The sequence below is a fragment of the Monodon monoceros genome, unplaced genomic scaffold (assembly GCF_005190385.1).
Source record: "Monodon monoceros isolate NGI ecotype Baffin Bay Population unplaced genomic scaffold, NGI_Narwhal_1 Super_Scaffold_8, whole genome shotgun sequence".
NCBI classification, from domain to species: Eukaryota; Metazoa; Chordata; class Mammalia; order Artiodactyla; family Monodontidae; genus Monodon; species Monodon monoceros.
Genome location: NW_021703785.1, coordinates 54,674,849 through 54,813,288, shown reverse-complemented (window position 1 = coordinate 54,813,288; position 138,440 = coordinate 54,674,849). Strand labels below are relative to the sequence as shown.

At 40.0% G+C, this 138,440-nt stretch overlaps 3 protein-coding genes across 10 annotated transcripts in view; all 3 read left to right on the top strand.

Moving 5' to 3' along the window:
- Positions 1-20,317: 20,317 nt before the first annotated feature.
- Positions 20,318-75,381, top strand: LCP1 (lymphocyte cytosolic protein 1). 5 transcript variants are annotated; one of them, XM_029209881.1, is made up of 17 exons: positions 20,417-20,462; positions 38,578-39,099; positions 39,259-39,347; positions 39,956-40,119; positions 40,288-40,417; positions 42,347-42,479; positions 44,493-44,574; positions 46,421-46,586; positions 47,923-48,065; positions 50,806-50,901; positions 54,909-55,104; positions 57,176-57,254; positions 57,834-57,948; positions 59,157-59,290; positions 67,047-67,170; positions 70,435-70,559; positions 73,580-75,381. In XM_029209881.1, the coding sequence occupies exons 3-17, from the start codon at positions 39,284-39,286 to the stop codon at positions 73,710-73,712; spliced, it is 1,884 nt and encodes a 627-aa protein (XP_029065714.1). In that variant the 5' UTR covers positions 20,417-20,462; positions 38,578-39,099; positions 39,259-39,283; the 3' UTR covers positions 73,713-75,381. The 5 variants fall into 5 exon arrangements, with proteins under 5 accessions (XP_029065711.1, XP_029065714.1, XP_029065712.1 ...); XM_029209878.1 differs by lacking the exon at positions 38,578-39,099 and having other exon boundaries at positions 20,318-20,462; XM_029209879.1 differs by having other exon boundaries at positions 38,578-39,347.
- Positions 75,382-83,595: 8,214 nt separating this feature from the next.
- Positions 83,596-123,696, top strand: CPB2 (carboxypeptidase B2). Its single transcript, XM_029210479.1, has 11 exons — positions 83,596-83,780; positions 95,773-95,848; positions 97,459-97,583; positions 99,121-99,229; positions 102,651-102,752; positions 105,050-105,154; positions 108,803-108,913; positions 111,574-111,667; positions 116,439-116,641; positions 119,374-119,461; positions 123,351-123,696. Exons 1-11 carry the CDS (start codon positions 83,707-83,709, stop codon positions 123,533-123,535), a joined length of 1,272 nt encoding a protein of 423 aa, XP_029066312.1. The 5' UTR covers positions 83,596-83,706; the 3' UTR covers positions 123,536-123,696.
- Positions 123,697-124,361: 665 nt separating this feature from the next.
- Positions 124,362-138,440, top strand: part of ZC3H13 (zinc finger CCCH-type containing 13) — a 93,458-nt gene continuing 79,379 nt past the window's right edge. For 3 of the 4 annotated variants that reach the window (XM_029210077.1, XM_029210076.1, XM_029210073.1), the window contains exons 1-4: positions 124,367-124,695; positions 130,588-130,713; positions 131,042-131,151; positions 133,789-133,900. In XM_029210077.1, the coding sequence (XP_029065910.1) occupies positions 130,597-130,713; positions 131,042-131,151; positions 133,789-133,900 (339 nt within the window). In that variant the 5' untranslated portion in view covers positions 124,367-124,695; positions 130,588-130,596. Of the gene's footprint in view, positions 124,696-130,587; positions 130,714-131,041; positions 131,152-133,788; positions 133,901-138,440 lie in introns of all 4 variants that reach the window. The other variant, XM_029210075.1, reaches the window with a different exon arrangement.

Sequence of the window (138,440 nt, the reverse complement as noted above, 5' to 3'; positions counted from 1 at the left end):
GTCCCCAGTGAGTGGAAAAGGGACTTATGGGGCCAGTGAGGAGCTAAGCTGATAGACCACAGTGACTGAAAGTGGAACCACAAGTATAACAAACCCAGCTTGTCACCATTGGCTTAGTAGGAGTTAGTTAGGAACCAGAATGGCCGGTTTTGCTAATCTTGTAGTGTAAGACAAGCTGTAATGAATTAGAGCAGCTGTGATTTTTAGACCCACACCTGAGGACTAGACTTGATCCAGAGTGGGGTTTTTTGTTTGTTTTTTTAAATATCCTCAAGGTTTTTATTTATTTATTTATTTATTTTTGGCTGCATTGGGTCTTCGTTGCTGCGCACGGGCTTTCTCTAGTTGCGGCGAGTGGGATCTACTCTTCGTTGCAGTGCACGGGCTTCTTATTGTGGTGGCTTCTCTTGTGGAACAGGGGCTCTAGGCGTGTGGGCCTCAGTAGTTGTGGCACGTGGGCTCTAGAGCACAGGCTCAGTAGTTGTGGTGCACGGGCTTAGTTGCTCCACGGCATGTGGGATCTTCCCGGACCAGGGCTCGAACCCGTGTCCCCTGCATTGGCAGGTGGATTCTTAACCACTGTGCCACCAGGGAAGTCCCCCTATTTTTCTTCTAGAAATCCTGATTTAAGCACCTATCAGCTGTGTGTAAGAGTGTTTATTTCCCTTCATTCTAACTGATCCTGGGAATTAGTCAATTTTTTAAGCTTTGCTATTCTAGTAGGTGGGAAATAACATCTTATTTTAATTAGCATTTGATTATTAATTAGCTTAAACATCTTTTCCTCTGTTTATTACTGAATGTTTTCTATTATAAATGACTTATTCTAGTCTCTTGCCTATTTTTACATTTTAGTATTTATTATTCCCCCTGGTGATTTTGAAGGGAATCTTTGTATAGTATAGATACCTAATGTACCCAGTTTGTCTACCTCAGCTATTTAAGATGAGACATAAAGTGGTTACATATTTGGGCCCTAAAACCAAACAGGCATGGTTTGAGTACTGTCTCCACCATTTACTAGTTGTAAGACTTTGGTCAAGTTTCTCAACCCTCTAACTATTAACGTCCACATCTGTAAAATTGGGACAGTAATGGAGCCTACCCTACATAGAATTGTTGTGAAAATTAAATGAGAATGTCCTCAAAGTGCTTTAATACAGTCCCTGGAGTATTGAAAATGCTCAATAAATGTCAGCTATCATTTTTTCCCAATGATAATTCCAGAATCTAATAGTATAAAGAAAAGGCTACACTCCTGATCATTATTATTATAATTACATATAACAGTGACTTTCTTTGCTGCTAAATTAAACTGAAATGGAACTTGGTATCCGACGTGAAGTTTTAGGGGCCAGGCACTGGGATTGTACCACTGACACAGGAAGTAAAGATGAGCTCTCTAGTCTGCAGTGGGCAGAGAACTGAATCAAAACACCCTGAATAAAGTTGAGAGCCTCAAAACTGAGACCCATCCTCTGGAGCTAGAAAATCTACACCTTAGCCAGTGAAGTGTCAAGGAAGTTGACCATAAGGCTGGGCAAGAAATATACAAATATTGGACAAAGTAGGCTCTCATGGACTTATTTTTTAAGGATGCAAGGAAATGATTCATCAAGATGACATGCCAACATGAGACTGTCTGCACCTAACAACGTAACTTCTAAATACATGAAACAAAAATGGACAAAATTACAAGGAGATGTTATTGATACATTCATTTCTAAAATGGGGATTTTTAAAAAACACGTCTCTCAGTAACTAAGAGATCAAGCAAACAAAAGAGTACTAAGGATATAGAAAATTTGAATAACCCAATTGATAAGTTTGATCTGATAGACGTATATAGATAACTGTATCCAATAACCAGAGAACACACAGTCTCTTCAGTACACAAGAAGTATTGACCAAGATTGATGCTTACTTGGCCATAAAGAAAATCTCAGCAAATTCTAAAAGAATATTTTGCAAGTGTCTTTGTCTGTTCTGGCTGCTATAACAAAATTACCATAGACTGGTGCCTAATAAACATTTATTTCTCACAGTTCTGGGAGCTGGAAAGTCTAAGTTCAAGGCACCAGCAGATTCGATGTCTGGTGAGGCCCGTTTCCTGTTCCATAGATGGCTGTCTTCTGCTGTGTCCTTACATGATGGAAGGGGCAAGGGAGCTCTCTGGGATCTCTTTTAAAAGGGCACTAATCCCATTCATGGGAGCTCCACCCAAAGGCCTCACCTCCAGATACCATCACCCTGGGGATTAGGTTTTAACATATGAGTTTTGAAGGGACACCGACAGTCTATGGCAAAAGGTATCCTAGTTTGACTAGAGAGAAGATGGGTAGGTAAGGCTGCAAATGTAAGTCTGGAAGAGACTTAAACGTCAGGATTTTGACAGGCAGAGAGCTACTGAAAGATTTGGAGCTGGGAATCCACGGGGATCTACATTAAGAGATGTATCTAGAATTGAGACCAACTTCCTCCCTTAATTTTCAAGAGCTAATGAAAAAGAACCAGCTCCAGGTAATTCATGAGCTCATGCAAAGTGAAGGCCAAATGATGTCACTGAAGCCTGCAGTTGTTCAAAGAAAGCGAAGTGGGAGAACTGAGCAGAACACAGTAGACAACCTGGACGGTGAACACAGAAGAACTCGCACAATGGGGGATCAGCGCCATGTTCACAAGGCGATTTAATTCCAGAAAATCACCAATATCCTCATTAAAATAACTTAATTTGGTTTTGTTGTTATTGTTGTTTTGAAGTTAACCTGATTTTGGATTTATACTTAGGCTCTGACGGCATTAGCAGTTTATGTCAAGTTTTATGGTTGCTCATGTAATAGAAATAAAGACAACTTTGGGCGTTTCGGATAATTTTTCCAGATATTTATTCATGTTCGAGAAATTCTGGTCTAGCTGATGCCCCTCATATTTTACAGTTATGTAAAACGAAGCACAGAATGGTGACTAATAATATTAGTAACTGTAATAAAAATTATTAAATATGACTTACTTTTGGTTCATATCTTGTATATTGGTCATTATGCTAAGTGCTCTCCATGCATCACTTCCTGTATACCTTGTAACTATGCTAGGCTGTGAGTGCTGTTTACTTTTCCCATTCTGATGAGAAAACAGGCTTACAGGGATTAAGAAGCTTGTCCAAAGGCACAAAGACAATAAACCTAGGAACCAAGTTAGGAACCCAGACCTTTGTAACTCCAGAGCATGTGCTCTTTATCACCTAGCTATACCAGCTTCATCTGGCCACACAGTTGAAACAGCCAAATTTTGATCCAGGATCTCTTGACTTGTGGTCAGGTATATTTTCCACATCAGCCCAGGCCTCCATTTCTTTGAGAGTATATAGGTGAAGCCACAGAGTAGTTCAAGATCCTATTGCAAGGAAAATGTTTAATTAGGCATATCTACTGTGTCAGAAGTTTAGAATATTTAATCATATTTTTAATGTCATTTGGGAAAATATTTGACTTTTCATGGAGCCTCTGGAATGTTTTAATCAGATATTTGACACATCTTTTGTTTTCTCTGTCACCTGTAGCACAAACCAAGTATTCAGGTTTTGGACCAGATATTGGTCTAATAAGTATTTGTTGGATGGATGAATGAAAATCTAGAACCTCTTTTCTACTTATGAACAGGTTAGATTTCAGAAGGCTGTTTTCAAGTACACTTGTATATAAGTCTATAATGACGAAAGTGGATTGAAGTAGTATTTCCCAAAAGTCCCCAGAAGTATTTCCAGTAAAGCTGGGTGTAAATCAACCAGTCCTGGAAAACTTTAAAATCAGGTCTGTTTATCTCCTTTGATAATCAGTCTATCAAACATCTCTTCTATAACTGATTGTCTTGGTCTACTTTAAAAATCTTTTGAGGCAGTTAACCCTTCTCTTTGATGATATCTACAACTGTTTTAGTTATACCTTGGTTGAGGTGCTCACTTGATAAACCACAATATTAAATCAACCCTCCACTTACTCAGTACCTGCAACCAGGGGAGATGAATGGGGTGGGGAAAAAAACATACGAAATGCTTGTATTTTAAAGTCCATGATCACTGTATTATTAATTATAAAGGAAATAGCACCTTTACAGAGGAGGACCCTGGCAGAGATCACGTGCCGCATGATGCGATGCACTAAAAACGGCACATCACTTTTGTGATATTCTTGCCAAAACTATGTACCTGATTTAAATTGTGAGGAAACAGACAAGCCCAAACTGAGGGACATTCTATGACTAGCCTTTTCTAAGGTGTCAAGGTAATGAAAGACAGACTGAAGAACTGTCCCAGATTACAGGAGACTAAGAAGACAACACAACTAAATAGAATATGGGATCATGGATTGGATCCTACTCCAGAAAAAGAACATTCATAGGACAGTTTTCTAAATTTGAAAAAGGTCTAGTTTAGTGAAGAGTGGTGGATCAGTGATAACTTTCTGATATGGACAGTTATACTGTGATTATATAAGATGTTAACATTTGGGGAAGTTGAGTGAAGTGCACATGGGAATTCTCTGAACTATTTTTGCATCTTTTTGTAGTTCTGAAATGATTTCAAGATGAAAAGTTAAGAAATTAAAAGAAAAATATTTTTTAAATGTAATCACTAGCCTTAGATGTTGCTCAGCCATCATACCCTCTGCCCCTAAAGCATTCACTCTTCCAACCTCCTCAACAGTTATTTCATACACTCTGCTTTCTCTTTAACCCTTCCATAGCTTCCCCCAAATCCTTCACTGTGAATATAGAGGCAATCAGAAGAATTTCCACAGCCCGACCTCCCAGCACCTGTGACCATTTACTCAGCTCTCTCTCCTGTCGTTGTAGATGAGCTGTCTCTGCTCCTAGCCAAGGCTGAGCCCTCTACTGTTCACTAGAGCTTATCTTTTCTTATCTTTTCTCTTATACGAGAAAATTGTCCCAGCTAATCTTCCCCCTGTCTCTTGCATTATTTTTATCTTTCTCTCTGCTGGATAATTCCTGGAATCATAGAAACGTACTGTTATTTCTCCTGTCTTAAAAAAAAAAATCTCTTGAGCCCACTTCCCCCTTGAACAAGCTTCCACAACATTTCTCTTCTTCCCTTTATAATAAATCTTTTGAAATTTGTTTATAGTTGCTATCTCCAATTTCTTCCCTCCCATTCTTTTAGGGAAGCTCTCCAATGGGACTTTTGCCCCACTCCTCCACCAGACTGCTCTTACATGACTACTAACGGCCTCCATGTTTCTGTATCCAGTGGCCAGTAGTTGTCCATCCTTAAATGACCACCAGTGGCTTTTCAGAGGTTGAGCCTTCTCCCCAACTTGAGATCTATCTTCCCTAGGCCTCCAAATCATTACCATCACCTGATTTATCTCCTACCTCACTGAGAGTTCCTTCTTAGTATGCTTTGCTGGTCCCTCTTCATTTTCCTAACCTTTTATGTTAGAGTGCCCCCAAAGCTCAGAGCCTGGTCCATTTCTCTTCTTTATCTGTATTCACCCTCTAGGTGATCTCATCCAATCTCACACCTTTAAATACCAAATATATGCTGATGACTTCAAATTTAAACCTAAAGTGTGGACCTCCAGACACTATATCCAACTGCCTACGCCACATCTCCTGATTGGATCCCCAGTAGGCTTAATGGGTCTAAAACTGAACTCTTGCTGTTCTCCACCCCGAAGCCTGCTTTCATCTAGTCTTCGCCACATCAATTAATGCCAGCTTCATCCTTCCAGTGGCTCAGGCCAAAGGCCTTGGAGTCATCCTTGCCTCTTCATTTTCTCATATGCCGCAAAGAATGTCAGCAAATCCTCCCAGTGCTACAATAAACATATACACAGAATCTGATGCCGTCTTGCTGTCTCCACTGCCAAGACGTTAGTCCAAGCCATCATTGTCTCTCACCTAGATTATTGAAACAGCCTCCCAACTGGTCTCACTGCCCCTGGCTTTGCTGTCTTTTGGTTGAATCATGACAGCAGTCAGAGGATCCTTTTAGAACATATGTCAAATCTTGTAACTCCTTTGATTAGACCACCTTCCCTGCAATGACTTCCGGTACCACTGATGGTAAAAGCCAGCCCTCTGTGTGATCAGGCCGCCCTGACCTCACCTGCTGCTGCTCTGCCCCTAGTTCTTGGATTTATCATGTTGCTCTTGAAAGTGACACATGCACCTTTCCCTCGGGACCTTTACACTTGTTCCTTCTGCCTGGACTTTTCTTACCCCAGATATCTCAAGGCTTGCTCCGCTTCCACTCTCTCAGTGTCAGCCCTCACCCCCCTCATGTCTCTATGCAAACGTTTCTTTCTCAGTAAGGCCTTTCCTGTTCCCCTTATTTAGAATTTCAAATCCTCTTCACCCTTCTCCCTGCAAAAGGATGCACACATACTACACAAAAACAAACTTCTATTCCCCTTTCCCGATTTAATTTTCCCCCCTAAGACTTATCAGTATGTAATATAGAATATACTTATTTATACTGTGTATTGTCTGTCTCTCTTAACTGGAATGTCAACTCCAGAAGGTCAGGAACTTTTGTCTGATTCATGCACTATTGTATCTCCAGTGCTTCTGATGGTACCTGGCACATAGTAAGTGCTCAATAAATATTCGTTGAATGAATGGATGGATGCACGAATCTGTACTGGAACCTCAACACAAGCCTTAGTGAAACAGGCTTTGAACCAACAGACTTATCCACGCCTTGCAACAACTTTGAGCGGTAATTTGCCACAGTGTGTTATGACTCAGATTCTTAGCTTTCTTCCTCTAAATTAACATTGGACATCCAACGTTTATCACACCAAAGATTTTTCCCTCGTTTCTTGCAGATGGTAATGTCGATGTTGATGATGATAATGATTACGTAGGTAAAGCCTGTTTCAACATTTTGCATGATTTGTTATCAACCTTTCAGTATCATCTTTACTGTCACATCTTCATCCAACATGCACTAGTAATGGTCATTATTTTCTTATTATTCTTAAGTTTTAAATTTGTCTCTTTTGTCATGTCAATTATAATTGCAGGCCTCTTCCTTTAGGTTATTTCAGCATTCTTAAGTCTTTTGCACTGATTGCATATGCTAAGGTTAATCATGTTTGTAAACCTGTGATGAGTTCCATGTTTCTGTGCAAACACAGCAAATTTGCTGTAGACCAGAGGTTGTAAATTAATGACCTCTGGATGAATCAGTTACAGAGTAACCAATATGACATTTAATATTTTTAAATTCATTGCCAATATTTTTAAAAATCAGATGATTTCCAAAAAAATCAGATTTTTGGTTTCTCTTGAACAATCAAATTTGCCTTCCTTCTGCTACTACCTTTAGACAAGACATACATTTTCCAGTGTGTGTCAGTTCCTGCCACCTACACTTGGCCCATTTAGCTCAGTTTAGTTACCTGCCTGGTCCCTGGAGGTATTTGAGATGGACTCAAACCATAGGCAGGGAAATGGCTTAGAGATTAAAACAACCCTGTGTGCTCACTGTTGCCACCTGCTACAGTAGGCAGAGTTGTATACTTGCTCTGAAGCTTTGCTTCCTCTCTCTGAACACTTAATGAAAATTTATAAATTCAGTAGTTTCAGTGAAACTACCACTGGAAGTAGTTTTGGAGAAGTTCATTCATTCTAGCTCATTCATTTCTTTTTTTATTCCTAATTTTAAAGTATATATTTTTTTGTTTATCTTTCGTTTACCCTTCATTTCTTTTTTTGTTTGTTTGTTTTGTTTTGTTTTGTTTTTTGCGGTACGTGGGCCTCTCACTGTTGTGGCCTCTCCCGTTGCGGAGCACAGGCTCCAGACGTGCAGGCTCAGCGGCCATGGCTCACAGGCCCAGCTGCTCCGTGGCATGTGGGATCTTCCCGGACCGGGACACGAACCCGTGTCCCCTGCATTGGCAGGTGGACTCTCAACCACTGCGCCACCAGGGAAGCCCTACCCTTCGTTTCTTTTGATTTACATGGGAAGGAGCAATGAGATGAGAAAGGAGATGAGATGGCAAAGGATTCTTCTCCCTCCCATGTTCTCATTCCTCTGACTGGAGTCATAAAGGACTAGGAGACCTCTGTAAGGCCCAGACCTCACTGTGTTGACAACTGACACAGCCCTCTGGAGTGGTAACAGGAACCACAAGTTCCTGTTAAACTACTCAGGTTAAAATGTGTAACCACTGGGACATATATTTGTCACATTTTCTGGCTACTCTATAATTCATTTAAAAGAAGACTTCTACTTGCTGGTTAACAAACGCTCAGCCTTCATCTGTAAAAAGTATGTGGCCAGGGACTTCCCTGGTGGCGCAGTGGTTAAGAATCCACCTGCCAGTGCAGGGGACACAGGTTCGAGCCCTGGTCTGGGAACATCCCACATGCCGTGGAGCAACTAAGCCCGGGGGCCACAACTACTGAAGCCCACGTGCCTAGAGCCTGTGCTCCGCAACAAGAGAAGCCACCGCAATGAGAAGCCCGCGCACCGCAACCAAGAGTAGCCCCCTCTCATCCCAACTAGAGAAAGCCCACGCGCAGCAATGAAGATCCAATGCAGCCAAAAATAAATAAATAAATTTAAAACAATAAAGAAGAAGTACGTGGCCAGAGGAGGATGGGAAATGTTACTGAAGTTCAATCCTGATTGCTTTGGATTAGAAGCAAAGAGGCAGGATATGAATTGTGGACTAGACTATGAACTACACAAGAACAGAGAGTGTGTCCGTCTTATCCATCACTGTCCTCTCAGTGTCTGGCTGAGCACCTTGCAGAAAGTAGGATGAATGAGGAAAATAGTGAATGAATTTGGATGTTGGGATCACTGAAGGCAGAAGCTGGGCACTTTCAGGGTCTTGCTGATGGAAACAGATGTTACACGTTGGTGTAAATGGAAATGGATTCTAAATATTCCCATTTGGTTGAAGGGACTTCATTTTCAGCCATGATTTCCTTTCCCTGAATATGATTCTTCTCAAAATGGACAGAATTGAAAGTGTATGTGCCTTCTCTTTTGTTGATACTTAACCTTTACTGGGCACAGAAAAACAGGAATAAAATGTAGTCCTTTATTAGCTCATCTAATTTAAAATAATATGAATGCTAAAACAATATTATCTAAATATTATCTAAATATCTAATATCTAAATATCCAAATATTATCTAAATAATATCTAAATATTATCTAAATATATTCTTCTTTCTCCCTCTCTTAATGTTAGATGTCAGTCCTCGAACTTCTGCTCACATGCTTCTAAGCGCTTCCCCCTCCTAGAGAGTTGACTCCATCCCATGGTTTTAGTTATCTCCATGGTGATGAGGCTCGGATCTGTATCTTCTGCCTTGATCTAGCCTCACCCTCCAGTTACACAGCTTGCATTTTGCACAGGTGAGCTCTCCTGAGCCTTTTCCGTGTGACCCTAACCTCATTGTGGTCACGTGGAGTTCATCCTTTTCCTCCCTAAGTGCCACATTTCCATCCAGGAGATCACTCTTCCCGCAGCTGACTGACCTCAAAGTCATCCATGACTCATCTTCTCATTTATTTTCTATAGACAGTTAGCCTCAGAAACATCTCTTAGGTGCCCACTGCCACCGTCTAGACCCAGCAGTTACTGCCTCATACCTTGTCAGTAGCCATGGCTTCCTAACCCTTCTCCCTGTTTCCAGTCATTTCCCATCCATCCCATTTCTCTGCCACCAGACTAATCTAAAATCATCTATTTCACTGTTTTACTTTCTATTGTGTATGTTTCCTAAGATGCTCTTTACCTGGGTCTGCTTTGTGTCTTCCTTGGCACTTCATTGTGCACAGTAAATACTTGCTTAATAAGTGAGTGAGTGAAATCTGGAAACTGTATCATATGAATTCACTGAAACTCTGCTGACTATCCTTTGGCCTAATACGCAGAGAATTAACGGCTGATTCATATCTCTATTTAAAGAATGGAGAACTTGACCAGAAATATTTTCATATTGCAGCTGCAGATAAACGGAAAAGAGAAAAACTTTTCATCTGGGCCTCAGTTTCTTTACTTTAGGATAGAGTAAATGCGACTTATATCATGGGTTTGTTGGAGGTATTCAATGTGATGCATTACGGCCCCCAGCTCAGGGCAGTAGTAGATGTAAAATCAATTCCAATTGAATCTTACTAAAAAACAAGATTGATTGATGGAATGAATTTGAATCAATATAATGAAATATTTAGGTATTTTATATAAATCACAATTTACAAATTCAGATTCAACTAAAATTTGGCACTAACTAGGACCACGGTGTTGGGTGTGTTAGCATATATCATCTCGTTTAATTTTCAAAGTAACCCTATGATATAGGGGGTATTTTCTCTAATGTACGTGTAAGTTCAGCTAAGGAAAGGGAAAATGCCTCACTCAAGATCTGTTAGCGTATGCTGGAATCAGGATTTGTCTCTAAAATTTTAAATTTCAGGTCTTTTGCTTTTCCTGTGTACCATCCTCAAAGAGTTTTCTTATTAGTTTTTAAATTTTTATTATTTTTAGCTTTGCATTGTTAAAAGGCTCATTCACACTCTTTTTCTTTTATTGTTTTCTGTATGCTTATTTAAAAATCATTGTCCTTGTATTTGTATTCTTGGTGGTTGGGAGTGTCTCAAACACGGCCTCAGCTGCAGCAGCAGCATATCTATTTACAAAAGGTGAGAAAATATTGTATTTCCAGTGTAAGTTGAATGTAAGTAGCGTACATTTGAAGTTGAATGTAAGTAGCGTACATTTCAGCCTGCATCTGTTTTAATGACTCTGTTAGTGCAAATGGGTTATTAAATGTCAGTGAATATCTAGGGAGTTGTTATAAACCAAAGATGTGCAGATGCTCTACTTCTGAAATGGTCATAGACCACATACTGTGCTGGATTCAACTTTTTAATACTTAGAAATATTGCAGAGATACATTTTTATGTACTTGACATTTTGTGAAAATAAAATTTGCAGCTATGAACAGCCCTCTTCCTTTTATAATCTATCTGGCAATAATAGCTATAATTAGCTTTCATTGCACCATTATCAGAAAGGGAAAGTAAAATTAGCATTAAACATGTGTGAAAGTCAGTCTTTATATGGCAGCTGCATATATAAATTCTCTGGGAGAACTATCATGCTTAGTGAATTTTAGAGGTATATTTAAAACATCTAATTGCCTTTGCTCTTTGGTTTAACCTTTAAATGCCATATTGTTCATAGAATCAATTTGCCTTCTCAACTAACCAAATATTTGTTGAATTTGTACTGTGAGCAATGAATTGTGTTAGGTGGTAGGAGAGGGTGCAATTCCTGTCCTCCAGAAGCTGACATTTTAGTTGGGAGACGACCACACTGTACATATGCTGGTCCCTCTATCTGAAATGCCCTTTATCGCTCTCTTTCCCATCCTTTGCCTGACGAGCTTCTAAGCATTTTGGAGGTTCAGCTACACATCTTCTAAGACGCCTTCCTGCCTGCTTCCCCACTCCCCTGTCATTGGTACATTAAGCATCTCTCTATCACAGTGTTTGTCACAGGGGATGATAATTGTTAGTGCGTTGGGTAACCTCCCAGATTGTGAACTCCTCGAGTTTATGAGACTGAATCTTTTGGGTTTGTTTTCTGAGGGCTTGGAACATAGTATGTTCCTAATAAAAGCTTGATGAATGAACAAAGATGCTGCAAACACATAGATAGCTAGTCATAGAGACTAATTGACAAAGGTAGCATGCAGTCAATGTAAAGAATGGCTTATAAACAAACACTGTAGGTTTTAGGAGGAGAAGAAAGACTAGATTGATGGTCAAGGAAGGATTCTTGACTGGGGGCTCCTCCGTGGGCGTGTGGCATTTGCCACGTGGGGCCCTGTGCTCAGAAGGGCTCTGCACTTGGCTTAATGTTCTGCTGTCAGGGTCTGAAAATTCTTAATCATTTTTCAACAAAGAATCCCATTGTTTCATTTTGCCAGCAACCACCAGAAGCTGGGAGAAGGGCATGGAACAGATTGTCCCTCACAGCCCTCAGAAGGAACCAACCCTGCTGCCATCTTGATTTCGGACTCTAGCCTCCAGAACCATGAGACCATACGTTTCTGTTATTTTAAACTACCCAATCTCTGACACTTTGTTACAGCAGCCCTAGCGCACCAATACAGACCCTACAAGAGCTCCCCATTGCTTGCTGGGTAAAGCCCAAAGTGCTTAACACAGCTAGAAGACCCACCACCACCACCTGGCCTCTGCTGCATTCTCCAGCCTTTCCTCTTTCTTTGCATCCTCCCCCCACCCCACCCCCACCCCCAGCTGCCTTGCACTCTTCACTGCAGGAGTGCTCAGCTGTATCAGGTTCTAGATGTTCCTTGCTTTCTGTCACCTACGATCTTCCACACATACCAGTCCCTTGCGGTCAGAGTACATTTCTGCCTTTCCATTCCATCTCATCCTTCAAGTCTCAGCTTAGTCCTCTTCATTTGTTTATTCAACAAATCTTTTCAAAATGCCAGGTATAGTATTTAGAAGTTAACAAAACAAACACAGCCCTTGGCCTCATGGGATTCCCAGTCTCGCAGGAGAGACCAATGGCAAATGAGGCAACAGTGGACGAGCAACGTCAGCAGAGTGTTGGGGGCCATTAAATAGGTGGACTGTGGAAAGTGCCCAAGCACACACGACAGAGCTGGACCCCAAACCTGTAATGAGGGAAGGCAACACGAAGCAATTCAAAGCCCACCATAGACTCTCAGCAAAGCTCAGACCTCTGAGATACCATGTGTCTTTGAAGGCAGGGGTGCAGGATAGAGCTATCAAACAGAAGCATTGGTAGAAAGCTTATATAAGGAGCACAAGACGTTCCTAACCCCATCCTGACCCCTACCTTGCTATAAAAAAGGGAGATTCATAGAAAAAGAAAGAGCTTTGAGTTATTTTAAAAAATGATAAAAGAAAGAAAATGTTCAATAGAAGTTTTGAAGAAAAGGTTAAAACACTTCCCTGACAGTAGAACAGGAAGGTCAAGAGGCAGAAAATTAGAAGATCAGTTTGGGAAGCCCAACATCCAAGTAAATCTAGTCTCAAGGAAAAAGAACACAAAAAAAGTAAGGAAAGGGAATAAGAGAGAAAAAGGGAGAGAAAACTTATCAGAACTTAAATCTTTGAATTTCCAAATTAAGAGACCACTGAGTCCCTAGCACAGTGGATGGAAACAGGCCCACTTTAAGACATATCATAAAATTTTGGAATGTCAGGCATATAGTAAAAACCCTAAATATTTCCAGAAAGAAAAAGTGACATGCAAGGGACCATAAGTCAGAACCATAGGTCAGCAGATCTCTCAACAACAACACTGGAACAATTTCTTCAGAATTTTGAAAGAAAATGATGGTGTGGACTTCCAAGAATGAAGGTAGACTATGTATGTTTTCAGCTATAAAACATCTCAAGAAGCTTCTGTCCCATGCCATCTTTCTCAGGAATCTACTGGAGGATATGCTTGTTAAGACAATGAAGTAGACCAAGAAAGTGGAAGGTCTGTGGTCCAGAAACAGAAGATCCAACCCACGGGGAGAAGGGGATTCCCAGGATGATAGTGAAGGGAAGCTTCTAGATGGCAGCTGGAAAGCAGGACCAGGCAGCGGGATGGAAGACTCTGGGAAGGACCTCTCCAGGAGGAAAAGAGAGGAATGGATTCATTTCCTGGTTTTGCAAATTGCGTTTTAGCTCTGTTGGAGGGTTTGGTACAGGATTACTAATGTGCACGTAGAAACCTAACAAATGAAAAAAGCAAGATACGAAAAAGGAAATATAAACATTTTGCTCTACATAACTCAGCTATAAGTATTTACATAGTCATTGTCAAAACTGCACGTTGGTTTAAAGGTATTATAACCTGTTTTAGAGGATGGTGGGGAGGCTGGTGTGTACACACTGGGGGAGGGAGAGGGTCAAATCTTCAGCTCCCAAGTAAGAAGTTAAAAAAGAATTGAACCTGAACAATCAAGACATAGTATAAGCATAGGCTCTAGAAATATGAAGTAGCAGAAGAAATAGCTAAACTGTTGAAAATAATTGTTTCTGGGGAATAGGAATCAGAGGTAGAGAAGGAGTGTGTCAGGAGACCAGTGTTTCATTATAAACCCGGAGGTAACGTTTGACTTCTAAAACGATGCACATGTATTACTTTATTAAAAAATTCAAATGTATGTCCACACAAAGTGTGTGCACAAATGTCCACAGCAACGTTATTCATAATATCCAAATGGTGGAAACAACTCGGATGTTTATCTGTTAATGAATGGATCAATAAAATGTGGTGTATCTGTAGAGTGGCTATTATTCTCCCATAGGAAGGAATGAAGTACTCATCCATGTTACAACATGAATGAGCCTTAAAAACATTCTGCTAAGTAAAAGAAGCTAGACACTAAAGACCACATATTGTACAGTTCCATTCATATGATATGTCCATAACAAGAAATCTGTAGGGACAAAAATTACAATAGTGGCTGAGGGTTTGGGAGGTTGGGGGTCAAATGGAGAGTAACTGCTGGTGCTTTCTCTTGGGGGGTGATGAAAATGTTCTGGAATTACATAGTATGATGGTTGCCCAACTCTGTCAGTATACTAAAAGCACTAAATTTCACTTTTAAAAGGTGAGTTTTATGGTATGTGAATCATATCTCAATAAAGCCATTATTAAAAAAATAAAGGGGAAATGGGTTGCCAGAGGACAGAGTTGGAAGATAATATTTTTACTAAATAATTCATTGCATCTTTTGAATTTTGAGCCATGTGCATATATTATTAATCAAGAAATTAATTTTTAAGTTTAAATGAATAGTAATTAAAACATGATGAAAGAGAATATCATAATCAACACTATCGTATCCAACACTTGTTTTTGCCAAATCTCAACATTTTGCTGTGGACGTAGTTGAATTCTTCTGTCTACCTTCCCACCACCTCCCTAACTTGCCAGAGTAGCCGTGTTCTTGAATTGGTATTTATCATTTCTCAGACATATTTTTATTATAAACACACACAGGTACAGACATATCCATAAACCACACTATAATAGTTCTTTAAAATGTATACAAATATATTAGTAGTATTCCGCAACTTTTGCTTTACACCAACTTTATATTTTCAAAGTTCACTCTTACTTAGTCAATCTAGTTCCATTCACTCATTTTAACTTCTGGATACTGTACTGAACCACAGTTTACATATTCCCTCTCCTGTTAGCTTCATATTTTTTCTGTCAAGCAAAATTGCAGTAAACATTCATTCATTCATTCATGCCATCCCATCACTGGGCACTGCTGCTGCTCCAAGAGCCGTAAAGACCTGCCCGAAGTTGGGCTTATTTTTGGGAGGAGACAGTAAGCTTCATCTTTAACATGTGTGTTAGAAGGTGTTAAATCTGTGGAAGAGCAGAGTGAGGAAGATTGGAAACGACAGGAGTAGGAGTACAGTTTTAAATAGCTGGTCGTGGCAGGGGAAGTACAAGTCATCTGTTTCTGTGATACTGCTGCCTCGTAAACAACCCTGAATCTCAACTGTTTACAACAACAAACCTAGATTCCTGCGTCAGCCGGGATGGCTCTGCTTCAGAACATGGTGAGCTGGAGTTGGCCTGGGCTGCGGGTCAGTTTCAGGTTGGCTTCATGCATCTCCTCATTCCCTTTGGACAAAGATGGGATTTTCTCATGGTAAATGTACTCAGAAGTACAGGAGACCAAGTTGAATCATGTAGGCGTATTCAAGACCTCTGTTTGTGTCCTGTCTGCTAACGTTCCAAAGCTCAAGCAAGTCGCGTGCAATAAGCTCAGGTAGGAGGAGAAGCATGCTCCACCTGCCTGAGTGGGAGGTCCTGAGCCATCTCACAGCAAGGATGTCAGTGTATAATTCTGTAGTGGAGAAGTAGTGTAGAATTGGAAACTATAATTTTTAAAAATTAAAGGAAGAAAATAAAGCTAATACCTAATTAGTAGGATTATTGTGAAGAATAAATAAAATAATGTATGTGAACAGTCTAGTCCAGAGCCTGGTATAAATATTACAAGACTAGTTAACACATATTGCATTTCCTATGTGCCACACACTCTTCCAAGTTCTCTACATGTATCAGTCGACCTCACCCTCACAACAGCGTAGAAAACAGACACTGTTCTTATCCCCATTTTCTAGATGAGGGAACTTAGGCCAGTGAAATCAAATAATTTGCCCGAGGTCACATAACTAATACAATAGTAGAGATGAGGTTTGATAACCAGACAAGTGGCCCAGCATCTTTACTCTTAATCACTCTGCTATGATCCCCCTGCATGCCTCCCAGACCCCAAGTCTGGGTTAATGCTGTGTGTTCTCACGGGCACCCAGCTTTGCTTTTGTCATGGTTCTGAGTACCACTGTGAGGTCACTTGTCTGCATCCTTGAATACAGTGGACATTCTGCCAAGGCGGAGATTGTGCTCACCTTAATTGCTCTCATTCCCTGCCCATCAAATATCAGGGGGAGGGGATGGGCAGTAGAGTGAGGCAGAGGCATTTTCCTCTTTGAACAATCCCCACAGTGCATGAAGGGGAAGTGGGGAGAGTATAAGCCATTAAAGATGCTAGAAAAACATGAGATAATTGATGGAGCAAGGTATCTAAGTAAGTAGAATATATAAGATTAAGATTAAAATGAGGAACTATTGACCTTGAGAAGATAGAAGAACACCTTCTCTTTTAAGAGTGAAAGAGAAGGAGAAGATGGGTCTTTTAATTTTTTTAATATTCCATAAGAAAACAAGTTGTCCCATTTATTGAAGAACTGGTCCTCATTTATTTTAATGCTTCCTTATGCCAAGTTCACACGTACACAGGGAATTGTTTTTCATCCATTCCCTTAACCAGTACATACTCTTTGTAGTATTTGTACTATAGCTCTGTAATATACTTTAATTCCTAGTACCCTTCTTGATATATTTCAGAACTGTATTTGGTTATTCTCATGCAGTTATTCTTCCTTACATATTTTAGATTTAATATTTCAAGGGCCATAAAATCTGTTGGCATTTTAATTGGAAATGAATTGAATTAATAGACTAAAATGGGGAAATTCAACATTTTCAAGAAAATGGCCATGTCTATCCATATATTTTCCTATTTTTTGGTCAATTATTTTATGTCCATGTATAAAATTTTATAACTTTTTCCATATAGGTTTTGCCTATATTTGTATTACAAATGCTACTACTACTACACAAATTGAGCCAGATATCATTTTAAGTAATTTGCAAGTATTATTTAACTTAATCTGTACATTAACCCTCTGAGAAAAGTGTCAATTATTATTCCCATTGAAAAGATGGGTCTTGTGAGAGTTGAGGCTAGAGAAGGAAGCTCACACCAGATGACTCGGATCATCTCAATCAACAAGGGGCAGGAATATTGGGCCAGGAAAGGATGCAGGCTGGTAGGGAGATAAAAGCAAGAGGAGAGAGTTTGGAATAAATGTCTAACCTTTGGGTTCTGTGATCTCTTTAATACCATGATAAATAGTATGATGGACCCAGAAAAAAGCACATACATGCAAAATCATGCATAAAGAGTTAGGGGTCCGTGGACCCCAGGTTGAGAATACCTGTTCTCAGGAATTAATGAAATTGAATAAAAGCATTTCTAAGAAGCAATTTGAAGGCAAACAGCTTGAATTTATAGCATTTCAAGTCTATGTTTCTGGGACTTTCTTCAGCAACATTCAGTAGCCGGGGAGTAGCAGCTGAGGCGGTTTTAGGGACTGAGGCTGTGAGCTCCATAGCCACCCAGGGTGGGATAAAGTAAGGAGGGCAGTAGGGGTAGAGGGAAGGCAAAGCACAGGCCAGTTAAGAGGCAGAGGTGGCAGTGGAGGCATGTGGATGGTGGGGTAGGAAGTGGGAGAGGTCCTCTCTGGGTGTAGGCCATCAGGGGGGCATGACCTACAGAGAACGTAAGAATAATAAAACCAAAATCAGTCTGCTGTTTAAACAAGCAATTCTAAACACTGACAGTGATGAAGTATTCCTCTTCAAGAAAGCCTTGGCCTGAGACCTAAACAGCTGACTGCGGCCGGGTAGCCTTGTGCCACTTGAGGCAGATAGAGAGATTACGATGGAGGGAGTGGTCCAGGATGTGGGTGAGGCAGTGGTGGGAGGCTGAGGTGGGGACCACAGCTGAGCGGGTGCTAGAGAGGAGGGTTCCTTCAGGTGGGTGTTTGCAAGCAGCAGAATTCAATGGCTTTCATCTCCTAGAATCTAGATGTTGACTGGAATCCAACGAGCTTTTTTTGTTTTTTTTTTTGACTTGAATCAGCTGCTAGGCATAACCGCACGTTTCGCCCTCTTCAGACATCAGCTCTGCTCACGTCTGCATCTGCCTCGATGCTCCACTGCCTTTTTCACCCCTTTCTTAGCCAATGGCACTTATTTACTTACATGCTTTTCTCCTCTACAGACTGTGTGCTCCTTAAGAGCAGCGATTGTGTCTTACTCATTTCTGAATCACCAGTGCCTCCAGACAGGCACTCAAACACCTACTGAACCCATGCACAAGTGTATTTTGCTCTTGTTTTAGATTCCTCAGATGTCCAATGACCAGGCACCAGTAGCCGCCATGCTGCTGCTCTCCTCCCAGGTAAACGAAATGAGTCTCTGTTCTTCTTGATGAAGTGTTACTGCCACACCTCCATTCCATCCTGAAACCACAGGGATGCAATTAGGGAGATCCACAGTGTCTCGCGTATTTTCATCCTTCAGACCATCAAGACAGTATCTGTGCAGCTGCGGAGTCCTGACTGATGACTATCCACCCCAGAGTGAAGACCACCAGCATTTGGCTGCTTTGTCGTGTGATCAGCCCTGTCACAGTGATGCGTGGTTGTGTCTCTGGTGTCCTGAAAGAACTTAGGTGCCTCTTGAACCCCACCCCCTGCAATGAATTACTTGGGAGTAATTATGCAATGGAGAAAACGGGGTCCAATTCACCCCCTCAGTCTTCCCTGGGGAGTCACAAGAAAGTTGACAGTTCTCTGTGAGGTGAACCACTTCTAGAATGGACTGAATCTCCACCATCTATTCCTATTCTTCTGCCCACCCTCTCCACCAAGATGGCCCCTGTAGGGTTCTGACCAAGACACTGCCACACCGCTGACTAATGAAGTAGAGAAACCAGAACAGCTTGGTCTGATATTTGAGGTTGGAAGCAGGAACTTTCTAGAGGAGAAGTCAAAGAAGCAAAAGGAGTATAATGGCAGCCCCCCAACCATAGTACCCACTGGTGGGGTCCCAGGCCCCTCGCAAATACAGAAGCGTATTGAGCAATCAAGCATCTTCAACTCACCATCAGAGCTGGAGCAGAGCCTCAGATTCTCATTCCTTAATAGCAGGCTGGGTGCTGGAGCTGCACACAGGCTCTGGGCTACACGGAGACAGACTGTGTAATGTTTGGTCAACATTACTCAGGATACTATACAACCTTCACATCCTCTGTTAGGCTGTGAGCGCTTGAGCACTTCCATTTGAAGATGAGAATTAGCCCTCAGGACGAGCATTCGGGGTTTGGGCATAGAACTGAGATATTTTAATTCTCCTGCTAATTTTCTAAAATGTGCATTCAAAAAATAAGTGTGGTCTCTAGGAAGGAATTTAGCAGCATTGGACTATAGCAGCTGCCTAAGTGATCCGCTGGTGCTCTTTGTAGGAAGCGTCTAAATAATTGAAATCTTTAATTGGGTTAAAGAGATCCCTAGTACATAGGTGCTCTATAAATAAAAGAATGAGTAAATAATATGGTGACCTTCCCTTTCGGGCCCTTCCCCTTAAAGAGATCATTTTGTTTCGTTTGCACCAATAAGATCACTGTTCAGGGACTCTTGAGAGGGGTTTGGTTTCACCTTGGGGTGGGGCTTTCCCAAGGAACTCCCTTTTAGCTTGTTTCAGGGATGCTGCCACCTCTTCCCTTGGCTCTTTCATTAAAAATGAATAATTTGTTTATCTTTGCTGTAAGTAGCTAGGCACCAGAGCATTGCGTTCGCAATTAGGGGCAGATCAAGAAGTCAGGGTAGCAGGCTGACCTTGCCTTGTTATCTGAAATCAACAGGTTTAAGTAGCCCAATGCCTACAAGACAGCTAGAGGGGAAAGAAAGGGAAGGAGAGAGAAAAATGCTCATAAAGAGGAAGTGGTAAGAGGCTTCTGAATTTCAGTGTGACCTGTCAGGTGATTTTTGCAGGGGAGGGGACATGAGAAAAAAAAAACACGTTAAGTAAAAATGTCCTTATAAAGACAAAATCTATTTCTTTCCTGCCTGATGATTTGTCATTCTAGTCACTTCCTGCCTTGTGACCACACACCCGGGGTTGACAAAGTTGTTCTGCAGATCAGAAAGAAGGGAGTTTCTGGTCACATACCAGTACCACTGAGAACAGTTTTGCTACCAGGTAAATTTCCTTTGTCTTTTTGTCATTTCTAAGTGCTTATGATGTTTTGCTTGTTGGGCGGCTCTGGTTCTGTGGATTGTGGATTTTGCCCCCAGGGGACTAGAGATCTGAGCACCTGTCGCCCTTGTCCGCTATGAGCCAGGGCACCGTTTAACTGCCCAGCGAAGCTCCAGCCACATCTCGTGGCCGCCCAGAGTGGGACCCTCCCCTCCGCTCTCTGGGGTGGCTTCTTCTCCAATTATACGCAGTTATCACCCCCCCCCAAAAAAAACTATGATTTTTGCTTCCTTTTTAAACCAAGCCATGTTCTGATTTATTTCTATTGCTTTATTTCTGGGAGGCTATTTACTGTGATTTGATCTACTTTCAAGTGTTCTCAGGAAGGTGGACATTGATCGTTTAGATGCTGTTGTGCATTGGCCTAATGGGGATAGTTTAACTTTCGCTCCTGTGGTTCTGTTTTTCTAAAAAAACTCCTTTACAGTACTTTAGTGGATGTGCTAACATCTTGAGTCGTATGTTACTGAGTGTGCTACTGGTTATTTGAGTGATTTTGGGTACCGCTGGTTTTCAATGGGTGTGCTTAATAACCACATGGAATTAGAGGCTGCCTCTTCTCCATTTATTCTCTAAAAATAAAAGCAACTTGTGTTGCTTAATTGTACTGTTTTGTAGAATTGTCTGAACTATTTGGTATCCCTGTGATCATACAAATGACCATTAATTATGGAAGAAAGGCTTCAGTCTATAATAGAAATTCTTATAAAGTTGACATGGGATATTTATTCCAGAAACTTTATGGAAACATAGACTTTGAAACTTGTAGCATCAGCCTTTATTAATTACCATTATTCAACAATATTTAGTACCATTGACAGATGATAAACATAAAAGCCATCCGGACCGCAAATGGATTCATTTATCCGCACACTTATCAAAACCCAATTTTTCTTAATCAAGTATAGCAACTTGTTTCTAAAATTACCTCCTCAGGACAACTTAAAAAAAAAAAAAACTGTCGTTAAACGAAGGTGATTTATCCACACGTCTTGATTTTGAATTTACGTAATTTATCATAATTGGTTTCTAGTAAATAAAATGGTTTAAAGAACATCTACACAGGCAAATTTCAATGGAATTAACTGCTTACCTATAAATGTGAATTTCTGAAGTTGTAAAATGTGATCATCAATATTGTTTGACGCATCTCACCTGAATAGTTTTTTGTTTGTTTGTTTTTTGCGGTACGCGGGCCTCTCACTGTTGTGGCCTCTCCCGTTGCGGAGCGCAGGCTCCGGACGCGCAGGCTCAGCAGCCATGACTCACGGGCCCAGCCGCTCCGCGGCATGTGGGATCTTCCCGGACCGGGGCACGAACCCGTGTCCCCTGCATCGGCAGGTGGACTCTCAACCACTGTGCCACCAGGGAAGCCCCCTGAATAGTTTTAAACTAGCAAAAATGTGGAGCTGAGGGAGAAGGACTTGGACCCCTAAAAATAACAGATTAAAACTATGCTGTGTCTTATTTTAAGTAAAAATATTGATGAGAATAAAATGAATTAGGATGCAAAGGTATGTCAGTATTTTCCTTACATCGGGAGGAAATAAAAATGGAATCAAGTTTAGATTGTTAAAGCATCAACCTGATATCCATTTCTCTTCATTCTTGTTCACTCCCAGCAACATCAGGGAAGAAACTTCTGAGTCTTGCCCTTTGAACAAGCACTGCTGAGGTGGGACATTTCATTAGCTATCCCAGGGATGCTTTCTTTTGTCACGTTTGAAATTTTGTCTCCTTCATAAATTGTGCCTTGAAACAATCGGTAATTTGGGAAACAATTTCCGTGTTTTAACACCATTTCTAATTCTTTTGCTGAACCCTTTGGGGAATGGGAGGCCACAAAGTAACTTTCTCATTCAAATGTATCTATTTAAATTAGGACAGAACAAGTAGTAATACCACTTAATATTGATACGTACTTACTATGTAAGCCTCTCTTCATGCATGACCTCATTTAATCCTCCCAACTACCTTTAGAGATGAAGAACAGGCTTAGATGGTTGAAGGACACGGCCCAAGGTCACAGGGTGAGGGGCAAGGGCGGTAGGTAGCCAGGATTTCCGGCTGCATTCTGCCTCTCTGTAAGCGTCCGTCTATTCCAGAGCCTATCTTCCCCACCAGCATCTTTTTCCCAGATGTACCGCGTTATAGGCTTTTTGTTCTGAAGCTGACTGAAGAGATCTTAGCATTCATGATTTGAGGAGAGAAAGAAAGAAGACAACAGTTTGCAATAAACCCAGAAACTTTTTCATAAATAAGAGGTATCACTGTGGGTTTCATATAATAATAGAATGAAGTGTTTTCTTTTAAGCAATGCATAATTTTACTCAAGAATTGTGTGCCTTCACAAACCTGCCTCAGCCACTTTCCCAACCTTATTTCTTGTCACTTCCTTCTGCTCTAGCTGCCACCTCCCACCTCTCCGCCTCACCCCTCCACTTACCCACATGTCAAGTGCACAAGTCCACAAAACCACCAGAAAGTTCCATGCTCTTTCACCCCTTTTCATTCCAACTGCCTTTCCAAGTGCTTTCTTCTTTATCTGTGAAACTTCTGGTCACTTTTTAAGGCTTATTTCAAGAAACCTGTCCTTTTGCAGGGCTTTCCTACTGGTTCTTGCCTCCACCGATTCTTCTGTGTGTGTTTGTTTAATGCTTTGAGTTTAGAGTAAGTAGAGCAGTAATCATATTGTTTTCCTTTCAAGTCCTTAATTTGCTGACAGCCTGAGCTCCTTCTCTGTTTCTCCTGGCATGTAGTAGGTGCTCATGATATTTATTGAATTTTTTCTCAGTTCCTTAGATACGCATAGAAGTCTTTTTTTAATTTCACTTGTTAACCTAATATTTACTGAGTTCCCCCAGTGACTGCTATGAACGGAGATATAACACCATTACAGTATTTTGCTTTCTAACATGCTTCCTTTTTGTCAAAGCACTATTCTTCATTTTAGTCTCAAAGCACTAAATAGACATTGACTTCAAGGCATTTAAGGAATTGTCCAATGACCACAGCCAGCAGGCAAAATTAATCTTATTATTTTAGTTTAAATACATTAATTGAGCTAAAACTTAGCTACCCTTACCAAAATTATGTACCTGATAATAAGCATATTGGATGACCAAGAGCACAGGAACAGATACCATTAACTTTTATTTATTCATTTTGCACTCTTCTCAGAAAATTCTCAAGTCAACGTCTCCTTGTTACCAAAATGTGAAGGCTCCTCTGCGTATATGGGGGAGATGGCAAATGAATTCTAAAATCAGGTTAGGTAAAATAAAACTAAGAAATTTTCTCCTAAGATTATATTTATGAAGAGTCAAAAATTTATAAAATAAAATTATAAAATCTGATGACTTTATGACTAATAGATTTTATAGCAAAGTGACATTATTTAGATTCATGTAATTGTCTCCTTAGGATATTTTTTATTTGCTAGTTTTCCAACTCACGGATATCATCAAATGAAATGATTCTATTCCATCTGCGTGTGAACCCTGCAGAAATAAAAATTAGAATTAGAGTCCACCAAAATATAAAACTAATCCGTGTCAGCAGACTCCAAGAGTTTCAAGTTTCCCTATTTTACCAGATGGCAATGCACTTCTTAAAAGAGTTCATGTTTCACATTGTTTTCATTTTGAAGTATAAGAAGTTACCACCCAATCAGATATTCATCTTCTAGGAGCATCTCCCTACAGCTGCTGTGACCCCTGAGCTCCCCAGATGGCAGTTCCCCGTTGCTTTCCTCAGTTGCCTCCTGATTGAACTTCCTTATGCTGTTGACTGTTCCCGTTGTTTTGTTTGTCAATTTCAGTCATTACATCAGTTTTCCCAGCAATTTCATAGTCGCTCCACCTTGTAAGATACTGTAAGCAGCAGATGGGGAACAAAGAATTTCCATTGATCATCCTGATAATAACAGCTTAGCCTTCTATACCACTGTTTTGGATTGAGTGTTTTTCTAAGTGTTTGGACCATATCGATACATTGAGTCATCACAACCCTGTGAGGTAGGTATTGGTGTTACCTTCGTGTTGGAAGGCAAGTTAATCCATTCAAGTATGTTATTACTTTAATTTTCTACAATTGAATCAATTTTATATTAACCACTGAATTCCAGGGGAAACCTCCTGGAATAAACAGGCAGCGGGCCATGGTGCTTATTTGTACCTAGACCTGGAGTTGCACGCAGATAATAATAATTTATCCTAAATAAATGCATCTGTATCGTTAATTGCTTTTATTAAAGACTGTTCTTTGTCAACATCATCATCAGTATTTACTCAGCCCCTCTGCCCTTGACTATTTGGTTTTTACCAACTTATAGACCTGTGTATAGGTCACAAAACATGATCTCTACCCTCAAAAGCTTTGAGAAGTTCTCAGTCATAGAAGACTAGAACACTTGAGTCAAGTGGCATTCCCATTTTCTAACTGTTGTGATCGATAGACATGAATAAATTAAACAATTTAGTGTTTATACCCAAGCACACATATCTATAATTACATAGTAATGGCCAAATATAGGTGTCCTAAAAAATGTGAAAAAAATGAAAGATTGTTTTAATTGTGAGCTGAAGAATAGAGGTAAAAAGTGACCCACTTACTGAGTTAAAATAAGTTTTGCTCAACTTCAGAGCCACGCCTGCCTCAGCCCCACCTTAAGTTATAACGAGGCTTGTTTCTCAAATATGGTCAGTTGTTTTTTCTGGCAGAAGCAAAAGCTAAGATACTAAATTGAGGAACTTGCAAAGAAAGCCACAGTTTTGTGGTTGCAGCATTGATTCTTGTTTTAGTCTAGCACCAGTTCCACGGACAGATGGACACACTTGCATGCTCTCTCCATCTCTTTGTCTGTCTGTGTGTCTCCCTCTCCCTCTCTCTCTCTCTCTCTCTCCCTCTCCCTCTCTCCCCCCACCTCGCTGTCTCTCTCTTTCACACACACACACACACACACACACACACACACACACATCCTCTCGACTGGCTGAGATAAAATGGAAAAGAGATTACATTCTCCACAGGCAGAAAAGCCAAGATGCCAAATTTGGCCAGCAAATTAATGTGGCATGTGAATTGCAATCTCTAAGATAATTTCTTTTCCCTTTTTCTCTGGTTGCACTTTCAAGAGGGAAGTGAATGAATGGACTAATTACTTTACAATTAAATAATACCCTGCATTTTGATTCCTCAGTCTGGTAGTTGTCTCCAGTATTTATCCAAACTGTGTATCTGAATGAATGAAGTAAAGAGGCACACAAGTGCATCTGTATAAAATTTGCATCCTCTGCCTTTTCGCCGTTCCTCAGGCAAAATTTAGAATTAGAACTGCATCTTTGTTAACCTCAGGTGTCACATTTTAAAATGTGGATCCTTGATGTCATGGGCTCACATTACCTTCACCAGGAGGCAATGTGATTAAGAAAGAAGAGTGGAAAGTACATTCCTTATGGAGAAAGCTACATAATAGATGCAAAGAGGAAGTAAGAAAAAATGAGGAACATGTATGCAGTTTTGCATTATTGAGCCCCTTTTTCTTCATCTCAAAGATGTAAATGGGGCTTCCCTGGTGGCGCAGTAGTTGAGAGTCCGCCTGCAGATGCAGGGCACACGGGTTCGTGCCCCGGTCCGGGAGGATCCCACGTGCCGCGGAGCAGCTGGGCCCGTGAGCCATGGCCGCTGAGCCTGTGCGTCCGGAGCCTGTGCTCCGCAGCGGGAGAGGCCACAGCAGTGAGAGGCCCGTGTACCGCAAAAAAAAAAAAAAAAAAAAAAAAAAAGATGTAAATGAACTTTCCCTTCATTTCCAATGCTTTATAACATTAATTTTCTTTTCCCTTTGGAAAGATGGAATATCATGGGCACCTTTGATGACTTTTTTCAGATTTTTTTCCCTTCCCTCCTTGTCTTTCAAGTTGAGATTTTTCATCAAATATCCCTGATGCTCTGTTTCTTTCCTGTGACCACAGAGGAAGACAGTTGGGACTCTTAATCTGTCTGGTGATTGAATATAATGTATATAATATAAAATGTATTAAATATCATATATAATGTCAGTTTTTAAAGCTTGTGAGTCTGAGTGTCTGCAGTTTCTGTGCATGAGACAAACAGGTATGGTCTAAAGAAAAGAGCAAATTTGGAGGCAAATTTGGATTCCTTTTCTAGCCTTTTACTAATTGTGGAGCCCAAGCAAGTCTCTTAAGCCCCCTGACGCTCAGTCCCCTCATCTCTGAAATAGGGAAAAGTACTGTCTATCCGCTGGGTCTGCTCTTGGGTCCATCTCCCCTTCCGTTTCCCCGTTTCATCAATCTGTGTGTATATCTCACTCTGCTATGCTCACCATCGCTGCTGACTTACTGAGCCCTCACTGTTTGCTAGGCATTGTGCTAAGCGCTTGACATATATTTGCTCTTATATTTCCACACAAAAGCTGCCTGGGGTTGATGTTCTCATCTTCTTAGAACAGATGATCAAACTGAGGTTCAGGGAGGCTTAAGTCCAAGGTTACAGAGCTAGTCAGAGCCGAGATTCACACCTTGCCTCTTTTCCATTTTAATATTCACGGTTTCTTAAACATGTAAACCATGTCTGTTTTCACTGCATTGTATTTTCTAACATGGTCCACTGGCTACTTTCTAATAAGTCTAAATATTCCTTTCTGTGGTTGAATATTCAATGATTATTCCTAATTTTCCATCAGGCGGAGATCCCAACTCTGCCTTTGATGGGTCCGCCGCTATATCAAACAAATAAATGCTTGAGGATATTATGGTACAGAGTTCTTAAGGGTTATGAAGCATTTACGCTATTTAGTTATTTAAAATTTTGACAAAAGAAATGTCATAGCATATCCCATTAGTAAACTGGTACTGGTAAATATTTGCCCACCAAACTGTGGCTTCCAAGAAAGTGTAGATAAATCTAGTCTATCAAATGAATACAAATTCCTGCCTCAGTTTATCTGTAACTGCTTGTTTTGTCTTTTATGAGAATGAGCTGGTCCTTAGAAATTCTAAAAGAACTACCCCAAGGAGCCCATAGAAAATGAGGTCACATTATTGAGAGTAATAGAAGCTTCTGTTGGCATTGCTGGCATACAGATGTCAGCTGCATGTTGTCTTGGTGTTTTTCCATCAGCTCAGACCACAGCAGAGAAAGTGCCTGGAGAACTCCGGAGTGGGTAAGAGATAGAGGCAGAGAAGTGGCCAACAGACTCAGTCCCCAGGCACTGGTGTACCTGAGAATGAGGAGAGACATAGCCCAATGGTCTTCATCACAGATGCCCAAGATCCTTTTTCATTTCATGTCTCACAATGGATGTGCGGGCTTTTCTTAAGATTGCTATACATTTTCCCACTCTGGCCACACTTCCTCAACTGTCAGAAGGTACTTTCCGCGATAAGTATTTCAGGCAAGACTAAGCCCAGAGCCCCTTGACCGCTCAGCATGAGATCAGCCAATACCGATGCTGTTGGCTTCTAGCTGGTATCATCTTCTAATTCCGCAATTGCTTTTGAAACTGCCTTCAAGGACTCTGGAGGAGAGATGTGGTACAAGCGCCAGAGCAACCAAGCTAAGATCATTTGAAGATAAAGCGTAGGTGTGAAATCTAGATTTACACCTATCCACACATGTGACATACATACAATTAAGTGTGACTTTTAGACAGTGACTCTAGATAATATTTCATATAGTTTATAGTGGAAATTGGGTTTGTTCCCCAAGATAATTTTGTAAAAGTTCTGGGTTTTTTTATTTTCTCCTTCCTTCCTTCTTCCCTCCCTCCCTCCCTCCCTCCTTCCCTCCTTCCCTTCCTTCCTTCCTTCACCAAGCACTGTTGTATACAGTTTAAACACTTTATCTAATTTCATTCTAACGCAACTCTTATGGAGTGAGCACCGTGATTGCATTATTAATATCCCCTTTGTACATATGAAGAAACTGAGGCTCAGAAATTTTAAGTAACGTGTACTCAAGCACACAGCAAGAAGCTGTTGCATCAGAAAATCCAGCATCTTTTCACCATACCATGTTGCTTCCTAGTTCATTCTTTTTTATGTATATAGCAAGCTTAATTTCATGAAGGAAGATAAGATCGTTAACGTACAGATGAGGTTTGTGAGACGCCTATGATGCCTTTTCACACTTGCTTAGACTGGGAGAAAGTGGGTCGTGTTCTAGCACAGGTGAAGCTGTAAACTAAGCCAGTGCTGTTCTTAAAATGAGTGGAAGAAACTCCTCCCCTCATTCTCTTCATCCACGTATTGAAGATGTGAAGTACATTTCATGGACGGTGCATCTCAGGGTTTTTTTTTTTTAACCTTTAAGTTGTTTAAATGTTCATTGACTTGTGTTTTTCCCGTACTTTGGTTACACCAAACTAAGCTTCCGGAGGCTCTACTCCTCTTTTCTGACGAGTCACTGACTCACTTTGAGACTTTGGGGAACAACTTCACTTTTCAGAACCCCCATTTTCCCGTTTTCTCGCACATCAGGACCATAATGCCTGAGGCTTCCCCAATTCAGAGCAATGTAACCCTGGGCCAGTTACTTAAATCTCAGTTCCCTCATCTATAAAGAGGAAATCATCATAATGCTCCATAGAGTTGTGGTGGAATTAAATGTGATAACGCATATAAAACATTCAGCATTGGGTAACCACTCGGTAAACATTAGTTTGTCTTCCATTTGTCCTTTAGCTATTGTTTTCTCTGGCTCCAACATAGATAAACTTTCTGTGGAGAGACTATGGGTTCATCATTCTACATGAATAAGGAAAAGACTGACCTTTAAGCTCTCTCCTCTTCATCTGTGGAAACCCAGGTCACATGTCACTTCTCCCCGGGGCACCACGCATGGCTCCCCAGGGGAGAGCTGTTTTCCCCATTCCTGTGGATCTAAAAAGTCCCCCTGTATTCTAGTGATGGGTGTCTCTCTCCCCTACTAAACAGGCCAGGACCACATCTTATGTCTGCGTCGCCAGCATCTAACCCACGACCTAGCATGTAGTAGGTACTTACTTGGTAGATGTTTAGTGAAAGAAGAAACGTACAAATAAATATATGAATCCGCCTAGTGGTGGACACTTAGAATTACCAGAGGATGAAGTTCATCGTCCAGATAATGATATGCAAATTACATTCAAGTGAACTCTAACGCCCATTCCTAATTCTTTCCTGTGTGTTCCTGGTACATTGAGTTTGTGCATCTCAGCTGATTTTACCCTCCTTTCCGTCCTGCTCTGTCTGCACACCACAGCCCCTTTCCTCCCAGCAGGACTCAGCTCCAAGTCAGACACTGTACACTTAGGTAGAGAGACCTGAGCATCAGCCGCGGCCAGCAGGGTTTACAGAAACTGCCCGGCCCCAGGTTTTGTTACCTCAGCCAGAACCCTCTGGTGGCTGGAGGGTAGGGGCCAGGGGGCATCCCCAGCCTAGTTCAGAGACTGCCAAGGGACACTTGCAAAGTCATCTTTCCTACAAAGTGGTTTCCTATAAACTTGATGCATCTGCTTGCCTTGTTCTGTTGTTTGTATCTTTCAGTGGGAGGGATATGATAAGTATGTACACAAGAATATTATTGTTAAAACTCCTCAAAGAAGGTGATAGTAGACTTCTTTTTTTTAATGTTTTTTTATTGTGGTAAAAGTCACATAATATAAAACATACTATTTTAACCATATTTAAACTCTACAGTCCAGTGGCACTAAGTACATTCACATTTCTGTGCAACTCTCACCATCATCCATCTCCCGAATTTTTCACCTTCCTAAACTGAAGCTCTGTCCCCTTTAAACACTAACTCCCCATTCTCCCCACCCGCTGGCCCTTGGCATCTACCAACGTACTTTCTGACTCTATATGAATTTGACTATTCTAGGTACCTCGTATAAGTGGAATCAAACAGTATTTGTCTGCACCTAATGTATATTGGAATGCACTTTTAAGGTTCACTTAATATATGTCCTGCAAACAGATTGTACCTTCTTTTTTTTCCCCTGTGCTATACAGTAGGCCCTCACCAGCCATCTACTTCATACATAGTAGTGTATATGCGTCGATCCCAGTCTCCCAATCCATCCTACCCGCCCTCCCACCCTGGTGTCCATACGTTCGTTCTCGGTAGTAGACTTCTTAAGCCCTGTATACCGTTTGTTTATGGGTTTGTTTGTTCACGGTTACAACTGACTTCCTACGTACTTACACTGCGTGCCAGCCAGGAGGCAGTGCTGTGAGATGACCTCATGTAGTTTGAGATCTCATCATGAGATGCGGACGTGGGGGTCTGAACCAGAGCTCAGAGGAGGAAAGATTCCCAGAGCCCCACCCAACCAACAGAGGACAGAATGTCTGAAACCTTGCTGATCTCAGAAGTCTAAGGGTATCGTTTTCATGTTCATCTATGAATTTGGTGTTTTGTCTTAAGGACATTGTGCCTCGGCGTGAGTTATTTTAATGTGGTTTGCTTTTTGGTTGCTAAGAAATATCAGAGGTCCTTCCTGCAAAGTCAAAAATGAATGTACAGACGAATACAGAGGACGTTCACCTTGCCTCGGTCATTGTAACCCTGAAGGTGCCAATAGGATATGTATGTAGTATTGGGCATGTGTTGTTTGTAGCCCAGACCTGGATGCTGCCTGCTCAATACCTAGATTAAGTTCTCCTTCACGTGTAGGAAACGTACGTGAAATTATATTCATAAGATATTTGAAATCATGGGGGAATTATACTTTACCATATGTTGAGCAGGTCTTATTTAAAGAACAACATTCCCTCTTAGGTTTGAAAACTTATTATAAAGGAAAGAGGAGAAATAAGGAGCCTTGGACTCCAGTCCCAATGAGCTCGGTGACATTGGTCACATCCTTTAACCTGGGTGTTATTTCACTCCTCTGTGACAGGAAGAGAGTGGCCAGGTAGAAAATCTGGTGCCTTTACCTCTACATTCTGTGACTCTGTTTTTCTTGTGTTATCATTTAAGGAACTTGACATAGATGCAGAAGATAGCAAAGGAAACTATTAAAGATTTGGAGAAAGCCTCCCAAAGCAGGTTAAAAGAATTTTTTTGAAGGCCCAGTGGCTATCACCAACGCATGTGACAGAATTTTTATGAATTGAGCAGCTTCTGTAATTCCCTCTGAGAATAGCCCAAGAGAGGGAGCTTTAATCGTATCAGAAAAGATTTAGGTTACAGGGTTGGGATATGAGACACCAGAGAGGTTGTAGGGTTTCCTTATTTGGATATTTTTGAGAAAATAGTAGATGGCTCTCTTTCTGGGGCAGTTTGCATGCAGTCTTGCCTAGAAACTAGGAGCGAACTGGAGCAGCGGGACTTAAGATGTACGCAGTGACATCCCAGAAAGCTGATCTCACGTGCCGTTCTGGAAACTTCCCTGCTCTGTGCTGAGCAGTCAAGCAGCTGAGCAGTGGGCATCTGCCTTGGTCAGTGAGGAGAATGCATGAGGACAGAGCTTTGCCTGCTGCTGAGGTAAGAGCAGGTGGGGCTGGGAGATGCTGGGTCCACTTCCGAGGAGGTATCTCCCCGGAAGCTGCTTCAGGCCATGGTCACAGCTCCTGATGGCCCCTGACCCTATTTCTAGGCTCATTTGAAATACACCTTACCCTGGCTCTAACTTGTACATACACTTGTCAGCTAGTGAACAGACTTTTGGAACTTTTAACGTGGAAGGGACTTCATCTCTCAATTTACAGATGAGGAAACTGAGGCCCGGAGAGGCTAAGTGGAGTCTGACGTTACATAGACAGGTAGCATCCTGGGTCTCCCGACCCCCAGGCTCTCTCTTCCACCCCCTGCTCGTTATTTTATTCTGATTTCCTTGGAGATGTCCATGTGTATAAATGATCTGATTAGTTGTATTGCATGGGCTGATCGAGTTGTTTGGTATTTTATTTTTTGAAAAGCTTCTGTGCTAATTTCTTCCTCTTATCTGATCTCTTCCCTGCTCCTCCTCCCACCACTGCCCTGTGTTTAGCCTTTCCACCTGTTCATATTTGATCTTCAGAACCTCTTCACTCTATAACCATTTTGCAGTAAGTGAGCTGTAATCTCTGTGTTGCATTTGAAACTTGACATTTAACGGTGGGTGTCATGAAGCCCCAGTCTTCGTGGCCCCCTTGCTTGTAGCCCAGCAACCAGGGCAGTGCTTTGCACCTAGACTTCTAGGTGGAGTGAATGAATGAATGAATGAATGATGTCCGATATTGAGGTAATGGTGTCACAGTGGGTAATCAACTAGCCCATAATAATATTCAGCTTTTTGAAAAGATTATTTTCAAATAATCTTTGGGGTCCCCTGAGCTTTCAGTAGGGGAGGTCTGGATCTTAAGTCCTTGTGGCTGCATGTGAAATGAAGGGTAGCTGTGGATCTTCTAGACATGAACGCCAGGAGTATCACTGTACAGCCCAGGGAAGGAGAGAGAGGCCAAGGCAATGAGGGTCTCCCCAACCCCAGCCTGGAGCATCCCCTTTGCTTGCAAGAGGTTTGCTCTGTGTTCCATCCTTAATGGGGTTGGACAGCTTGGTAGAAAACAGACATTGGGGGGTGCTGAGGGAGAAAGCAGGGAGCTGGACACTCCTTAGTTGGGGACAGAGTAGGGCTCCGTGTGCCATGCTAATACAGCTTCAGAAGCCCCTCAACTGAGTGATCAAACCACAGAGACCCCCAGAGAAACATCAGGTTTGGAGTAATCAGGGCTGCTGGCTTCCTCGGGGGGTGTTTTCATCCCCTGAGATAGACAGCAAGCTGCTGAGCCTGTGCTGGGAACAGCCTTCCAAGAGTGCAGAGAGAAGAATTCTCCCCTCTGCAGCAGCCTTGGAAGAATCAGTGTATCTGCAGGGAGAGAAAAGACAATCTCAAAGAGATTTTGACTTGACAGAAGAATTCATAAGAGCCCCCTTAAGTGGCCATCTGTATTTGGGGACATTTATAATTATTTGGTTCTTAAAAACAAAGGCACTTTTAAAATACATTTTGAGAATCGTCCCTTGTGTGAAAGTTTGGAATATCTGTATGCACAGAGAAATTGTATCCCCAGCATACATAGTAAGCTATCACCACCACCACCCCGCCCCTGCACAGTGTTCTACTTTGTAAAAGAAAGCGGACAGAATTAACTGAAAGCAAAACTCCTTCCTTATCTAACTGTAGTATGATAGCTTCTAAAAAAAGTTATGGGGATTTTATTTTGCTTCGGAATCCTAAGTATTTTATGTTTCACTTCTTTAATCATCAGGGTCTAATGCTAAAGATTACGGGATTCATGATGTTCCGGATGACATGTTGTTTTGGGTTGCTCACTACTCAGTGAGGTGTTCGGAAGTTGTACAATTTTCCCCTGGATACGTACTGAACTTATGAGGTAAAGGTGGGAATTTGGGTCCTGAGTTTCCAGTTTTACTTTCCCCACTGTGTCAAGTTGCAGGAAAAGTAGGGCACATTCAAAATAGTCCCTTGGCAATGTGATGCCACGTTACAGATGCCACTCTGATCCTAGCAGTTATATAATTGGGTGTCAATCTATCGAATCAAAATACCAACCCACACAGTGTTACCTCCTTTCAGAAATGATGCCAGTTCAGGAGCCATTTCATTTTGCCAGGTCACCTTTTATCAACCTGTCTACTTCTTTTCATTATCAGTTAGGAAACTCCTCAGAGAAAATTCAGCTTACATTTTTACATTTATTTTAAAGAATGCATTTCCTTCTGTAAATTCTACAGCACTGTGTTCTATAGTAAACTCCTACAGATTGTTTCTACATTCAGATTTCGGGGAACTTGAGTCAGGTACTTTTATTATAAGAAGTCATTCTCAGAAATTCTCTTTCACTACCCATCTGGAAAATACCAGCCTCCTTGAAACAGAGACTCAGAACTGGCTGACCTAAAGGAATGGACAGGTTTGGTGGCTTTTGCAGTTGGTGGTTATTTGATTTTCTTATGACTTTAAAAATAATCTTATTAAAAAGAACAACTGGTACTTTCTTTGGCCAAATGTCCTGGGATTTTATAATCATTGATTTAATAAATGTAAGTGCTTACAGAGAAACTAGCCAGACGTGACTTAGATGAATGATTTGAGATGTGTCTTCTTAGATTTATGACCTGGGCAGTGATTCAGAAGTGGGGTTCCAAAATTCACCACTGATTTGCAAAAAACCTTAAGATGGTTCTTGGCAAGTCATAGTTAGATGATACAGTCATTGAAAAGGGCCACACTTACTGCAAAAGCAGTAGAGCAGAGCCCAAGAAACTGCTCATTCATGCCCTGAAAGGGACATGCCTTCCTCAGCCACTTCTTTTAAGCTCCAAATGGGAGTATCCAAAAGCCACAGCCCATCCCATTACTGCAGTGACCTCTCTAGAGTCAGCTGCCAATATGGTGCCGGTAATTTGCAAACAAACCCTTGTCAATTCTCCTTAAGAATCTTAGTCATATTATAACCCAAACCATCAAACACGCGTGAATTAAAATGGGTGTTTTTTTTCAGGTAAACATATTAATAGACTGTGTAAAGTACCTAATATTTGATTCTAGCCCCAGCCATGTCCTTCTTAGAAATGGTCTGATCCACATGTTTTTCCATCAGTTACCTCCTCTTCCTGCTTCTCTGCTTTGTGAAAATGCTGTCATTTGCACATTCAGTTTAATTAGTTAAAGAGTCTGTTCTCAGTTCTGGATCTTAATGGCCCTGTGAATGGTCAGTCCATCCTTTTCCTGCTCTGCTCTTTCAGCTCTGCATTTACAAACCCTAGCCTGGCAGTGCTTTGAGGACTTGTACATAGACAAAGCATTTCATCTCATTGGACCTTATATCTCTTTATTTATAAAATGAGGGAGTTGTACTAAATTATTTCTTAGCTTGCTCTGTCTCTAAAAGTTGGGTTGTGTTTCCAGGACTTACAGCTCACTCTGATGGTAAAAGAGATTCTCTCTCCATATCTATTTGTGTTTGGGCACAACAAACAACCAGCGGTATCAGAGTAATTTAGGCTGGTGAAGCCTTCTTCTCCAAGTCACCTCTTAAATTAATTCAATCTATTCTCTTTTCCTTTAGCTATTAAATCACTGGAGGGTTTTGGATTTTTTTAATTTGAAGGCTGTCCCACTATTTGGCTTCTCCCAGTTGATCCTCCCCATTTATGTAAATCTCTTACAAAAATGTGGTTTACCAGATGCTCAAGGTTTTTCATCTTGTCCTACCTGCCATGGTTTAAAAATCACATCGTTTTAAAATAAACCTACTTTCCCTTCCTAGGTCTTTTATTTGAATGGGCCCTGCAATTTTTATTCTAAAATATTTTCTCTGCTTTTTTACTGTACCATGATCTTGAGATTTTCTTTCTTACCCAACACTGTAATTCTTTCCTTTCTTCCCCGGCCCTGCCCTTGATCCTTAAAATACAGTCTCATTCCCTGCCTTTACATATATTTCTCACCAGTGTCTCACAGTGCTCTCAAATCTAAAACTCTTACGTCAAAGGATAGGCCAAGTTTAGATTCGGAGATCCCATTCATTCTCTTTTTTTTTTTTTTTTTTTTTTTTTTGGTACGCGGGCCTCTCACTGTTGTGGCCTCTCCCGTTGCGGAGCACAGGCTCCGGACGCGCAGGCTCAGCGGCCATGGCTCACGGGCCTAGCCTCTCCGCGGCATGTGGGATCTTCCCGGACCGGGGCACGAACCCGTGTCCCCTGCATCGGCAGGCAGACTCTCAACCACTGGGCCACCAGGGAAGTCCCAAGCTTTGATTTCTTAACACATGAAAGCGAAAGCTTCTTAAGCTAGAACACCTGGATAGAGACTTCATATTATAGCTTTTTTAATCTCCCATAGGCTAGGCATGTTATATACTTAATGAATAATTGCTGAATGAATGAATGAATGGGTGGATGGAATGAGTGTCTAACAGAAATGCAAAGCAACATAAATAGACAGCATGGGAGAGGAGAAAAGACTTGACAACTGGAATCTTGCTGCACCTCTACCTGGCTGTGTGAGCTGAAAGATGAATCTTCTCTGAGTTTCTGGTTCCTGCTCTATAAAGTAAGGCTACATGTACCTATGCCATCAGCCTTCCTTGAGCAACATTATAAGAAACATAAAACTTGCATTTACTACATCCCACAAGTGTCCTCTTCTCCAGGCCTAGGTGAGGATATTGCTCTCAGACCACAGTTCTCCTGCCCTAAGAAGAGTGGTTTGTCTTATGTAAATAGAGTGAACTATGTAACTGAGATGTCCTTTCTTCATTGAGCATCTCGAGAACTCAGAGCTAGATTTTCAGCATACTTCTAGCAAAACGTTCAGTCCTGACCATGTGTTTGAAATATGCAAGCTCTTGCTTGCTATCCTCTGATTTCACCTAAGCTAATTACTCCTTCTCCCTGATCACATGATTTTATTGGTTTACTTCTTAGGTTTGGTTAGATCTTTGTAACTGGGCTCAGATTGTTTTCGGAACAAGGCTTGATTTAAAAAAAGAAAGAAAGGAAACGAACAACAACAAAAAAAAAAAAAAGAAAGAAAAGAAGGAAGGAAAGAAGAGAGGAGGGAAGCGGGGGAGGGAGAGAGACAGAGAGAAACAGACAGACAAAAAAGGAAGGAAAGGAAGTGAAGGCAAGAAAGTCAGAAAGCCAGTAGCTGTCTCTTGAGGGTTATTGTGATGTGTGAGACTGTGTCTCCTTACACAGTTAAGCCCTCGACAGTTTCTACCTTCCATCAGAGAACCCAATGGACTGGTACATTTTTAGATATAAGGTAAATAATAATACAATAAATCTTTATTGATAGTAAAAGATATTTTTTAAGGAATTGAAATAATAACAATATATGTAATCCCACGATTTTTAAATCATGCTGCCTGGAATTCCCACCGTGCGTAGATGACAAGGAGGTGGGATAGTGGAGGTAAGGTGACCTTCAGGGTCTTTTTCGACCAAAGGCTTTCAGGGTTGGTTTTTTTTTTTAATTGAAGTATAGTTGATTTACAATGTTGTATTAGTTTCAGATGTACAGCAAAGTGATTCAGTTATACATATATATATATATATATATATATTCTTTTTCAGATTCTTTTCCATTAGAGGTTATTACAAGATACTGAATATAGTTCCCTGTGCTATACAATAGGTCCTTGTTGTTTATCTATTTTATATAGAGTAGTGTGTATCTGTTAATCCCAAACTCCTAATTTATCCCTCCCCAGAGTTATTTTTATTTGTTCGCTGTTATTTACGTGTAAGGTTTCTATTCACAGAGGGCTGCTTAGGAAAACAAAAGTTTGAAACTACTGATACATGCGATAAATGGTACGTGACAGGATAGTGAGTTGGTGGATAATGGATGAGGACTTGCAAAATTGAGCATAATGCATTTCTGGCCAACAGGTTTAAGTGCTGAAACTGTTCCCTTTCCTGTGTGGTTGTTCATTGTCACTGAGAACAAGTACAGCACTATAAAATGATGTGCAAATACAGAAAAGGAAATCCATTTAAAACGGTATCCAGTCACGAATTTTAAATATTTTTAAAAATCAGTGATTTCACGAAAATTCCCCAAATATAATTATACATAGAAGTACCCCTTCTCCCACACTCTCACCCCACTTATCCCTTCCCCACCAGGAAATCCTATAAGCTTTAATGGAACTCCTATTTGAAACATGGGCGTGTGAATTAGCTAGAGACAAGAATATAATCCATTTTCTGTTGCATTCTCTTTCTACCCACTAGAGGGCAGCCGTAAGGCACAGGGAAAGGGAAAATACTCAGGCATTAGCATTGTCTCTCAGCCAACACTAGCCTTTCTGAGAACACCTAAAAAGTCCCTCAAATTCCCATATATGAATGATTAGCGAGTCAGATTCCCTTCCTCTTTTCTTAAATATTTAGAGAACTTTGATAACTCCCTTTGAAGTTATAAAATTTATCTGTTGGCTTGGCCAAACATATTCATTTGCAGTATGAACATGAAGATATCTCTTAAAAAGACATTTATATAAAAGTCGTGTTTTGGTTGTATATTTCTGTGTTTCAGACTACTCCAAAATGTGATTTTAAACAACCATCATTTTACCATCTCTCAGTTCTGTTGGTGTCAGAATTCTGGGCAATTCTGCTTCATGTGATGTTGGCTGAGCTCGTGTTCATCTGGGGGCTCAAGTGGGCTGGAATGTCCAAAATGGCCCACTCCGCTGGCTGGTAGTTGACGGTGGCTGTCGGCTGGGGGCACAGCAAGGACTGTTAACCAGAGCATCCAGTTTTCATACTTCATGTGGCTTCTTCCTGTGGCTTAGACATCTCACAGCACAGCAGTTATGTTCCAAGAGGGAACAGCCCAAGGATGAGCATTCCAAAAGGAGGGAGAATTCCAAAAGGCAGGAAGCAGAAGTTTCCAGCCCCAGACATGGCTTCTCCAGCCTTCTAAATGGTCAAAGCAGTCGCAGGATCAGCCCAGATTCAAGGAGAGGGAAATAAGCTCCATCTCCTGATGTGAAGAGAGAATCAAAGGGAGGAGAGAAACTGGTGCAGACCATCTTTGGAGACCACCACAATGAGGGTTAAGAAAAAGGCTATTTCTTACATCTGGGGAAGATAATTATAAGTCATGATGGATGCAGAGGAATATTTCTTTACTTAATAAATGAGAATTGCTTCTCAGTGTTGTATCTTAAGAAGATACACATCAACCACTCCCTATGTTGTCCCCTCTCTGCAGATCTGTTGCCTAAAGCAATAAAAAAATGGCCAGAGGATCGGTATCTGATGAAGAAATGTTGGAGCTCAGAGAAGCTTTTGCCAAAGTTGGTAAGTAAACCTGATACCTCAAGTCACATAATTCTCTTCTTTTTTAGTAGCTTTAGCACAGATGCGGTGACTGGTAACGTGAGCAAAATAGCAGAAGGGACAGGAATACAGTGGTATTGGTTAGAGGAGCTGGGAAACATTTTTGAAAGCTGTTCTTCAAGAAGATTACTTCTTTCTCTATCTAAACATGGAATATGGGCCCTTTGTCATCTGTAGCCTTTCCTGGTAATGGCCAACTAAGTCTCATCTTTCATGGCTTGTCTGCTTTCTTTGGTTTCCTTTGTTTTCCTAGTATTCCATACTTATTGTTACTCTGTAGCCCCAAACCTGTGATTTATTTTCCCATCTGTTTCTATGAGAGTCTCTTCAGATTCAGCTGTCAGAACCTCTGTTTTGAAATTATGACTCTTGGATGTTGGAAGTGATGCTAATGCCCATATCCAATAGCAACAGGCCTCTTGTGAGATTCTGACTTTGCATGGGGTCAGGCCACAACCCCTGAATGACTGCCTCTCCTGCCCGCTCCCTTCCAATCCAGCCTACTCTCACCTCTCTTCATGCTGTGACCCAAATCGCCCCAAACCTTCAGCTCCCCGTTTGCCTTACAGATTCTGATGGCAATGGGTACATCAGCTGCAATGAGCTGAATGATTTGTTCAAGGCTGCCTGCTTGCCTCTGCCTGGGTACAGAGTGAGAGAAATTATAGAAAACCTGATGGCTACAGGTGACCTGGACCAGGATGGGAAGATCAGCTTTGATGAGTTTATCAAGGTGAGTATGACGCAGAATCCAAGGAGATGCATTTGAAATGTGGGAGTTCAATTCGGAAAACGTCCAGAAAGACATTCCTACCCTCCTTGCTTCCACATTGCTTATTCTTTCCTTTATGGTTTTCTCAATCACAGATGGGGTTTCTAAAGATAAATTATGTTTTTGCAGGTTTTTCATGGCCTGAAAAGCACAGACGTTGCCAAGACCTTTAGAAAAGCAATCAACAAGAAGGAAGGCATTTGTGCGATCGGGGGCACTTCAGAGCAATCTAGTGTTGGGACCCAACACTCCTATTCAGGTAGGTGTACCAGTGTGGGGCGGGGAAGCCGAGGTGGAGAGAGTGTTGGGATGAGCTGAGGGCGGAGGGAGACAGAACCATGTCAGAAGGATCCACGTCTTCTAGGGTTACAGATTCCAAACTCAGTATTCAAACCTAAGGGGCACAAAGAAAGACAGATGTTAACATGAGTTTATTGACTACTGCCTATTTTCCTATGTATAAGTGGGCCAGCGGTTCTGGCTCCAGGTAGGGTCCGATACCAAATAATCGCATCAGCATTTAAAAAGTACATTAAAGGCTGCCAAAATTCCTTTGTAAATCTTCTGGACAAAAAGAGCTACTCAAGCTTCTACCTCCAAAATTCATGCTCCAAAATGCCTGCTGAGCGGTCAAAAAAAAAGCTGTGTTTTCATTGATCTGAAGGAAAGTTGTATATTTATTCTGAAGGCTGCCATCCAGCAGCCTTCATGGAAACTTCTCCAGAACAGCACAGTAATCCAATAATTCCCAAACTGAGGACTCCAAAACATTAGTTGATGTTAAAGATCAGCTCATGGTTAAGTACGATTCTTAATTGGGAAGAAAATTTCACAGCCTCTTACTATGTAAACGTGCATTAGGAATCTCCAAGTCAATAAAATGCTGTGCGATGTTTCCCAAACTTGTGTGACTTAGAATTCTTCTGAGGGACTCTTTTTTTCAGTGACATGCAATTCGGGAAACACGGTGCTGGGCTGTAAGGCATAACTTGAGGCTTTATTAAAATCTCTAAAATCAACTTCTGGCAGCTTTACTGATAGGCAAGAAATAACATATCACAAATGATTTCATTTCATAGCAATTTCATTATACAGTTTTCCCCTGCTACCTGAAAGTAGAGTGTTCCTGTGAAACGTTTCATAAACTGAAATGGCGTAAAGCAAAGAAGCAGTTACCTTAGGACATATCTTGCTAATGGAATGCACAGAATAAGTTGAGATGAGACAGATGCTCACAGACACAGTTCAAAACAATGGCCGCTCGATGCTGAGGTGTGGAGTGTAGTTCCCGGGGAAGGAGCTGGGCAGGGCCACTCTCCCTGCTAGGGGTGCCCACCGCCTCTGGAAAACAAACACTGCAAAACAAACACGGAGAGCTATTTTTACTTTTAACCTTTTCTCGTAAAAGCAAAAATCCTCTTCGGATTTCTTCTGGTTAACGGAAACAGGTACTAATGTAGGTCTTTTGTAAAAGTGAAGTGGCATACAGCAAGTTTCAAAAAGTGGGGTTACCTGTCATTGTATAAAGAAGCTCAGAGCCATTGCAGAGATTGCCTGTGATCATCCCACATTTATATCAGCAGAGCTAGAGCTAAGCATTAAACCACATTCACATTTAAATTGTATATAAATATAAATAAGCACTTAATTATTTATATATATTTACATGTATAAAATACAGATATGTATATATTTACTTCTTTTTTTTAAATGTATGTGTTTTTTTTTTAATATTTATTTATGTGGTTGTGCCGGGTCTTAGTTGCCGCAGGTGGGCTCCTTAGTTGTGGCACATGGGCTCCTTAGTTGTGGCATGCGTGTGGGATCTAGTTCCCTGACCAGGTATTGAACCTGGGCCCCCTGCATCGGGAGCGCGGAGTCTTAACCACTGTGCCACCAGGGAAGTCCCTATATATTTACCTCTAAATATAATATATTTGCATATATGTAGCTTCTAAATCTGCTTGCTATATATATGTTTTATGATTGGAGTGAACAGAGATTCTGTGCCTATTTCCCAAATCATTTGAGATTTTTAAATGTCAATAAATGTGAGATGATAGGATAATGGACGAGATTAGCCTCACAATGTCTCTCCTGGGCACAAGAATCTAAGATCCATGTGTATAATTTTGTTTGTATCAGATTTTCACTTTGCAAATAAGTCATATTAATCATTTACTTGCAGAGGAAGAGAAGTATGCCTTTGTCAACTGGATAAACATAGCCCTGGAAAGTGACCCCGATTGTCGGCATGTCATCCCAATGAATCCAAACACCAATGATCTCTTCAGTGCTGTTGGAGATGGCATTGTGCTTTGGTAAATAACACTACCTTCTTGGCTTCCGAAGGTTTCCCTAGAATTTTCTGGAATACCAGCAATTCACTGCATTTATCTTTAGGCTCACTTCCTCTGGTACTCAGCTGGATCTGAAATGCTTTTCCAGACTTTCACGTGGCAGGTTCAGGAGAGCAAACTGATTTCAAAAGCAGCTTATAATGAGAAATGTAAAACTACCATCACTTGGGTGGAGGGGAGGTACGCACAGTACAGAGACAAACATGAACATAGAGCTATAGTAACACAAGGTCAAAATCAATTATTTTTGGAATATACGTCATTTTGCTTCATCTGAGCATGGCCTGCTGTGAGAGTACATAGAATTGAATGATAATAGCAGCATGATAATTGAAGCATCCAATGCAAATCCTCAAGCCAAAGAACTATTATGTTGAACTACTATTATGAACTAAATATATGTTGTGTGAAAAAAAAACAAAAGAACTATTGAGTGGTGCACAAATGCTGCAGGCGCCTGGAAAAGGAGGGATGTATTCTATGCACGGGAGCCCTCTCAACACGGTTGGTCAACTCAGGATGGTGCCTTTGAAAATGCCTCTGTGGCTCTTGCTTTGGCAGCCTCTCTGTCATTGTAAGATGTGGCATGAATGAGGAGGCTTGAAAGGCCCAATCTCAGGTGGGCTCGGGAATTGAAGGGAAAGATGTGTGGGCAAGACTTTGAGCCTCCTACCCCTCCTCTGCTCTGACCAGAGCAATTCCACTCTCGGTATTTTGTTTATTAGAGCTCACCATGAGATTTCATTTTTAAAAAGTTCAATGGCTGAAAAAAGACATCAACAACCTAGCCTGCATGTTCAGGTCCTGACTCTTTAAGACCACCCCCTGGTCTTCCCTCAATCTCTTTCTAGTTGTACCTCCCAAGACCCCCATGACTCAGGCACCCAGCCCAGGGCACGAGTGAAGGGTTGTATGAATGATTGGATGCTTCATCAACCATACTGACTCTTCCCCATACACGCCCTGCTTACAACTTGCGACTCTGGCTTTGCCTTTTATTTTCCTTTTTAAGAATGTCCTTCCCCACCCTCTCCTCCTACACAAATCCATTTACTGTAAAACTCCTACTGATCTCTCCCTTCACTGAATTCTTAAAGCACATACTGTTTGTAGTACTTTGGGAGCCATTATAACGTTCTGCTTTGGACTGTTTTGTAAATTTTCATATCCATATATTTTGTCTCTGTAATTTGACTCTAAGCTTTTCAAGGGCAGGGATATCTTACACTTTTTTAAGCCACCCCTCTCTCCTACTGTTTCCCAGAGCTTCTAGTTCACTAGAGTTTCATATTTTTCAAATAATGATTTAGGGGTTTGTTTTGCCTAAATTGCAATAAAGTGCCTTTTATTTAAATATATGTACACACACACACACACAGAGCAAAGTTGTGGAAATACATCTTTATTTAAGCATCTATATGCCTAAAAATTGTTAGAAAAAAAGTTAATGTTGATTTCTCTTATTAAAAAAAGAAATAGTCACATTCAAGTTTATTATTCTTTGATTTTGTTGTTGTTCCTTTGGATTTTTTCCCAACTTCCTTTCTCTAAATAAGATGCAAGTGACCTAAGGAAATTTATTTTTAATGACCCATTGGAGGTTAAACCAAAGCTAAGTGGGTAAAATAAGTTTTTCATAAATAATAACTGTTTATTTTGGATGTCTGACCAATGTATTAGCTACGTAAGTGGGAGACATTGCTAAAGTACTGATACTATAGTGCCTACAGGAGAATATAAAACATTTTATTATATGATCAGTTGAAGGTATAGAGTTTGACCAGCTGTCAAATAGAAATTTAGACATTATATAAGCTCAAAAGTGTACAGATAATCTTTTATATAGTGGAGCAATTTTCATGGCTAACGATGATGTTGCTGTCCTCTTTGCTTATGGCATTGCTAGAATTTAAATTCAGTGTCACTGGGCTCTTTTATTTAGAAGCCTGCTTTATTTAATTGTTTCTCTTTCAGTAAAATGATCAACCTATCAGTGCCAGACACAATTGATGAAAGAACAATCAACAAAAAGAAACTCACCCCTTTCACCATTCAGGTGTGTCTTCCCTGGGTTACCTTAATGTAGGATTGTGCTTTGAAGAAATGAGTCGCCGTGACTGCTGGCCTTTTTCAGGCGCTCAGACATTATTTCCAAAGCCCAGGCTTTGGGCTGGTGATCTGTCATGACTAGTAGGGAGAGGGGGACACATTTCTATTTTGTCTTGTATTAATATAGTGGGGGGGGTGAGGGAAGTTAGTGAGTATTAGTAGTTGGGGCAGACTTTGTTTGTTCTGGCCACGTATGAATAAAATTCACATCGGCTAAAATTTAACTCAAACTTTCCCTGGCAATTTATCTCGGAGCTGATGCCAACTACACAATATTTTATCTGAAAAGATTAGCCTTTCTAAGAAGTGAGGGGGTAAAAAAAGAGAAGTGCTCTGGCAGCCTTCACGGTGCTATTGGCCACAGACACCAATGTGATAAATATAACTTGCTTTTATGCCTTCAGTTTTGTCGATTAACTGGAACAGTGACCGGTAGTAAGTAAGCTGCATTTCTGTCTTATGTTCCAGCATTTTAACATTATTGTAATCTTTTGCTCAGAAACTACATCTCACTTCTTAAATCATGAGCAATATATTATGTCCTGTTTGGATTTAAGCAACCCTGTGTTCCTAAAAAATGGAAGCTGTGATCAAAGCAAGAGCTATGATTAAATGTACATGAAGGCACTTAACGTCATATTTAATCTTGATGTTAAATTTTAGTCTTGGCCGTAAGTGGACGTGGTATTTTTTACTTGTCATTTTGAGCTCTACATTAGGGTAAAAACCCAGTTTTCTTCTGATAATCCCCTTCCCAATTCACTGGTGGCCTGTGTTTTGTTTTTAATCTATCATAAAAACAAGTTCTATACATCTTTGACTCTGATATCTCCTTCTTTGTGGACTCAAAAATAATAGTAGAGTTGACCCTTGAACCATGGGGGGAAGGGGGTGTGTCAGCCCTCCGCTCGGTCCAAAATCCAAATATAATTTACAGTCTGCCCTTCCTGTACTTGGTTCCTCCATAACCACGGTTCTGCGTCCATGGTGTCAACCAACCGTGGATCATGTAGTACTGTAGTATTTACTATCGATTAAAAACCTACATATAAGTGGATCCAGTAGTTCAAACCTGTGTTGTTCAAGGATCAACTGTAGAAAGACCCTGGACTGCAAATTTCACTGACCCTATTCCAACTGTATATGAGTTACCTTACATACATTGTTGTTAGTTATAAGAACATATAATCTGTATGCATGTGGATATGCGTGTGTGTGTTTGTGTGTGTGTACTCAAGGTCCCTAGATATTATAGATAATCAATAAATTGTCCTAGTAAAAACCGCTCTGTCTTTTCTAGGAATTTCATTTGAATCTTTTTCATTCCTTCAATATCCAATCTGAATGTCAAAAAGATATTTTGTTACTCTCTTTCATGACCTTGATTTACATTAACAACTGGGTTATTGACAATAGCTAGTCACAAGACAGTGACTGCCCTCAAATGTGCCCCTTCATTGCTGGCTGATGGAGATGCTGAGAGCGGAGGCTCCATCACAGAGCAGTATGGAAAGAGAAGACTGGTTAGTTTCATCGGGACCAGGATGAGCCTTCAGCTCAGGGCTCTGGCTTGATGGACTAGGCACTGCCTGAGCCCAGTGTCTGGTTACTGGATTTTACTCCAGTAAAATCCAGGTGTTACTCCCTGCTTTTTTTCAATGTTAAAAATCTAGTGAAGACAATGCCTCTAGACCTATGAACTTTCTAGAAGCAAAACGTTGCTGCTGCCGATCAAGGATGATCATTTGGCATCTGCAAAGTCAAAAACAAAACTCATACTTTTTCCCCTTCAGGAGAATCTGAACCTGGCTCTGAACTCTGCCTCAGCCATCGGCTGCCACGTGGTTAATATCGGGGCTGAGGACTTAAAGGAGGGGAAGCCTTACCTGGTCCTGGGACTGCTGTGGCAGGTCATCAAGATTGGGTTATTTGCCGACATTGAACTCAGCAGAAACGAAGGTACCAGCAAAGACTCCGACGTTAATAACGGCATGACTTTTTGTTAGTGCGTGTGTTGGGGGCTGTGAGAGGAAGATGTCAGGAGTTGTCAAACTCAGAATCCTCAGTTTTTGAAACTACAGTTATATCCAATCCATTGTATTAATGTAACACATTCTATCCACACTGCCCAGACTTTTTAAAACAACAGAGCAAAAGCTTTTTTAAGACCACAGACTACTAATAAGCTTTGTTTAGAACCTAGAGCTCAGTGTAGCTGTCTGGGACCCCAACCTCAAGAGCTTTTCTGAGCTCGCTTTGCCTTTAGACGCTTTGTAACAAATTAGGCTAATTTAAACTTGGATTTTACAAAGTGATTCACATTCATATACTGTAGTGATAGCACCAGAGTAGAAACTCAGTCTCTTCCTTACCAAGATTATAGGAAATTACATTTAGAGTTTCAGAGCTCTCAACTAAGTATTTGTAGCTGTCATTCTTATCCCACCTGCTGTCAGCGCCCTAAGCACTTAAACAATTCAGCCTGTCCTTTAGACAGTAATAGTAGACCTCAATAAATATACAAAACACACTGTTACCTTTCATTTTTCCTGTACAGATCCTAGTAATATGAAATCTGTAGCCAAATTCTAACCCTTTTTATACATATATTTATTTACATGTTCAAATCAAAGTAACCAGTGAAGAATCCTGGGGTACCATTTGAAAACCAATATATTAAACAGAATATAAAGAAGAAAAAAGCAAATAGGGAACTTAGAACACATTAGAAAGAATATTGATTTGCAAATAATGACCTCAGCTAAATTTAAACCTTCTAGCTGAGCAAAAATGACTTAATTCATCTGGGAAACAGAGGAAAGAGTTAATTACACTTTCTGAGATGCTATAATTATGCAGGTAAGCATTTGAAATATAAAACACCTATGGGAATAAACAAGAGGACATTGTCATGATTATGAAATAGATCTCTTAAAAGCAAAAATGTCATACCATATCAAACGTGCTCTGACAGACCCAGCAGAGTATTCTGAGTCGATAGTCTGGGTTATTTCCATGGCTCTGCTCCTGTATTCTGAGGCATAGCACTGATATTCATTGGTGCCTTGTCTTCTCCGCCCGAAAAATGGGGATAATAAATAGGCTTACAATAACTTACACCTCTTTTTAGGGAATAATAATAAAGTGTTTATTCCATGGGAAAGGCTATATGTCCCTCTATCCCAGAGAGATAACGTGGTATCTTTGACTTCCCAGCAGGGCTTAGTTTAATTTATAACTAATCCCCCCAAATATCCCCTGCATTTATTTTTCTTCGGTTTTTGCGCTTCTTCAGCACTGGCTGCTCTTTTGAGAGAAGGGGAGAGTCTGGAGGATATGATGAAACTCTCCCCTGAGGAGCTCCTGCTGAGATGGGCTAATTACCACCTGGAAAACGCAGGCTGCAGCAAAATCAACAACTTCAGCAGTGACATCAAGGTAGGAGGAGTGGACCTTGTACACGACTAACCACAGGGGTGAAGGGAATTTGGGCATTAACAGAGAAGAGACAAAGATAAAGACAAAGGGCTTCATCTCTTCAGAAGTTCTGGCGTTAGTTAGAGTGGCCGATGCTGTTTCGGGGCCCATGCTGTCCTCGAGTCCATGTGCAGCTCCAGCTCAGGGCCACATGCAGACCTGCCCAAGGCCCTAGCAACCGCACCACATCAAACGAGATGGGTGTCCCCTGGAGTTTCAACATCAGAACGTAGAGGGATGAGGGTGAGATAGAGGAAGAGCAAGAGGTAAGACTGATTTTTAGGTAAAGAGAGTCTGTGTAGGATTCTAATGTCTTTCTGATTTTATCAACGGGAGCATCAGATGGGGATTCCTTTAAAAAAAATTAAACCAGGATTACTCTTCTAATTACCCTAATCATAGCAAACAGTATGTACTGCATGCCAGGCACTGTTCTAACTGCTTTATGCATGTATTGACTCATTTAATCCTCACAACAGATCTTTGAGATAAGGATTATTATTTGCTCATTTTGCAGATAAGGAAATCGAGGTAAAGAGAATATAAGTAACTTGTTCGAGCTCACATAGCTGGGGGAGTGGGGTCAGGACTCAAACTGAGCAGTTGACCTCCATGATACTTGACCACCATACATACTGCTCCTCTAAAACAATTCGTAAATTTCTTGAAAGCTTTTTATTTGTAGAAACCAGAGTGATGTTTAAAAGATAATGATTCTGGAAACCATCTGCAATGAGAATTAACCCCAGAAATCGTAGAAGACACAGTTAGTCCTACAACAGCGATCCAAAGGCGGAAAGGCTGAGGGAAGCATGCACTGTAGTTTTCAAGTTTGTGAAAAGTTCCATGCCAAGGTGAAAGGAGCAGCTTGTTAGCATTGATAACAGATGGACCGACACAGAAAGAGCTTAAGGAGCGGGAAGGAATGTCAGTCCCAGGAGGAAATGGTATGAGATGCTGGAATGCAACATGAGAAAAACATTCCAGTCTCCACTTTCTCAAAAGTTAAAGACATTTTCTCCAAAGAGGAAGAGTCAGAGGAAAGGTCACATGACTCACCAAGTCAACCCAGGCTTGTAATTCTTGAGTGACAACTTCCCCCTGCTGTGGACTTAATGGCTTTTAGAACTCAAGGTCTGCCAGGCACAGTACCAATTAGAGTGAAGCTTCTAGATGGAAAGTCCCCAGTTCCTTAGGACATAAGCTAATAATGCCAAATTTATTTTTTCTAACTACACAACTTTCATTGGTTATTAACATTCTTCTTGCACCACCAGCCAAACTGGGATTAAACAGAAACAGGACAGCATTATCTTTCTTTGTGCTCAACACTTAGGCCCTGCAATTATTTCAGCCAAAATTCTCAAACTTTTCAGATAAAATTAGGATGCTTGGTTGGAGCCATAAATTTACCTGAGTTCCTATGACTGAAAGGCTGTGTTCTTTAGAATATGAGATAGGAACTGGCAGGCTGAGCACTTATACAGTGGTTGTGCTTGTTCTCTGGGAGTAGCTGCCTCACCACCAACGTCAGTGCTGTGACATGTAAGTCTGAGCATGTGGTAACTTTGGGAGGTGCCCTTAAATCACACAAAGTCAGCAAAGGAGGGGAGAACCCCCCAAAATACAATGAATGAGACAAGTCTCTTAGGGTCTGGTGAAATGAGGTGACTCTTAGCAAAGCTAAACAGATGTGACACATGATGTGCAGATTTTATTCATGCCTAACCCTGCGTGGAACTTTCACTGACTTCGAAATACCTACAGCAAAAAGTAAGAGAAAGGAGAAGGTAGAGAGAAGAGATGAAAATCAGTTTCCCAGGTGCAGCATCCATGGCCGGTGCTGTCTCTTCTCATCTTTCTAATGTCCCAAGAGGTGAGCATACCTCTGCTCTCCCTGGGCTCTACCCAGTTTTTAAAAACAAACAGAGGGACAGCTGATTTTTCAGACTTTAAGAGAAACTAAGATGTCTTTAAATGATTTAAATAAATTACCTGAAAATCTGTATGCTTTCATTGAATGAGAATAAACTTGTCATTTTAAGACTATGATTCAGAAAATTTTTTGTCAATAAGCCTATTTCCAGAATCTAAGAAAACATGAGAATTCAATACCCACATCCACTCTGCAATAGCTAAACTAAACCACCTTTTCTAGCTTCTTGATAAATAGTAAATGCACTTCCCTTAATATTGCTCCCTTTACATAAAGACTGCTTGTGAATGCTTCAATACTCTGTCTTCGAAATCTTTTTCTTTTGATGATTGTCCATTTAAATGTGTTTTTAAACTCTGCCTTAAACTTCTGCTTCCTTTTTCTGTCACTTTTTTTTTTTAACTAAACCTTAGCTGACTGACTTCTACAGCAATATAAAGGTATATATATTTTCCTGTATACGATTTAATACATGTAAACAAATTATATTTCTCCCCTAAGATCAACAGAATAGCATTTGCCTTTTATGTATGTCCTGTATTTTTAGCTGTTATACTCCTTTTAAAAAGAAAGGCAAATATAATATATAAAGAGATAAATAGAAAATTCAAATTAGTGAATGTTCCCGGCTTTGTTAATTAAGTTGCATTCTTGAATGATAGTTGGATGAGAAATGAAATAGGTTTGCTTTGGGGAAATTATTGTCGTGCTAAGTATGTAATTAGCTGTGCCATTTTGAAATTGTAATTTCCTCATTTCTCACAGGACTCAAAAGCTTATTACCACCTGCTTGAACAGGTGGCTCCAAAAGGAGAAGAAGAAGGTATTCCTGCTGTTGTTATTGACATGTCAGGACTGAGGGTAAGGCCATGCCCCAAGTCGTGTTAGATGTGATGATTCCTCTGCATTGGCTGTTCCATTGCCCTATGTGATGCTGGCTCCAGAGTTCCATGAGTGGACATCTCTGCTTAGAGCCATGTTAAATTGTTAAAAACTGTTAACAGTTTTGGGTTGTAACTGTGGAAAATTGAATCTGGAATTAAAATTAAGGAAGGAGAGGAATGCTAATTAAATGCCATACACCGTCAGAGGCACTTCTGCATGTGTCCCATCATTTAACAGGCCCTACAACACCAAGAAGGATTCTTTTTTCCATTTTTGGATACCTGAATATTATTTCTAGAAATAGACAGGATATTTACACAAATAAATAAATTCCCACTATCACGATGAAAAACAAAATGAGATTCAGAGGGGTTCATTAATATGTTCAAGATCATATGACAGATTAGTGTAAGTCATGTGATCCAAGGCTGGGGCTCTTTCCTCTATTAATCCTAATAAGAGGAAACCCCACTTGCTGGGCTCTTCCTATGTGCCAGGTATTATGCTGGGCATGTTGCTTACACTGCCCCTAATCCTTGCAAACATCACTAAAGTAAGTGCTAATAACTCTGTTTTATAATTGAGAAAACTGAAGGTCAGAAAAGTTAATAATCACCTCATGGCCACAGAGCCAGTATGTGGCATAGCAAGGATTTAAGCCCAGTATGGCTCCAAAATCCACTCAGCCACAGCCCCGCCTCACTACACCACTGAGGGTAACGGGAGAAAGGGCTGGACAAGATCGTCTGGGTTTTTAGAGGTGTCTGGTATGAGGACTCATTGAAAACAAAGTGGACAGCCTGGAAGAAATGGAAAAATTCTTAGAAAGGTATAACCTTCCAAGACTGAATCAGGAAGAAACACAAAATATGAACAGACCAATCACAAGTAATGAAATTGAAACTGTGATTAAAAATCTTCCAACAAACAAAAGTCCAGGACCAGATGGCTTCACAGGTGAATTCTATCAAACATTTAGAGAAGAGTTAACACCCATCCTTTTCAAACTCTTCCAAAAAATTGCAGAAGAAGGAACACTCCCAAACTCATTCTATGAGGCCACAGTCACCCTGATACCAAAACCAGACAAAGATACTACAAAAAAAGAAAATTACAGACTAAGATCACTGATGAATATAGATGCAAAAATCCTCAACAAAATACTAGGAAACAGAATCCAACAATACATTAAAATGATCATACACCATGATCAAGTGGGATTTATCGCAGGAATGCAAGGGTTCTTCAATACATGCAAAACAATCAATGTGATACACCATATTAACAAACTGAAGAGTAAAAACCACATGAAAGGATGCTCAACATCACTAATCATTAGAGAAATGCAAATCAAAACTACAATGAGGTATCACCTCACACCAGTCAGAATGGCCATCATCAAAAAATCTAAAAACAATAAATGCTGGAGGGGGTGTGGAGAAAAGGGAACCCTCTTGCACTGTTGGTGGGAATGTAAATTGATACAGCGACTATGGAGAACAGTATGGAGGTTCCTTAAAAAACTAAAAATAGAATTACCATATGATCCAGCAGTCTCACTACTGGGCATATACCCAGAGAAAACCATAATCCAAAAAGACACATGCATGCCAATGTTCATTGCAGCACTATTTACAATAGTCAGGTCATGGAAGCAACCTAAATGCCCATCAAGAGACGAATGGATAAAGAAGTTGTGGTACATATATACAATGGAATATTACTCAGCCATAAAAAGGAACGAAATTGAGTCATTTGTTGAGACGTGGATGAATCTACAGACTGTCATACAGAGTGAAGTAAGAAAGAGAAAAACAAATATAGTATATTAACGCGTGTATGTGGAACCTAGAGATGAACCGGTTTGCAGGGCAGAAGTTGAGACACAGATGTAGAGAACAAACGTATGGACACCAAGGGGGGAAAACCGGGGTGGGGTGGGGATGGTGGTGTGCTGAATTGGGCGATTGGGATTGACATGTATACACTGATGTGTATAAAATTGATGACTAATAAGAACCTGCAGTATAAACAAACAAACAAACAAAAAACAACTAATACTAAACTTTCTTTGGGTTATTTGTATGGAAGTATGTTAATATAAATGTTTCAGACATTACATGAAATTTCTAAAAATCTTATATGTTCTGGTATAAAGTTATAAGTCATAATTCTAGTTATTTAAAATGTATATCTCAGAAATAACTAAATTTCCTTGTCGATTGCATTATTATGAACTTTCATCAAATCTTTAACCGTAGTCATTTTTAAGTCTTTTGTCATTTACAGACAGTTCTGGGTGTACTCTTATGCTTTTGCAAAAATGTTCCTATAAAAGGGTTTCATCTTCAAGGAATTCACGGAAACGACTCTGACAAGTACAGGTTTCTGGTAACTGACTACACTGCTGAACTGAATGAATAAGCGTTTTCAGAACTCTAATGGAAAACTGATGAATTCATAAAAGTGCTAACAGAAGATCAAGATGTAAAAAAAAAATTAATTACATGGGACTGAGTGAACTGATGAAGATAATTATAATTTTTGTGACTTTCTGTTTGAATAAAAAAAAAATCCCACAAGGACTCAGAGGCAAAAAATATACAAATCAATTTTCACTGCAAGTAAAGGAGCTGTTACAGTGGAGGATTACTGGACTGAATGTCAATATTATGACATAGCATGAGTGTGTTTCGTGTTTGGTAATTGCAATCATTGTTGCTTTTGTTGTGGTCATCCAAAAAAAAAATTTATTCTTACAGTTGTCTCATCTGTTGTTCAGCCACATTATCTGACACAGATAGGATTTAGAGAGAATAATCTTAGAAAATCAGTATGGTTGAAATCCTCAAGAAAAAAAATCCTGTGGATCAATCCAAAAGAAAATCTTGATGGAATGTTTTTATCTTATGTAGAAAAACAACTTTGGAAAGAAAATAAAAGATTTTGCCAAAAAAATAAATAGAACCATACAGTATAAAAAAAAAAAGAAAAGAAAACAAAGGGCACAACAAGGGTCCGATTAAAACTTTAGTTTTGCCAGCACTTTAGTATTGATGTAGAGAAGTTGCCTTACCCATTCTTGTACCTCATTTCATATCATTAGAGTTAAATCCAGTGAGTTAATATTAAAGTTAACTCATTCCTGCATGAGAAGTAGAGCTTCTGAAATGTATAGTGTTATCTAGCAAAGCATCATATTAAGAGATAATTCTAGTTTTAATAAGTTCCAGTTGTCTGAAAATTTGTGGTTTCATACACTTTTAAGAGCATTAAAGGGCAATGGACCGTATTTCAACAAAACTTTAGTTTTCTGATAAGAGTCTGTTTACAAATGACTGGAGATTCTCTAGAACTATTTGAATAGACTTTTAATACATTAAGGGGGTGATCCTCAATCTGAAGTCTGCAGAAGCCAAATAGATATTATATATTTATCAATGACACTGTGTAGCTTAAATTTATTTTGTCTGAGCTGCAAGTACACCAACTAAGTGTGGGAAAGGCGGTTAAACCAATCAGAAGTTCTTGTTGGCAGATGTAAATATCTTTGATGAACTGAAAATAGGAATATAATTTATTCCTTAATAAATGAACATTTTTCATGAGGTCTATGCAAGAAGATAATAAAAAGGAAACCTAATGGTTGAAAATAATTAAGATGAACTTAAATGATAAAACTGTAGAATCTACTGAATCTCTTTAAAAACAAGACAACCAGCTATTCATCTGAAATCGTTCCATTCTGTATAAAGATGGAAGGACTTGATTACTTAACTTCTGAGATTCCTTTTACTTGTGACGTTCTGATTTTGGTTCAGGCAAATACAAGTGATAATTTGCTGTTTTAAGTGTCTGTCTGAGGTTGAATACTAAGGGTTTCAGTAAGATTCCCATCTCTTTTTCATATTATTATCCATGTCTACTTTGTGCCTGGAGAGGCTTTGACCCAGCCTTGAGACGTCCATCCTTTTTCATTGCAGGAGAAGGATGACATCCAGAGGGCAGAATGCATGTTGCAGCAGGCGGAGAGGCTGGGCTGCCGGCAGTTTGTCACAGCTACAGATGTTGTCCGAGGGAACCCCAAGTTGAACTTGGCTTTTATTGCCAACCTCTTTAACAGATACCCTGCCCTGCACAAACCAGAGAACCAGGACATCGACTGGGGGGCCCTTGAAGGTAACTGGAAATTGGTTGCTTAAATGTTCGGAAAAGCAGTCACAATTCTAATTCAAGGGCAATTCAAAATCACCTCCTAAGCAAACATAAGCCCCTCACGTGGAAGATTTGCAAACAGGTCATCAATTCTCTGGTACATAACAAAGAGAATAAATAGATGAATCAAGTCAGTTACAGACAAACAGGAATAATCAAATACCATTATATCACATCCATTATACATAGGCTTCATCCATTATCAGAATTAAATGTTTTAGGGAAGACAATGCATTTAATTATCAGATGAAATAAATCCTGAGTTCCAAAAACCTAATTTATGTACTTAATGGACTGAGTGTTAATTCCTAGAGGCAAGAAATTGCAGGCACTCATCATTTAAAAATGATATTTAACTTATGTTAAGAGATGCTTACTGAGATTTTTGTTTTGCTTCTTTGATTTGGATAATGGGGGCCACAAAATAATATTTTGAGGCAGAATCCATGACCGTTACATTTAGGAGGTTAAAGCCCTAAGACTGGACAAAAAAATCACACAGCTTTAGTCAAGTTCTAATAGGTGATAGTGCCAGAGATGTTTTTCTTTTTTTCATCATGAATTGTCCCGATATTGAGACAGAAAATCAATACAAAAGTAATAATAAATGAATGTCACCAAAGAAAGAAAATCCAGATTTAAAGAATTGGTTGATCCTTTTCTGCAGCGCTTTACTCTAGCTGGAAGTGCAAAATCAATCTGTGTTCCAACGCTGCTGCATTTGTATGATTTGATAAACAGTGGTCAGGGGTCTATGCATTCTGTTGACTACCAAATATGTACGTCAAGCCCTCTAATCACCCGTTTCTAGCTGCCTCTAGATCATCCAGATTTGGGTCCATCACTATCGCTTGAAATTCAGCATATACAAGACAGAATTGATCATTTCCCCTTCCCGCATTGCCTCTCTACCCCCTGCCCCCATTCCATCTACTCTCCTTTAGAAATTCTCCATTTCCATTAATCATACCATTTTTTTTCTTCAGTTACCAAAACTCTGGGTTCCACTTTGATATCTTCCTCTCCTTCACGCCAAAATCTCTTGAATCAACAAATACTAATAATTCTTCCCACAGAATGACTTTTAGATTGTTATTTTTCCTTTCGGCTCTTCTGGACTCTTATTAAATCATACACCAACTGTTTCACTAGGTCTTAGGGACCTACTCCTCCATCCATCAAGCACTGGAATGTGCCCACGTGCTGGTGTCAAACACTATCCCCTCTGTGTGTTTAATTTAAATGCATATTGCCTTTCAGTAATTCTGCACACTGCTGCCGAGCACATCACAGCGCTGCTTTCGTTATATCTCCGCCTTGCTCAAGAATTTATCATAGTAATAAAAAAAAGAACCCATAATGACTGTCATTGTCTAATATATCAACCAAAATCTGCTACCTGGCATCCGAAGATCCCTGATTCTGGTTCCAGCCACTAGACAGCCTTGTCTCTGTGGCCTATACAACACAGATCCCTGAAAAATCAGTTCTTAATGGTTTTAAGACAGACCTTGCCTATCGCTCCCTTTGTGTTCATATTTACACAACCTCCTACTTCCACTCCTTACTTATCCCCCCCAGATCCTTTCCTCTTTCCTCTTTAGTATCCAGATTTTACTAACCCTCTAAGGTAAAGCTCAGATTGCGTTCCCTCCAAATTTAGCCCATAAAATTCTCTCCTTTATCTCAACTCAAATATAAATATCTACCTCATATTTTTGCCTTCTAGCTTGCATGATCCCTCTTTGATGCCTAAAATACTTGTTTTTCCAGAAAGAATGTAAGCCTTTGAGGGACAGCCCTGAAGAGTTTCCCCACACAGGATCTTGCGCACCACTAATAGATGCTCTAGAGATACTCATTGAATTGAAATGGAAAAAAAAATTAACACAGAATAGCAACCCTCATCCAAATCCATTAGGGTTTTTTTTTTTCTACTTTCAGTATTTATTACAGCTTCTTTAGTTAAACTTTGATCATAAAAAAAGGCATATTTTCTAGGTACGTGAAAGATAACTGGTCTTCATTCATTTAGGTGAGACAAGAGAAGAGCGGACATTTAGGAACTGGATGAACTCCTTGGGCGTAAGCCCTCGAGTCAATCATTTGTACAGGTAAGAATATTGGGAGACTCTTCCTTAATATGGGGTACCAAGACCTGGAAAGATCCCCAAGATTTCAGATACCACTGTGGTGTGCAATCCTCTTTACAAAGTGGGTGCACCTCGGTGAGAAGGGGGAAATGCCACATTGAGCAGCAGATGTTAAGAAACTCACTTCCATACACTAACCTTGCTGTGTATTTAGGACAAAAATCATAACCCAGCAGCAAAAGGACAAATGGAATCCCTGTTGTAAACCCAAGATCTGCTCAGAAGCAGGCCAAACAGTAAATGTTCAGTTTGTGGCTGTATCTCCTATGCCATTTGTTAGAGCCGTATTTCTTTTTCTGGAGGCTGCGTGTTTCTGCTGAAGGGGCAAAGGTGGTCACACCTGGGGGAGACCTCCAGTAAATTCCCTCCCCTTCTCTGAGTCGAGGTTTCTTCACCTCTAAAGATGGAGCTACTGATGCCACTGTTGCTAAGTTGCTGGGAATATTCCTTGAGCTAATATATAAGGAATTGCCTGGCCTGCTGCAGGAGCTTCATAAATGCTGAGTATCTGAGAATTCTTTTGTGTTTGTTTTTGTTCAGTGACTTATCAGATGCCCTGGTCATCTTCCAGCTCTATGAAAAGATTAAAGTCCCTGTTGATTGGAACAGAGTAAACAAACCACCATACCCCAAACTGGGGGGCAATATGAAGAAGGTAAACAATGACTCTTTTTTTTTTTTTTTTTTTGGTTGCATTGGGTCTTCGTTGCCGCATGCGGGCTTTCTCTAGTTGCATCGAGTAGGGGCTACTCTTCATTGCGTTGCGCAGGCTTCTCACTGCAGTGGTTTCTCTTGTTGCGGAGCTCGGGCTTTAGGTGCATGGGCTTCAGTAGTTGTGGCACATGGGCTCAGTAGTTGTGGCTCGCGGGCTCAGCTTCTCGGCGGCATGTGGCATCTTCCGGACCAGGGCTCAAACCCGTGTCCCCTGCATTGGCAGGCGGATTCCTAACCACTGCGCCACCAGGGAAATCCCAAACAATGACTTTTCTGATGTTCTGGTAGGCAGTTGAAGTCATAAGCCTGCAAGAGTACCTTGTGAATACTTTATCAGGAGGCCAAACTTAGATAACTGTTTATCCATGGATTAAATTAGAGTACTGCAATCAGAAACCTGAATGGTTTTTTTAAAGTGAGTTCATTATTTCAGTTGATTACTTATTTATAATTCCATGTTGGATGTCTTTAAACTTTATGATGTAAAAATTCTAATTAAGATAATTAGAGCAAGCAGAGCTGCAGGGTTGCTTTTGCCCCAGCAAGATCATCATTCTAATTTTCTAAAGAATCGAAGCCTTGTACTAACAGTTTGACTTGTACAAATAGTATGTCTAGTGTCAACGTAATGGGAACACATTGTTTTGTAAAAGCAGCCACGGGGTTGGCACGAACATTTCCCACCATTTCTCGTGCCTGTGACCCAATGATGCATGAGTCACAGCCACAGGAATATCTGTCCCACATGTCGGTCTACCGTGTGCGTGTAGGATGGAGAATTCAGATGTTCTGTGTCAATCTCTATGAATTCAGCTATTTTAGGAATATTATAGACAGGTCACTTAGTATGGCTGTCTAGTTCTGTAGTGTGATATAGCCATGAAAATGTCCATCATAATTCATTTTGGTTTTGCACTTAAAGTACACTATGAATATGTTTTTGGTGGGAGTGAGGGGTTCGATTTAAGAAGAGACAGAAAATTATTTGACTAACTTAGAATCCTAGAATTGCAGAACCACGCGCGGCTTGAGAGATCAATCAATCTCACCTTATTGTTTCATTTCGTGTCTTTATTATCTTATTTTCTCGGGTATTTATCATCATCAAGATGCTGACATTAGATTGTTTCCCTTCCCGCTCATTAACAGCTTGAGAACTGTAACTATGCAGTGGAACTGGGGAAGAATCAAGCGAAATTTTCCCTGGTGGGCATTGGGGGACAAGATCTCAATGAAGGAAACCGCACTCTGACATTGGCCTTGGTTTGGCAGTTAATGAGAAGGTAAATGCAACCCGGGGGAATGACATTTTATTGAATGTATTCTTCATCTAGAAAAATACTTGCAAATTTCAGAGTTGTGATTTAATTTGATAAAACTATATTTTAAGCTAAACTTAAAACCAAAGGAATGTTGGCAGAGCAGTCCTGCTTTATTTTTTTCTTCCGTTCAGTTCTGACAGTTCTGTTTCAGGTACTTTGAAACTCTGTTATTAGGTTCGTCAGTGTTTTAGATTGTTATGTTCTCTTAATGAATCACCCTGTTTCATTATGGAGTGACCCTGTTTATGCCTGGTAATATTCTTTTCTCTAAAACCTATTTTTCCTGATATTAATACAGCCAGTCCTGCTTCTTCCTGATTAGTTTAGTGTGGCACATCTTTTTTCCATCCTTTAACTTTTAACTGATTTGTGTAAATACAGTCACTTATCTTTTAAAGGGGCTTTCAGAATAAGGGGGTAAATATGCTATATTTACCTACATATCTGCCATTTCAGGTTCTCTTCTTCCCATGGTGTAGATCCAGATTTCAATCTGATATCATTTGCCTTCTACTTGAAATATTTCTAGCAGTGTGCATCTGTTGGCGAGGAATTATTTCAGCTCCTGTCTGAGAAAATCTTTATTATATTTTCATTTTTGAAAGGTATTTTATCTGAGTGTACAATTCTAGGTTGATAGTTTTTTCTTTCACTATTTTGAAGATGTGTTCACTCTCTTCTAGCTTGCATCATTTCCAATGATAAATCTGTTGTCATTCCTGTCTTTGTTCCTCTGTATGTAATATGTCTTTTTTCCTCTGGCTTCTTTTAAGATTTTCTCTTTATCACTCATTTTAAGTAATTTGGTTATGATGTGCTTTGGTATTTCTTGTGCTTGAGGTTTCTTGAGCTTCTTGAATCTGTGGGCTTACAGTTTTCACCAAATTTGGAAAAATCTTGGCCTCTATTTCTTCAAATATGACTCCTGTACCCACCCTCTAGTTTTTTGGGAACTCCAGGTACACATTTATTTGGTCATCTGAAGTTGTCCCAAAATTCACTGATGCTCAAATCATCTTTTTCCTTTATATTTCATTTTTTCCTCTCTCTCTTTCATTTGGGATCATTTCTATTGCCTTGTCTTAAATTCACCACTCCCTTCTTCTACAATGTCTACCATTAATTCCATTTGGCGTATACTTTTTTTATCTCCGACATAATAGTTTTCGTGTATAGAAATTTGATGTGGGTCTTTTTGACATCTCCTCTACGTCTTTCCTTAACACGCTTGAACATATAGAATATAATTGTAATAACTGTTATTTCTGGGTCTGTTTCTATTAACTGATTTTTGTCTTCATTATGGGTCATACTTTTCTACTTCTCTGCATGCCTACTGATTTTTCATAGTATGTGAGGCACTGTGAATTTTACCTTGCTGTGTGCTAGATATTTCTGTATTCCTTTAAATATTCTTGAATTTTGTCCTGGGATGCAGTTAAGTTACTTAAGCACAATTTGATCCTTTGGGGGCTTACTTAAAATCTTAATTAATCTCGAGCTAATTTTGTCTCTCAATACTGAGATAATCTCTTCTGAGTACTTCACTTGATGCTCCATATATCATGAGATTTTTCCACTCTGCCTGGTAGGGACCAAATTTATGCCAGCCCCTGTGTGAACTCCAAGGATTGTTCTGCCCATTCATTTCTGAAAGTTCTTTTCCCAGCCTCTGGTAATTTCCTCACATGAATGCTCCAAGTAGCACTCAGCTGAACCCTTGAGGCAAACCCTCTGAAGATCTCGGGAGCTTTCTTTCTAGATGACTGTCCTCTCCAGGCAGCTCTCTTCTCTCTGCTATTCTGCCCCACACATTCTAGCGCCCTGGCTTCCTTGAGTTCTCAACCCTGCCCGCCTGGCTCAGGGTCACTGTCATGCTCTGTTTGAGTTCTCTTTCCCTGCACTGCAGCCTGGAAACTCTCCATGCAATAATCTGGGACAATCTTAGGGTTTACCACATTTGTTTCCCTCCTCTCGGGGACCACTGCTTTCTGCTTCCTGTTGCCCAGTGTCTGAACAACATCGTTTCATAGTTTTTCATTGTGCTTTATGTGTTTAAGGCAGAAAGGTAAACTGGTCCCTGTTATTCCATCATGACCAAAAGCAGAATTTCCTGCTACTTCCTTAACAGAACTTTAGATACCTTTTAGAGTCAAACATAAAATTGATTAATGTGAGAGCTATGTGGCCATAATATTTAAGCAATAGTAGAATATAATAAGATATACAAATAGAAAATAAATGGTGAGAAAAGTAAACAATTTTGGGTACAAAAGCATGAGCCTGGGAAGAATTCTAGACAGCAAATCTGTAAGCATGAACAGGTTTACTTTTCCATGCTTTGCTCTTTCCCCCTTTACTGATAGCTCTGACCAGGCAGAAGTCTTCCGCTCCTTAATTAGAACCTATGTTAGTGTGACTTAATTCACTTTTCTACCTGGAAGGAAGCCCGAGAAACCATATGTCACATTACATTATGTCTAACAAGGTAATGGCAGAGACGAGGGTTTGTCCCTAAGCACTGCCGCTTTATTCCCAGGCCACTGTCTGCAGATCCTAATATTTATAATGGTCCTTGGAGTAATCATGTCAGTGTCTCCAGGTGATGTAGGGTGATCAGAAATGATCATAATCAATTTAACTACCTGATTTACATTTGCTTTATCAAGTATGATGCTCCATTACTCTTTTCTCAACTGGGATCTCTTTAATGGTTGAAGGCAGATATCATAAGGCTTCTCTGGCACAGAAAACTCCAGAGCTAAAGAAACTTTAGCCTCTATTTCACTGCATGTATCTAGAACATCACTGAAAGTTCCTAAGGGCTGTTCTCACTGGTGTATTTGTAGAAACGATTTCTGAACTACTCTCTATTTTCTTTCACATGTGTTTTTAATTCTTAACAGACTGGCTTTTGGTACTGATTGCTTTAAAAACCAAAGCAAAAGTCTTTTTAGTTGCAACAGTTAAATTGACTCATGGGTTTGAAGATGAAATTATCTTTGATATTTTCTATTTTAGTGACTTTAAAAGAAAACTCAGGGGGGCTTCCCTGGTGGCGCAGTGGTTGAGAGTCTGCCTGTGGATGCAGGGGAGGCGGGTTCGTGTCCCGGTCCGGGAAGATCCCACACGCCGCGGAGCGGCTGGGCCCGTGAGCCATGGCCGCTGAGCCTGCGCGTCCGGAGCCTGTGCTCCGCAACGGGAGAGGCCACAACAGTGAGAGGCCCACGTACCACAAAAAAAAAAAAAAAAAAACGAAAAGAAAACTCAGGCCAACTCTATTCTATTTTGAATTTCATAATATCTGAAAATCACTTTGTAATATGATCTTCGTTCTGGAAGTTTTATAAAAATGTGACCCAACATCATAGTTTAAGGCTAGTATATATATGATAAGGGCTAGTTTGCTGCTGTGTCTCTACCTGGTAAATAAGTCATATTTCTCATGTGTCTTTACTATATAAGAATTGTGCCTATAAGAAAATGGACAGAGAAATACGTTACTGTGAAAGGTGATGAAATGACTGATAATTATGTAAATGCCACCAGAAGGATATTTTTTTTTCTCTGTATGCCACACATGAACAGATCTAATAAATTTAGAGCCAGTTCTAGCTGGAATTTGTTTCATTGGGTTTCACAGATGTGCTAATTTGGTCATTTATCTGGACAATAAATGGCATGTCATTTTTCCCTCTAAAAACAAATGAAAGCTTAAACCTCCCTTTCCCCTTCAGTAGCCTGGAAGTCATTCTCAGATTGGAAAGGTGGCAAATTGCACGTGTCTAAGTTTGGAGACAAAAGCCTGAGGCAAGCAGGCTGCCAGCAGACAGCCACAGTAGTTAGACTCCAACAGATGAATCAAGAGTCTGAGGCAGGCCAAGGAGGGAATTCTCCCCAGATCAAACAGGCTGTGGATGGTGAATTGGGGATAGGTCCCTGAAAAACAAAACACTGAGGTATGTCCCTCTGGGTCACATGTTAAATAAATAACACAAGTGTTTGATGGCAGGAAATCACACAAGTCATAATCACAGCTTCTCCAGCCCCGCACCCCACCCATCGTCTGCTGTTGGATGAGGCCCTGGCTTAAGCTGGAGCTCACGGGGCCATTTCATTTTGACAGAGGGCTTCTCAGCACCGCGTGGTGTGCAAACACCAGAGATACTGGGATCTTGTCTGCAGGGTTCCATTTAATAATAGCACAGTCCCCCCAAAACATGTTTCATGATAAGGAATGATTATCTCACAAGGAAAATCCTAGGAAGACACAAGCCAAATTGATTTTTGTTTTCAATTTTGAATCTACATTTGGTGCTTCATGGACTTTCTAGACTGGAGTCTCCAACCTAAATTTTTACCTTTCTTCCCTTTGTTTTTCTGATGTCCTTACAAGCAGGTGTCTGATTCCTTTTAAACCTCCACATCTCCCTTGAGGTGGCAGAAGGACAACTCTGTGCTCCCTAGCACTGTGTGCCACCATGAGGGGCTATTCTCAGACCCCTGAATGCAGTCAGCTGCCTCCAGGATGTTCTGTGTCTAAGTTTCCCTGTCCCTTTGTGGCCTTTTATATTTGCATGAATAGACTTTTGTATAAAGGTGAGCTTCTCCTCTGCACCATTTTCTTCCCTCACTCAAGGAGTGGCTTGAAAGCACTGCTCCTGTCCACTGGAGAGAGTCAACAAAGCAGCCTGGGCCTCCTGGCAAAGGGAAGTGAGAGTTTGGTCCTGAGATGAGTGAGGCTGAAGATTAAACCTAGTCTGTTTCTCAGGTTATTTATGGACGTGACCTGATGAAACAAACACTAACCCACCATCTCTTAATGAGCGGACTAGGCAGAAATTCTTACATGGTATAGTAAATGCTGGTAACTTAATGCACATGCTGTTAGGAAACAAGCCGGTTATGACATAAATGATATGATCAAACCTCAGGCCTTTTTCCAAACTAGTAATATTTTGAAAATCTAACTGGAACTTATCCCATTTGTACTCATTATTCCTTAGCACTTTGGTCCCATCTCTGGGCCCAGACTAAGCATTTCCCATCTTGACTTTCTCCTTGCTTTTCCTGGGAGAAAATCATTCTGTTCGTTTCATCTACTACTCTACTCCTTCATTTGCTAGATGCCCAGTATGTACTGGGCACTCTGCTAACCCGTGAAAGCACTGAGATGAATATGGTCTATGGACTCTGTCCAAGGGCACAAGGTAGGCAGAGAGACATGCACATCAACTCCATGAAAAGCTCTGGGAAACAGGTTGGAAGCAAGTGTAGCAATAATGATTAATATACTGCATGGGTCAGAAAAATGATGCTTGAACTGGGACTTGTTCTCAGGATTAGAAATTCACTAGAGAGGAAGGACATCCAAGGCAGAGCACGCATCTGAGTCATGGAAGCAGGAGGCAGGAGGACACATGGTGCGGTCGGTGAGCTGCTGATGGTTATGTGCAGCTGGGAGAGCATGAGTGTGTGTGACCATAAAGCCTCGAAGAAGGAGGGGAAGGAGGAAATGAGAGAGGCACTGACAAGGGACACTCAGGTCAAATTGCGAAAGGACTCATGTGCCATTCTAAGGAATTTGATCTGTGTTCTTTGGGCCTCGGAGAGTCACTTTAAATGACATGACCGGAACAGTAGTTTAGAAAAGGCAGAATGAAGAGGAACCAGCTGATGTGAGGGAGTCTGGGGAGGTGTCATTGAGAGGACTTGGATGCCGGATTGGTCCACACGATTTTACTGTTTTGATAAAGAAAAGTTGCAGAAACCCTCTTCCTTCCCATCGACAATGATAGGAAAGTGCTTTCACCTGAAGGAAGCAGGGCATTGCTCCTGTTTCCGAGATTACACTTGGAAACCATTGTGGAAGAACTGTGTTTAGCGCAGAAGCCGTAACTGGAGGAAGATATCCGATGGATTATGTAATGAGCAAAACCCTGGGCACCCAAGTGGAGGGTGACCTCATTTAGGGAGGCCCTCAAGACAGGACTCAATGGCACAATACTTGAGTTTCATTTTGGACAACACACACTGAAATTCTAGTCTTTCGTGGGTAATTTGACTCTCCCCCCTTACAAGACTGAACCGTGAGGCCAGCAGACCTGCCCACCTGCCCTACTGCTTGGCTCTCTCCCTGTGTTTACTCTTTGAGAGAGATTAGCTTGGGGAATGGTGAGTCTTCTCTGCTCCATGGAATTTGTTTTGTTTGTTTTTTTTGCGGTACGCGGGCCTCTCACTGTTGTGGCCTCTCCCGTTGCGGAGCACAGGCTCCGGACGCGCAGGCTCAGCGGCCATGTCTCACAGGCCCAGCCGCTCCGCGGCATATGGGATCTTCCCGGACCGGGGCACGAACCCGTGTCCCCTGCATCCACAGGCGGACTCTCAACCACTGCGCCACCAGGGAAGCCCTGCTCCATGGAATTTTAAGAGCTTGAAGCATCTTCTTAATGTTTCCCCTGCAAAACCCACTTCTCATAACAGTATGTATCTAAGGCAATTCTTACCCTCAAACTAGAGACTAACTAGAGATTACTGTGTATTCCCAATATTTCTACTTCTGTGATACACAGAGGAAACTCTTTCATATTTTTTCTTTATTATGTTGGCTGCCTGGGCTGATTTACAATGTTGTGTTAATTTCTGCTGTACAGCAAAGTGATTCAGTTATATATATATATATATTTTTTTCCATTATGGTTTATCACAGGATATTGACTATAGTTCCCTGTGCTATACAGTAGGACCTTGTTGTTTATCCATTCTATTATAATAGTTTGCATCTCCTAACCCCAAACTCCCAATCCATCCCTCGGCCACCCTCTAACCCCCTTGGCAACCACAAGTCTGTTCTCTATGTCTGAGAGTCTGTTTCTGTTTCATAGATACATTCATTTGTGTCATATTTTAGATTCCACATATAAGTGATATCATATGGTATTTGTCTTTCTCTGTCTGACTTACTTCACTTAGTATGATAATCTCTAAGTCCATCCATGTCGCTGCAAATGGCATTATTTCATTCTTTTTATGGCTGAGTAATATTCCGTTGTATATATGCCACATCTTCTTTATCCATTCATCTGTCGATGGACATTTAGGTTGTTTCCATGTCTTGACTAATGTGAATAGTGCTGCTATGAACATTGGGGTACATGTAGCTTTTTGAACTATAGTTTTTTCCGGATGTAAGTGCTTGGGCTTTTCTAACGTTGAATTGTTCCTTGATTTTCATAGTTCCTTTAAGAAAAGCATCACTGGTTCAAATCCTTTATTTCATTTTCCTTTCCCTGCTTCTCTTCTGCTTTCTCTCTGTACAATGACAGTGGTATTCACTCTGCATCTGACTCTAAGTATGAAGTTCTATTTTGTTATTCTAAAAGGAACTAATGTCGTTACATATTCTTTTTTCCTCAGATGTAATGGTGTTCAGGCCATCTTCTGTGACAGGAAAAAGAAAACTTTTCTATGCTGGCGACTCTCTGTGAATAGTGAATTCTTTTTTAAAACATTTTTATTGGAGTATAGTTGATTTAAAATGTTGTGTTACTTTCTGCTGTACAGCAAAGTGAATCACTTGTACACATACACACATCCACTCTTTTTTAGATTATTTTCCCATATAGGTCATTACAGAGTATTGATAAAGTTCTCTGTGCTATACAATAGTGAATTCTTTAGCAACTTTTCTCCAGAAATCATTCTTGATTTTGTTCAGGTACACACTGAATATTCTTGAAGAACTTGGAGGTGGGCAGAAGGTCAACGATGACACTATTGTCAACTGGGTGAATGAAACATTGAAGGAAGCGGAGAAAAGTTCATCCATCTCTAGTTTCAAGGTAACATGCGTGTCTCCTGCTCGCGGCCACATGAGCATTATGCTTATCTTTATTGCTTCCACTCTGTTTTCAAGAGTGACCTTCAGTGTGAGGTCTTTGAGGCTCCCCCTCCCGTTTTGATTTTGCTTGAATGACCCATTATTGTTTTGACGTTCATAGGCCATTTCATTGACAGATTTCTTGTCGTTTTCTCCCATAATAATTAATTTTAAAAACCCGATCATTTTTTAGATGTTGTTCTTCCAAAGTAATGTAAAATATAATGTTTTTTAAATGTGCATAGCTCCATGGTTCAGATTGTTAACATAATGAGGGTGAAATGTAAAATGCTAAGAGATCTCCCATGGGATGTCTTTCTTTCTGAGAAAAAAGCAGTTGTTTACTTGTATCCAAATCCCATTTTTATTAATAACAGCATGACATTTTATTACATTTCTTCACTCATGTTTTATACATTAGCTGGATCCTTCCTCAAGGGCCCTGTGCCCTTGATCGACAGTATAATGTCTGCGTCATATCTTAACTACATTTTCCTGGCTTAAGGGTCAGGATGGCTGAGAGGGACCCCCTTCAGAGTTATATTAACAGGGCGGGTGAGGCAGTTCATCATGCTATCAGTCCTCTCCCTCAAAATCAAGAGAAAAAATGAAAATCTCTCCCCTCCCAGAAAGGGCAGAAGGTATATCTGTAGGCTGGGCTCTACCAGGAGTGCCCAGTCCCTGTGAGCTCAGCACAGGAAGCGGCCAGCTCTGTCCTCCCTCTGCTTACCATCCGTTTGGTCTGGAGGTCGAAGTGGAGGCTGGTGACAGATGTGAGCAAGTCCTTCCAGAAGATTTGGGAAGGCGGTGGCGAACTGTACAGTAGAGCGGTGATCCCACGATGGAGCGCGGTCTCAGTACTAGGGGCTCCTTGTTGGTAACAGGGGGGCTCCTCATTTCCTCTTCACAGACATGATGAAGACAGCTTTACCATTTTCCTGATGTTTTTCTCTTTTTGGCTGCTTTGGGCGGCATGCGGGATCTTAGTTCCCTGACCTGGGATCCCACCCGCGGCCCCTGCAGTGGGAGCGTGGAGTCTTAACCACTGAAGCACCAGGGAAGTCCCACCATTTTCCTGAGTTTATAGTGAGGAAACTGGGGGCTCATTGAACTCCTGAGGTTACAGCTACAGGTGGTGTCCATCAGGGAGGGAAAGCACCTTTCACCTGCGAGGTGAGGTTATAGAGTGGAGGGTATCTATAGGTCACTTAACCATGGCTATGAAGTGAATAGCCCCGGGCATGCGTCTCTCTGTACAACAGCTGCCACCTTACCGGAATGCATCCCATTTCCTTACCCAGCAGCTTCCGGGGTGATCCTGTGGGGATTCACTCTTGGGAATGTTTGGCAGTTTTTTGATTCTTGTGATGCTCTGGGCTAACTTTCTCCTGTCTTCCCGCTGAGTCATTGCGGAATTGATTAGGTCAAAAGGACCACAAAAGGAAAATGTCAGATTAGCCCCACGCTGCTTTTAAGTGAAACCCTTCAAAAACCGAGCACAGCGCACCCCTATTAACCATTGCAGAAACAGTCCTGGGCCCTCCTCACCTATGAACACTGCCAGCTGCTGGCCATCTCGCTGCCTGTCAGCCCACCAAGACTGTGGGGAGGAAGCGGGAAAGAAGGTGAAACTCAAATCTCTGCGTTTTGTTTCCGTTGTGCTTCTTTACCAAAAAGTTCTATGGAGACAGAAGCTCAGGCTAATGGTGGAAATTAGATTACGATTATATGTATATTGATCTTAATTTTGTGGTAGTTCTTACATCACCCAGAAGTAAATAAAAATGGACCCGTTCTACCTTTTAAAATAGTATGCTACCTCTACAGAGGGCCAGTGCTGGAGACCTAGCATCTTGCAGGGGTCCTGTGTCTTGTTTCTTTGTTAGAATTGGTTCTGATTTGGACCCGCAAGGTATGAGGTGTTTGAACTTGACTATGCTCGGATGGTGACACACAGTTGCCTCGGCATGTCTGTACTCACAGGTGCAGAGTTTTGTGCATTTACACCTTAAAAGCATTCACAGGGAGTTCCCTGGTGGTGCAGTGGTTCAGAATCCGCCTGCCAACACAGGGGACACAGGTTCGATCCCTGGTCTGGGAAGTTCCCACATGCCGCGGAGCAGCTAAGCCCGTGAGCCACAACTGCTGAGCCTGCGCTCTAGAGCCCATGAGCCACAACTACTGAGCCCGTGAGCCACAACTACTGAGCCTGCGTGCCTGGAGCCTGTGCTCCGCAACAAGAGAAGCCACCACAATGAGAAGCCAGCGCACCACAACGAAGAGTAGCCCCCGCTCGCTGCAACTAGAGAAAGCCCGCGCACAGCAATGAAGACCCAACGCCACCAAAAAACTAAATAAATAATGTTTCTTTTTTTAAAAAATCAGGTAGAACCTTTAAAAAAAAAAAAAAGCATTCACAGCTTTGCGTGTGTCCATCAAACTGTTTACAGACGCCAAAGAGCGAGCCCAAGATTTTAAGTCAGAATACCTGGGTTCAGATCCCAGCCCCACCACTTATTAGCAAGCCACTTAACCTCAGAAACTCCCTTTGCTTGCTATAAATTAAGATTAGATGCCTCCATCCAAGGCTTGTGGCAATAAGTGAGATAACCTATAAAAAGTGCTGAGCAAACTGTGAGACACCAATGGATATTAGTTGCAGTCATTGCATTTGATCACATAATTGCTGTCACTGTCTACCTGGACCTATGGACCCTTTTCTTTCCCTAAGGTCCCCAGGAAAGGAGCATTCACTGAATCCCATCCAACTGAGCCCGCATCACTCTCCCTGCCTGTCACCTCTGGGATGTCCCCTGAAAATGAATCGGGGTTCCTCTTAATGTCTTTAGTCTCTCTTTTCTGATGGTTTCTTTTTCAAATCATCCCTTCCTCTACTAATAACCAGTACTTGAATGAAACATACTATATATCAACCTCTCTGCTTTTCTCTAGTTGCTCTAACTTCCTTCCATTCACTATTTGGGAATGACTCCCTGCCTGTTGGCAGACAATGGATTTCCTCCACTTAGTGAACCACCAGGATGCTACTAGTGATGCCCCTACAGAAATGACCACTGGTTTGAAACACCATGTGCGACACTGTGGCATTTCCCACACCAGGATGTATATATTCGTATTTAAGAGGAAAGCACCACTCACTTTCCTTGAGCCAAATAGAAGTAACTTGGGAGCATATTGTTAAAACCCATGCTTTCTCTCTATGCAGGACCCAAAGATTAGTACAAGTCTGCCCGTCCTGGATCTCATTGATGCCATTCAACCAGGTTCCATTAACTATGACCTCCTGAAGACAGAAAACCTGAACGATGAAGAGAAACTCAACAATGCAAAGTACGTAAATAAACCTGGGGTCGGGGAGGATAGGATGAGCCGGCATCTGGGGAGCTGTGAACTCCAGTGCCTGTGCCTTCGTGCAAACACTTCTAGGTTCACTGTTGATGCTTTTTCTTCTCATGACGTACTGTGTCCCATCATCATTATTTTCAATACTGGGCAATAGCAGTTTAAGGCTCCAGGTGTTAGAGGGAACGAGACAAAAACGATTGATAACAATTGAAACAATTGAAATTGAAAACAGTTGACTTCTGATTGATAAGCAAGCCTGTAATTTCATAAAACCAATTTCCTAGTCATAATCTATGGGAGGCTTCCTGAATAGAGTTTGTACACGGTGCGTGCAAATATAAACATTCTATTTGTGAATATCTGTGGATGTGCCTGGGCAGGGGTGGGGTTCAAGACCAGAGTCTTCACCAGCTTAAGAGCAACTGCCGTTTGCTTTACTTGTAGAATGAGGGTCAGCAGAGTCCAAATTTGGTCTGTTGTCAGCTTTTATACATCAGGTTTTATTTACATAGTTTCTATAGCTCTTTCCCGGATACAATAGCAGAGTTGAAATAGTTGTGACAAAGCCCACAGAGTCTGAAATATTTGCTACCTGGTCTTTATGGAAAGCTTGCCTTCCTAGAGAGGTGCCTTTCTACCCTAGACAGGCACCTTTCTACCCTAGAGAGGCGCCTTTCTACCCTAGAGAGGTGCCTTTCTACCCTAGAGAGGTGCCTTTCTCAGAGCAGGCTGTATTATTTCCTAGGTCTGTCATAACAAAATACCACAAACGAGGTGACTTCAAACAACAGAAATTTCTTCTCTCACTGTTGTGGAGGCTAGAAGTCCAAGATCAAGGTGTCGGCAGGGTTGGTTCCTCCTGAGGGCTTGGATGGAGAATCTGTCCCACACCTCCCTCATCCTTGGGCTTATAGATGCACCACTCCAATCTCCAACCCTGTCTTCACGTGGCCTTCCCTGTGTCTCTGTGACTTCACGTAGCTGTCTTCTCTGTGTGTGTGTATGTCTGTGTCTCTTCTCCCTCTCTTTTATAAGGACATCAGTCATACTGGATTAGGGCTCCAACCTACCCCAGCATGACCTCATCTGAACTAGCTATACCTTAAATAACACTTTTTCCAAATAACATCACCATCTGAGGTACCAGGGGTTAGGTCTTCTGCATACGTTTGAGGGGGGGCAGTATTCAACCCGTAACACAAGTCCAGGGTTGACGAATGACTAGTGCCCAGCAGCCCTGCTATGTATCTAATCCCAGCAGCGCCCTTCTCTCTATGCCCAGTTTGGGAAAGTGGGGACGTGCGTTCCTGATATGCTGATGTCTAGCACAATCTAATGGAGAGAAGAGAAATAATTCAACAGCAGTTACAGTAGAGTGTGAGGGATGGTACGGAAGGAGGACCCCAGGGTGCTGTGGAGGGGACAGGAAGCTCTACCAAATAACATCTAAGCTGGGACGCATTGAAAGGACAAGTAAGAAGGAGCTGGACAGGTGAAAGAGCTAGGAAGACTATTCCAGCAGAGGGAAGAACACGGATGAAGACGCAGAAGTTAAAAAAAAAAAAAAAGACCTTGAACCTATAGATGTTCAAGAGGGATGTGATTAAGTTTAAGGAACTCACCCAAGGTTTTACAATTATCAAGTGGTTCAACTGAAATTCAAAGTCTGACTTGAGAGCCCAGGCTCCTAAGCACTGTCCTGTAAGGGCAAGATACAAAATTACTTAGAAAAACGGGTAAAAAGAATTATACAGAATCCTAAAGGCGGCTATGGTGGCAGGATTGTGCATGGTTTGTTTGGTGTCTGAAGCTCTATTTTCTAACTTTTTAATAATTTTTCCTCTATTTTATAATGGGAAAATTAATTTTATTTCATTAATAATTAATATAGAGGAAGTGATTGAGAGATGGACAAGGAGAAAAAATGGGGATGCTCTGGCCCTATGCTCTTAAATTAATTTGATCAATAAAGTAAGAGTAAAGTCATTTCAGGAGAGCAAAGGGAGTAATGGGGCTTTGGGTGGAATGGAGAATCTCTGGAGTAGCCACTGCAAGAAGTTACTAGATAATGAATGAGGAGAAGAAAAGAACTGCCAGGTAATAGTGTGGGCCCGTTTGAAAATAGACTACAGCTAATAAAAATTACCTTCATATAACTATAAACAGAGCAAAAATATTCTGCTACAGCTATGGTAATCTTATGTGAAAAATGTGTAATATAAAACTCTGGTTAGGGGCTTCCCTGGTGGTGCAGTGGTTGAGAGTCCGCCTGCCGATGCAGGGGACACGGGTTCGAACCCTGGTCCGGGAAGATCCCGCATGCCGCGGAGCGGCTGGGCCCGTGAGCCATGGCCGCTAAGCCTGGCATCCGGAGCCTGTGCTCTGCAACGGGAGAGGCCACATAGTGAGAGGCCCGCGTACCGCAAAAAAACAAAAACAAAAACAAAAAAACCTCTGGTTATTCTACTATTATAGTATCATAAATAAATACACATACATGTAGGCGAGGATTAGAATGGAACAAGGAAGAAAGGACTTGACGGGTAAGGTCGAGGTATTACAGGTGCATTTCCCCTTTTTTCTGCCTTGTAAAAATGTTTCTGTAGTTAAAATGGTGTCTGCAGACCTTCCCTAGCACACACTCTTGTTCAGTTCTATGACATTTTCTGCACTGTACAGCCCAAGTGAATAAGCATGCTGTAGGCACCAAAAGTGGTGCTAGTTAGGAAGCTCTCGAAGGACAAATCATAAATTTGGTCATTATCACGAGGCTGGACAGCAAGTTTGGCGGAGTCAGGAGCTTTGTCAGGCCAGCATTTGCCCTCGGATCTCGGGAGGAACCCAGTGATTGGCTCCAGCCATACCAGGAATGAGCTCTGTCTAGCAGGTAGTCTATAGTGCAGAGTGGAGAGTATAGATTATATAGAATGACTATAACTATGATCCTCAGGGGTCCGCTTCATACTTGCTTAGGCTCCCCTCATTCCCCCTCTTTTCTCTTTTAGGTATGCCATCTCTATGTCCCGCAAAATTGGAGCACGAGTATATGCCCTTCCAGAAGACTTGGTGGAAGTGAACCCCAAGATGGTCATGACGGTGTTTGCTTGCCTCATGGGGAAAGGAATGAAGAGGGTGTAAGGCCCAGCGGGCAGGACTGGAGGCGCACATGCGTTTCTGACTGCTCAGCACTGGGTGCTCCCAGGAAACACAGGGACAAGTCAAACCATTCCGAAGTTTTCAACTTGGTGACATTATACAAGGTTCCAAAAAACATGTGTATCTGTTCAGCCAAGTAGCCTTCGCGTATTTAACAAAAAGTGCTTTATTCTTTGCAAAAGACCCAGTCTCTTACAAATTTTTTTTTTTATGATTGAATTGATTGCTTTGAAAATCTAGAGACAAAAAGAACTTATTTTCCAGGCACCCTTTCTGCTTTTGCCATTATAGTCAAGCATAGAAGCTGTATGTAGTGTTGTTAATTTTAACATAATCTTTCGAACCAGCTTAAATCGGCTGCTTTCTTGTTTAGGGTGAGAACCAGGTGGGGAGAATCATCAGACCAGCCCTAAAACCGGCTTCTGGAGGCCAGCGTTTGATCTGTTACGAGCCTCCTTCGTGTAGCCCTTCTGCACTCTGTCTCCCTGTGACTTTGCAATCCAGTCTCTCAGAACTCTGCCTTCTCTGTGGCCGACCTCTGCCGGCCATCCTCCTCTTGGGGCCGTTTGGATCATCTGACGAATCAGTCAGGCTGCTGGGATCTCCAGGGGTCTCTGGTAACCTGAAGACCCAAGACTCGTCATCAGAGCCTTTTCTCGGAACTAGGGTCCCAAAGGTCATCAGATTTTAGTTTTTCAGCCAATAGGAAGCCCTCTGTTTTTAACCCTACGATTTGGGCTCTGACCAGATCTAACATCTTGAATACTGTGCCTTCAAATAGATTCTTAACTCTTGGTGGAAGGTTCTATCCAAGGAGGGTGTCATTGAGCAGCAAGACACTAGGGGGCAGTGCAGAGCCATAAAAAAAAGCATCTGTTCTTGGGTGCAGCCTCTCCGTGTATTTAGCTCTGTGTGTTAGATCTAGTATGGCTGGATATCTGGTGACTGGGAACCATCTTGCTCTGATTTCATTTGCTCTTAGATCATAGTGCACGTGATTGCTGCCAGGCCATAGGACTGATGTTTACTTTTTTGGTACCCTCAAGTTCGCAGGGGCCATATGTGCCAATGACCGGTGACCCGCACCTCACCCCCGTACGCCAACACACACACACACTCACATACACACATACCTAGCCAGGTGTCAAGCTGGGTAAGAACTGGCTGCATTGCTTTGCAAAGAGCTAATGACTGGATAGTTAAAGAATTCCAAAATAAAACCAGAGGAACAGTGTGAATTTGAGCAGCTCTAATAGACTATGCAATTTCCTTGAAAACTTACCAAAGGCTAAATAGCAACAGAGCACTGGGCACCAACACTAGACCCCCTCTATGGTGGTGAGGTATCTTCTTTAGGGGTGGTATGTAGTGGAACTTAGCCATTTTTCAAAGCAATTGAAATGCATCGCCCCAGATCTGCTCCCTGGCAGTGGGCTCAGGAAGCCGACATGTGGCTTCTCCTGGCCCATAACCTGTGTTTCTGCTGCAAAGTGGTTGGCTTTGTCTTAATCTGCACTTCACCATGTAGCCTCAGACAATTCTCCCCCTTCTGCCTCCAGGAAGCATGTTACTGCCTTAAAGGACAATGAAAATGAAGTAACGCTCAAGTTCTCTCCAAATAAAATGTTCCCTGTATTGGATGTCTTCTGAAGGTTTCGTAAGAGTGTACTCTAACTTATTCATTCATTCGGCCAACACGCACTGAGGGCTGAAATGTGTCAGGCACTGCGCACGGTTTTGGGAATACACCGTAAATGAGGCAGGCATTGCGCTCAGCTGATCAGGAAAGCCTGAGGATAAAGAACTCCACTGACAGCTGTGATGAGCGATTGATGCGGGCAGGGTGAGACAGGCTTACAACAGAGGAAGCCATCTAAAGAGAAATATTTTAGCTGAAAGCTGAAGAGTAAGTTGGAGGGGGTTGGACAAAAAGCAGGCCAGAATGAAAGGTTTAAGACACAAATTCTCAGACACACACTGAACCCAGTCATGAGCAAAAGCCAGACTTGGGAATTGGTGCGAAATGGTTTCTAGAATGATTCGAGGAGGAATCTTTAGGGCTGGCGGTGCCTGGGGTTTCCTCTCTAGCCTGTCTGGGCCTCACTTTGGCTGGCACGGGGTGGGAGGCAAGGCGTTTGCTGAGGAATTCTGCTGCAGCCGGCCCCCGCGGGTGGGCTGCTGGGACAGAAAAGCATCTGTTTGGCAGGGTCACATCCTGAGCTGCGCAGGTGTCACTCGCCCGCACAGCTGCTAGGAAGCTGGGCTTTTATGCTTAAGCTGTGCGTCCTGACTTCACCAGCAGCAGCTCTTTGGAGATGGCTCTTTCCTGGCCTGACATTCCTACAGCTCCTACACTTAGGAGGTAGCGGCCTGCCCTACATATCAAGAGGTTACCAATATTAAGTGTGTTTTTGTGTGTATAAGACTGCACTGATAGGTCCTGACCAGAAAGACCGAACAGGTACAGGAAAGCAGAATACTATCAAGGGAAGAAAACTAAGACTCTTGGAGAACGAGAAGGCTAAAGGAATACAGCCATCTGAACATGATAATTTTTCTAAATTTAAAAGTTTATTGTTACATTTTAGCCCATCCAAGTATGACGTCAGAAAGTAAAATTGTACCAAAGGGTCCACAGTGGGAAGCAGGCCACCTTCCCACCCCCGTGTCTAGTGATGTGCTTTGAAGCCAGCTCGTATTGGCTCCACCTGGCTCCAGTGTTAAACCATTGTTATCTTGAAATTGGCCATGGTGGGCGTATTTACAGCATAGAAATAATCAGACTCTACAAATAGGGGTTTTTATCCCCAGAGATCTGGTTTACCAACCCACCACTACCTCTGTCCCGAAACCTCAGTTCCCCTCCTCGTCAGCGACCACTGTTACCAATTTCTTTTGTATCTTTCTAGAAATAGCCTACGCACGTTACACACACACACACACACCTTTTTATTGCAAATATTAGCATACCATACACATCATTCTGCATCTCATTTTCTTCACACCAAACCTTGGAGACTGTTCCACGTTGCCGAATATAGACCTGCCTCAGTCTTTTCAACAGGTGCGCAGTATTCTGTTGAATGGACGTGCCAACCTGTATTTAACCAGTGGCCTACAAATGGGTATTTAGGTTGTTTCAATCCTTTGCTACAGCATATAAAGCCACCGTGAATATTATGTCCACTTTTTGTGCTCAGAATGTTCATTTTAATGTAACAGGTACTTAAGTTGCTGCTCTAGCAAAGGTATTAAACACTGTAGAGTCACACATCAATCCTCCTCTGAAGTTTCCTTGAAGTATTTGACAAAGAGCCCTGACCTGGGATGGGCCCTTGAGCCCCTCCCATCTTCTCCATTTCACATCTAAAGTATGTTAATCCAGTGGGGGGATAATGTGCACATGCAAAATGTACTCAAAAGCTGAATGTGATAAATGCTATAACAAATTTGTAAATAAAGTATGGGAGCTCAGGGGAGAGAGTAGTTCTGAAGGAAGGATTAGCAACATTTTGCAGAAGATCTGAGCCCCGACTAATGAGAAGTGGGCAGGCACCATGCCTCTCCATGTTGATGTCTCCAGCAGTGCCAAGCACTTTCTAGATTTTTAAGGAGAGCTGGGTAACTGAAAAATCGATTTGTATTAGCCATGAACAAATGTTTCCTGACTGTGGGAGATGCCAGAGAGAAGTCATTGTGAGAAAAGTTGTGAAATAGACCTACCTGCAGAGTTTTTAGAAGGGGATGGATTCCTGTTTGTTTGGAAATTATGCCATTAGAGCCCGTCTTGAGACAATGCATAGGACTAGATGGGCTCTTCAAGTCTCAGCCAATCTAGCGATTTTATCCACCTAAACGCACACACACAATCTAGTCTGTCCCTTGGAGCACAGCTGTGGTCTCGATTATAAAAAGTATGGAAACTCAGCCCACCTTACACCAGCCCATCTCAGACTGGTGCTTAATGCACGAGAGACATTCCCCTGTGCTCCCAGTGTCCCTGGGCAGCTCCGAGGCCCACCTTCCCTGCAGTTACTGTACCTGTTGTCATTCAGCAGCTGCCGAGATATCATCGGCTTTGCTCTCTGTCCCCCCCCAACCCCCCAGCGTACCAGTGTGCTTGGATGAAATGCTGGCGCTGCTGTCCTAGTGAGCTAGACATGGCACGTCTCTGCCGCCCTCACGATCCAGTAACCAGAGCTGATGCTCAGCACGAGTCAGCAGTGCTGACCGATCCTCTTGTGAAATCTAGTTCCTTTGACGGTTTCCTAATAAAATTCCAGGAATTGAACTCTCGGCTGCCAAGGACTGCTCTTTCCACGGTGTCCTCACCCCCTATTTTCCAGAAGCCGGAGTTTACCAACTGCGGCTGTGTGTAGGTGACCAAAAAAAAAAAAAGGAAAAGGAAAATTGTGTAAATGTCTTCTCATGTCTGAAGTCTACATATACTTAATAACCCACCTTAGGTCAGACACAAAAGCACAGATAAGCTAGTCAGGACCCACGGTCTCACCTTTAACAACTCAGAGAGAGGTCGGCAAAACGGCAGGGATTTTTATATTATCTGGCATGTCAAAATTGGGGAGTTCCATTTCAATAAGTATTTTGGTGAATAAAGAGCTACCACGTCTAATTTTTGGAGGATTAGAATGCATGCAAATATTTCATCCTAAAGCTCTGTGCAATACAACGTAAAAGTGAATGATTCAGCAGGCACTTTTGGATTGGGCAAGACCACGGGCCCACTGTTAAGAGTCGGAATGTTCAAACCTCCTTGCTCTAAGTTTGGGGCCAAGACCAGGGGCACTTGGAGGCTGGTTAGAAATGCAGAATCTCAGCCCCACCCCAGACCTACTGAGTCGGAATCTGCAGTTTAATAAGATCAGCACTTAATTCATGTGCACTTGAAAGTTTGAGAAACGCTTGAGAAAAGAAGATCTGCAGTTGATAGTCAGTTGCATTTGAACCAACTTTTTAAATCAGATCACACTTTCCCAGTAACACTAGACTTGAGAGATTGAAAAAACCCTCCACTAACATTTCCCCATCATCACTGTTCATTGGAGGTAGCCAAAGTGGCTCTGCCCTCCATCTGGGTATATCCCCCATCACCCAGCCTTGTCCTTTGCTGTCCCTCTCCCCCATGGCCCCTCTCTCCCCTACGGCACCCACTGCCAGCCACAGGTTCCAAAAGCTACATGTCCCTGGTCCTGCTGGGTAACTTAAGGTGTCTCTTGGCACTGCCTTCTCTTACCTGCAGCCCAGGGCTGCTGCTTTCATGCATCTGACCCAGTTGGTGCCACATCACTTAAGTCTTCTCTCTCGTTCCTTCAATACCTCCATCAAACCTACTGAGTTTTCTCCCACCATCTCTGGAGCAACCTCTCTATGACTTCCAGTGACAGCTAGCTGACTTAGTAAACCAAACTGCCCCAGGGGGAGGGGATTGTGGCCCTTCGGTGCCTACTCTTTTCTCCTCCAAAACATGCACTTTACAATGATTTTCTAGGGCTATAGCTTCATCATTGTTATCTTTGCCAATTTCCTAATGGCAAAGAGAGAGCAAAGTGCCTTCCAGATAAACAGCTATAATAGGCAAAGGTCCAGAGGCTGGAAGAAGATGGTTATCTTTGAGGAACTGAAAGACTAGTATGGCTGAAGGAAAGGGAAAATTACCATATCATGAGAAACAGATGGACTAGAGAAAGGTTTAGAGCTGATTCTCAGACTCAGGTGTGCTTGAGAATCACCTGGGGAAGTTGTTAAAACACAGACTTTCCAGATCCCACCTTGAGGTTCAGTGCTGAGAGGGCTGGTGGGTCCAGGAGTCTGCATTGTCCACCAATACTCTCAGAGATTCTGGGACTCACAGGCCACCCCTGGAGAAGCGCTAGCGCAACCCAGCTGTTCTCACCTCTGGCTGCACAATGGAATCATCTCAGGAGATTTACAAGAAGCTGGTGTCTATGCCCCGCCCTCTGGTGTTTTGATATAATTGATCTGACGTGTGTGGCCAGGGCAGCTGGAGATTTAAAAGATGTGCAGGTGACTCTAATTACCAGTCAAGTTTGAGAACCAATGGGATACAGCCTGGGGTGCTCTTCAAAGGGGCGGCCTGGCTGCAGCATCTTAAAAAGCGGATAGGGCTTCCCTGGTGGTGCAGTGGTTGAGAGTCCGCCTGACGATGCAGGGGACACGGGTTCGTGCCCTGATTTGGGAAGATCCCACATGCCGCGGAGCGGCTGGGCCCGTGAGCCATGGCCGTTGAGCCTGCGCGTCCGGAGCCTGTGCTCCGCAACGGGAGTGGCCACAACAGTGAGAGGCCCACGTACCGCAAAAAAAAAAAAAAAGCGGATAGACGCATAAGAGGGAGTAATGGTTAGAAACGGGGAATGAAGGGATGGAAGTGTTTCAAGGACAAACCCTGCTTTCTTCACAATTGAACCATCCAGCCGACGAGCATTTGCCTCTCTGGGTGTCTAGTAACCTTCCTGGTGCCACGACTCCCAGGCTCAGTATTTGTAGCCAAAGCGAGGGCATGAGAACCTGAGATGGAGTTCTCTGCCTTCGGGCCTCAAATCCCCCTCTACAATGACTCCCAAGATGGCATCATCTTTCCTCCCCCCTCAGAAACACAGGGGGCCGGATACGCCAACCTTTTGTGCAAATTCTAAAACTGCTTCGCTCTGCATGAATAAACATGAGAGAGAGTGTGTGGAGGAAAACACATTTATCAATTATGTGTCCTCCAAACCTCCCAAGATTATGCAGCTTTAATGGCTGAAAGACTCTGAAAGGAAAACTTGAAAATTGAGCTGCACCTAAACTCATGACAAAATGCCATGAAATTGACTGACTCTCTCAGCGCTTACCTAACAGTAAGCCTGAGCTGCATATCCAAGTCCCGGCCCGTCCAGATCACGGTGGCGTTGCCCTTATCCTCAGCCCGCTCCAATTGAGAGAAGGCAAAGCAGCCACTATTCACAGGGAGGTTATCCTTTTAGGCACCGTCTTAATAAAAGCAGAGGGTTACGGCTCTTGAAGAAACACTTGCCATATTATTTTTGCCACCTAATGTTACAAATTGACTGGAGAGCAACTGTACAAATTAGCTGGTCCCTAGGGGACATGATTCAGTGAGATCGATCCCCCAGGACTAGATTGGCTTCTGGGGCAGTGACTCATCCCCTAACTCTTTGGGAGCAGCCGAAGAAGAAGAGGACAGCTGTCACCAAGGTTCACCTGACCTGGGTAAGGCTCCGGGAAGAGAACACATTGGCCCCTCTCAGCTCCCTTCCTGGTTTATCTTTTTTTTAATGAATGGGACATACTAAACACCTGTTTTTTTTTGTTTTTTTTTTTTGGTACGCGGGCCTCTCACTGTTGTGGCCCCTCCCGTTGCGGAGCACAGGCTCCGGACGCGCAGGCTCAGCAGCCATGTTTCACGGGCCCAGCAGCTCCGCGGCATGTGGGTTCTTCCCGGACCGGGGCAGGAACCCGTGTCCCCTCCATCGGCAGGCGGACTCTCAACCACTGCGCCACCAAGGAAGCCCTAAACACCTGTTTTGCCAGTCACTTTCAGCTGCTATCCCATTGAATTCCCACAACAGCCCTCAGAGGTAGGTTATCATTAACCTCATTTTTCTGCAGGGGAAACTGCACCTCCGAGAAGCTAAGAGATTTGCCTGTGAGCCAGGGTGGAGTCCATCTGATCAAGCTGTTGTGTTCTTCTCTCTCTCTCTTCATGCAATAAATGTAACTTAAGAGTTCAGTTTGAGGAATTTTGCCTGTACACAGTGTAAATACCACCACAATCAAAACAGAGAATTTTCCCACCACTCCAAAAACTTCTCCTGTACCTCTTTGTAGGTTAATCCCTTCCTCCCCAGCCTCAGGCCCTGGCAACAGCTAACCTATTTTCTGTATCTGTAATTTTGCCTTTTATTGTGTCATATAGATGTCCGGAGTATATAAATACCTCTACAAATCAGTAATAAGACAAACCATCTGATTAAAAATCAGGCAAACAATTGGAACTCACATACACACACATATACTTATCGCCAATGAGCACAAAAAAGGTTCTCAACATTATTAGCCATCTCAGAAATTTAAATGAAAGCCAAATTAGACACCACCATACACTTACTAGAATGGCTGAAATGAAAAAGACGGCGTCAGGTAACAAGGATGTGGACCAACTAGAACTCTAATATATTGTTGGTGGGCGTATAAAATGATACAACTACCTAGAAAAAAGGCACAGGAGTTGCTTATAAAACTAAATATCTTTATGACCTAGCAATTCCATTCCTAGATATCTACCCAAGAGAAACAAAAATGTTTGTCCATCAAAAAAGCCTTGTGAGGCTTCCCTGGTGGCGCAGTGGTTGAGAGTCCACCTGCCGATGCAGGGGACGCGGGTTCGTGCCCCGGTCCGGGAGGCTCCCACGTGCCGCGGAGCGGCAGGGCCCGTGAGCCATGGCCACTGGGCCTGCGCGTCCGGAGCCTGTGCTCCGCAACGGGAGAGGCCACAACAGTGAGAGGCCCGCGTATTGCCAAAAAAAAAAAAAAAAAAAAGTTCACTTTGGTTAGTTTTTCCCCCTCTTCACTTCAGTGTGGTTATGTTATTTATTTGAAACAAAATTACATTCATTTGGTTTGGTTTGTATTCATTTTATTTACTTGACTGGTTGTTTTGAGTATGTGAAAAATTAACACGGTTCTAAAATACAGAGGTATTCAAAAAGTTTTACTCGCAGAAATGTCCCTCCCCCCATCTCTTCTACCTGGTTCGTATTCCCTCTTCTACCCACTTCTTATTCCCACTGTTTTTCACTCACCTACTGGAGGTAACCCAACTCATTGATTTCTGGTCTATCCTGCCTGTGCTTCTTTCTCCACAAATGAGCAGAAACGCATGTATTTTCTTTTTTCTCCTTCTTTCTTATATAAAATGTATTGGGTTGGCCAGAAAACTCGTTCGGGTTTTTCCATAAGATGTTATGGAATGGAAAAACATGAACAAGCTTTCTGGCCAACCCAGTCGTTTCAGTGGCGGTCACCTCGATCCATTAAATATGTTTCAATACCTTTGAATCCCAGAGAGAGCTCTGAACTCTCAATCCTTTCCTTCTCAGAAGTCCACTGAAGGGAGGATGATTTATTTTGCAAATTTGCCTGCCCTGACCTCAAGAGCATTCAAATGCACTTACCAGTGGGAATGTAGGAAGGGGACCAGGGTCCTTCCACTTACAGAGGTTAGATGTGGCCTCACACCAGACAAAATGTTAGATGGTGCTACCTTCAGAATGACATACGGTAGGCTTTGATTCAGACTGTTATGGTGTTATGGCTGTTATGGTGACCTTCCCTAAATAAACATGATTCACAACTACCTGATTCTTTTACTTCTCAGAAGAGCTCCCCACACATAGCATTCTTATTCTTTTACGGGTGGAGCCATCATTCCACATGGACGAGGAAAACTCTCTTTGAATGGAGATCCTATAATCCTCCATATAAGCTCTCCTTCTCAGCCATAAATTTGAAAAGCTCACCTTTTATGTCTTCATGTAAGTTGAAAATGTTGAAAAAGAGAAAAGCAACGGAAGACCTAATGAGTTAGTACTCCACAGGAGACCTCCCTCAGCATGGGCTGAGATCCATGGGTCAATACTCTATGGCAATGGTTCTTCAACAAACAAGACACGTTTCCACTGTATTACTATCCTTTTATTCTTGGCCTCATCTTCCCTGAAGAGTTAAATATTTTCTAGATAGTCTACAATGAGAATAACAGCTCTCATCATACTTTCTTTTTGAGGGTGGGAATGGAAGCGAAGTCGAATGAGCACAGAAACGACAGGGAACATGCCATTATATTTTAACCAGTGTGCAAAGAAGGCTCTTAAGTAATCAGCTATCTGGACCCTTCTCTTCAGAGAGTTTTGTTTGATAGCAAATCGCTGTGGGGATGAAGCTTGATAGCTTTGGAGTCCTTGTGGCCACCATCCTGTTCTGTGAGCAGCATGCCTTCGCATTTCAGAGGTAACCCGCTAGAATCCTAGATGGTGGTGGGTCGTTTCCCCCACTTGTTTGCCCCTCATGGAATCCAATCAGTGCATTGGACTGGGGAGCAGAACATTCAAGTCTGAAGGTCAGCTCTTTCTGAAACTTTCCATGTTGCCCTTCCAAATTGTAGATGTCAGTATAATAAGGATCTCACTAGATCTAGGGTCTTTTTTTCTTTTCTGGCTCTAGTTTTATTACTGAGAAAATTCTGGATGATATGTATATTCAGTAGCTATGAAAATTAAAGAAATAGACTCTTGATTTTTTAAAATATGTAATTATTTACACCTTAACACTTCACATGATTTATGTTTTTCTTGTCTTCACATGTACTATGCATTGTCTATGGATAATTTACTTTTTTCTTGTACATAGAACATGGGAGGGAGAAGAGGATAAAGGTATCAGAGAGGAGGTTTGGGTTGTGCATGGGTGTTCAGCATGGAGTAGGAAAGGAAGAATAGTTGTGTTATAAAGAACACACACATGAACATATCTAGTTCTTATTTTGCTTGGTAGGGTGAATCCCTTAGGACTTTCTACTATAAACCACTTGACAGAACAGAAACTCATGCCCTAGCATATATAAAACATGGTGTAAATAGTTTTGAGGCTATATGTATTATTGTCATTCATTAGTCAACTTTTAGGCTTTTCAAAATTGATGTTGTTTCCTTTGGAATTATCTTTTTTTCCTGTTGTTTTTTTCTATGATCCTTTTCTCCTCCAGTTGTCTCTGAGATGTATTCCTCTCCTCAGTGAATGGCAAAGAGGGAAGGGACATACCAGGGGCAGGGGAAATTCTGCCAAAGAAACTGAGTCATAAAGAGCCATAGGACAGCATTTAGGAAAATAGAGTTTGGGAATTTCCTGACGGTCCAGTAGTTAGGACTTGGCACTTTCACTGCTGAGGGCCCGAGTTCAATCCCCAGTTGGGGAACTAAGATCCCGCAAGCTGCACAGCGCGGCCACAAAAAAAAGTTTGACTTGTGAGTTGGAAGCTGTGTTTGCCCATCATTACTAAACTAAGAAGAGTTGGTTGATTCTTTTTTGTTGAATATAATCGCCAAGTATCAAGTAACAAATTTCATCACCAAATGATTGTTACTGAAATTGACACGGGAGACAAATTGCTAGGAGAATTGGTGACTTATGTCTCTATGTATTGTCAATAAATCAGATGGCTATGATTTCTAAGGTTCTTGCTAGTTCTAATATCCAATTACTTGGCAGTTGGCTTTAATTAAGGGTAAAGGAGAGGGAAGGAGAAAAACTGCTCTCAACATGTCCAACCTGGACACTGTAGGCAATGGTAGTGTCGTTGCCAGAGAGGGAAAGGGGAGGAAGTGAGTGACTATTCAGCATCTGTGTTGTCCCAGGCACTGGGATAGGCACTTATAAATGTTAACCTGTTAAGTGCCCACAATCCTCCAGTCTTTCTTACTGACACTTTACAGAGGAGGAAAATATGCCTCAGGAAGAATAACACTGGCTCCAAGTCAAACAACAAATGTTGAGTTTGTATTCAACCCCATTTTCACCTCATTTCTACTCTTTTCACTGCACAGCATTGCCTCTAAAAATTATAGAAATTAGGAAGACAGCCAATTTGAAGGGAGGTCAGATTTAGTCACAGTGAATTGGCAGAGACAGGCAGTCTGGAAGGTAGCCTGGAAGAGAGGCCGGGGTTGCAAGTCCGGTCTCAAGGTCCTCACTACGGCAGGTCTAAAGGTGGCCTCAGCGGCAGCCTGGCACGAGCATCATAACAGCTGGCTGTGCCAGAGGTTAGCAGGCTCACCTACAGACCACCATCTGCATCATATAGTAAACTAAACTCCTTGATAAGACAACCACTAGCAAGATATACCAAAGCTTGACCATGTTGCTGCAAAACGAATAAGCTTATAACAGTTCAGTGGAACTACACGTTAGGCAAATAAAGGAAATACACAGAAAGAAAATAGTAAGAAGTGAATGAGAAAAATTCCCTCACGCACGGCTCTTCTTACTATTTTTTGCTTCAGCATATACTTTGAAGTCTGATTGATACCTATGCTTGAAGAGAGGGGTGAGACTATGACTATATTTTAATCAAATATCATGTTGAAAATATTTAATACTTTGTACCTATCGTAATGGTCCCCATGTACTGGGGAAGGGGAACTGCAGCTCTGTGGGCAGATGCATATCTGATTCCTGGGTCCCATTCCTCCACTAGAAATAAAATCACAAACTCTCTTTCTGTGAGTAAAAATATATATATATATATATATATATATTTTTTTTTTTTTAACCAAATGTTTCTGAGCATTGCTTTTCCACGACTTGCCTATTACCAAAGCTAAAAGAAAACTCTAATTTTATTCAGGGTGACAGACTTTGATGAATTATTTCTGGGGGTAAAAAATATAACCCCTCCTAAGAAGAGTTAAGGGTCTGGCTTTTTTTTTAAAGCTGCTCTTTGTTATTGTTTCCTTGTCATGATCATTTTCCTAATAGCACTTTGTGTTCAGACAATCAATGGCGGATCTGCAGTTGCATTTTGATAAATCTCATCAGTAAAAGGTTCTGGAATGAAAACAAAAAAAGTTTTAAAGGCATAAATACCATTTGTCAAAGAGAAAGACAGCCAAAAAAAAAAAAAGTCTCCATGTTCACTTGATTTTAAAGGCCAAACACTATAAAGCGTAAAAAAATACTAGCAAGAATCTTGTAAACAGTCATTAATTGCATTGTGCTCTGATTACCCAAGTGTGGCCAGTCAGCTGAGGCTATTTATTTGGAAAGAAGATGAAATAGGATGAAAAGAAGGAAAAGGAGCTGGAGGAGAGTGGAGGAGGCTTTTGAATTATTAATAGACCACAGGAAGAGCTCCTTTTGTTGACTCCATATACTGTCTGCCACCTGGAGACCAGCTTGTTCTCTTTGACTTAGCTCCTACTGATATATTACTTTCATCTTAGAGAACAGGGCACTAGTGGCTTTAAAATGCTGTAATGCATAAAACAAAACTGCAGCCTTGGGCTATATTCCATTGTTCAGAGCCATCTCACCAGCTTTTTAAATTCAAAAATCATCTTTCAGAGCTATGGCGAGTGTGACTCATCCCTGTAAACCACAGCAGGGAACAGACCTTGAGGACCATAATCATATCCTTAGAGGGGAAGCAGCAGAGGAAATGTTGCCTAGGTATTAAAAGCTCAGGAGCTGGAGAGTTGAGTTGAAACCTTAGGTCTGCTACTTATGAGTCATGCAGTCTTGAACAATTTGAGCCCTCCTTGAGCCTCGTTTTACTTTTTGTGTAAAGTGACCTGTTATCTCACTGTGCTTGTATTTTTAACTTTATTTTTGGTGCAAGCTTTTTTTTTTCCTAAATGGTTATTGGTTACATCTGTAACTGTATCCCTTCAGAGTCATCATCAAAACACATCTTTACAAAACAGAAATAGATACAGATACAGAAAACAAACTTATGGTGGGGGGGAAGGGGGGAGGGATAAATTGGTAAATTGGGATTGCCATATACACACTACTATATATAAAATAGATAACTAATAAGGACCTACTGTATAGCACAAGGAAGTCTACTCAATACTCTGTAATGACCTATATGGAAAAAGAATCTAAAAAAGAGTGGATATATGTATATATATAACTGATTCACTTTCCTGTACACCTGAAACTAACACAACATTGTAAATCAACTTTACTCCAATAAAAAGTAAAACAAACAAACAAAAATACCCCACACCTTTATTTTTCATCTCCCATTGCCCCAGTATATTCTATGTGACAGAGTAATCTTTCCCCGCCCTTGCATGGAAAGTTAGAAAATTCTATGGCTTTTTAGCCCACTCTTAAGTAATTGGTAGTCCTTGAGTCATGTTGAAATGCAAACCTCAATTCAGACACTAGAATGTCTACTCCAACCAAGGCATTATTCAAATATCTCAATCTTTGTAGGAAAACAACTCCTCACCCCTCTCCACACACACACACACACCTGACTCCTTTTCTCATTAGTCCTTTTCTTGGGTTTTAAGTTCTTAGAGATTTCTGAGATTCCCTTGCTCAGAAATTCTGCAGACCAGGATAGAGGCAGCTGTTTCTAGGTAGCCACTTGTGACTCCATCTTTCATTCTAAGAATTTTGCCTTCACCTCCAGGTTCTTGCTGCTGTGAGCTCTCCACCCCTTTAGGTGGCGCTATTGGACGGCATCTGAGCCATAACGAATACATAACATGAAGTGCCTTTTCTTCTGATATTAATGGCTAATCTAGTCAACTGGAGGCCAGCCCATGCAGGTTTAGCTTTCTCAGAAGCAAGTCAGGCACCGGTGCTTGTGTCAGTTAAACTTGAGGGAACATGCTTAGACTCACCCATCCTCCCCCCCACTAGGCTGAGTTGAAGGAAGTAACATCCCCAAACTTCATCCCCTTTGGGAGAGTGGGGATTCACAGAATCGCAACAATTTGATGCAAAGAAATATACTCACAAATTCTCCCCCTGTCTCCCCTCTGACCGCTTTTCACATCCTCTCTCTGACTTAAGGGGGCACGGAGCCAGGAAACTTATTTGAAAAAATGGTAAGCCCTACATAAGGTGATCTTGTTACCAAATGAGATGTGAAGCCCCCCCTCTTGGGGCCCCGGCTGAACCGAAGCCCCCCTGGCTGGGTCAGGGAGCTCCTTCCGGCTCAGGTTTGTGCTGCCAATGATGAAACTGTTTGGTGCAAGCAAGACAGGCTTTTACTCAATGGCCAGAGAATGGAGAAGGGGAGCTCGAGCTCTAAAGGCACCTTCTCCCAGAAGGGAGGGCAGTAAGGGAACTTTAAGGGTTAGGAGGCACAGAGGTCATCTGGGCTCGAGGAAGGGGGCGGAGACTTCCAGGGGCAGCCAGGCATGCGCAGTCTTCCATGCTCCTTTGCACACGGCACAAACTGTGCCAGCAGAGTACAAATCCCCTCTTAGGGCGGAGATATAAGCATGGTGATGAAGCAAAGCGCATTCTCTGACACCTCCAGGTTTCATCTACGTAGGTGTGTTCCTGTGGTCAAGTCAGAGCCGGTTCGGGACGGTTGACCGTTGTGTATCTCTCAAAGTACAGCTGCAAAACATCTCTGCCGAACACCAGGTACTTTTGAAACAAACACAGAGATAAATCAAGTTCAGGAAAGCGGTGACCTTTAGCCTATTTTGCCCTCTATCTAGGATCTCGCTGGTTCAGTCTGGTTTTGTTGTGGGCCTTTGCAGCAACCTGTTGATAAAACCCAACTAGCCTGTGTGGTTAAAACCAGTTTCTATGCCTGGGTTTCATAGCCTCTGACTGACCCCATCTCATTATTTGATTCTGTTGTGTTGGCACTTTTGTCAAACTTGAGATAGGAAGAGTCCAGCTCACCACAGTTTGAACTTGGACATATTAATATATTTTATGGTAAATTTATATCCCCATAATTTTACTCCTCCACATTTCCTAATTTACATTTCCTTAATTTTTTTTTCTCCTTAAGAAAGAGACCCATTTAGATAACACATTTTTTACCTTTACATTTTCTTTCCCCTTCTGTTGACTAACTTTGTTACTTTCTTGTCTTCTAATACATATGAAAAACACCCAAGCATCTTATCTTCTAGTCAACACAAAATTTCCTTTATGCGAAATTGAAATTCAGCCTCTATTTTTTTTTAACTTTTTATTTTATATTGGAGTATAATTGATTAGCAATGCTGTGTTAGTTTCAGGTGTACAGCAAAGTGATTCAGTTATACATATACACACATCTATTCTTTTTCAAATTCTTTTCCCATTTAGGTTGGTACATAATATTGAGCAGAGCTCCCTGTGCTATACAGCAGGTCCTTGTTGATTATCCTTTTTTTTAAAAATAGATCTTTATTGGAGTATAATTGCTTCACAATACCGTGTTAGTTTCTGTTGCACAACAAAGCGAATCAGCCATATGCGTACACTTGTCCCCATATCCCCTCCCTCTTGAGCCTCCCGCCCATCCTCCCTATCCCACCCCTCTAGGTCATCGCAAAGTACCGAGCCGATCTCCCTGTGCTGTGCTGCTGCTTCCCACCAGCCAACTATTTTACATTCCGTAGTGTATACGTGTCGATGCTACTCTCATTGCGCGCCAGCTTCGCCCTCCCACCCCATGTCATCAAGTCCATTCTCTATGCCTACCTCTATGCCCTGCCACTAGGTTTATCAGTACCATTTTTTTCTTTTTAGATTCCATATATATGCGTTAGCATATGGTATTTGTTTTTCTCTTTCTGACTTACTTCCCTCTGTATGACAGACTCTAGGTCCATCCACCTGACTACAAATAACTCAATTTCGTTTCTTTTTATGGCTGAGTAATATTCCACTGTATATGTGTGCCACATCTTCTTTATCAATTCATCTGTTGATGGACACTTAGGTTGCTTCCATGTCCTGGCTATTGTAAATAGTGCTGCAGTGAACATTGTGGTACATGACTCTTTTTGAATTATGGTTTTCTCAGGGTATATGCCCAGTAGTGGGATTGCTGGGTCATATGGTAGTTCTATTTTTAGGTTTTTAAGGAACCTCCATACTGTTCTCCATAGTGGTTGTATCAATTTACATTCCCACCAACAGTGCAGGAGGGTTCCCTTTTCACCACACCCTTTCCAGCATTTATTGTTTCTAGCTTTTTTGATAATGGCCATTCTGACTGGTGTAGGTGATACCTCATTGTAGTTTTGATTTACATTTCTGTAATAATTAGTGATGTTGAGCATCTTTTCATGTGCCTCTTGGCCATCTGTATGTCTTCCTTGCTGAAATGTCTATTTAGGTCTTCTGCCCAGTTTTTAACTGGGTTGTTTGTTTATTTGATATTGAGCTCCATGAGCTGTTTGTATATTTTGGAGATTAATCCTTTGTCTGTTGTTTCATTTGCAAATACTTTCTCCCATTCTGAGGGCTGTCTTTTTGTCTTGTTTCCTTTGCTGTACAGAAGGTTTTAGATTTAATTAAGTCCCATTTGTTTATTTTTGCTTTTATTTCTGTTACTCTAGGAGGTGGGTCAAAAAAGATCTTGCTGCCCTTTATGTCAAAGAGTGTTATTCCTATGTTTTCCTCTAAAAGTTTTATACTGTCTGGTCTTACGTTTAAGGCTTTATTTAATCCCTTTGGAGTTTACTTTTGTGTATGGTATTAAGTAGTGTTCTAATTTCATTCTTTTACATGTAGCTGTCCAGTTTTCCCAGCACCACTTATTGAAGAGGCTGTCTTTTCTCCATTGTATGTTCTTGCCTCCTTTGTGGCTGTGGCTAGGACTTCCAAAACTATGTTGAGCAAGAGGGGTGACAGTGGACATCCTTGTCTTGTTCCTGATCCTAGTGGAAACGCTTTCAGTTTTTCACCATTGAGTATGATGCTTGCTGCGGGTTTGTCATATATGGCCTTATTATGTTGAGGGAGGTTCCCTCTATATCCATTTTCTGGAGAGTTTTTATCATAAGTTGGTGTTGAATTTTCTCAAAAGCTTTTTCTGCATCTATTGAGGTGATCATATGGTTTTTACTCCTTAATTTGTTAGTGTGCATTGATTTGCGTATATTACGTATATTGAAGAATCCTTGCATCCCTGGGATAAATCCCACTTGATCATGGTGTATGATCCTTTTAATGTGTTGTTGGATTCTGTTTGCTAGTATTTTGTTCAGGATTTTTGCATCTCTGTTCATCAGTGATATTGGTCTATGATTTTCTTTTTTTGTGATATCTTTTTCTGGTTTTGGTATCAGGGTGATGGTGGCTTCATAGAATGAATTTTGGAGTGTTTCTCCCTCAGCAATTTTCTGGAAGAATTTGAGAGCGATCGGTGTTAGCTCTTCTCTAAATGTTTGATAGAATTTGCCTGTGAAGCCATCTGGTCCTGGACTTTTGTTTGTTGGAAAATTTTTAATTATGGTTTCAGTTTTGTTACTTATGTTAAGTCTGTTTATATTCTCTAATTCTTCATGGTTCAGTCTTGGAAAATAGTACCTTTCCAAGAATTTGTCCATTTCTTCACGGTTGTCCATTTTATTGGCATATAGTTGTTTGTAGTAGTCTCATAATCCTTTGTATTTCTGCGTGTCAGTTGTGATTTCTCATTTTTCATTTCTAATTTTATTGAGTTACATCCTCTCCCTTTTTTTCTTCATGAGTCTGGCTAAGGGTTTATCAATTTTGTTTATCTTCTCAAAGAAGCAGCTTTTAGTTTTATTGATCTTTGCTATTGTTTTCTTTGTTTCTATTTCATTTATTTCTGCTCTGATCTTTTTTTTTCAGTACGCGGGCCTCTCACTGTTGTGGCCTCTCCCGTTGCGGAGCAACAGGCTCCGGACACGCAGGCTCAGCGGCCATGGCTCATGGGCCCAGCCGCTCTGTGGCATGTGGGATCTTCCCAGACTGGGGCACGAACCCGTGTCCCCTGCATCGGCAGGCGGACTCTCAGCCACTGCACCACCAGGGAAGCCCCTGCTCTGATCTTTATGATTTCTTTCCTTCTACTGACTTTGGGTTTTCTTTGTTCTTCTTTCTCTAGTTGTTTCAAGTGTAGGGTAGATTGTTTATTTGAGATTTTTCTTGTTTCTTGAGGTGAGATTGAATTGCTATAAACTTCCCTCTTAGAACTGCTTTTGCTGTGTCCCATAGGTTTTGGGTCATCGTGTTTTCATTGTCATTTGTTTCTATGTATTTGTAAACTTCTTCTTTGATTTCTTCAGTGAACTCTTGGTTATTTAGTAGCACACTGTTTAGCCTCCATGTATTTGTGTTTTATACAGTTTTTCCTGTAATTGATTTCTAACCTCGTAGTGTTGTGGTCAGAAAAGATGCTTGATACAATTTCAATTTTCTTGAATTTTCTGAGGCTTGATTTGTGACCGAAGATGTGATCTATCCTGGAGAATATTCCATGTGTACTTGAGAAGAAAGTGTAATCTTCTGTTTTGGGATGGAATGTCCTATAAATGTCAATTAAATCTATCTGGTCTATTGTGTCATTTAAAGCTTGTGTTTCCTTGTTTATTTTCTGTTTGGATGATCTGTCCACTGGTGTAAGTGGGGTGTTAAAGTCCCCTACTATGATTGTATTACTGTTGATTTCCCCTTTTATGGCTGTTAGCATTTGCCTTATGTATTGAGTTGCTCCTATGTTGGATGCATATATATTTACCATTGTTGTATCTTCTTCTTGGATTGATCCCTTGATCATTAAGCAGTGTCCTTCCTTGTCTCTTGTAACATTCTTTATTTTAAAGTCTATTTTATCTGATATGATTATTGCTACTCCAGCTTTCTTTTGATTTCCATTTGCATGGAATATCTTTTTCCATCCCCTCACTTTCAGTCTGTATGTGTCCCTAGGTCTGAAGTGGGTCTCTTGTAGACAACATATAGATGGGTCTTGTTTTTGTATCCATTCAACAAGCCTGTGTCTTTTGGTTGGAGCATTTAATCCATTCACGTTTAAGGTAATTATCAATATGTATGTTCCTATTACCATTTTCTTAATTGTTTTGGGTTTGTTTTTGTATGTCCTTATCTTCTCTTGTGTTTCCCACTTAGAGAAGTTCCTTTAGCATTTGTTGTAGAGCTGGTTTGGTGGTGCTGAATTGTCTTAGCTTTTGCTTGTCTGTAAAGCTTTTGATTTCTCCATCGAATCTGAGTGAGATTCTTGCTGGGTCGAGTAATCTTGGTTGTAGGTTCTTCCCTTTCGTCACTTTAAGTATATCATGCCACTCCTTTCTGGCTTGTAGAGTTTCTGCTGAGAAATCAGCTGTTAACGTTATGGGAGTTCCCTAGTATGTTATTTGTCATTTTTCCCTTGCTGCTTTCAATAATTTTTCTTTGTCTTTAGTTTTTGCCAATTTGATTACTATGTGTCTCAGTGTTTCTCCTTGGGTTTATCCTGTATGGGACTCTCTGCGCTTCCTGGACTTGGGTGGTTATTTCCGTTCCCATATTAGGGAAGTTTTCAACTATAATCTCTTCAAATGTTTTCTCGGGTCCCTTCTCTCTCTCTTCTCCTTCTGGGACCCCTATAATACGAATGTTGTTGCATTTAATGTTGTCCCAGAGGTCTCTTAGGCTGTCTTCATTTCTTTTCATTCTTTTTTCTTTATTCTGTTCCACAGCAATGAAGTCCACCACTCTGTCCTCCAGGTCACTTATCCGTTCTTCTTCCTCAGTTATTCTGCTATTGATTCCTTCTAGTGTATTTTTTGTTTCAGTTATTGTATTGTTCATCTCTGTTTGTTTGTTCTTTAATTCTTCTAGGTCTTTGTTAAACATTTCTTGCATCTCCTCGATCTTTGCCTCCATTCTTTTTCTGAGGTCCTGGATCATCTTCCCTATCATTATTCTGAATTCTTTTTCTGGAAGGTTGCCTATCTCCACTTCATTTAGTTGTTTTTCTGGGGTTTTATCTTGTTCCTCCCTCTGGTCCATAGCCCTCTGCTTTTTCATCTTATCTATCTTTCTGTGAATGTGGTTTTTGTTCCACAGGCTGCAGGATTGTAGTTCTTCTTGCTTCTGCTGTCTGCTCTCTCATGGATGAAGCTCTTTTCTCCTGCTTTTAACACTTATAAGTTTCCTTTTTCTTTCTAACTTATTTTTTTACAAAAATGGGATAATATTTCTTACAATTCTCCACTCACTTCTTGCTTCTTTCTCTTAATGCCTCACATAAATCTCCCCCAAGTTAACTATTTTAACTAACTCTTTCTTTATAATGGCTACAAAACATTCTAGAATGTGGAGACATCACCAACATTCAACAATTCTGTTACTGATAAGCGCTTATGTGGTTCCCAGTTATTGTTACTATGAATCATCTTGTGATACATATCCTTGGACATATGTCATTTATCACTAGTTGAATAGTTTACACTTAACTGTACCAATGATTGGCACCAAATCTCTGAATCTATTGTTTCTGGGAGCTCCTCTTTCTCTTTTTTGATAATCAAGTCTCCATAGGCTTATTTCCAGAGTTTAGAATCTTTTGATCAGGCTTTCCAAAATAAACCATCCTCCACGCTGGCATCAAAATTATTCTTGTAAATCACAAGTCAAATGATGTGACTTTCTTAACTCCTAATTGCCTGCTAGATAAAGGCCAAATTTCTCAGCATGCATTGGAAAACTTCTCTAGGGGAGAACTAACATAAGTTTCCAAACTCACTTCTGTTTGGCTACCATTCTTCTCTTGCCCTAAATACCTAAATCCTACACTTGGCAAAAATAAACAACTTTCCGTTTCCCCAACAATGCCCTTTTGTCTCCTGCCAGTCTGCCATTACACTGCTTACTTACCCAGTTACCTCTTCCATGAAGCCTTTGCTCATAATGACAAGCAGAAATTATCATAAACTTTTGTGCTTCTGGAGTTCTCAGTACATGATTTTGTTTTATTTTTTAAATAAAATTTTATTTGAAGTATTTTTAGATTTACAGAAAGGTTGCAAAGATATTACAGAGAGTTTCTCTATACCGTGCACCCAGTTTCACCCATTGTTAGCATTTTATATTATCATGGTATATTTATCAAAACTAAGGAACCAACATTGGTACACTACTCTTAACAAAACTGCAGGCTTTCTATAGATGACACCAGTTTTTCCACGATTCTGTTCCAAGACCCAATCCAGGATACAGTGTTTCGTCATATTACAGATATTCAATTTCTTGAGTGACATTATTTTACATACATTGTCCAGTGTTTTATTTGTTTCAAGCAGGAGGGTAAACTTGGTCCCTGTTTCTCCATCTTGACTGGAAGCAAAATCTAAGGTTATTTTAAAATCTGTGGTGAGATCCTCTTTTCTTTCAACATTTTGTTTCCTTTTTACAGTTTCCTAGGAGCCCCTCCCAATATAATTTATCTTATTTTCACTTTTTGTTTAAGGTCAAACTCCTGTTTTATTTTTTCCCCCAGTGGCCAGGTTTTATCTGCTCTTCCTAGAACCTCCAGGCAAGTTCAAATTCTGCAGAATACTACTACAACATACGAGGTAACTTCTCCCTCATTTATCTTCTTATTGTTTATATTTTATACAAGTCTGGTGTACCATGTTCTCTCCTATATGTCGTCTGACTTATATACAGCTGGTATAAACCCCTCTCCTTGTACCCTTCTCCTCCTTCCCATAATCACATGATTTTACTGCTTCCCTAAATCAAACTTTCTTCATTTATGCTATTGGCTTTTCAGCAAATTACATGACAGTACCTAGGCATTGAAAGTGTGAACTTACTGGTTCATTCCTGGGTTTCAGCACCAAAAAAAAGGGGGGGGGTACTTACAAAGATGCTACAGTAACAGAAATCCAATAGATCTTTGTTTAAAAAGCAATAATACTTAGCCAAGGTGTAAGCATCAAAAATACAAAGGAAAATTTATTAAAATTTTCATGCCTGGGACTCAACTCCCCAGAAAATAGAAAACTGATACATTACAAAATATCCTGATAGAATATTGATGGCTCCATGGTTGTTGGGTTAGGGCTCTGTGAGAAGCAGAGGTCACAACTATATTAGAGATGTGTGAGACTTGTTATGGGGGCTGCTTGTGAAGGATGAAGAGGAGGGAGCTGGAGGTGGCAGGGAGTACCCCCCAGACCATCAAGCAGCTCTGACATGTGTGCAGAAAGGAGGGTTGTGTGTGGACAACCTCTAGACCACAGGGCAGTCCCAGTGAAGGTTTGCCTGGACCATGATAAGTCCTTAAGCCAAAGACATCTGTAAGAGGAGACCATAATCTAGCAGGAACGGGGCTGCAATAATACACCCGCAGTGCTCTGTCACTGGCTGGCTGCAGCCCTGGAGAAGGCAGGGGGGAATCAAGAGGGACAACGGTGGGGAAGGTTAGTGAACTAAGCCCCTCCCAACAGAAGAGCTGCCCAGCGCATCCTCACAGCCACCACACCGTGGACAGACGAACTACTGCCAGAGGAAGCATCTGAGATTCAGGACTTAGATCTGGTTCTGCCACTTCTTGGTGTGTGATTTTAGGCGACTTAGCATCGAGCCTTAATTTCTTCATCTGAACAATGAAAATAATAACACCTGCTTGGTTTATGGCAAAATGTTGTTATAATGATCAAAGGCAATGCGTGTGAAAGTGCTTTAAAAAAGCTCAGTAAAATAGAAAAAAAAATGTAAATATTATGTATGGGAAGACATTTCCCAAAGGCAATTAGATTAAAGAAAAGGCATAATAGTGTCAAGGATATGGAATTTTTATTAAAGAAAAGCAACATTTCATCAACTTTCTAGACAAACTTTCATTTCTCTTTAAACATGTGACATACACATCCAGTTCTACAGTTGGGCCATAAATATATTCATTCATGAATTCATTCATTAGTTCATTGCCTTGCCAAATATTTATTGAGTACCTAGTAAGTTCCAGGCCCTCTTTAGCTACTGGGGTTACAGAAAAGAATAAAACTAGCCCCCTGTAAAATAAATGCTTACATTACCACATGTGTAAATGGGGACCAGTCACCAGGAATGTCTTTTTTATTTCCCTTATAAAAAACCTTTTATGGCTTTAGCTACAGACGAGAATGGTGTGAAAAACTGTCTTTGTTTTTATCAATTTTCCCCCTTGAAACTGCAGATTGTCCTCTGGCAGCCAGTGACAGCTGAATTTATCACGAAGAGCAAAGAAGTCCATTTTTTTGTGAATGCGTCTGATGTAAGCAACGTGAAAGCCCATTTAAATGAGAGCAGAATTCCGTTCAGGTAGAGGCATGATTCCATATTTACTGAGCAGCTATTCTAAGCACCTATGATGCATTTTACTAGTGGATGGTGTCGTTGCTTCCTGGAAAAAATATTTACATTAAACATGGCAACATGGAAATCTCTGGAACGGATTGGTGATGAAGCCCAAGGGGCTAGCTCTGTGACCCTGGACAAGTGGTTTACCTCTCATGACCTTGGTCCCTTATCTGCAAAGCACTGTGAGACTCAACGATCTGAGGAGGCTCTTACCATTCCTCCCAGTTGCTTCCTTCTTATAGTTCCTCTACCCTGTTCCTGGACTCGGGGAGCAAAACTGTCATTCACTTTAGTAGGCTTTGTGGTGTCTCTTGAAAAAGCAGCTACTGAAGGAGATTTTGCTTCCTTCACAAGGTCAGTGAACATTCTGGAATGTCTGGCCCTAAACTAAAATTTGCATTAGGTATGATTTCTGTTCAGAGTCCATGCCTTCTTCCTTTTGGAGTCTCCTGTCCACATCTCCTTTCTGTATCCATTGCCCAAGCGCCAGTGTCCCTCTGCTGCCCTGTCACTTCCTGGAGGCCGTGCTTTCTTCTGTGTATCAATGGGCAACCTTTGGATAATACACTATGATTATTATTAATAATATGTTATTGGTGTTTTCTGCCTTCCTGGAAAGGTGCTGAGCCTTTCTATACATTGTATCATTTAATCCTTATTTAATCCTGTGAGGTAAATACTATCCTCATTGTGTGTATGAAAAAAATTTTTCAAAGGAATTTCTCAAGGTCAGCTAGCTGGAACGTGGCAGAGCTAGGAGTCATACTCAGACCTTTCTGATGTCAAAGGCTTGGCTTTTACCCCCTGACCTAAGTAAAAGTAAAGAAAGCTTTATTAGAATGACAGCTAACTTTCAATTGTTCATCCCAGGTAACAGAATGGCTTCAGGCTGTCTTAATTAAGATGTTTGTGCCTAGTTAACTGTGTGATCCTTTGCAAGAGAAATTAAATGAGATCACCTTTCTGTACCTTCCCTGTTCCTGTGCTCTTATTTCTCTAGAGATTTGACCAACTTTGGCCATGCAGAACCTATACATGCTTATATATACCTATACATGCATCTGGTGTAGGTCAGTGACTCACAGGGAAAAATAAAAAGAGAAGGCTTTCTGCTTCTCCTCGGTCCTTAACTGAAAACAGAATAATACATTGTTCCTCTGGATTGAAGAACATTGTCCATTAACCTGTATGTTCACATAAAACACACTAATGAGTCACAGTCAAGAAATGTTCATAATGTTGGAGAAGGGGTGAGATTTTGGAGGCCCTGAAAACATACCCCATAGGAGCCACTATCCCTCCAATGCCCATGAGGCTCTACCCAGAGGGCTTGTGTATTTCAGCTCATCATAATGTTAGCTGGCGGTGTTTTCACCTTGTGCTTGTTAGATTTCTTAGTGACTTTTCCCCCTTGCTCACCTGTTGTGCCTGCAATGGGCCATGCAGGAAAATCAGAGCCCTCTTTGGCAACCAGCTCATGCCCTGTTTCATAACCCAGGGTCTTGTTGGAAAATGTGGAAGATCTTATCCGGCAGCAGACTTCCAATGACAGCATCAGCCCCCGGGCCTCCTCCTCCTACTATGAACAGTATCACTCACTAAATGAGGTAAGCTGTCACGTTTCTCTCGAAAATTCCTATTTTCGTTTAACGAGCTTTGCCATTTCAGCCATGGGAAATTATTAGAGAATCAAAATTAGTGGAAGAGGGTGAAAAAAAAAATCACAATGAGGTTGATTATACAGAAGTAATTCATCCTTTTGTAGATATCTTCCCTGGGAAGATTGCATCGTATTTTGGAAATTGCCTCTAAGCAGCCTGTTTGTCCATAGCTAAGAGTATCTCTGTTAGGAGTAACACTGCATTCTAAGGAACAACAGGAAATTAAAAATAGGGCCTTTTTATTGAAACTGCCACAGAAAAATTAACAGTCCAATTAATCATGTCTCCTTAGACCATTATCCTAATTGTACTCTTTCGGAATAATCGCCATATTATCTCGCTGAATTAAAGAAATTTATTCACTTATATTTAGTTCACAATAAAGTGTTTAAGTGCATTTTATTCCTCTCAGAAAGAACCTATTTAAGTAATAATAGTAATAATAATAATGTTGATAATGCCTGTGTTTTAATATTTAAGAAATTGGTTTCTTTTCCTATTAGTACTTATAGGTTCCGATTTTTCTAGAGGGAACCTAAGCAAGATATCAGTGTTCAATTGGCCTCAGTAAGCTTTCACATCATACTCTAAGAGCCATTTCCCCATATTTGTTAGTTGAACCCCTTGGAGCACTTTCTTTTCAATATAATATACTCCAAGTAGTACAAATCCCTTGATACCTTCTATTCTTTCATAGGAGTATGCTGCTATATTCCTTAATACAAGTATTTTTTATCGTCTTTGGCTAGGTGCCCAGAAACTGTTAAGAACCATATCCATATTTTTAAGACATCTAAGGCTTAAGTAATAAGAAAGTTTTCTATTGAATCTTCAAAAGCATCTGTTCTTTTCCAGTTAGTTAAACCAGAACTCAGTGTGCTTCTAGAATCGATGTACCTGGCTGGTTGACGGGGATCTTAAAATTGCAACCCTCTCTTTTCTCTCTCCTACCTTGCCTCTGTCTATTCCACCTAGACCACCTCCCTCCAGCCTCCTACATCAGCCCTGCATCAGCAAACTTGAGGTCCAGAGTGGAGAGGCTGGGTAGGCACAATTTGCAAATGGAGAACCTAACTATGTCAATGCTGTGTTGGGTTTGGTGGGAAGAGTGGAATGCCTTATACAGAGGTATTTAAAAACATTTTTCTGGGAACTCCCTGGCAGTCCAGTGGTTAGGACTCTGTGCTTTCACTGCCGAGGACCCACATTCAATCCCTGGTTGCAGAACTAAGATCCTACAAGCCGCATGGTGTAGCCTAAATAAATAAATAAAGGATATGAACATTTAAAAAAATTTTTTTTTCTGGTATATTTTAAATACTTTGTTCAAATAAATAAAGGATATGAACATTTAAAAAAAATTTTTTTTCTGGTATATTTTAAATACTTTGTTCAAAGGGCTTATTTTTTTCTTACCCTCACCCCAGGAAAGAGTTGGAAAGACACGGGAGGAAAAAAGTATTAGTTTGCCATACACTGTATTAGTCGGTCATAACAAAGTGACATATACTGAGTGGCTTAAACAACAGAATTTTACTCTCTCACAGTTCTGGAGGCTGGAAGTCCAAGGTCAAGGTGTCAGCAGGGCTGGTTTCTTCTGAGGCCTCTCTCCTTGACCTGCAGATGGCTACCTCCTTGCTGTGTCCTCACACGGCCATTTCTCTGTGTGTGCACATCCCTGGCGGCTCTCTGTCCGTGCTAATCTCCACTTCTTATAAGAACACCAGTCAGGTTGGATTAGGGTCCATATCAACAGCCTCATTTCAACTTAATTACCTCTTTAAAGGCCCTATCTCCAAATGCAGTTACATTCTAAGGTACTGGAGGTTAAGGCTTCAACATATGAACTTGAGGGGGGACACAATTCATTTCATTACAGTGACGTTCCAGAAAACAGTTTGGACCTCTCCTCGCTCCCACGCCCAATCCTTTCTAAGAGGTTTGTAGGAACCATGGCAATCTTGCTCCCCGGAAATTCTGCCAAGTCCTTTCTTCCCCTTCAACACTGATCTCTCCTTCAGTCCTCACCACATGTTCACTTGAGGGGCAAGAGGGGTTTCTTTTGTCATTGACTCTCACTAGGAAATTTTCAGTAATCCCCTGCAGGGGAAAAAAGCAAATGACTGAAAAACATCACTTAAAACAAATGGCAAAAGAAGAGAGTTATTCAAAGGATGTGACCATCATTACCGCAGATTGTGAAATGAATAAAGTTTTCCATAAAGCTGCCTTTATATAACACAGCCTCCCTGTTGGAGGAAATCTACTGAACCATCAATGCTGTAACACAAAATAGTTTGATGTAGTAGTTCTCTCAGGTGTATGCATGCCTTAGAGGAGTAACACAGTAAACAGAGGCCCAATGAGGAAATCCTGATAGTTAAATTTCCGGCACCTCAGACACTGACAGCACTGGTACTTGGCAGCAGGTAGGCCTTCCAGGAGCATCTGAACTCTTGGCACAAGGCAACCACTCCCACATACCACTCACCCTAGTTATGTTCCTCTAAGAGGATCCAAGGGCAAACGGTGCTCGCATTCCCATCAGCTAGGATTGCTATTTGAAATTACCTCTAGAAAAGTTCCCAGAGATAAGGCCATTGGGTTGGTCATTCCCACTGCAGAAGGTGTAAAAGTTTAAAAATCGCCCCTGAGAAGTTAGTCTACATTAAACATGGCCAGGCTCCATCATTCAATGCCTGCTTTCAGGTGGGCACTAGCCTAAAATCAGACCCAGACATATTTGTTTTTTCTTTCTATTATAACCTTGACAGAATCACAAACCACTAGACTTCCACCCGGGAGAGAGGTCCAGAATCAAACCCCTTCCCTGGGTAGAAGAGACATTTTTCTTCTCCAGATTGTTTTTCCCTTTGCTTCTCATCCTTTCACAGATTTTGTTGTGAGTGCACAGGTCTTCAGTAAGAAATAACGGCACCTCGATTTATCCTGTTCAAAGACAGCGCCCAGGACTTCCTTAGGTTACTCTTGAAAAGTGGATATTTAAAAAAAAAATTCCGTATAGAAATGAACTCTTGAATGGTAAAGAGGATTTCATGCACAGAGGCAGGGATTCAATGTGATGAGCCTTTAAAAATAACTTAAGGAGCGCTGCTTTGAAGATTATCTTTTCCTAATTTGTTGTAAGTTTCTTAGTACTTTTTCCCTAAACCTTGATATTTTTCAAAACTTTTATTGATTTTTCTAAACAGCAGAAGAAACACCCTACCCCAAGTGTTTTAGTCCCTCATTCTCTCCACATACAAGTGTTTTCGAGGGATTGCCCTTCCTCGAAGAAGTGGTCTGTTTCCTTTGTCAGGAAAATGCTTTGAACTTGCTCTGTGACTGCTGGTTTCTGCTCTGATAGATCTATTCTTGGATAGAAGTTATGACTGAGTGGTATCCTGATATGGTTGAAAAAATCCACATTGGATCCTCATACGAGAAGTACCCACTTTATGTTTTAAAGGTATGTTGTGGGAAGAGTCGTTGACCTTTCAACTTTGGGGGATGTGTTAATTCTCCAGCAGTGCTTGTTATTACTTGGATTTTTTTTTTTTTTTTGAGTTCTGGAAATATGTGTGTTATAAGTGTTCCTCAACTTTAATATCCAGCTATTTAGGGATTGGTTATTACCTTTAAATTTTTTTCCTTTACTAATGTAGTGTTGGTCTAACAGTATCAACTCTGTGACATAGATAAGCCATTTAACCTTCCTGGGCTTTAATGCCTACCTTCATAAAATGAGGGGTGTGGTCTAGATTAAATTTCAAATCCTGTTTTATTAACACCACCACCTCTGACTAATTGACTTAGGCAAAAAAAAAAAAAAAAAAAGAGTAGGGGAATCTGTGATTGAACAAATATTGACATTGATACAGTTTTTAGAACCAAAGAAAGAGTTGAACAGCGAAACTTAGGAAAGGATAGGAACCAGGACAATGCTGGGATTTGGGGCAGCAGGGCTGATATGATAGCTTTTGCTTCAGTCACCGCCTGTCTGGTTCTTTATTTTCAGTTGAATAAACTGGCCTTAGTAAAGTCAGTGAATGTGGCCACAGGAAGAATATTGGGAGCCGTGAAACTAAACTAATTCCTGCCTGTTAATTTCTAATTCTGCAGTTCTGTTTTTTTAACCACTCTTTCCCCCGAAGAAAAAAAATAAAAATAAATGAAAAAGAAGCTCTGGAAAACAATTTAATCATTGGAAAAACACATCCAATTTAGGAACATTTAATTTATACATAGTTTCCCAACATTATCTAAATTGTGATAGGTGGGCCTCTTCGATCATCCAAAGATAAGATTTTGACTCAGGATTTCTGGGTTTTCATCTGTTCTGACAAGAACTTGCAGTGCACACTCAAGGGAGACCTAGGAAAATTGGGTCCTCTTGGCAGCTGAGTTGGTCAACCAGACTGGATCCACTTAATCATGGCCTACCCACCCGTGACATTTACTTTCAGCCGTGTTGTGTGTACTCTTTGGAACTTGTGTTTCTGGGACCTAATGTACATGTTGGAGAACCATGCTTTCTGCATGCATTACTCCCAATCGTACTCAACCAAGGATGTGCACATCATGTGAGTCTCTGGGATTCCTCCATCTTCCCAGCGTCAGGACCGGCACCAAGAGAATTTGCTCAGCACAGTAAAACAGAAGGTCGAGTAAGGCAACTAGTGCAGACAACTCAGGATTTCTTTTACACTGAGTGGATTAAATCAGCTGGGTAGTTCTCCTCTTTGTACAATTTGACCCTTTGTGGCCAAAGCCATTTGACTTTCTCACTTGCCTTCTTATTGGATATCCCGAGCTCCGGGTTAGTTAAGAAGAACCTCCCTGAGTGGCATAGATGGCAGTTTAAAAATCGAACTCTCTCTTTTTCTTGTTTTGGAATTCCAACCCCACATATTTGTTTGAGTTTGCAACACTCTTCTCCCTTCCCTCCATACTCTAAAATGTGTGTCTAACTAATGTTTAAAAGCAAATGAATTATGATTCATTTTGTTTGGAGGCGTTTTTGAGAATTCTGAAGACATCAAAGCCTATCATGGAGGAAAGGTGGGGAGTTCTTATTCCAGAAAGCTGGCAGCTCCACTAGTCCCCCAGATGGTAAATCAGAATGAGGCCCCTGTCCCCAGACCTGTTGGTAATAAATTGGTGTGAAGCTAGATGTGTGCTTATTTTGGGGTGACATAGGGAAATAATCTACACATTAAGAGTGTGCACCCGGGGAAAATGGTGAGGGAATCCAAGTTTATCTTGGACCACTGGCTTTCCTCTCCCAAGCCTTTCTCTGTCCCACCCCTCCCACAGAAAGCTGTGTACCCAACACATAACCACTTAATTCTAACTAGAGTGTGAAGGTATGGCCTGAAACACTAGTTCTCTGCTGTCTACTTCTACACCCACCTCATGCAGCTCTGGTATTGCAAGGGGATTGTGAGGGAATAAAAAGAGCTTTACACAAGACTAAATCAACTTCAATAAAAATTTTTAAACATTAAAAAAAAAAAAGTTAAAGAAAAAAGAGTTTTAAATCGAGTCCTGGCTTCAGACCTCAGTCCCAACCCTCACCAGCTATGTGACCTTAGCTACTATCCTTTAATTACACCAGCTTTTAATTTCCCTTGAGAATTCTCAAAGGCATGCAGAGAATGATACGTATTTCATAGATTTGCTAAAAGGATTAAGTAGAAGCACTATATATATGGAAGTTATTATCCTGAAGCCTCTTATTACTGTTTTTTGATTTTCTCTGTGCAGGTTTCTAGGAAAGAACAAAGGGCCAAAAATGCCATGTGGATTGACTGTGGAATCCATGCCAGAGAGTGGATCTCCCCTGCTTTCTGCTTGTGGTTCATAGCCTCTGTAAGTATTCACATTCTCTTAAGCCAGAGCTTCCCAATATGTGGCCTAAGACCACTTGCATCAGAATCAACTGGCCTGTTTATTAGATGCATTTTCCCAGGTCACATCCTAGAATTCGTGACTTAAAATGTCTGGAGGTGAGACTTGGGTATCTACAATCTTCACAATCTTCTCAGGTGACTTTTATGCATATTAAGTTTGAGAACCAAGACTTTAAGCATTTAAATTACACTAAAGATTGTCTGTCTTATCCTTTCTACATTTCTGGCTGGTGCTAAACACTGGAACATAATTAAGAAATAGTATGCCATTGTGGTATGTTTCCTAAGTAAAGGAAAGAACTGAAGCAATTATCGGAATTGAGTCCCAATGAATTTTTTTCTTTTGATTTGAATTATGCAGATATCTTTTGCCATATTCTGCCCTTAGAAATTGAACATAAAGCAACATTACAGAGCAGATCGTATTATCCCATATATCATAATAGGGAATTTTGTCCCCGAAGAAGACCTCAGCATCAAAAAATCCATATATGAGACAAAGAGTACACCATAAAAGTAAAAATTATAATGACTGTAAACCTCTATAATAAATGAAAACCATTCAGAAAATTTTTGCAAATCATATATATGATCAGGGACTCATATCCAAGATATATAAATAACTTTTACAAATAAACAGTAAGAAGACAAATAAAAGACAATTTTGAATGGGCAAAATATCTGAAAGGACAATTCTCCAAAGAAGATATACAAATAGCCGATAAGCATTATGAAAAAAGATGCTCAACATCATTAGTCATTAGGGAAATATGAATCAAAACCACAATGAGATACCACTTCACATCCACCAGGATGGCTAAAATTTTAAAAAGACAGATAATAGCAAATATTGGTAAGAGTGTGGAAAAATTGGAACTCTCATCCATTGCTGTTGGGATCACAAAATGGTGTGGACACTTTAGAAAATTGTTTGGCAGTTCCTCAAAAGTTTAAGCATAGAGTTACCATTTGACCCTGCAATTCCACTCCTAGGTATATAGCCAAGAGACTTGAACATGTATGTTTACAAATGTTCAAAGCAACATTATTCATAAGTCAAAAAGTGGAAACAATCCAAACGTCCATCAACTTATGAGTGGATAAATAAAATGTGGTATATCCTTACAATGGAATACCATTCAGCAATGAAAAGGAATGAAGTACTGATTCAACATGGATGAATCTTGAAAACATTATGCTAAGTGATAGAAGCCAGACACAGAAGGCCATATATTTTATTATTCCACTTACATGAAATGTCCAGAATGGGCAGATCCACAGAGACAGAAAGTTGATTAGTGGTTGCCAGGCTGGGGGAAGAGGAGAAAGGAGAAGGGGGCTAATTCCTAATGGCTAAGGGGTTTTTGGTTTTTGGTGTTGGTCGGCGGGGTGATAAAAATATTCTACGATCAGAGAGTGGTGATGGTTGCATACCTCTGTGATATAAAATCCACTGAATTGTGCACTTAAAAATGGTGAATTTTCTGGCATGTGAATTATATCTCAATAAAGCTGTTAAAAGCTAGGCACCCCTTCCTCTGGGATTTCAGCTGCAACCACACGTGAAGGTAGGGCTTGACACACAGAGTATAGGCTATATTTCAGCCCTCACTCACCCATTCTGTTCGGAGCCCTGCTTATGAAACAAGAAACTCTCAGACTAACATTGATCATCTCTCAGAGACTAACTTTTTGCTGAAAGACTCCCATACAACCATTGCTAAAGTAGGAAAGAAATAAAGAGTGTGAAAAGGACAAAAAAAACAACAACCATAGCACATCTATTAAAATTTCAGCAAACATTGTAGAAATAAAAATGATAAATGCTTTATTATTTGAAAGAAAATAAGATCTCCTAATCTTTTTTTTCTGATAATGAATGCCACGTTATTACTGAAAAATGACTCTAACATAAATTTACAAATTTGTAGCATAAAAATATATTTAACTAGTCGCTCAACTATTTAAAAGATTGCCTCTTTCATTCTATAAAATTACTTCCTTTTCATTAAGTTTTTGTTTCTGACCTATAGTAGATTAAAAAGTAACTTGTACTTTTGCTTTCCTTTCTCCCATATTTACTAAGGGGTTATCTATGGCAAATAATTTAAATTTGACTATTATGGTTGTTCTAGGAAAATGTGGATATAATATTTTAAATATTTAAAGAAAAGATGGTAAAGCTTTAGCTATAGCAAAGGTAAGATTTAAAAGACATTTTTCTTGGATATTAGCCCTTTATTGGTCATATCATTTGCAAATATTTTCTCACATTCAGTAGGTTGTCTTCTAGTTTTGTCGATGGTTTCCTTTTCTTCTTTTTTTTTTGTGAACCACTATATTGTACACCTGTAACTTATATAAAATCGTACAGCACCTATACTTCAATTTTTAAAAAAGACATTTTCTTTTTATCAACAATGAAAAAATACTTAACAAAGTCTTTTGAGTAAAGTTTAAATCAACAACTAATTGTGAACTAATCCACAAATTAAAATGTAACAATGTTGCCACAAATGAAGAATTTATACCAAAGCTTAGTCCTAGATGAAATGATCTAACTGGCTGAAATTTGTCTTTGTGCTTCTGCTACGTCTGTATTTGGTCATTTTGGAGTGAACTTCTCAGTCGTTGGAATGTGGATGTCCTTGGATCATGTTAAAATATGTGACCCTAAGCTGGGTATGAGTCTAAAGCACAGAAGAGCAGTGTCAGATGATATCTGTTACGAAACTCACAGCCAGTACCTAGGAAAAGCTACCACTGGCTTTAAAGCCAAATGATCTGATGCTTGGGAAACGAACTCGATTCTAGCAGAAATTTAGCTCACAACTTATAAGGACAATGCAGAAAATATTATCTAGACATGTGTGGGAATAAGACAAGGTTAGTCTAAGCTTTGATTGAGATGGCTTATTGTGAAAAGAGTGGAAATATAGGTTTTTGTTTCCTTAAATCTTTGTAGTGGGCTTTAGGCTTTAATAAAGGATTCTTTTTGTTTCTTGAAGGAAGTTTTAGAAAATAGATGGTTGAATTTTCTGCCTCCATAAATAGGAAGACCAATTGTCCCATGTCCAGGGCATTTACCACCGCTTGGCAACATAGTACCCTAAGTTCAGACTTTTCAAGGAATTAATACTCTTCCTGAAAGTTGAATCTGCAAGTCTAAACATCTCAAAATTTTTTAAATAAAAAAATAGACTAAGTTTAGTGGATGTTAACTAGATGGATATTAACTAGACTTATTGTGGTGATCAGTTCACTATATAGACAAATTTTGAATCATTATACACCTTAAATTAATACAGTTGACCCTTGAACAATGCAGGGGTGAGGGGTGCCAACCCTCCCTACACTTGAAAATCCATGTATAACTTTAGTCAGCCCTCCATATCCACAGTTCTGCATCTGTGGATTCAATGAGCTGCAGATCATGTAGTACTATAAAAATCTGAAAAAAATCTGCATACAAGTGGACCCACACAGTTCAAACCTGTGTTGTTCAAGGATTATATGTCAATCATATCTCAGTTAAAGAAGAAGACACAGACTAAGTTTAGAAGGACATAAAAGATATATCATCAAATATACTTGGTTTAATTTGTAGGTAACTCGTTTCCATGGGCAAGAAAATCTGCCTACCAGTCTTCTGAGGCACATGGATTTCTATGTTATGCCAGTGGTTAACGTGGATGGTTATGACTACACATGGAAAAAGGTAGGTGAAGGTAAAGAAAACAAAATAGGGGATACAGGATACATAGGCTGAATTATTTATAGAATCCTGGACCCTGGCATAATGGTTTTATTATGAAAAAAATTTTTAAATTCATTATGGAAAAGTTCAAACATATATGAGTGGGAATAATTGTATGGTAAACTCCTATGTACCCATCGCACAGCCAATCAACTCACAGCCAATCTTTTTTTTTTTTTTAGCCAATCTTTTTTCATCTATATCCCCAACTCCCTTCTATCTTACCCGTATTATTTTGAAGCAAATCTCAGATACCATATCATCAATAAATATTTCAGTATGCCTCTCTAAAAGAGGTCTTAAAAAATAATGGTACAATTATACCTAAAAATGAACAGTAATTATTTACTAGTATAAGATTTCCAAGCAGTGTTTAAATTTCCAATTGTATCATAACTTTTTAAAAAGTTTATTTCTTTGGTTCAGGATCCAAATAGGCTAATATATTGTGATTGGTTTATAGCTTTTATTTTTATTTTAATCTGTAGATTCTCTCTCCATCTCTCTTTTTCTCTATTTCCTTGCAATTTTTTCATTGAAGAAAAGAGCTTCCTGTTGTCTGGATTTGCTAATTGCTTTGCCATGTTCCTTTGTCCTCTGTATTTTCTAAAACTTGATATTTGGATTCTAGAAGCTTTATAAGATTCAGGTTTGACGTTTTTGGCAAAACTACTTCATTGTGATAGTGTATTCTCCCAACAGGAGGTGCACAATGTCTGGCTGTATCTCTTTTTGTGATGTTAGCTACCTTGATGTGCAGTACCTACATCCATTCATTCTTACTAGGAATCGTTTGAATGGTATTTTGATTGTAAAATCATGAATTACAAGAATTAGAACAGCATTCTAACCGAACGTGCATTGTAGCAGAATTGCATTCTAACCAATATGCGAATTTAATCCTAGTACCCTTTAACTCAATCATGAACATAAGTATGAATATCATGGTCCGTCTCATCTATACTGGAAACCATTACTATTTCTAATCCATCAACATCATGATTCATGTAAAATTACTCAAGCAATATGAAGTACAGTCCTTTCTAATTTAATGTGAGGCACATAAAAACATAGTTGAACATATATGAAAAACCTACTTGAATAGCACATACAAACACTAAGGGGAATGAGAATGATTGCAGTGATTAGATACATAAGGAATTATACAGGAATTATTTTATGTAGAGGGTAATTTAAGCAGAAGAGATAGGAATAGTGAAGGAGATTGATGAAAAAGTCATCTCAGGGAAGACAAATACTGTGAGTAAAAGTTTGTCCGTAGGAGTGAGCAAACCCTGAACTAAGTAAATGAGAAATACCTAGTATAGTACCTAACACAAAATTGGTGTTCAATAAATGGTCACATTTGTAGGTTGCTATTACAATGAATTTATGCCTTCACTGGAATCACAGTGAAATTCAGCCACCTTTTAGATATTCTTACTCCCCAACTGTCCTTTGTATCTTAACTCTGCCAATTAGTTCCTGAAGTATGAGAACTTGATTTCCTCAGAACAACTGTTGCTACCAGAATCACAGGTCTGGGGTTGGAAGCAGACTGGGAGGCTTGGCAAAAGTGTTGGTGGAATAGGGAAAAGTGTGCCATGTCATCCCAACCCAGAACTTAAACAAAGTCTGTGCAACTGTTTACATGATCAAATTCCCAGATTACCCCAAGAACCCAATGGAGTATTTGCATTACGTTTAAAAACCAGAGTTGAATCAGTACAATCAAAGGAGCCATCAGGCTAGAGGTGTCTGCACAGCTCTGCCTCCTAAAGGTTTTTTTGGTTTTTTTTGCGGTATGCAGGCCTCTCACTGTTGTGGCCTCTCCCGTTGCGGAGCACAGGCTCCGGACGCGCAGGCCCAGTGGCCATGGCTCACGGGCCCAGCCGCTCCGCGGCACGAACCCGCGTCCCCTGCATCGGCAGGTGGACTCTCAACCACTGCGCCACCAGGGAAGCCCCTCCTATAGGTTTTAAGTGAGTGTTGAATTCAATCTAAAGAGAGCATTGAAACTCATGACTCAACAATTTTGTATTATAATCATCAAGCTTGCTAAAAGACTTGATCTTAATTATTCCCACCACAAAAAAGAGATGATAATTTATGTGACATGATAGAGGTGCTATCCCCCAAATGGCAATCATATTACAATATGTGAATGTATCAAATCAACATGTTGAACACCTTAAATTTGTGCAATGTTATATGTCAAATACATTTCAATTAAAAAATGACTCATAGTTTTAATTTGAGTTGAAACACCAAGTTATTTTACTTTTCACAGAAGGAACTTAAAATGACAATGCATAAAATTAAAGGAAACAAGGCCAAATAAGAAGGCCAGTAAGCAGCCTAGCAAAACCAAATGAAATGGTTTTTTTGTATAGGTCAAAGCTCATGAAATATCACCATTTCAGTTGATTCAAGTTTGAGTGAACCCAGCTGAGACCTGGATAGAACAGGGGCTATGCAAGAAGTACTGTGAAGACAGTGACAGGATAAAGAGATGGAGTTGAAGGACAGAAACACAACACTGTCCACTTAGGCTTTAAAAGTCGTGTCTTTCCTGAACTGCAAACATGGCTGCCCTGGTTACGTGTGTTTTGTTTATTTAGAATCGAATGTGGAGAAAGAACCGTTCTTTTCATGAAAACAATTCTTGCATCGGAACAGACCTGAACAGGAACTTTGCCTCCAAACACTGGTGTGGTAGGTTGTTTGCTTTATTTCTAACAAATGTCTCTTCATTTAAAAGGTGGTATTCCTAAAAGCTCATTAATTCAAACTGATTAGAGGGGAGGCCTATCTGAATCAGAAGATAATTTAGATACGAAACTTTTTGGTTAAACGTAGTGCTATGAAGTTTGACTCAGATCAGCAAAACACCCTTCCCTGTTTCTCCCTGCCATATCCATACCTTTAAAAGAAGGAAGTTGGATTAGTTCTTTAAGGTCCCTTCTAGCTTCAAAATTCTAAAATTCTATTTCTCTGAAATCATAAGGAAGTGACCACTAAATTTCCTACTTTCATCAACAAATAACATTCATTATGAGGATATCAAAAGCTAGGGTTGGGTGAGTACCTCTTATTTTCAATTGCTTTGGAAAATATTGACTTCTATAGTGCTGCAAAACATTTTGTGGGGTTTTTTTCCCTTTGGCTTGTGGGATCTCAGTTCCCCAACCAGGGATTGAACCCATGCCCCCTGCAGTGGAAGTGTGGAGTCCTAACCAATGGACCATCCTGGAATTCCCAGAACATTTTGTTTTGTATTCACTATTCACTTTCTTAAGTTCTTTCTTTCATGAATATCGTAAAGAGAAACTTGTGTCCAGCACTGTGGGAGCTCCTTGTTCCTTGATTCCAATGAGTTAAGACACTCAGTGAACACTGATTTAGGCATTTGGGGATATTGTCTGCTCTCAGGGAGGTAGGTGTTAGTTCACCACCCCCTCACTATGTTTCATAGTTACTACATTTAAGAAACGACTACAAAGCAACACTAAACTTAACGACTGAGCTGGAATCACCCATGTTTTTGGAGGTGGGAGCATGTGACAACAAGGGAGCACAGCTATTGAAACCATAGAAACATCTTCTTCCTCCCATTCCTTTACTCTACACAGCCCTAGGTACATGATCTTCTGTGTTTCCTTTTAAAAAAAGAAGTGAAAATTCATGATTTTGAACATTTCATCATTATCGCAAAGTAGATATGAAAACTTTTCGGTCGAGTACTTACCTTTTCTCTTCATTTCCTCCTTCCTGTAAGTCAGAAACCCCATGAGGGCAGTGACCACTATCCATTACCTAGTGCAGTACCTGACACACTGAGGGGTCTCTGAAAGCTATTCAAATGAACATGTGCATGAAATTAGTTGTTTTAAGAGAGCTACAGATAAAGTAAGTAAACAGAGGAAAGAACAGTTGATCCTGCCTCAGGCTAAAGGGAATCACTTAGTGGTTTCTTCGTAAGAGGCCGTCGTTAAGATTATTCAGTAAAAGTGCCCACTGAGCATTCTTTCATGTGTTTGTTGGCAATCTGTATATCTTCTTTGGAGATCATTAATCATTAGAGAAATGCAAATCAAAACTACAATGAGATATCATCTCACACGGTCAGAATGGCCATCATCAAAAAAATCTAGAAACAATAAATGCTGGAGAGGGTGTGGAGAGAAGGGAAAACTCCTGCACTGTTGGTGGGAATGGAAATTGATACAGCCACTATGGAGAACAATATGGAGGTTCCTTAAAAAACTAAAGATAGAACTACCATACGACCCAGCAATCCCACTACTGGGCATATACCCTGAGAAAACCATAATTCAAAAAGAGTCATGTACCAAAATGTTTATTGCAGCTCTATTTACAATAGCCAGGACATGGAAGCAACCTAAGTGTCCATCATCGGATGAATGGATAAAGAAGACGTGGCACATATATACAATGGAATATTACTCAGCCATAAAAGGAAACGAAATTGAGTTATTTGTAGTGAGGTGGATGGACCTAGAGTCTGTCATACAGAGTGAAGTAAGTCAGAAAGAGAAAGACAAATACAGTATGCTAACACATATATACGGAATCTAAGAAAAAAAAAAAAAGGTCATGAAGAACCTAGGGATAAGACGGGAATAAAGACACAGACCTACTAGAGAATGGACTTGAGGATATGAGGAGGGGGAAGGGTAAGCTGTGACAAAGTGAGAGAGTGGCATGGGCATATATACACTACCAAACGTAAAATAGATAGCTAGTGGGAAGCAGCCGCATAGCACAGGGAGATCAGCTCGGTGCTTTGTGACCACCTAGAGGGGTGGGATAGGGAGGGTGGGAGGGAGGGAGATGCAAGAGGGAAGAGATATGGGAACATACGTGTATGTATAACTGATTCACTTTGTTATAAAGCAGAACCTAACACCATTGTAAAGCAATTATACTCCAATAAAGATGTTAAAAAAAAAGTGCCCACTGAGGTGTAAAGACTGCCACAGCAGTGATAATTGGGCAGGGAGCCAGAGAAACAGCAACTAATATAAAAGACCTCTGAATAAATAGAGCTGACAGTTGCTAAGTGCTGAGCAGTTTATATATTCCATCCCGTGAGTTTCATTGTCTACACATCATGGATGAAGAAACCCAGACTTTAAAAGGTTAAGTCCCTTGCTCAAGAGCACAGAGCTAGGAAGTGGCAGAGCTGGGATATAAAGCCAGGCCGACTAACTCCAAGTTTGTTGAAATTCGTCTAAGTCTGACAATCACTCTTCAGTTATAAGTTCCCTTTTGGAACTTCTTTCATCCGCAAGCTCTTTTGCTGCTCTATTTTACTTAATGTTTTTCGTGGTAAAACTAGCATTACCTGGGCTTCCTTAGTGGCGCAGTGGTTGAGAGTCCGCCTGCCGATGCAGGGGACACAGGTTCGTGCCCCGGTCTGGGAGGATCCCACATGCCGCGGAGCGGCTGGGCCCGTGAGCCATGGCCGCTGAGCCTGCGCGTCCATAGCCTGTGCTCCGCAACGGGAGAGGCCACGACAGTGAGAGGCCCGCGTACCGCCAAAAAAAAAAAAAGAAAAAGGCAGGCTCTGTAAGGATAATAAGGATCATGGAGTAGCCCATGGAACCCAAGGACTAGGATGCAGGCAGACTTCGGAAACAGACTAGAACTGGGCCTGAGGCACTATAGGGAGCTCAATGGCTCCTTTCTTTCCCCACCTCATCTCTGCAATGCACACTGGCCTTCTCTGTGTCCCAATCCATGTGACGATAATGATGATGATAATGCTGATAAACAAGTTATTAAACACTCAGTATATGCCAGCACTGGGAAAAGCATTTTATAATTTATCCATTTAGTAGATAAGGAAATTGAGGTATAGATAGGTTTAAAAAAAATCAAGATTGACTTGCCTCCTAGGGCATGCCCAATAATTCTACTCTTTCTCAACCACTCTAGAAGATTGATTGAAATGCAAGTGAGTGATAAACAGCTTAAACGCCAAAATAGAAGACTAGGACTTTTAAAAATTACTGTTGAGTCTTAACAATTAGCAGTGCCTTACTGGCACTTTAAAAAAATAAAATAAAACAGAAATATATTTGAAAGGAAAACTTCCAACATGTTAAGAGTTGACAGTGCCAGATGCCCCTCTTGTGCCACAAGTGTTTTGTAAAATGTAAAATTCCCATTGAGTGAAAAGAATTTGTCTTGCTTGGTTGCTTTGGGAAGCCAGAGAGCATATGGGTATTCAGATTTCCTGCTGGGCCACAAAAGTTCTGTTGATATTACATAGAATGGGGATTCCAAACTGTCCTTATAATGGAAGTCTAAAAGTAGTGTCCAATTTAAGGCCTCATCTTTCATTACCGTTATTTATTCCTATAAAGGACTAATTTAGATTACATCAACTTTTGACTTATTGGTTAAAAAAAGTTACCCAAGCCATATAGCTATTAAATGGCAAAGACAAGATTGAAATCAAGTGATGGGGTAATTAACAATATGATACATAGCCTCTTATTGTAAAGAATGGTTATCACCAATGGTGCCCAATTTGAGTCTCCTAAAATAAGAGCATTGACTTCACAGGTTTGCCATAAAGATTAAATGAGATATCGCCTGTAAGTCTTAGCAGAGTTCCTGACAGATAGCTTGTGTTCTTTGGATGTCAGCTGGTGATGTTATTGCTGTTATCTTCTTTTTTTTCAAGAGAGTAGCTTGACTGAAACTAGAATCTGCATCTTGATTTCAAGTTATCAGTGGAGGGATTCCGAATGGCAAAAGACAAGTGAGGGACCCAAATTGGGGCTAATAAACGGTTTCCAGGAGGGAAGAATCTTTCTGGGTCAGAGGTGGCTCCCTGGGGCTCTACCGCTGTGAATTACGTACAGAGGAGAGAAGTGATGGGAGTCAGGCTACCATCCGAAGTGATGTTTCGTATAATTTCTCAAAGGAATGAACACATATCAGTCTAGCACCAAATATCGCCATTCCGTTTTACTTACTAAACCACTTTAGCAAGTTAGAAGTAGCACTGAAGGCAGACTTACATATTCTGAGTTCTCAAATGAGACTTTTATGGGCTGGATTAATTAGTGATTTTTAAGCTACACATGTCAGAAAAACCAGACTTACAATGATGAAAGAAAATGGGGTTTATTTTTCTCTTGTAACCACAAGTTTGGAGGCAGAGCTGCCATTTCTGAGATTCTCTTAGCCACTTTCTCGGGGCTGCAAGATGGCTGCCCTTAGGCAGCAACTGTTGGATGGCTGCTATGAGGGCATGTAAATATTTGAATTCAAAATAAACATAAACAACATTTAGGGGACATTAGAAATATGTTCTTTACAGAGCTCGAGTGAATCCATTTATCTAAAAATGTTACACCCTATATATTAGGAGAATACATGGTCGGGGAGATCACAAATTACAATAGGTTGCGTATCTACTTATGGTTCCACTCCATCAATTTCACTACAGAGGAAGGTGCCTCGAGTTTCTCGTGCTCGGAAACCTACTGTGGACTTTACCCTGAGTCGGAACCAGAAGTGAAGGCAGTGGCTGATTTCCTGAGACGAAATATCAACCACATTAAAGCTTATGTCAGCATGCATTCATACTCCCAGAAGATAGTGTTTCCGTATTCCTATAGCAGAAGCAAAAGCAAAGACCACGAGGAACTAGTAAGTGCCGCTTAATTAATTTTCTCATTAGCATTTCAGAAGTAAAATAATACATAGTTCAGGAATCAAAAACTGTGGGGAAAAATGTTCTGTAGAGGACAAAGGGGGATAGATGCTTTATATCTTGATCTAACATTTCTGAGAGTCACCCTAGGTCAGGGTTCATTGAGAGATTGTAAAGGACTGAGCCTTATTTTGAGGACGTGAACTTCCGTCTAGCAGAGGGGCTCTCTAGGAAAATGTCAGACTAGCTCTTGGAACCTCAGGAGGGAACCAGTCTACCTTGACCTAATCTACATATGAAGCCATATGAACAAGGACAAGGACAAGGCTTTCTGGAATTATTGGTCTGTTTGTAGGTGCTAGCTTTCTACAACAGCCCGCCACAGATCAAGTCTTAGCACAATACTTATCGATTTGATACTAGCATTGGGAATTGTTTATACACTGACCTTCCTAACTTGCAGGGGTTTGGTCCTATTAAAAGCAACTCCAATTTCAGCATTGAGGCAAGACCTCCCTCCTTTTGTGGAATGCAGTGGATGATACAGTGAGTTCAAAGAGGACTCGCAGTTGGCTACCCCCTCATCACTTTTTGGTCCCAGATATTCTATGCTTGGGTTAATGGCAAAGGATGCAAGGGTTCTTGATGGATTGTGGCTAGGTTTGGACAAATCCTCATCCCAGATGCTCTCTAGACAATGGAAGTGCTATGGCAACAGTCCACTTCTTGCCCGAGGTCTGATCTTTATGTACTGGTTTGTTTCTTATTGACTTGTTTTGGTCTGGTTCTCTTAACAGAATAAACTATAGCCACATTAGGGGCTAGCAATTCCTGATGACAAATATAAAGTTATTTGCAGTTGCTTAGAATAACTCATTTAGAACAGAAACATCCTTGATACTTATGATTCCTTTTTCCTCTCAAGGGAAAACTTTTAAGGAAAGTTCCTTTATTGGTTGTTATCTTTGAAGAAGTGAGAGGATATTCATCATGATCTGGAAATAGACTTAGTGTGATTTTGAATTATTTTTGGATTACTGTCATCACAAGTGTTTGTTGAGAGTTATTATGTGTAAAATACTGTGTTGATGGACATTGAAAGAAGCATCAGGTAGGACCCTGCCCTTTAAGAGAATATGAAATGGTTAGGGAGCTCAGCCATTAGCAATTGTTACAGATAGCTGTACTGTAAGGTATAGTAACTACTAAGTAAGTGACACAGATGGTACAACTCACTTCTGACTGGGATAACTAGGAGTGGCCTCATTAATTCATTCAGAAGGAAACAGATAAGTGAGGGGATAAAGTCCCTGTCCCGAGGGCTTATAATCTATTAAGGTGTGACATACTGTAAAGAAAAAGGAATGATAAAGCGCCAGTGAAGTGAAGGAACAGGCACAATTCCAGCCAGATACTGAAAGATAGGATTTCTGTAAGTGGACCCGGAGGGGAAGACTTTCTAAGCTGAGGCCAAGGTTCTCCCCACAGGAAGTATGTTCAGGGGAATGTAGGGTCAAAAAAAGGAAGTTGATCCCTCAGAAAGTAGATGAGGTCAGCCTGTGAAGGAGAGGTCACCTAGTCTGAATGTCAGAATCAATTTACATTTTATTCCGTAGATCGGGGGGTTCCGTTAAAACTTTTGAGCAGAGGAATGGCACAACATCATATCCACTGATATTCCTCAGGTCCTTCAAGGGAGGGACAGTGAATACCATGATGTTAGTGCCAATTTCAGAAAAGATCTGCATAAGCTAGAAGCAAAAATAGTGGAACAGGGGACTTTGTTACTATCCTGCAGCACACCAGGGATATAAACTTTTTTATTTGATGAGTCTTTGGGAGGTATTAGACATTTTACACGAAAAGGAAATAGAGTTTGTGAGAAGAATGAGGAGGGAATCATACATTGCTGACATACGTGTATTGTTTAGAGAAGCTGGGTTTAAAGTTTGGTGACAATTTTGTCTAGTTGTTTGCCTTTGAAATATAGTTAGACTTTGTTTTACAGTATAATTTTGTTACATATACTTTGTTTTACAAAATAAATGAATTCCTAAAAAAGGCGTATGAGAATTATTTTTTCTTCAACTTAAATAAAATTTCAATATATTGGAAGAGTCTGTGTCTAAAGCCACCCAACTGTGATTTCCGTAAAGAGAAAAACATTTTTAAAAGTTAATTTATTCTTCTCAATTTATCTCTTGGATAAATGCAGATTTTTTCATATATACAATTCTCCCCACACCCCGGCTCTATTGAGATATAATTAATTGACTTGTATGTAAATTGTGTAAGTACAAGGTGTACAATGTGACGATTTGATACACGTATATATTGTGAAATGATTACCACAATAAAGTTAATTAACACGTTCGTCACCTCACATAATTAGTTTCTTCCTTTGTGCTGAGAACACTTAAAATCTACTCCCTTAGCAACCTTCAAGTATATAATACAGTATTGTTAACTATATTCACCAGGCTGTATTTTAGATTCTCAGAACTTACTCGTCTTATAACTGGAAGTTTGTATCCTTTGACCAGCATCTCCACATTCTCCTCCCTCCACCACCCCCAGCCCCTGGCAACAACCATTCTGCTATTTCTTCATATATACAGTTTGATTGAATAAATATATGATTGGGTTTTTGTGTTTTTTTTAAGAAACTTCTACCTGTCTTGTTTTAAAGCTGTACATTAACTGAAATTCCATATCTTATTGATTTCAGTCTCTAGTGGCCAGTGAAGCAGTCCATGCTATTGAGAATACTAATAAAAATACCAGATATACACATGGCAGTGGTTCAGAAAGTTTATGTAAGTATTTCTTCTTAAGATCTTAGGGGACTGTGAGGTACTAAAGAAATTTGTGTTTGGTTTTTCTGTGTGGATTTAATTTTTCTAAGTGGAATCTTTAAACATGGTCCCATGTAAAACAATTGGATTATAACAGTTAGAATTGCAAGCATGATAGCTATGACAGTACTGAACAAGGCTATATTAATACATAAATATACTAAAAAGAAACCAAAATGATACTTAAGAAATTATGCTCAGTGCTATAGAGTAGGGATTATAGAATTGGTATCACACTAGTTGAGTGAAACAGAAAAAGTCATAAAGGGTCAAAAGAATGTTTAAGATGCCCAGGGCCACCATGTAAGGTTGTGCAGGTTGAACACTGTACAAATCTAGGAATACCATTTACATTAGATGCTTTTTTAGTGGCAACCTGTGTCCAAGAGTATAGCTCATGGCACACTACAGTTGAATGTCCTTTGTTTGTATCACACTGATGGAACATGTGTGTGGCAAGCTCTTAACAAATATTTTAAATTAATTTCTGCTGGGAGATATTTGTTGAGGGACTCCTTTGTATCCACAGTGGAATAACAGACAATTTTGCTCTTTTTTAAACTGGAAGGGGAGATAGGAGAAGAGAAACAGAAAATAAGCATGTAACAAGGTGTCAGCAAACTATAACCCACAGGCCAAATCCAGCCCACTGCTTGTTTTTGGATAGCCTGTAAGCTAAGAATGGTTTTTCCATTTCTTAAATGGTTGAAGAAAACCAAAAGAAGAATAAGATTTTGTGACATGCGAAAATTACGTAAAATTCAAATTTCAGTGTCCACAAATAAAGCTTTATTCAAACACAGCCACACTCATTCATTTGCATATTGTCTATATAGCTTTCAGGACAGTGGAGTTGAGTAGCTCTGACATAGACTATGTGGCCCTCAAAGCCTAAAATATTAATTATCTGGTCCTTCACAGAAAAAGTTCGCCAATCTCCGATGTAAACAATTAAATAGTAAAACATAGGGTAATCCCATTGATAAGTGAACAACATAATATTAGCGTATAGGTTTGAAAATGACCTGAGAGAGAGGCAGCTTAGCTCAGGTGGCCTGGAAAGGTCTTCCTCGGTAGGTGACATGTCTGGGAGACCTACCCAGTAAGTGGCTGCCAAACAAAGGTGTGGGAAAAAACCAGGGAGAGGAAATGGCATGTGAAAAGGCTTTGAGATAATATGTGCCAAGTCCCAGAGTTTCCTTTAACAGGTATGATTTATAGGGGGATAAAAACACATTCATATTAATAATCACATCCATATTATTTTCAGTAAATTACTTGAGCACCAAAGGTCTATTAGTAGAAAGTCCAGAATCTTCCTTTTCCTCCTCAATCATCCCAAATTATCTCAGGACAAACTGAGGCCAGATTGGTCCACGTGGTGTCTCTGTCTCTTGCTGTCACTGGTCTATCTCTGCCTTTGCCGACCCAGGTCCTTGCTCTGGGTCACAACTTCCTTTCATAATTCAGAGCTTTCTTGATTCCCATCCTCTCTCTCCTGTTGTTCCCCAAAGCATGACCATAGTGCCTCAGGGCTGGAGGCACTTCTAGAGCAACTTCTTGTTTTGACGAAATCATTCCATCTCCAGGCATGCATTCATTCAATACAAATCTCTGTGTGTGTGTGTGTGTGTGTGTGTGTGTGTGTGTGTGTGTGAGCGCGCGCGTGCGCACGTGTACATAAGTATAAAAAAAATTCTGGAAGAATAAATGCCAAATATTAATAATAGCTATCAGAAATATTTGCTGAATGAATAACAACTAATCCACTGTTGATGGATATATTTCAATACTTCAGTATAAACAGTGCTTCAGTAAACACCTTTGTCATTAATTCAAGTATAGGTATTGGAAGGAGGAAAAATGATCACTTTGCATATTATATGAGTGCCTACCTGGAAAACACAAAAATAGAGTAACAAAGAGTTGAGTAAGGTGGCTGACTATGAACTAAATATAAACGAATCTATAACTTACTTATATACCAAAAACAATCAGGAAGAAAGTAAAATGGAAAAAAGATCCTACTGCCCCCCCAATATACATGTATACACATGCAGACGTGTACATATAGATACATACATACATATATAGATTCATTGTTAAATGTATATACGTGCGCACACAAATCCATATGATCTCTATGAAAAACCTAGAAAACTTTACTGGTGTACATAAATGAAGACAAATAAAAGGAGAAACCCACTATGGTTTTGAGTGGAAAAGCAATACAAAAAAAAGTGCTAGTCATTCTAAATTAGTTTGTATATTTAATGCAGTCCCAATGAACACTTAATGACTTTGAACTTCATTTGAAAGAATACATTTGGTAGAAGAGCTTGTAAAATTCTGAAAAATAAGATTAATAAAAGAAAATTTGCTCCAACCAAGTATTAAAACACATTATAAACCTGTCATAGTTGCAGGGGTTTTTTGTTTTAATTATACTAATTGTAAAGACACAAAGAAGCAATTATGGATAAACAAGAAGGTTCAATGTAAAGGAACTGAGCCTGGAAGTGACATCATTAGAAGGGAATACTGAGTACAGAAAGACACTCAGATATATAAGATCTAGTATCTCATAAAGAAGGCATTTCAAACAGTGAAGAATGTTAGACATTGTTCAATTAATAGGGTTGGAAAAACTGGTGAGTTACTTAGAAAAAAATTGTACTTAGATTACTAACATGTCTTTCTCCAAAATAAATTCCGGATACATAAAATATTTTAACATAAAAACACTGCCATAAACCAAGTTGAAGGCTAAATGACCAAATAAGAAAAAAAAATTCTTCACATATTACACAGGGCTAATAACACTAATGCTGCTTTTATAAGTAATCTATAAAATGAATCAAGAAGAAAAATGAGCAAAGACAATTGATAAAAATATAAAGATGGTCAATAAATATACCAAAAAAATGTTCAACTCACTGATAATCAAACATAAAGACAATTTGATATTATTTTTCACCCACAAAATTGCCAGAAATGTATAATTCACATGGATGGTATGGGAATGGAGCATGGGCATATTCATACCCTGCTAATGGAGGTATAAATTAGTTCAATTCTTTTGAAGGCTATTTGGCAACGTGCGGCACAACAGCACAACGTGCAGCTCTCCAAATAAATATTAAAATTAATTACATCCAGCTTTACAGAGCAATGCTATGAGATCATTAAAAATGATAAGGTAGGGCTTCCCTGGTGGTGCAGTGGTCAAGAATCCACCTGCCAATGCAGGGGTTATGGGTTCGAGCCCTGGTGCGGGAAGATCCCACATGCCACGGAACAGCTAAGCCTGTACACCACAACTACTGAGACCATGTGCCACAACTACTGAAGCCCGCGTGCCTAGAGCCCATGCTCCGCAACAAGAGAAGCCAACGCAGTGAGAAGCCCGCACACCGCAACTAGAGAAAGCCCGCGCGCAGCAAGGAAGACCCAATGCCGCCAAAAATTAAAGAAAAAAAATGATAAGGTAGATTTGAACTCATTAATACATAAAGCTGGCCAGGATAGATTATGTTTAGGAATGTTCCTGAATAGCTTGTATAGAATGATCTTATTTATGTAGGAAAAATATTATGTTAAAGTATGCACTGAAAAAGAAAGCACTAGAATATAAATGGTGACCATCACTCCTTGGTAGGGTTATATGGGTAATTTTTATTTTCTTCCTTAACCTGCTTTCCTTCAATCTCTATTTTCTTCCACAAACTTAGATTATTTAGTAATCAGAAAAAAGCAAAACTATTTTCATTTTTAGGGAAAAAAATCCCATCTTGTTAGTTAACTTGAAACATCTGTATTTCAAAAAGTAATTTCTTTTTTCTTTTTGTAGATCTAGCTCCTGGAGGTTCGGATGACTGGATCCATGACTTGGGCATCAAATATTCGTTTACAATTGAACTTCGAGATACAGGCAGATACGGATTCTTGCTGCCAGAGAGTTACATCAAACCCACTTGTACAGAAGCTTTCGCTGCTGTCTCTAAAATAGCTTGGCATGTCATCAGGAATGTTTAATGCCCTTGATTTTTTCACTCTGTTCCCATATTTTAATTTACTGATTCCAGCCAAACCAAATCTTTGTACCAGTTTCTTTTTAAGTTTTATCAGTTTTCATAAAAGGTTTTCCCATTCCTTGGTTTTGTCAAAGAACAAAATAAATGCTACCTTAAAATTAAGGCAGACAAGGGTTCACATTTCTTTTTCCTTTTTTTTTTTTTTTTGAGAGGCTAGGTACTGATTTTTTTCTTTGATTCGCGACATTTGACTAGACATCTCAAGCAATTGTAATACCTACTTTCATGCAGAGCATTGCATCCTGAACAAAAAAAGGAAAGGCTGTCACAAGTACATTAAAGATTTCTGCTCCAAATTTACAGTAAGTTTCTGCTAACGCCTTTAAAAACACACCCGTGCATTCCGTTTGCTCCACTGTAATAGACGATGGCCGAGAAAGCAGAGGAGTGTGAAAAACAGGACAAATACCGCCTGTCACTCCAGTTCAGCTGCTCAATAAAAACGTTGAGCGAATGAATGCAGTTATCTTCGACAACAAACGTGGCATTTTTGCATATTCACAACAGCTGTCTATTGTAAGAAATTATGTAATAAAAGTAGAAAACGCTTTCTCTTAAATCCACTGTTAATTGGGAATTTTATCTCTCCCGGGTTCCCGGTTTCTTTTCCAGGGCTAGCTCGCTAGGCACAGGTTTTTTGATTTCGACAGCACGCCTAGGAAGCGACGTTACGCCCAGGGGGCGCGTCCACAAAGGGGCGGTGCATACGCGCTGACGACTAATCTGGCAGCCGGAAGCTGCCTCGGTCTACAGAGGAACAGGGCGAGCTCTTGACTTCCGGCGGCATTTTGAGGCGATCCTCTTAGCGGCCTGATAGTGTTTTCCTTGTCTTTTCTTACTCTCCAGTCTCTCTTCGTTCCTTTTTTTCCTACGTCCCAGGCTCGCTTGACCCTGGCGAAGCGGCAGGTGGGTTCCGCTCCCCAGCCATCCCGGAGTCCCTCGGTAGCCGAGGACAGGTTCCCGGGAGCCGCGCGCACCTCCTTCTCGCTGTCGTCTTCCCGGGGCCAGGCGCGGGGACAGAGAGTCGCCTCCCCCGCTCCTTGGAGCGGCGGCGGCGGCGCCACCTCCGGACTGCGCTTGCGAAAGGAGCTCAGCGAGGAGGTAAGTTTGAACTCCGTGAATTGGCGTGGGTACCGGGGGAAAGGCGTTGGGTGGGCCCGGGATGGGGAGGCCCCGCTTGTCCTCCATCCCTGCTTGGGTCACGCCGGAATTTTGAGCTCTCCTTGAGCATTCCACCCTTAACTCTGCAATAGATCCCTGTGCTCCTGACTGGTTTCTCGCCCTGGTTCTGATTCTGGCGAGTTTGCCTAAGGGGGCAAGTGGATTCAGACTGGAGGCTTTGCTGGGTCACTACCATTTGATGTGAGCCTGGGAACTCTTGCGCGGTATTCGCATTGGTATGAGATGGAAGGGTGCCGGAGTATGGTCTTAGATTGAGAAGCTCCCTCTTTACACATTCCAGACCCGTTAGGGAAAGGTATCTTACTTTTGGTTATATTTGGTCTTGGTTATTTCCCGGCAGTGATTACGACGCAGGTGCTCGGAGTTGAGGAGTGCTACTTTTATCTTCACAGTCCCTAGGTAGTTACTTTTGGCAACTATCTGTCAGAAACCCGGAAAGGTGAATGAAAGGAGAGGCTCTGATGTTTGGCATTGTCTCTTTCTAAATAGCTTAAAATAATTTATGTGGCTGGAAAATTATTCAGAGTCGATATCACGTGAATGATATCGGTAGGATCTTGTTTGTGGAGCGTAGTGTCGAGCCATTCGGTTATATCCCGAGGTTTTCAGATAATTTGAGCTACTTTGAAAATTATGGGCGTACGCAACCTCTTCAGGTTTTTGATTGTTTTGAAGAAATAATTTAAAAGTTTGGAAAAATCTTCACACCTCAAGTTTTCAAAGTTTTGCCAAAAATACTGTTGCAGTAGATCTAAATGCTTATGCAGTACAATCCATGCGTATGTATGTGGTGCCGGTTATCGGAGTCTGGTTCTGCAGTGTTTGAAATTACTGACTTTAGAACCTAAGCGACAATGTTTTGGACAGTTTTGTGGACATATCTCTAGATTTTCGAATAATTTAGAATTTAATGAAATATTTCGATTATAACATGACAGTTTCACAAAGAGACTAAGAATGTAGGTGCAGGTATGTAGCAATTTGTGTCTAAAAATAGTTGTATTGTGAAACTAAGACTTTTACTGTGGGAATCTGGGAGGATCTAGTTTTTTCAGGTGCATGCCTCTTACGCGCTTCCTAACTATCTGGTGATTCGAAATGAACATTGCGTATGTTAAGATATGCAAATTTATCTAATTTTCATATTTATAAATTAAAACTAAAATCCCACAGGTGGATGCTATTTTACTTTCTGTACAAGTTATCAAACATTTAATAAGTTATCGGTGTTAACTTGTATTGTAATATGCACTGACATTTACATATAGAAAGCAGTTGTTTAACATTTATTTATAGAATTGGTTTTCAGTAAATTTTAGTCTTTCCTACCTCCCCCAAACCCCACTCTGCTTCTCATATAGAGTTGAGCTGGAGCTTTTTCAACAGATACTTAGCAGCAGTTGAAATGTTAACCGGTGTTGGCATATATAAAGTGTCTTCTATTCTCTTTTTGGTCGTTTTGTATGTTGCAGTTCTGTTTACTTCACTTTATAGTAGTTGCCAGCATGGGATATTCTCCCTGCATAGTCTTTTTAACAAAATGTATTTTCTGCACAACGCTACAATATTGCCTTCCTCACACCTGTGTAGTCAGTTTAGTGCTGACGATTCTGTTTTGAATTCAGTTTGAAATTGTTTTAGTCTATCTACATATAAGCAATTGGCAAGATTGTTCAAGAAAGTTCTTTTTTTCTTAAAATATGTTAAGAAAAAATTCTCTCACACTATGCAACAAATAAACGTAACTGTTTTTCTTTCAAAACTAAGAAATATAAATATGAAGAGGTCTTATTTTTAATATAACACTTTTAATTTTAGGATGCCAGTGGATAGAGATTTATTCTCCTACCAGTTAGTACCAGTAATTATGTAGCTTTAATTGCTTAGTTATTTCACAGTTTCCTAATATTATGGTGCTACTTATCCAGATTAAAGTGTTTTATGCTTTCATTTATGCTACCGGAAGATGAGAACTCAAAAAGATGTAATTGTGGATTGCAGTGAGAATACTAGAACTAATAAGTTTTATTGACAAGATTTTAGTAATCAGGATTCAGAAATAATTTAAAAAGAGGCCCCTGTGTTTCTCCCCTCTCAGTCATATTTATAGCATGAAGCTGTGAGTACATTGTGATATTTGTAAGTTTCCGGGGGAAGGAGGACATTTCCCATTTATTAAGACTTTTTGTTGTGTCTTAATAGGTTTAAACTTTGTGTCCCATGTTTTTCATTTTCTTTATGCCACGCGGCTTGTGGGATCTTAGTTCCTCTGACCAGGGATCGAACCTGGGCCCTTGGCAGTGAGAGCTCAGAGTCCTAACCGCTGAACCGCCAGGGAATTCCCTTCATTTTCTTTTTTCAGTTGAAAAAATATTAAAACTTCTGATATTTATTTACTCTACAAATGGAGAGGAGAAATAGGAGAATAACTCAACAGGCTTTTACCACTGTCACTCTGGCTTTGCTAATAATGCTCATGTTTGGGAAAGGCATGATAATGTGAGTGGGAGTGTGATGGTTACTTAAAACTAAAGAATAAATTGAAAACTGAGGGAAAGCCTTCAAAGTCTCTGAGATAGGGAAGACTTTAATATTTACATTTTTCTTATTGTTTCTAATTTTTCTCTTATATTTTGAAGCATTTACTTCTTATTGAAGCCTGTTCAGATATTAATTGAAAAACTTTTCCTCCTCTCATTCAAATCTACATTTTATTCTTTTGTGGTTTATCTTTCTCTTTGGGCCCAAATTTTTAGAGTGAAAATTCTAATCATCATGTTAGATGGTAACATAGTTTTAAGTTAGTATATATGAGCAAATGTTTTCCTCGTGTATTGTAGGTTATGTGTATATATTTAGAAAAATGGGATTTAAAATATTATATTTTGTATTTGCAGGCATAAGGCATTTTATCTGTGCAAAAATCATAAATGTTTCATAATAATATTTAGATAATTTGTTGACTACTGATAGAAGTTCCTAGATAGATGATCAGAAAAATTTCTGTTTCTGTCAATTAGAAAAGTTCAGTTTCTACTTTTTCTTTTATTGCCTCAGGGTTTTTTTTCTTTCTTCTTTTTTCCTGTCTAGGACCTCCCTGTAACCTAGACCTGGTCCTCAAACTCAGTGTCATTTTAGGCCAAGGTCTGACACTGTTGGACTCTCTAAGAAAAGAGAATACGTCTTTACTTCATTGCTGTTCTTCCCTAAGTTGGAAGACTCAACAGTAGCAGAAGTAAAACTCCTGGGATAATCACTATGTAGGTGAATCTTGTAGTTCTTGATGTCACCTGTAAAAGCTACTTTGTCTCTGTTGGAAGGAACTTTTTTAGTGTCAAGAATACAAGTAAAGGGATAAGATTGGATCATTAGTCCTCACTTGATTGTCTGTCGCAGTCCAAACCCTTTGAAGCCTTCAAAGCTTATGTTAGGGATCTAGGATGGGAGAGAAGCTGTGAGACCCTTGCTTTCCAGCGGTAGGTCAGAGGAAGAGAGGAGTGCTGATTCAAACAACAGATTATAGGTGGGGAAGAGAAACAGTAGAGTTAATAATACCTGGAGCCCTCAGAAAGACAAGAAAAGAGATATGACCAGTGTTTCAAGTATAATAATAAATAGCTTGTTGCCCCAGTTGTGCAAAACACTACTGTTGATTTTTTTTGGAGGAGGGAGGGTGTGTTTGGAGTTATGGGCATGTTGGGGATAGAGATTTTGGGGGCAGACCATTTCCACTGATAATGGAAGGAAAAATGTAAGCTTAGGGTTACTTGTCTTGATGCAGTGTGGTGGGATGGTGTGCCTGTTTCCCAAGTTGTAGATAACTAATAATAACTAATAAGAAACTTTTAGAACACATTCATTTTTAAGTTTATTAATAAATGTTTTTAAAATTGAATTAATGAATGAGGATTTCAATGTACACCTGTCTGTTTTTATAGTAACAGATAATGAGACTTTAAAAATTTGTTTTTGTTCTAACTTTTTCCATACATTTTGTTACATGTTTACTTCTTATCGAATCCTAGTTATAAATTATAAAAAAGTGTTTTTCTCAGTTAATCAAAGCTCTACGTTTTCTAGATCTTTCTCAGCTCCACTTATCGCTTATCTTGGCTTTTATTTATGTTCAGTAAGTCAAATGTACATGTGGAATTTACCACCTTTTCCTTTATAAATTCACATTTGGGCTGAGAATAAGCTCAAGAAAAGTTAAATCAAAGATTATCTTACAATACTCACTCTAGTGTGGAGGGTGGACCTCATAGTTCCTTACTTGATGAACAGTTGATACATAAGTGATTTTATGTTGCACAAATTCTTGTTCACTTATGTGACACTCTGTAATTTTTTTAAATTTGTAATTACTTTAAAGTTACCTTTTTTGAATCACTAAAAATTGATTGTAATCGTAATTAATGATTACATTGTATATTAGAAAATAAGAATATAAAATTTTCCAATTTAAAACTACCGTATTGTATCATATCATATTTTCCTTTTGGTTCATTACCTGTTAATTTGTCAAATGTCCATATTCTTTGGACCTTTTCAAAGTGTGACTTGACAAGAAGTATCTAACTGGACCAAACATTGTAATTTTTTTTTTAAAGTTTTGATTCTGTACTACCATGATTTAATTTCCTTTTAAGTGATAGGACCTTACTTTGAAACCACATTAAAGAGCATTTGTGAACTTTATAGAGACCAGTTCTTTACCAAATGGAACTTTTACTTCTTTAGTTGACATCATTCATTCTAGTAACTTTTGACTACTAACAAAATTTCAACTAATATTTAGTGTATAAAGTGTGATATGGTTTAGTTCCCTTTTCTTTCTCTTAGGCAGTTCCTACCCACTTCCCACAGTAGTGTACTCTCTAGATTATTCTAGGTCTAGAATTTAACATTGTTTTCTAATGTATATCATAGTGCTGATATTTTCATTTCTAGTTGAATCACCTGATTGTATATTTTAGTTTCTAATGTTTTATTTACTTTTGTAAAATATTTTTATAATTCATCTTTCTTTTCTTGTTAATAATAATGGTAAATAGCCTGTTTATTTCTTTTAGCATCTTTGACTTTTATGTCAATTCAGTGCAGTATAGATTATCAAAACATCTTCCCTTTTTCTAGTTCTACAGCCTGTCATATTTTGAAAGAAGGTCACTTATCAACATTGAGGGTTTTGTTTTTTGTATTATTGCAAAATAAATTTCCTGATTATGCTGTTCTTCTTTGGCTTCTGTAAGACAAAGAAAATATTTAAATAGTATTTTTCTCCCAAGCTGATTTTTGGGACATAGCTGATGTTATCACTTAAACTGTGTAAAACATAATTTCTACTCTGACTAAAATTCTTACCTGATTTTATTTTTGGCAAAGCTTTCTTTAACCGTTAACTAGTTGATGGAGAATGATAGCACAGCTTTCTTTAAAAGACAGTTATTAAATTTTGAAACAACTTTTATAAGGAACTTAGAAACTAAACATTTTATAGTGTGTTTTCTGAAATTGAATGTACTATGGAAACTTAACTGTGTGAGTAGAATCTTACTCTGTAGAAGAGGTAAAATTCTAGGCAAAAGATTCAAAATTGTTCTAAATTCACTAATAAGGTATGTCTTAGAAGACAGTTTCTGTTTACCTCTGTTTACTTGTGACCTCTCCTATGGCTTTTTTCTTCTGAGAAAAATCCCCTGTAATTTTGCAGTGTTATCTTATCTACCATTTTATCTACTTGTAAGTTATTGGCTCAGTTATTTAAAACTGAAGAATTTTACAGTTTGCCTCTCTCTTTTTTGGTTAAAGTAGTACAAAATGTCAAAAATTAGAAGGAAGGTCACAGTGGAAAATACCAAGACCATATCTGATAGCACATCCCGAAGACCCAGTGTATTTGAGAGGCTTGGACCCAGCACTGGCAGTACAGCAGAGGTGAGTTGTCACTAGTACAGTCACAGGGGTTCTCTTGAATTCCTGTTCTTCAACTTCTTATTTATATCACAAAAGTGAATAGGTTGTTGTATTATAGGAATATTGGTTTAGTAAATTTTTTTAAAATGTGTTTCATAAAAAAGGAGTGAGATGGGCATTAGGGTTTATGGGCTTTTTTTTTTGATGTTTTTATTATTTGGGGAGTAATATATCTCAGGTTAGTTGGAATTTTGATAGCATTTATTTAAATTTTGTCCCACTAGCATCTTTTTTTCCAGAAATAAATATGACTAAATATGAAATTTACATAGTAATATCTGTCTCTTAGACACAGTGCCGTAACTGGCTGAAGACTGGCAACTGCCTCTATGGAAACACATGTAGATTCGTACATGGCCCTTCACCCCGTGGTAAAGGTTATAGCAGCAATTATAGAAGGTAAATTGAGAACTTTGAATTGTTCATATACTATTAGAAGATGGCTTTTGTAATTTATCTAGTATAAAAATCTGAAATACTACCATATGTTTGGTCAGATTTTCTATTTTGGTGGTAGTCTTATCAACAGCAAAGATCGACAGGATCTTTTTAGTTGTTAATTTCAAGATTAATAGAGATGTTTGCTTTAAAATTAATTTGCTCAAAAATTTGTTTTTTTAATATACGTATGGCTTACTTTCGTGCCCTGCCCCGCAATTATGTATTAAAGTGCTGTTTAAGACGGCAGAATTTCATGGATTTGCTTTTAGTGAGGAGAGACTACATTCAACTCTTAAAATAGTAGAATTTAAATAAGTATAATTTTAGCTTTTTAAGATGTTCTAAATTCAAATCGTAATTACAAAAGATAATCTAATGCAAGCTCTGTAGGTTAAAATGCATTTGCCAAATCTCTTATCACAATATATTGAGGTAAATGAAAGTATGTATTTATATGTGGATAAATGTACTACCTATTTAGAATATCATTTTTCCTTTAATAAAGGCAAGGCTAAATTAGACTTTCCTAATAAAAATCTTTTATTTTTCTTTTGGCTCCCTCATGATGATTTTGTTATGGTGTTTAAAGATGTAACATACATAAAGATTGTCACAAAAGCAGTTTAAACTTGATTGGTAAACAACTGATTTACCTAGTCCTAAAATTGAATGTGCTGATTGCTTTGGCTTCAGCAACAGTGTAAAAACTGAACATTAGCATTTGGAGATTTCCTTTTTAATTGGGTGAATTTTTGTGTATGTGTATGGATTTTGAAGTTTAACAGAACTTAAAATTCAAAACCTTAACATTAGCTGACTTTCTGTTCACTTAAATGTTGTACATTTTTAGGTTACTTGTGATGCTGAGTACTCTGTTTTATTTGTATCTAGATTGTCATCTGTCCCTTCTGTCAATGTGGGAAAGTTAGTCTTTATAAGTTTAATACCTGTATAAACAAACACATACCTGGAGAAACTGTTTCAATAATTTTAATGTTTTGCTTATATTATTACTGTAATTTTAATACATGCTTTACTTCATCTGTGACATTAACATACTCAAAATTTTTATACGAGAGATGGTTGTGAGGCAAATGGGCAGAGAAATTTGTCTAAAATGGAAAAAAATAGTGTCATTACTAGATTTAGAATAAAGGATTTTTTGTTATAATTTTGCTATTTTGTGCATTTTTTCCCCAATAACTTCCTTCGTATTTGTGTATTTTCCCTTGTTTTTTATAAGGAAGAAAAATATAGTTCATAATATGATTCAGAGATGGAAAGAAAAGTAATGTATTTCAGAAATGCTTACTTAGTCACAGATCATTTAAGTCACTGAGCATTCACTGTATGTAGAGCATTCTGTTAGGTACTCTTTAGGATAGAAACAAGTTTATTACTGTCTTATTATATGAAGGAAACTAGGGTACATAAAATTTACATGTGCATCATAATTATAATTTAAAGCATTTAAGTGCTGGTTCTTAATAAGAAGATCCATTTACCAGTTCAGCTTTAACTGTTAAAACATTTAATATAGATCTATAAAATGTGCATGTAAATGTTAATGAGCTCCTTTAAAGTGAATTGACTGAAATTATTTTTTCACTAATCATGTGATTTGTATTAATGATTGATAAAGGACTCGATTTGATTGAACAGCTATTACTTGAAATAGATGTCAGTATTTTTGTAATCTGTTTATATCTTTTAAAAACATTATACACATTTTTTTTTGGTGGCTAAAGAGGGACATGTCATTCCTTAACAACTATTGCCCTCTTTTAATGGTGCTCTAGGAATAGTCTATAAAGGCAGTGTGTTTTTTACCTCTGCTTTATTTTTCTCACTTAGTGATGGTGTGAAAATAATTGAACATCCATTTATCAAATTGCTAATATAAATTATGAAGCTTTACCAGTGTTAAATATAAATATGTATATTTTTCCTTAATTAAAAACGAGTATAAAAGCAGAGTATAAACTCACTGTTGAAAATCTTGCTTTGAATTTTTCAACTACTTTCTACTCTGAAATAATTTCAAATTTAAGAAGAATTGTAAGAATAACATTATTTGCTTTCATTCTTGAGATGCATAAAATATTTTCACAGTTGTTGATGTTGCATCCAACCATATACGTGTATAGATGATAATACTGTTGTTTCTAGATTAATTTTGCAGTGCTGTGGTTTAAAACTTTACCTTCCTACTCTTTGCTTTCGAATATAACTAATATATTTATGTGATTCATAGGAAAACAAATTAAGCTATTAATTACAAATTCCTTTCTCTCAGCTCACCTATAGTTTCTTATTAATATCACCAGTACCTGCCACCCCATGGAGTTTTAGTGTATGCATTTTGATTGGTATTGGGAGAAAACTTGTAAGTGATGCTTATATTTTTTTATATATTAATATATAAACAAATTTATTAATTGTTTTTCTGAACTTTAGGAGCCATGGATAGTAGAAAAACTATATTGAGATTTGTGAGGTTATTTCTGTAAATATATTCTTATAAAATGTTATATAAATATAGATTTTTGTTGTTTTGTTTTGTTTTTTGTTTTGTTTTTGTTTTTTGGTTCAAAGGTCACCAGAAAGACCTACAGGGGATCTTAGAGAAAGAATGAAGAACAAGCGCCAAGATGTGGACACTGAGTCCCAGAAACGAAATACAGAGGAGTCATCCTCACCTGTTAGGGTAGGAATGAATTTCCCCAAACAAAGTTAAATTTCAGTAGTGATTTATTATTTATGTTCTATTTTAAATATTATCTTGTGTGCTAAATATATGGTAAATGTGTAATATTGCATTACAGTGTTCTATATGGATAATGTAATTTAGAGGGAAAAAGTCCTCTGGAAAAACTCATAATTCTTACCGTTTTAGTTCTTGGTGGTAGTTAAAATGAAGGGATCTGGTTGACAGAGCTCAAGCTGAACTTCATAGGGTTTCTGTGCCATGGTGGACATCATGAGTATTTAAATGTATTCTTAAGTTTTCGGAATTCAGCCAGCCATCGTTTCCTGCCTGCTTCCAAGAAGGGTTGAAGTGCCTTGCAGTACAACACTTTTAAATTAAAACAGTGAAGGCAAGGCATGGTGGTGACAGAAACTGAACTAGAAAGCACATATGATCACAGAATTTAGTGGTAAAACCAAAAGAGAAGCACAATTTATGATGTAGTTTATTGATTAAAAGAAAACATAGATGTTTGTCAGGAATGGAAATTTCCCAGATCTAATTTTTTTTTTAAAGAAATTTATCGTGCTCTTGTGTGTGCATTTGCAATGAATTTATTGAGATACAGTTCATCCATTTAAAGTGTACACTTGGGCAGCTTTACACATATTCAGTCATGCATCCATCACCACAGTCTATTTTAGAACAATTTCATCACCCCAGAAAGAATACCCATAACCTTTAGCGGTCATTTCCCTAGCCCCTCAGTTGACCACCAGCCCTGGGCAAACACTATTCCAGTTACTGTCACTGTAAATTTGCCTATTCTGGATATTCATATAAATCGAGTCATACAATATGTGAGTTTTTTTGTCACTAGTTTCTTTCACTTAGCATAGCGTTTTCAAGGTTTGTGAAAGATTAGGGGATGTATCAGTATTTCACTTCTTGTTTTTGCCAAATAATATTCCATTGTATTGAGATATCACATACTTTTTATCCATTCATCAGTCGATGAATGTTGGGGTTGTTTCCATGTTTTGGCTCTTATGAATAATGCTGCTATGAACATTTGTATACAAGTTTTTGTGTGGCCATATGTTTTTATTTCTCTTGAGTTTATATCTGGGAGTGGGATTGCTCAGTCATGTGGTAACTATGTTTAACCTTTTGAGGAACTGCTAGGATGTTTTCCAAAGCAGCTGCACCATTTTAAATTCTTTACATCAGTGTGTGAGATTTCCAGTACTCCACATCTTTGCCAGAATTTGCTGTTATCTAATTTTTTGATTATACCTATCGGTAATCTCATTGTAGTTTTGACTTGCATTTCTCTGATTGCTAGTGATGTTGAACATCTTCTTGTGTGCTTATTGGCCATTTGTATATGTTCTTTGGAGAAATGTCTATTCAGATCCTTTGTCCATTTTTAGATTGGGTTGTCTTTTTATTGTTGATTTGTAAGAATTCTTTATGTATTTTGGATCCAAGTCCCTTATATATATGACTTGTAAAAATTTTCTCCTATTCTGTGGGTTGTCTTTTCATGTTCTTGATGGTGTCCTTTAAAAAATGTTTTTAATTTGATGAAATCCAATTTATCTATATTTTTGTTGTGCTTTTGGTGTCACATTTAAGAAACTGTTGTCTAATTCAAGGTCAGAAAGATTTATGCCTATGTTTTCTTCAAAGAATCTTAGAGCTTTAGCTCTTACATTTAAATCTTTGATCCATTTTGAGTTAATTTTTATTTATGGTGTGAGGTAAGGGTCCAACCTCATTCTTTTGCATATGGATATCTAGTCGTCTCATTATAGCCTTTTTACGAAAGTTACTGAATTGTATAAGCAGCAACCTCTTTGATAATTTTAGATATATAGAAGCTTTCTTTTGGCTATTTTGATCCTTGAAAAAAAGCTGTGTCACAGTTTTATATTATGGTTTGTAAAGACATCTTTGGGGACTTAAAGTAATGCAGTTTTAAGTATGTAGCTTTCTAATGTCTGATACGATACATAAAACCGTTTTAAAAATCTCAAATGGTAGTTCTCAGCTGGCGGTATGTATCAAAATCCTTTTGGAGGAGAAATGGTCTTTTTCAAAATACACACGCAGGTACTTTACCCTTAATCTACTGAATTAGAATTTCTGGGTAGGGGCTGAGCATGTGTATTGCATTTTGAAATAACTTTTTATTTCAGAATAATGAATGGACTCCATGGTTTGCTGGTATATGTTTAACAACCACTCAGAAAAAAAGAAAGCCATACTTTGTAGGATTTACCAATTTCTTTGGTGTAAATACTCCCATCATGGTCAGTTTCAAGCTACTAAAATGGTATCACTGAATACAGAGTTGGGAAGTGTGGGAATACACACACACAATAAATGTAATTAACCACAAGAGTAAAGTGTACTAAAATATTTGGGAAGTGAGTTTTGAATAATTAGTACTGTTGGTTTTAATATTACTTATTTAATTGTTAGTTTTTATGATTTAAGTTTTAGTTACAGCTTGTGCAGTTCCTAAAAATTTAACAGTTAGCTCTTGTGAGTCAGTGTGAACTGGCTCCAGCATACCACTAGGTAGATTGTACTTAATGTAAAGGGCAGACATCTGGAATTCATATTCTGAACACATTACTTTAGGAATTGTTATTTAATGCTACTGTCAGTTTCTTTATCTGTAAAATGGAGGTGATAGCTATATTATTGTGTTGCTGTGAAGAAAATATATGTAAAACAAGTATCATGACTGACTCTTCCAATGTGACAGCTTAATAAATGGTATTAGAATAGCTCTTAGCCTTTTTTCTCAAATATAAATTGGTTTTAGGCTCTTAATAGGAGATGAATATCGGCATCGGAGATTGAGGTTTTTAACAGATTATCTAAGTGTAAGTAGTTGTTGATTGTAAAGGTTTATATGTTCAGCATATCATTTTAGTAGACAGCAAAGTTGGTATTTTGTTAAGACATTTAAAGCCTGGTTCTTGCTTTCCTTAGATGAGATAGTCCTCAAAGGCACTTAACTTCATGCACACCTAAGGGATAAAGTCTCAAGATTCAAGAGCAGTCAGGTTTTAGGGAATTCACTATCCAAACTTAGAGAAAACTGTTAATAAGTTAGGATAGCAGGTATTAATTATTTTGAGTGCTATATCTGGCACGAAAACAGGTGCTGATCATTTCTGTGGTACATTCCCTATTGTAACATGTGTGAGTCTTGATCTTCACATAATGAATTTCTATGGGAAAATCAGATGTAGTTTATGTAGGGGCAAGTATCGCATAGATAACATAGCATGGCTAAGATAGGATGTGTGTGATTTTCTGCAAACTAATTCCACCGTTTCTCTGCTATTGACCTCAACTCCAATGTGTCTGAGGTTGATAAACCCTGAACTTGTGGAGAGACCAATTCATAAATAGGTAAACTGTAATGCTATAGACTCTGGTAGTATGTCAGAGAGAGGAGAGCAGAGCTCACAATGGAGGGAATAAGTAACTGCCTGGGGAACCAGAGGAAAATGACATTTGCACTGGATATTGAAGGATAGATGGGATGAAGGAGGGAATGGGTGAGAGTCTAGGAAGAGGAAGAAAACCAACACAATAACAATAAGGTGTTTTAAAGGACTTGTGTGTTTGAGAACCTGTGAAGCTGTGCACCTAGAGTGAAAGAATTAACAGCATGTGTATGTGAGATGAGGGCTGAAGAGATCTATCTTGTTTACCAATTCATCTCCAGACCCTGGAACTAGTAAGTTCACTTACTGAATAAATGAAAAGTGATTCTGATGTGCAGCCATTGTTGAGAACTCCTGATGGTCTCAGGTCTGCGCTGTCCAGTGGGGCTGTTGAGCACTTGAAGTGTAGCTAGTCTGAATTGAGATGTGCTGTAAGTATAAAATACATACTGAATTTCAAGGACTTAGTATGAAAAAAAGAAAGTCAAATATCTTGTTAATAATTTTTTGTGTTCGTCATATGTTGCATTGGCAATATTTTGGACATGTTGGCTGGTCTAGGTGATCAGAACCATGCTTAACATAATGGAACTGAATTTAACATGGTGAGAGGCTAATTTGAGGTAGTGTCAGTAGGATTTGATGACCAAAAGAATGAGTGGAGGGGAGGTGTTAAGCCTAACTACAGGCTTTCCATGCTATTAACTGAGATGGAAAGGCCCCTTTTGTGCACTAGACTCATAGCATCACGGACTACTAACTTTTGGCACTGTTTTCTGTATTTGCACAGACAGTAGTATGCTATTTTAGAACAGTTATGAAATAATAAACATATTTTTATGGTACTGGATACTTTCCACCAGTCTATAGAACTTTTCAAATGCAGTCATTGAATTGTGTTTTCTTCTTCTATAACAGAGACTTGTTATTTTACATAATTCGAGCACACAATTAAAATAGCTTTGAAAGCAAAATTAGACCTGTGAATATAGAGTCAGGAGGAACATTCGAGCATTTGTTGATGATTAGGGCATGCATTTGCTATAGGGAATCTCTGTCTCTTAAGAGAAGCTTTGTGGCCACATTCA

Coding starts and splice junctions, on each gene's coding strand:
- LCP1 (XM_029209878.1), top strand. CDS start 39,284: ATGGCCAGAGGATCGGTATCTGATGAAGAAATGTTGGAGCTCAGAGAA. Junction 50,902..54,908: donor TTGACATGTCAGGACTGAGG/GTAAGGCCATGC, acceptor TTTTCATTGCAG/GAGAAGGATGACATCCAGAG. Junction 55,105..57,175: donor CGACTGGGGGGCCCTTGAAG/GTAACTGGAAAT, acceptor TCATTCATTTAG/GTGAGACAAGAGAAGAGCGG.
- CPB2 (XM_029210479.1), top strand. CDS start 83,707: ATGAAGCTTGATAGCTTTGGAGTCCTTGTGGCCACCATCCTGTTCTGT. Junction 108,914..111,573: donor ATGACTACACATGGAAAAAG/GTAGGTGAAGGT, acceptor TTGTTTATTTAG/AATCGAATGTGGAGAAAGAA. Junction 116,642..119,373: donor GCAAAGACCACGAGGAACTA/GTAAGTGCCGCT, acceptor TATTGATTTCAG/TCTCTAGTGGCCAGTGAAGC.